Here is a 144,179-nt window from a genome sequence, read left to right on the forward strand (position 1 = left end):
GTGGGCGACTTTCTTCCCCATATTCGCTGCTTTACAGAGTTGGCAAACAATAAACGCTTAAGGAAATGTCTCCGTGAAGGGACACACACACACTGCTCCCCATCCTGCAGCCACTCGGCCGCGATGCCACCACCCTGTCCCTTCTCCGAGTGGCTCTGCGGCCTCAGGCAGGGTTCCTCTCTGGCCGGGGAGTGTCCAGCAGCCGCCTGGCTTTGCTCTGGTCTAGAAACATCCGAGGCTGTACCCACAGCCCAGGGGGTGAGATGCGACCAGCGGCCCCACCTCTGGTGCCGATGCCACCTTCAGAGAAGCGAGAGAACCCTCGTTCCTCGCCCAGGGTCACCCCCAGCCAGGCCAAGTGGCCGGGACGCCCTCGCGCCCACCGAGAGCGAGCGCTAAGGCGAGCTCTGGGGTAAAAAGTTTGCCTTTCTTACTGGAAGAATTCTTATGAGGCCGCAGCGTTGACAAGTTTGTCATTCCCAGAACCTGCTGACACCCTCCCCCACGGCCTTGGATTGCCAGCGCGTCCCCCTCCTCCTGGGCCTGGGCCGAGGCAGGAAAACTGTCCTGGGCGGGCAGCGAGGCCGTCCAAGGTGTTTGGCACGACTCTGTGCCGGGAAAGATTTATGTCTCTGTTCTCTGGCACCGCCTGGCGTGAGCTCACTTAAAACAACCGAATAAATGAGTTCACTTTATCCTGTCAAATGGAGCCGAGGGCGGCCCGGTACCAGCTGGGGTCCTCGGGGACCCCGAGGCCGCGCTCATGTCTCCGTCGCTTGTGCTGAGCTCAGCGGGTTTTATGTCTGTCTGAGGTCATCGGAACAGGAGGGCAGGGGGCGGCCGCAGAATGAATGGCGCAATGGGGTCTGGAGGCTCGTCCAGAAGCCTGGCTCCAGGGCTCACTGAAGGCGCCCCCCCCTCCAGCACACCCCCCCCCCCCCCCCGCCCGCCCCAGTCGGCCTGACCTCCTGGGAGGGGCTCTCCCGGATGGACAGGTTCTCAGCTTCATAGGGTGTGTGTTTTCCTTTCTTGTTAGGCTTTGTCTTTCCTGCTGCCCCACTACATGAACCCTAGGCCCATTGCCCGGCCGGCGTGGCTCAGTGGTTGACGCATCGACCTATGAACCAAGAGGTCACGGTTAGATTCCCGGTCAGGACACATGCCCTGACACATGATACTTCTTTCTCGTCCATGTTTCTGTCTCTCTATCCCTCTCCTTTCCTCTCTCTCTAAAAATCGATAAAAACATAAAAAAAAAAAAAGACCAGGTCCATTCAGACAGGGCCTATTGCTCTAGAAAAAGCAACATGCATTCTGTCCTGCATAGATTTTTCTGGGCCAGGCTGCTCAGAAGGGTTCGGTCTCAGGATTCACCCAGAGGCATGGTTCTTACCTGAGCAGCATGATTGGAACGTGACAGCTGCCCCAGAGGGAAGGGCTGTATGCCTTCCTGGGGCAGAGGGGAGCTGGCAAGATAGGCCTCACCCCACTCTCCTACCCGGGACTGTCTTCCTCCTCCTAGAGCCTTGGTAACACGCATGTATGGTCATGTATCCTGAACGCAATTTAACTAAAAATAGAACCAGTTCGATGTGCTGGTTATATTTTTTCAACAGGCACTAAAGCATAAATGTTAGGAAGACAGACGGTCATGTATCCTGTTGCATGCGCCCGACCACATGCCCCTTGGTCAGGGTGCTGCTGAGGGAGAGGACAGGTTGAGAGGCACTTACGTTATTTTTGAGTTTTGGTGATTCTGTCGCTCTAGGACAGTGATGGCGAACCTATGACACGCGTGTCAGAGGTGACACACGAACTCATTTTTTTGGTTGATTTTTCTTTGTTAAATGGCATTTAAATATATAAAATAAATATCAAAAATATAAGTCTTTGTTTTACTATGGTTGCAACTATCAAAAAATGTCTATATGTGACACGGCACCAGAGTTAAGTTAGGGTTTTTCAAAATGCTGACATGCCGAGCTCAGAAGGTTCGCCATCACTGCTCCAGGAAGAGTGGCGTTGTGGAGAGATGCCTTTTTTTCTGGTGTCCAGAGGGGGTTCCTGGTACAGCTGAAAGGTGACAGGAAAGAGAAACTGCGGCTGAGTTTGGAGCTGGGGGGTAGGGAGATGCCCCACTGGAGGACGGGTCTTTTGGAAAGGCGTGGAGATGGGAGAGAGAAGATACGGCCTGAGAAGATGGCAGACCAGCAGCCCTTGAAGAATTTACTCGGCCCTGCCCTGTAGCTCGAGAACATCCCCATCTGCCCCAGGGCCGGCGAGGGACTTCCCCGGGGCCCCTCAGCCCCCAGGTGCCTGTCCCTCTCCCTTTCCAGCCCAGAGCAAGCTCTGCTGCGATTGCTGCTCACGCAGGCCCTGCTGACAGGCCAGGCCGCGTGGACTCCTCAGGAGGAGCTGGGCCTGAGGAACGGCCCACCGGCTTCTCATTTCCATCAGGTCTGTGCAGAGACTGGAAGCAGCTGTGGCCTTGGCTGCCGGCGCAGAGCCCGTGGGGATGTGGTGTTTGGTGGAGGCGGTTGCGATGGGGGCACCAGGGCAAGACCCGAGGCGCTTTGCCACTCGAAGGCTGACAAACCAAAGAGCTCAGCTCAGGGCTGGCTCCTGCCTGAACACCGGGCTTGGGGCTTGGGGCTTGGGGGGTGGGGTGGGGTGCTCTGGAGTAGCGGACTCAGGTCACAGCGCCGGGGGTCGGGGTCACCAACAGGCACCATTCACACGCGTTGTCACTGTTTCACGCAGACTTTCCTGCGAGTTGCTTTCTCACTTAACATCGTGACAACCCCCCCCCCCCAATTTATTCATTTTTTTAATATTGTGGTGAAAGATACATGAAGTAAAATTTACCTTCTTACCCATTTTAAAGAGTGCAGGTCAGGGGTGTTAGCTGTACTCCCAGAGCAACTCTTCATCTTGCAAAGACGCAAGGCTGTACCCATTTCAACCGCTCCCACCTTCCCTCCGCCCCGGCCCCCAGCAACCAGTATTCTTTCTGTTTCTATGAGTTTGACTATTTCAGAGGTATCCTAAGTGGAACCAAGATAGCCTTTGTCTTTTTGTAATGGATCCTTTCTTATACTGGCATAGCGTTACAGTATATGGATATATGTGTATCACGCAACCATTACTGGTATTTTTGCCACCACAAAACATGCTGTGACATTTTTTTTTGTGTGCATATTTTTCATACCGGAGTGTGCTGCTTCCCCCCCTGTAGGATAAATTGCTACGAATGACATAGCTGGGCCAATGCGATGCATGTTGTTAGTTTTCATGTTACCAGATCCCTTTGTCAGGAGCCTGCAGTAATTCATAGATGCAGCAGCGGGGATAAAAGGTGCTCTTCCTCCCGCATCTTCCCCAGCCCTAGTTCCATTACTCCCTGTAAGTTCCGCTACTCTGACCAATGAAATGTGGTGTCGCACTTTTAAAAACCTGCATTTCCTTGACAGTGAGTGAGGTTGGGCATCTTTCTGTCAATATATTGGCCATTTGGATTTTCTCTCCCATGAGTCACCCGTTCAGAGGTTTTGTCCCTTTTCTACTAAGTAATTTTGCTGATTGTGTGGAGCAGCTCTTCATGGATGATAGATGTTGACTCTTTTTAAAAAATATATATTTTTAGTTGATTTTAGAGAGAGGAAGGGCGAGGGATAGAGAGAGAAACATTGATGAGATAGAAACATCATTGATTGGCTGCTCCTGCACTCCCCTTACTGGGGATTGAGCCCACAATCCGGGCATGTGCCCCGACTGGAAATCGAATTGTGGCCTCCTGGTTCATGGGCTGATGCCCCACCACTGAGCCACACTGGCCGGGCTATTAACTCTTTATCAGTGCTATGCGTCCGGAACATTTTCTGCAATCTACAATTTGTCTTTGGACTTTGTATGTCATCTTTCACCCTTTTAAAATTTAAACATGTTCTGTCTATCTTTCCTCCAGAGCTTCTGGATTTTCTGTTTTGTTTAGAAAACTCTCCTCAAACCTAGGCTGTATAAATATTCTCCTAATTTTTTTTAAATTAAATTATTTTAAATATTTAAATTGTTTTACATATTGTTTAAAATTGCTTTAAATATTTCCTTAGGAAGTTGTTTAAGTATGAAAACACTATTTAAATTGTTTTAAATATTTAAATGTAAAGGCATTTCCATCTTTCATCTATTTGAAATTTAGTTTTCATCACGTGTGAGGCGGAGAGCTTCACCTTCGTTTTGCAGACAGATAGCCAGCAGTGCCTATACAGGTTGTTAAATAAACTATCCTGTTCCCCAGTGGCTTGCAATACCGCTTTTATTGTATGCTATACTACAATCCGATGTCCTGGGATGTATTCCCGGGCTTGGTTCCAATTCTGACCCATAGATCTCTTTATCTAGTCCTTTAGCCTTAATATATGACTCGATCACAGTGATGTATAGTTTTCCTAAGGCCACTCTTACCTACATATTTCTCTTTTTTAAATGTTTTTTATTGATGAGAGAGAGAGAGAAAGAGAGAAAGAGAGAGAGAGAGAGAAACATCAATGAGAGAGAAAACATTGATCAGCTGCCTCCTGCATGCCCCCTATTTGGGATGGAACCCGAAACCCAAGAATGTGCCCTGACCAGGAATTGAACCGGTGACCTCTTGGTTCACAGGTCAATGCTCAACCACTGACCCACACCGGCCAGGGCTTACCTACATATTTCTTCGCTGCTGTTTTCATTATGACTGGGATACGAAAGCCTTCCTGCTCTCAGAGCTTGGGAACGTCAGTCACTCTGCAAGAAAAGCCAGAGAAAGTTCCAGAAGGCCTGCTCACATGCCTTTTCAGGAACCAACCAAGGCCGAGGCCAGACGATGATATTAGACGAGCACCTACTATGCGCCTGCCACTGCTCTTTCCACTAGAGCTGGGCTGGAAGACAGTGACTAACCCTTGAAGTTCTTGCTTCTCAGCTCCAGGCCTTTCCTCTCTGCGCGGCCTTGTGATGGAGTGGCCCCCGTTTCTGCGTTGCCATCTGTTTTCTATTAGATTCTCCCGGTGGGGGGCCCTAGAGGGAGGCTGCGGCAGGAGGGAGGGGGACACGCTCTTTCCTACTTTCGTCCTTGTCCCTTGTGTTCCCTGCAAGCGAGCAGCACCCCACAGGAGCAGGCCCGTCCAAATCCAGTTTGCACTCTTTCCAACAATTGCAGCAGCTTCATCACCACCACCCACCCCACACCCCTGCCCCAGAGACCCCAGCACTAGCTGGCAGGGACCCTGGGAACAAGCCACTCCATTCCGCTCAATGCAGGAGCTGCCCGCCTTCTTGCTCAGAGCTTCTCCTCCGAGGCCTGGGTTCCAGGCTCCGGGTCCCTCCTGGGAATGTCCTGTACGAGGTGGAGTCAGTCCACCATCTCCCTCTGTCCCCAGCCCCGGGAGGGGCGCTGCTCCTGCAGCTGCGGCTCCCCTTCGGTCACCTAATTAACAACTTTGTACCTAGTTGTCGATTCTTTAGATTAAATTCTTTCTTTTCAAATCACTGGAGTGGTTTCTGTCTCCTGATCGGCCCAGACTGACCCAGGTGATAAGGAACTGGGGGCCCAGGGCTGCTCCTCTTGGCTGCCCTGCACAGAGCTCCCCTCCCGCCTCCGTTCCCAGAACTATTTGGCTGCTAGTCGCCAAGGAGACTGCTGACAATTTCCAGTTGCCAGGCCTCCCCCTGGAGCTCTGCGGAGACATTCCAGAAACTCCCTACTCCTTCCTGCTCCCCAGCCAGGGAACTTGGAGAATCGAGCCAGGCTGGGGGTGGAGGGTGCAAAGCCTTGAGGGGGTGGGGGAGAGGGAAGCTGACCAGGCGGCAAGATGGAGAGGGAGGCCAGAGGTTTCCTTGGGCCCCGGCTTTCTCTGCCGACCTCAGGTGCCCGGTCTGGCTCCTTCAGCCCCGTGCACAGACACCCATTGGGTCCAGCCAAGGCCGAGTGCTCCCCCAGACCCTCAACCACAGGAGATGGTCCTAGCGCTGTCACTCCGCACACAGTGGAGGCTGCCGTGTGCCAGCTGGAGCAGGGAGGGGCCCCCGCGTGAGCATTCCTCTCCTGGAGGCTGCATTCCTCACCCCAAACCTGTGCTGCGGCCCCAGCACCAGCTGCTTCCTAAAAATCATGACAGTGCCCTGGCTGGTTCGGCTCAGTGGTTGGAGCGTCGGCCCGTGGACCGAAGGGTCACAGGTTGATTCCCAGTCAAGGGCATGTACCTGGTTTGCAGGTTTAATCCCAAGTCCTGGTCAGGGCAAGTGTGGGAGGCACCTAGGGGATGTGTCTCTCTCACATCGATGTTTCTTCCCCCCCCCCCCCCACCCCCGCTTTCACAACCCGGGCATGTGTCCTGACTAGGAATCGAACCGTGACCTCTTGGTTCCTGGGTCAACACTCAACCACTGAGCCACACCGCTGGGCAGTGATGCACTTTTCACTGTCCCCTCCCACTCACCCACCCTCCAGCTCTGAGAGCGACCAGGCAGGCATTGCAATCACATGTTGAACTGACCAGGAAACTGGAGGCCCAGTGGAGTGTCTTGCCCATGGAGACCCGGGAAGGACTGGTTGTGAAAGGGCTCCCAGGATGTTCAAGCAGATGGAAGGAGGGCAGTTACCAGGCAGAGCTGGCGCAGAAGCTGGCCTCCTGCCCCGGGGCCTCCAGGGGGCTCCAGCCTCCACATAGTACCTTGGCCTCCTCCTCCCCGGCCTCCCCTCCCCTTCCTTCCCCTCCTGATCTTCATTCTCCCTTCCCTCACTCTCCTTCTAGGACCTCATTCATCTCCTCCCTTCCTCCAAGGAGCAGTGACTGAGCAGTGACCCCTGCGGGCCCTCTGGCCCTCGGGCCTCCTCCTTCCTCCTCTCAGGAGGAGCCCTGTCGCCTGGACTGCCGAGCCTTCCCATTTCCTCTCCAGCCCTCGGCTCGTCTCCCACCGGGTCCCGAGGGCCTATGGCTGGCCTCCAACAGGCAGCGTGGACACACATGGAAAAGCCATTTACTTCCAGGAGCATCGCTTCCTCTGCTCCGGCCCAGCCATCCCCCCTTCCACGTTCTGCTTCTCCAGAGCCTGGGCTCCAGAATCAGGACTCGAATGGTCACAGCTGGCCGGAGAGCTGGGTGACCCCCACAGCGGGGAGGGAGCGGGGAGGGTCCTGGGGGTCGGCTCGGGGGCGCGGATGGGAGTGCAGGCAGGAGGAGGCCGGGACTAGACTCACCTGGCCCCGAGCTCCACGCAGTCAGACACGCTGCTGCCCATCGCCAAGCACAAGGTGCCCAGGTGTCTGGGCGCCATGGCAGCCTCACCACTGCCTGGGCCTCCGGCCCAGCCTCCTCGCGGCCTCTGGGAGGCAGGGTGACCACACCCAGGGGCCAGAAAAGAAATGTAACTAGCTGGTTAACATAGCACGCAACTGAGAAAGATTCTGAGCCTTCTTTTTTTTTATTAAAATTTTATTTTAGAGAGAGAGAGGAAGGGAGAGGGAGAGATAGAAACATGGATGAGAGAAACATCATTGATCAGCTGCCTCCTGCATGCCCCCTACTGGGAATCAAGCCCACAGTCCAGGCATGTGTCCTGACTGGGACTCAACTGGTGACCTGTTGGTTCATGGGGTGATGCTCAACCTCCGAGCCACACCAGCCGGGCTCTGAGCCTTCTTGTCAGAGAGAAGGGACTGAGCAGTCCACAGGCGCTGGCCAGCCCAGTGAGCGCAGCCTCAGGCGGACGGGGACAGCTAGAGAGTGACGGGGTGGGTGGAGGGGCGCCTGCGGCCCGGGTAGTCAAGTCACTGGGGGACCGTGCAGAGAAGCTGAGCTGAGGCAGGGCCGTCTGAGGAGTATTGGGAACACCTGGCCCTCGGAGCCCAGGCCGGCAGTAAGTGGTCGGTCACCATTAGGTGGAGAGAGAAGCGCTGGCTATGCTGTGGGACGTATGGGACGAGCTTCCTTCGCAGGGGAGGTGTGAATGGTTTCCTAAAGCTCCTGGAGAAGAACGCAACCCCAGGGCGGGCGTGTTAGGGAAGCAGATCCCAGTTCACCCTAAACAGAGAGAGGTCAGGAGTGCACATTCATCGAACGTGTGCCATGCGCCAGGTGCCTACGGGGTACTGGATGTGTGTGGGTGCATCCTACCCATGCAATAGCGTGACGAGGTCGTCCTTAAAGATGAGGGCGATGAGGCATAGAGAAGGGACGCGGCTTGTCTGGCTTGTGTGGCTGGTGCAGCGCCCACCACGCAGGTCCATGGGGAAGGTGCAGGGCCATCTCTCCAGGTTGCAGGGGGGCCTTCCTGGGCTGCAAGGGAGTTTCCTCTGACCCACTTAGAGCCCTCAGCCTGGTTCTCCAAATGTCAGCTCCAACTACTCAACAAACTGGGCCCCCAAGTCCATCCTATACCCTCACTTTCCTGAGTTCTGCTGGGAGCCCCCTCACAGGTCCTGACTCCTCACCATCTCCTCTCCCTCTTCCCAGGTTCTCGCAGGTGCTGATGGGAGCCCGTGGGACCCCGGCAGGCTGTGGATGAGGCGCTCACAGAGCCTGGGCAGGAGGGCAAATGAGAAGCACGGAGCATGCCCAGAGCAAAGGGCAGTACTGGGTTGCCCGTCTTGGCTGACAATGCTCCTTGGGAAAGAGGGGGAGGGAGAAAGGGGGGCGCCCAGCCGCATACAGCACCGTGCCTTGCAGTTAGTAGATGCTCAAGGAAATGATTGCTGAACTCGTGGTTTACATTCTGCAGGTCAAGGGGTGTAAGTGATTTTAACAGGCAGGTGCCATAGATGCATAACCTCACTCATTCTTTCTAAGAAAAATGTCGTATAAATGAAGAAACTGAACCTCAGAGCGGGTAGGCAACAGGCTGGGTGACACAGCAATAACCAGGGCAGCTGTGTCCTGACCCCTGTACTCTCTTGCCTCTCACATGTGAAGGGTGCTCCCCTGGGCTCTCCTGGCTCCTGCGCTCCCGGCCCCAGAGGCAGGAGCCGTGGGCCTGCTCTCCCGTTCCTGTCCCACTTCCTCTCCTTTCGGACGGGCCCGCAGCTCAGCCTGGCAGAGCTGGGCTGCAGGATCGGGGACCCACTCACTCGCCTCTATGATGGTTAGGTTACGTGTCACTTCACGAGGCCACGGGGCCCGGAGATTTGGTCAAACCTGATCCCAGGTGTGTCTTTTAAGGTGCTTCTGGATGAGAGTAACATTTGAGTCTGGGGACCGGGTCAAGCAGATGGCCCCCACCCCGTGTGGGTGGGCCGCATCCAATCAGTGGAAGGCCTGGAGGGAACGAAAAGGTCAACCTTCCCCCAGTTCACCAGCCTGAGTCTCACGTTTGCTCTGGAGACAGAGCTGCTACCCACCCTGAGGCAGACGGCAGTCAAACCCCATTCCTTGCTCCCAGAGGAACATCGGAAGATCGTCCCAGTTTAGGGGGGCGGGGATCAAAACAAGGGGGCCACATGGCCTGGACAACAGGGCCAGTCAGACATATGTCAGCCCCAGGTCACGGGAGCCTGACTCCCAGGAACCACCTGCTCTTCTGCTTAAAGCTGAACGGGGGCTCAAGATCCCAAGGATGGCATTGGAGGGACCTTGGCCGTGGGTTGAGTGAGAGTGGCACCGAGGTCTGTCCACTGTCTTAGGGTGAGAGGCCGGAGTGCCCTCTCGAGCACCCCTGGGCGCGGGAGGGGCCTGCCTGGCACTGAGCTCTGAAGTGTCCTGACCCTGCTCAGCCCCATGAACCTGACACCTGACACCAGATCCCCAGCCTCAGTGGGGCCTGGGATTCTCACCCTCCTACCTCCCTACCTCCCTGCTTCCCTACCTGCCTACCTGCCTACCTCCCTACCTCCCTACCTCCCTACCTCCCTACCTCCCTACCTCCCTACCTGCCTACCTCCCTACCTCCCTACCTCCCTGCCTCCCTGCCTCCCTACCTGCCTACCTCCCTACCTCCCTACCTCCCTGCCTCCCTACCTGCCTACCTGCCTACCTCCCTACCTCCCTACCTGCCTACCTCCCTACCTCCCTGCCTCCCTACCTGCCTACCTCCCTACCTCCCTACCTGCCTACCTCCCTACCTGCCTACCTGCCTACCTCCCTACCTGCCTACCTGCCTACCTGCCTACCTCCCTACCTCCCTACCTGCCTACCTCCCTACCTCCCTACCTCCCTACCTCCCTACCTGCCTACCTCCCTACCTCCCTGCCTCCCTACCTGCCTACCTCCCTACCTCCCTACCTCCCTACCTGCCTACCTCCCTACCTGCCTACCTCCCTACCTCCCTACCTGCCTACCTGCCTACCTCCCTACCTGCCTACCTCCCTACCTCCCTACCTGCCTACCTCCCTACCTGCCTACCTCCCTACCTCCCTACCTCCCTACCTGCCTACCTCCCTACCTGCCTACCTGCCTACCTCCCTACCTGCCTACCTCCCTACCTCCCTACCTGCCTACCTCCCTACCTGCCTACCTCCCTACCTCCCTACCTGCCTACCTCCCTACCTCCCTGCCTCCCTACCTGCCTACCTCCCTACCTCCCTACCTCCCTACCTCCCTACCTGCCTACCTCCCTACCTCCCTACCTCCCTACCTCCCTACCTGCCTACCTCCCTACCTCCCTGCCTCCCTACCTGCCTACCTCCCTACCTCCCTACCTGCCTACCTGCCTACCTGCCTACCTCCCTACCTCCCTACCTGCCTACCTGCCTACCTCCCTACCTCCCTACATCCTTACCTGCCTACCTCCCTACCTCCCTGCCTCCCTACCTGCCTACCTCCCTACCTGCCTACCTGCCTACCTGCCTACCTGCCTACCTCCCTACCTGCCTACCTGCCTACCTCCCTACCTCCCTACCTGCCTACCTCCCTACCTCCCTGCCTCCCTACCTGCCTACCTCCCTACCTCCCTACCTGCCTACCTGCCTACCTGCCTACCTGCCTACCTCCCTACCTGCCTACCTGCCTACCTCCCTACCTCCCTACCTCCTTACCTGCCTACCTCCCTACCTCCCTACCTGCCTACCTCCCTACCTCCCTACCTGCCTACCTCCCTACCTCCCTGCCTCCCTACCTGCCTACCTCCCTACCTCCCTACCTGCCTACCTGCCTACCTCCCTACCTCCCTACCTCCCTACCTCCCTACCTGCCTACCTCCCTACCTCCCTACCTGCCTACCTCCTTACCTGCCTACCTCCCTACCTCCCTACCTGCTGCCAGAGGATGGAAAACTCTGACCTCATCTCAAGTTGTCATGCAAAGAGCGCTAAGGCAGCAGGATATCAAGAGGAGGAGGAGGAGGAAGGGAGGGGAAGAAAGAGGAGGAGGAGGAGAGAGCTGGGATTCAGAGCCCTGGTCAGGAGGATGCCAGCTTCAGGGTCCAGACTTCGTAGGTCAAATCCAGATAGAGCAGGCCTGATGGTGCACCAACTACACACTGGCATTGCTCAGGTGTGGTGTGTGTGTGTGTGTGTGTGTGTGTGTGTGTTTTATCAAGCACATGGAACAGTATATACAAATGAATGTACAGCTTGATGAATGGTAACCTCTGCTCAAGCCAAGAAATAGGACTTACTAACACCCAAGAAGCCCCCTTATGCTAATATGTTTTTTTCATTTAATATTCACAATCATCTTTACTAGAAAGAGTTTTCCCTCCATTTCTCTGTGAAAAAAACGAAAGCTGGAAGAGGCTCAAAAATACTCCGAAGTTACACAGTTCACAGGTCAAACCCAAACCGGATTCCAGAGCTCCCGCCAGGGTCCACGTGCTTCTAACAAGACGTGAGGCGAGCGGAGGGCGCGAAGGCCGTGGGGCGGGGGGTCTGAACCTCGGATCCCGGTCAGGAGCGCTGCACTGGGGGCCCTTGCCTCCTGCATTATGGATGGAGTGAATCACCTGGTAAATAATTCACCCGTAATCGGGGCAGGAAGGTAACAGGAGAGCAGAGGTGAAGGTGCCGAGGGCTGAGGTTGGCAACCTGAGCCAGGACCCCATCTTTCTGGCGGGCTTTGCCTGGGGAGACGGAGCCCGAGAGTCGGGCAGGCTCTGCGGCAGACGGGCGGTCACGCAGGCGATGGGGGCCGTGGACAGTCGGCGGGCCCTGCGCAGACCACCCAGCCTCCTGCTGCTGCCGCCCCTCTGCCTGCTGTGTCTCGGGGCCTCAGGTGAGCGATACTCAAACCACCCTCACAGGAGCCCATTCCCACTCGCGTCCCATTAGTTCCTCCCCTTTCTTTCTTTTTTATTTTTTTATAAAAATATATGTTTATTGATTTCAGAGAGGAAGGGAGAGGGAGAGAGAAATGTCAATGATGAGAGAGAATCATTGATTGCCTGCCTCCTGCACACCCCACACTGGGGAATTGAGCCAAAACCCAGGCAAGTGCCCTGACTGGGAATCGAACCATTGACCTCCTGGTTCATAGGTTGATGCTCAAACACTGAGCCACGCCGGCCGGGCATTTCCTCCCCTTTTTTCCTCGAGATCCTTCTTTCGCACTCACATAGCCACCAAGTCCTTTCGTGTCACTGACCTGCTAGACATCAGCCAGCGTGCTCTGAGCGGCTTCTGCCTGTCAGGTGGGGGAGGCAGGGCCCAAACAGGGCTTTGCATCACCCTAGAAGCGGGAATCACCCCGAGGACCACTGCCCAGCTGTGAGCATGCGAGTGACCTGGTTTCATTCTTTCTTCCAAGCCTGGTGGTCGTCAGGGCACGGACAGCTGGTGGGATGGGAGAGAATCCGTTTCTGGGTTCTTATCCTTCTCGGTTAATCGAACCTCAGAATTTTGCCTTCGATCCCCGCCTCCGACTCCAGGCCTGTCTTCTCTCCTCTCCGGAGGAACCGACAGCCGCGGAGAATCTCAGCCCGGGTGTCGGACGGGGCTCCGCCGCAGCCCCACCACCTCCCGTGTGGCTTTGGACACGTGATTTCGTGTTTCAGTCTCGGGGATGGAGTTATTGTAACAATTAGGGGCAGCGGGTCCCGAGGGGAGCGTGCAGGACAGAGCCTCGCACTCAGCAAAGGCAAGCTGGCACGACTTGCTCCTGTGGCTCAGTTTCCCTGCGGCCCTTATGTCAGTCCCGCGCGCTGGGGCTGTCAGCACGTTGGAGCAGCCTGGCCGCAGGGGCAGGACACCCCGGTGCCCGGGCAGATGCTGGGGTCCGTGCCAGGCCTGGGCAGCCTCGCCCCGTGACAATGAGCTGATGTCTGACTCTGATGGACTCCATGGGAGTCCCTGTGGGGTGGCTCATTTGTCACTGCCACCCTGGTGCCTGGCACGAGTCAGGCACTTAATGGTGTAAACAGCTGACACGTGAATAGATGCTGGATGGGCCAATGGCAGGCAGGCGGTGCCTTCCCTTTGCCGCTGGGTCTGAAACCCCCTGGCACCCTCACCTGAGGTCCCCGGAGCCCGGATGGCCAGTGGCCACACAGCTCTCCTGACTCTCGAGTCATCACCTGGCTGGTCCCCAGCCTTCCGCTCCTACAGCACAGCCGGGCAGGAGGCTGCAGGCTCCCCAGGAAACCGTCTCTGCCCCAACTCCCCAAGGGCTTGTGCTGTCTGATCCGACCTGCCCCATCTGTCCCGGCTGCAGAGCAGGCTCTGGGCAAGGAGGGGGCAGGAGAGCTCGACAGCTCAGATGTCCCGCGTGTCACTGTCCCCAGGGCAGCCCGACGAGGAGGTGGCGTCCGTCCAGGGAGTGTGGGGCGGCTCTGTGGAGCTGGCCTGTGGCTCCCCGCCCGCCCCCCTGGTGGTCTTCTGGAGCTTCACTCCCCTGGGCTCGCTGATCCCGCGGCCGGTGGCTGTCACCAGTGGAGCCGAGTTCAAGGTGGAGGCCGGGGCCTCGGCTCTGGGGACCGTGAGCCTGCAGAACAGCAGCCTGGTGCTGGGGGAGCTGCGGGAGGCTGCCCGCGGCCACTTCCTGTGCCAGGCCCTGCACGCCACCGGAGGCCGGCTGCACACCGCCTACTCCCACTTCAGTCTGGACGTGCTGGGTGAGGGCCCGGCTGGGGCCTGGGCTTGAGCGCTGTGCATGCTGTGTGCGCCCCTTTGCATGCGCTGCCCGCTGTGTGCTGCGGGGCCAAGGTGCTGCAAGGCCGCGCCTGGGGAGGAGGAAGCCTGGGATGTTCGGGAGGCTGTGGGCCGGCCAGCCCCCAGTCAGCAAGGGCTGGGCCACCGGGCACAGCGGGCACGGCCTGGGTCTGCGATGACCAACACAGAGCCTCTTCTTTCCTGGCAGTGCCTGTGTCGAAGCCTCAGGTGCGGCTGAGCGAGCCGTCCCCCGTGGAGGGGACATCGGTGGTGGCCACATGCACAGTGCGGGAGGGCACGGAGCCCGTAACCTTTGCCTGGAAGCATCAGGCACCCAGAGGCCACGGGGAGGCCCCGCTGGGGGTCAGGGAGCGAGTGCTCCTGCTGGACCCAGTCAACCGGACACACCTGGGCTGGTACGTGTGCAGCGCCCACAACGCCGTCAACCAGCTGAGCAGCGACGGGGCCTTCCTGGACGTCATCTGTGAGTCCGACAGGTGTGGGGGCAGGTGGGCAGGGCACTTCACTCGGCCTCCTGACACACTCCGGGCCCCCGGGAGTGCCCCAGCCTTGGGGTGCCGCACCCACTGGTGCCAAATGCGGCTCCAGGACACTGGGTTGTAACCTTGTCAAGGTCATGGGCCCCTCTTCCCAGGAAAATGCACCTAGATTCGCAGTCACAAGTTTACCCACCGTTCAGGGCTGGCCCAGAAAGCCTGCCTTTGGGTTAAGCCTGAAAGACTCTCAGGGACCACCCGGACCCGAGGAAGCAGGGAGCATTGTGGGTAAAGAGGGCACAGGTGGGTCCCTACAGGGACTTCTGAGAGCAAAGGAGGGGTTAATTGCAGGACAAAGAACTCCCAACCCAGCCAGCGGGGAGGAAGTAGCCAGCTATACAAAGTGGAGGGAAGACCAGCAGAGTTGGTTCAGGGACGAGGAGAACACAGAACGGGAATGAGCTTCTGAAAGGGATGGGAAGTTTGTGTGAAAGATGAGGACCAGACGGCCCAGAGCAGCGCTGCCCAGTGTGGTGGCCACGTGTGGCCCTGAGCACGCGTCACGTGGCCGAACCAAACAGATGAGCTTGGAGTGTGAGATGCACGCAGGATTGTGTCCTAGTCTAAAGAGAGAATATAAACTAGCTCATGAGTAATTTTTATATTGATTATACACTAAAACGAGAATATTCTGCAGGTAGTTGGTTAAATAAATAAAAAACTTAAAGTTATTTACACCCACTGATGTTTTCTGCGTGATTGAGTTCGGGTGCTTTTTCTTGTGAAGATCTGGCTACTGGGGACTTAAGCATCTGTGGCTCGCATGGCTACTGGCCAGTGCTGGCCCGGAGGCTTTAAGGAGCAGGGACGGACGGGGTCTCGTCGGTCTTGTTTGAGGTGGCTTGTGACAGTGGTCAGCAAACTGCGGCTCGGCAAACCGTGGCTCACGAGGCACATGCGGCTCTTTGGCCCCTTCAGTGTGGCTCTTCCACAAAATACCGGCTCTTCCACAAAATACCGACTTCTGCACACGGGCCACGAAGTTTTAATCGCACTGTACGTGTGGGCCTGCACGTGGTATTTTGTGGAAGAGCCACACTGAAGGGGCCAAAGAGCCGAGGTTTGGCGACCACAGGCTTGTGGGAATTGTAGGGTGAGGACTGTGGAGGAGACAGCTGAACAGTTCCTGGGAATGATGTAGAGGCAGAATAGAAGCAGGAAGATAATTCCGCCCTTGCCAGGAGTCAGGGAGAAAGGACACAGGAGAGAGGGGAAGGCGGAGACCCCAAAGAACTGGAGAGAGCCGGCTGCTGGGGTCATGCCCAGGCCCTGCCCACCCTGTTCTCTTCCCTCTCGTCTCGAGGGACCAACTGGGCCAGTTCCTCAACACCAGGCAACGTGAGAGGGCTGGGCGCCCTCTTCTGCCCACCCAACTCTGGCCTGTCCCCTACCTCAGCCCAGCCCCCTCGGGCTCCCCCGGCCTGGGGCTCACTGCACAGACCCCCGTCTCCCACACTGGGCTGTGCCTGTGGCCCCTGGACTCTGGCTCCTTAGGGGCCTAGCAGAGTGGTTGACACCGTTGGTGCGTAAGACGAGGTGGCGGGATGGTGAGTAGGTGTGGCGGTGGTCACATGAGCAGATGCAGGAATGCAGACTGGACAGGTGTGACGGCCTCCCCTGCCCGCCAGACGGTCCGGACAAGCCTGTGATCACCATGGAGCCGCCGGGCTTCACCGAGGAGGGTTTCTGGGCCAGCGAGAAGGAAGAAGTGACTCTGAGCTGCCTGGCTGCGTCCAACCCCCCTAGTCACTATGTGTGGCTCCGGGACCACACGCAGGTCCACACCGGGCCTACCTACACCATCGCCAGCGCCAGCCGTGCCCACACAGGCCTGTACACCTGCCTGGCCCACAACAGCCGCCTGGACTCCCGCACGCAGACTGCCATCCAGCTCAGCATCTATTGTGAGTGTGTGCCAACCCCACCCCCCACCCCCGCAACCCTGTGCTCCTGCAAACTGCAGATGCCCTTGGGGAATGGGGCAGATATTGGGGGGAGGCAGGTCTGGGGGACCAACTGGAGTTGCAGAGCAGGGGGAGAGGCTAACAAACCTTGGGAAGGGCAGGGAGAGGGACAGCCCCCTGTCCTGTGCAGACACCCCTTCCGGACTGAGCTGCGGCACAGAGAGGGGCAGAGTGAGGACAGTGAGACACGGTGCCCAGGCGAGGATGGCAGTGGGGCATGGGAGCACTTCCTGCTGGGGCTTCCATGGGAGCCCCCGGGTTGCCCAGGGATTCTGACCTCCTGCCCAGCCCCCAAGCCATGCCTCTTGGCCTGAGAGCTCAGTCTTTTGCTCACCAGCCCCTCAGAGGGGTCGGTCTCCCCTGCTCACCCACTTCTCCCCACGTCACCTACCAGGACGCCTCTGGCCCCAGGGGTGCTGGCGCATGGGCAGTGTGGCCTGGTCCAGCCCCATCCGAGCCCACTTGTCCCCAGATCCCCCCGAGGGGCAGCCCTCCTGTGCAGTGCTCCCCGCCCCCGGGGCTGTGACTCTGGTCTGCGCCTGGCCTGGGGGGCTCCCAGCTGCCCAGCTGCAGTGGGAAGGGCCCCAGGGAACGGGCCCTGCCGCCCTCAGCAATGTCACCTGGAGCCACGCAGCCACCCGGCTGCCCAACGGCAGCAGCGTCTTCACCTGCACCGGCCAGCACCCCGCCCTGGCGCTGCCCGCCCCCTGCAGGACCGCGCTGTGTGAGTGGACACAGAGTTAGCCGGGCTCTGACATCCCAGGCAGGGGAGAGGGGAGGGTCAGGGGGGAGGATGGAGGGGCCCTGGGTCTGGGTGGGGCTCTGACACAAACTCTGAGACTTTGCATGCAACAGGGAAGTGGCAGTACTCAGCCCAGACCCCACCTCCCAACTTCTCTCCACCCCGGCTGGTCTCCACCTGCACTGAGGCCTGTCCTCCTGGTTTCAGGCTTGGGACCCTGTGACCCCCACCTAACTGTCTCCCAGCCTCCAGGGTCAGCAGACTCCCCACCACCTCTAGTTACCCCCTGCCCCCCCCCCCCCCCCATACTACCTCTACGGCTCTACTGCATGTTGTTCTTGAACTGTGCCTGGAGCTTTCTCTCCAACTTGGAAACTCCTGTCCATCTACCAAAGACCAAGTTCAACGTCATCTTGTTTTCAAAGTCCTTCTCCCCGAAGCCACAGATAGCTGTCCCTCCACCTGCACCCCAGCATTCATCAGGCTGCATTGTAACTCTTTGCTAGTGTTTGTTGCCACTATTTCTCTGGCACATGGTCAGCCTTCAACAAATAATAAATGAAAAACATAGATGAGTCGACTGAGGAAAGGGAGGAGTGGGCAAGTGAACCAATAATGAAAGAGGGAGGGACGGGCGGGGCCTGTTGGGTCTCCTTCCCCCTGGAGGGTCAGGCTGGGCTGTATTCCCTCCTCAGGGGAACCCCTCCGGAGCCCTGCGTGCTGGACCGTGGGCACATCGGGGGAGCAGTTCATCATGCTGAGCTGCGAGTGGGCTGGCGGCGAGCCCCCCGCCCTGCTGAGCTGGCTGGATGGGCAGCAGCAGCCGCTGGGCAGCAGCAGCAGCGCCTCGCTGGCGGTCCACCTCCTGCCGGCCCGGGGCGACCTGGCAGGCAGGGCGTTCACCTGCCAGGGCACTCACCCGCTCAGGGTCCCCGGTCCCCGCTGCCGGCTCCAGCTGGGTGAGTGGGGGCCTGGGACTAGGTGCTGGGACAGGGTGGGAGGAGCAAACCTTCGGAATGGGGCCGAGGGGCTGGGGGCAGCTGTGCTGGGGTGCAAAGTGAGTCCAGAGACTGGTCAACTCACCTCCCAGGGACTCAAGTATTTTTGAACCATAAAATCAGGGGGTTTAGTCTATGTGTGTGTTGACCAATAAAAATATAATGTGAGCCATATATATACTTTTATTTATTTATTTTTGTTGTTAATCTTCACTTGAGGATATTTTTTTCCACTAATTTTTAGAGGGAGTGGAAGGGAAGGAGGGAGGGAGAGAGAGAGAGAGAGAGAGAGAGAGAGAGAGAACCATTGATGTGAGAGAGACACATCAGTTGGTTGCCTCTTACATCTGCCCCAACTGGGGGAGGGGAGCAAACCTGCAACCCAGGTGTGTGCCCTTGACCAGGAATCAAACCTGCAACCCTTTGGTGCATGGGTCGACGCTCTAACCATTTAGCAACACCAGCCAGGGCCATATATAGAATTTTGAATTTTCTAGTAGCCACATTAAAAGAAGCAAAAAGAAATAGGTGGGACATGTTATTCAACTCAATATATCCAATATGAGATTATTTCAATGTGTAATAGAAAATTACTAAGGAGGTATTTTACATTGTTTTTTGGACTGTCTTCAAAATCTGGTGTATGTATTTACAGCAGCAGCAGTCACGTGTGGCTGGGCAGCTCCCATCTAGCCAATGAGGGGCTCTGACTGTCTGCCTCATTTGCATCAATTTGCATGAGAGGTGCCTGATTGTATTCCTGACTTGAATTCATGTTTCAGGTGCCAGAGGTCTTTACCTCTCTCACTCCCTCTCACTCAACTTCCTTTCTCTGTCTCCTGGCCCTGCCAGTCCCATTTATTGTGTAAAGAAGCTATACATTAGAGTAAAAGATGCGAGAAAAGCAAGCAGAGGAGCCGTTATCGATAATAATCCTCACAAAATGAGTTACATCGCAGCCCCCAAGGCTCGGTGACCAGCCTGCCTCAGGGGCTCTGAGAAATTCCTCAACCCGAATATTTCCCTCCCTTGTTACTCAGTCTCGGGACTGGGCTCCCTGACACCTGACCTCTGGGTCGTAGGAATCCTCCCCTAGAAACCAAGCACCTGCTATGAGCCCTGCCTGGGCGGGGCGGGAGGTGGCAGCCCCTGGGGGGCCCCTGGGGGAAGGAGGCCCTGCGCCAGGTATGGAGAGGGAGGAGGTGGATGCCCAGGTGAAGGAGGCGGGGCCTCACCTTTAGTGGCAGAGCCTGGGGTTGGCAGGAGAGGGGCCTGGAGGAACACTGCTATCTAGCATCACCTAACTTTGGAGCAGGTGGCAATAGGAACCTGCATAGAATTTCAGAGGAGACAGACTGGCCCAGGACAGCTTCACTGTTACCTCCATGGCCCCCGCCTCCTCTCTCTCTCCTCCCCCCACCGCTGGCCAGCACCTTCCCCCGGGCCTTCCACACCCCTGGCTCAGGGGACAGCTCCAGCCTTGCTCTCTGTCTCTGCAGAAGCCCCACAGCTGGCAGTGGCTACGACCCGGGTGTCGGTGCTGGAGGGGGAAGAAGCCTGGCTGCGGTGTGTCCTCCTGGGGGGCACACCACCTGCCCACCTCCTCTGGCTGGGACCCCAGCAGCAGCTCTTGGAACCGGGCGATTCCGGATTCATGCTGCACCCCGAGGGCTCCCAGCTCCACCTTAGCATCCGCGGTGCAGACCCAGCTCGCCACGGGGGCACCTACCAGTGTGTGGCTCGAAACGCCGTGGGCAACAGCAGTGGCAGCATCCTGCTGGAGGTCCTCCGTGAGTGCGCGTGTGTTTGTGTGCGTGTGCGTGTGTGTGTGTGTGTGCGTACGTATGTGTTGGGGGTGCATTTGTGTGTCCAGGGAGGTGGGAAGCCTCCAGCCCCATATGGCCCTGCAGGTGGGAGGCACTGGAATTCCTTTTAGCATGTGGGCCGTTAGCTCCCGCAGGCAGACAGCCCCTCACAAACATGACCCTCCAGGGCTACTGGCCGCGAGGCACACGCCCTCTAGGACACAGGCCAACAGCTCCACGCGGGCAGAATCATCTCCGTTCCCTCAGTTCATAGGCGAGGAAACAGGCCTAGAAATGGAAGCCAGGGCCACACTGGCCCCACGACAGAACTGAGCACGTCTGCGCCTTTGCCAGCTCCCGATGCAACTGGAGCAAATGGGGCGCAGAAGCATATGCGCACCTGGGCGCACATGGACACACACACGCACGAACACACACACACATGCACACGCGTGGTGGCGCACATGCCTGCATGTGTCCCACCCTCTCCCCCAGGGTATCCAGCTCCCCCCAACGTCACCATCAGCCGCCTGACCTACGGGAGGCACCGCAGAGACGTGCAGCTGCAGTGGGTGGTCGCAGGCCCCGGCAACCTGACCGGCTTCCTGGTGCAGCGCAGGGCGGGCGCTCCGGACCCGGGAGCGGCGGCCTGGGAGACGGCGGCCGGCGACATCGAGCCGGAGAGCAGAGCCCGGCGGCTGGGGGGCTTGGACCCCGGGGTGCTCTACGCCTTCCGCATCCTGGCTCTGAACCACCGCACGGCGGGACATCCCTCTGAGGGGCAGATACCAGGTGCTGGGCTAGCGCCCTGCGAGGCTCGCCTTGCCCCCCAAAGCGGAGCCCTGCCCATCTTCCTCCTCACAGGACACCCCGACTCCATCCCTCTGCTCCCTCCTGCTGGATCCCTCCCGCCCCATCTCTGTCCTCTCCCCGCCTTCCCTCCCGGGGAGACCCGAGGTGTCAGCCGAGGGGTAGGAGCCATAGTCCAGCTTGAATCAGAAGCAAGGAAGGGGAGATGGAGGAAGGAGAGGGCCGCCTCTGTGCCTCAGTCTCGTCCCGGGGGCACACGGTGGGCCCCCAGCTTCCCATGCTCTCCCCGTCCTGGGGACTCCTCATGACATAGCAGCTGCCGAGATAACCGGCCCGCTGTCCCCGGTGCCAAACACAGGGACTCGGCTGGGGGCCCAACTCAAGAGCACGGGGCACACAGGCGCTCTGGGTCCAGCCTCGCCCCTGATCACCCCCCGGGGGGTGCAGGGGGAGCTGGCACCCTCTGAACCACTGCTGCCAGGTTCGGCCGCGGCTCTAACCCGCCCTGTGCATCCACTGCTCTCCCTCCCAGCGGACCCGCCCTTCAGCGCCTACCCAGCTGTGCTGGGCGCCGCGGGCACAGGCATGGTGGTGGCGACGGTGGCCTCTCTGCTGGTGTTCCAGTACGCGGCCCGGCACCCAGAGGCCTTCCCCTGTGAGTGGGGAACTGAAGGGGGTGGTTGCTTGACCCCAGAAGGCAGCCAGGTCTCCATGACCCCAGGGAGATGCAGGTCCCTCCCCCACACCCCCCCACCCCTCACCCCAGGGGTAGGACAATGTGAGATGCTCCTGGGGCCAACCCCAACCTCAGGCACCCCCTCGGGCTCCTGGTCTCTGCAGGAGCCTCTGGGGAGGAGGGCTCTCCTGTGACCTGGGCTGTCGCTCACTGAGGCGCCCCTCCCCCTTGTCTGCAGGCCTCAGGCAGCTGCTTGTTCCCACGTGAGTGCGGACCTGCATTCAGGGCTTGGGATTCCCTCTCACTGGGAAGGAGGCTGGGACGGTGTGGCTGTCACTAACCACACTGTCCCACTTCGCCCTCAGGGAGCAGAGCCACCCACACAGGGGCTCGGCGGAGGGCCCCGAGGTGCAGGCAGGTACGCGGCATCTCATCCCAAAGGCGACTCATGTAAAGGGGGCCGGTCCCGGGTCTCATGCGTGATGCACGATGACTCTTGTCCTCTAAGGACCACCTGGGACTCCTCCCTCCCACCTTCTACCCCCCTCCCCCGCCCCAGGCACCTCTATGCCTGTTCATTCTGCTCCTCAGGCACTGAAACGCCACCTGCCACCCCAGCTTCGGATCCGGCGCAGGAGTCCATGGATGCACCAGTGAACGTCACCATCACAGTGACCGCAACACCTTGAGGCCCAGGAGGAAGGGAGGGGACAGGGAGGGGGGATCCCCACTGTCACACTTGGTCCTAAAAGCAAGGTGACACCAACGCCCCCTCCCCCCTTCACACCCAGCCGTACACCCCGTGCAAGGCCAGCCCATGGCCACCAAGGACTCAGCTAGAAGGGAAGTCCTGGCCCCGCGGTGAGACAGACAGGACATGGCAGACGCAGCTGGAGAGCAGGCCAGCGGGTGCCCGTGGGCAGCGAGACGCAGTGCTGGAAGCACAGCCTGGTGCCCTGAGCAGGCGGCTGCTCCGACAGCCCGGGTGCTGAGCAATCCCTAATAAACCTGCTGACACTCTCACCAGCGGGCGTCGTCCCACTGCAACTCCCACAGGGAAAGGCTGCCCCAGGCTCAGGTGGGCCCCGGTTCTCCCGCCGGGAGGAGGCTGGGAGATGGGGTGCAGGATGTGGAGGCACGAGTCCCCTTCATTCACCTGCAGCGACACGGTCTTCTGGCTCTTTACTCTCCATGCCTCAAAGTCCCTCCCCGAGGACACACCCGGTTACAGGACCAGCAGTCAGCGCTGGTGGCCAGGGCTCCGTCCCCTCCCTCTGGGGAGGGGTGGCCCCAGGCCTGCAGGTGGTGAAGAGGGACAGGATGCAGGTGCCAGGCCCCCGGGTCTGTGCCCACAAGGGGAGCAGAGGCCACTCCTGCCCCAGGCCGGGGCGCTGGCTGAGAGGGGACCCAGGCTGTTCCAAAGTCCCTCTCCGCCAGCCGCCAGCGTGACCCACTGGCTCCAAGTGTGTGTGTGTGTGTCTGAAACACTGAGAAACACAAACCGATGCTTGTTCGGGGCTGGCCCTGCAGGGGACGCGGAGAGCAGCCAGGGCCGAGCCGGCTGCCAGGAGGAAGGCAAGTGGCGCCCAGAGGAGTGGGAAAGGGACAGGAACTGAAGCTGCCTCGGGGGTTCTCACAGATTTAGGCTTTATTAGAAAAGGGGTGTCGGGTCCCCTCAGAGCCCTCAGGACGGGGCTCCGGTTTAGGGAAGCCTTATTTTAATGTGGGGGATTGGGGAGAGCGGCCTCAGTGTTTGGACAGGTTCAAGCCACGGACTAATGAGAGGGCACAGTCCTCTCATGGCCACGTGCAAGACCCAGCTTGGAGGGCAGGGCCCTCCCAGCACAATGATAGCCAACAGCTAGAGTTGTAAGCTTGAACCTATGGTCCGAACGCATGGCCCCACGTGCCTGAGTGATGTGGGCTTGTAATTGAGTAGGATCGAAACCCACGAGAATGTTGTAAACATCTTGACCACGCCCTTACTTTGCCTCATGGAATCTGGCTATAAAATAAAGACTCGGCTTATAGTCCGTGGTGCTGTCTCTCTCCATCAGAGAGGGCAGCGTCCCACCCAGACTCAGCCCATTCTCTTGTCTGTCTTTTCTCCATCCTTCACCGCCCCCACTCGTGCTCACCGAACCTGGCTGAGCTGGCGTGGCACATAGGCGCCCAATATGGGGCTGAGTATGCCATGGCCGTGCGGGCTCGAAACAGGGAATAGATAGGACAGGCCCCACATCATGCAAAGGACCCTGTTGGCTTTTGGGTCAGCAGCACAGACCCTGATTTTGTAGGGCAGGAACCAGCTGCTTCTAGCCCAGAGCTCACAGCACCATGAGGAGGGACCATCCACCCCCCCTTCATGCCCCTCTTCCACTCTCCACCCTGCCTCCCCCTCCTCATGCTCCCCTCCCACTCTCCTCCCTGCCTTCCCCTCCTCATGCTCCCCTCCCACTCTCCATTCTGCCTCCCCCTCCTCATGCTCCCCTCCCACTCTCCACCCTGCCTCCCCCTCCTCATGCTCCCCTCCCACCCTCCTCCCTGCCTCCCCCTCCTCATGCTCCCCTCCCACCCTCCACCCTGCCTCCCCCTCCTCATGCTCCCCTCCCACCCCCCTCCCTGCCTTGGGAAGGAACACTGCGTCCCCTAAGGGGTCCTGCCTGCCTCCACACAGCTGCGAGGCTCAGGTATTTTCCCAGCTTCTCCCGCCCCATTTGTCCTAGATCCTGTTCCTTCAGAACAGAAGGGATGAACTCACTGCGCTCTTGGACCTGTGCAGGGGGCGGGTGGTGGTTCCCGGGAGGGCAGGGTGGAGGTTGCAAAGAATTTCAGAGTAAGATCCCCCCCTATACCTCCCCCCCGCCCCGCAATCACAGCTACAGCAGCTTTATACACACAGGGAGCAGCTGAGGCCCCTGCACCGCGGTCTCCATGGAAGCAGCATTCTCTTTTAATATAAAATCATATCCACCAATAGAACCTGTCCAAGCTACATCCTTTAAAATATGTACAATCTCAGACAGGCTGTTACAGCTTTTCAGGGAAACAGAACATACTTTCCAACAGGATACAAACACAGGCACCTCCAAGTCAATGCTCTAGCAGACAGCAGCACAGGAGGGTCCCACCATGGGAACCTCTTAGCTCCGAAGATGGAAGGAGGTCTGGCACAGACACGATCTGCTCGTTGTCCCGGACGCTCCGGCCTCCGGACTTGTTCAACAGAAACAACAGGCGGGGAGAAATGTTTGAAAAGACCACGTCACAAGGTTCAAAACCTTGTGGTTTAACTTACAGCCCGTACACCACCAGCCTGTCACCTGTCACCCGACTACCAGTGCCTGATCGAGAGAAGGGGGGGAAAGGAGAGAGTGAAATGATGTAACAGAAATGGGGAAGTTTAATGCTAAAACAAAGAATCACAGAGAATTCTAAGGCGAAGGAACAAGAAGAAGCCTGAGCAACTACAGTGTCGCTAAGCCAAGCGAAGATCAGATTCTGGTGGGGTACAGGGGTGGTGGGGGGGAGGGGAATCAGAGGGAGAGAGTCGACTCTGGGAGCTGCCACGTGAGAGGCAGCTTCCTTGGCTGTGAGAGCGGCGCAGGCGGATGGGAGCACGTGGATTGGACGGGTTCCATCGATGAGGGAACCATAGTGCTTTGGAACGCGGCGTGGAAAAGTGGAAGGAGCTCGGGTTGCGGCTCCACCTCAGCCGGGCTCACGTGCTGGCTCTGCGGCTCACTGCGAGGCCTGTGGGCTTCAACACCTGCTTTGTGGGTTTGCTGTGAGGGTGGTGAGAGCAGCAAGGAGCTCCAGCCCGGTGCCCAGTGCCCACAGATGTGGGTGCCACCCCCCGCCGTGGGCCGTGTCCCTGGACTTCCTGGAGAGGTGACACCAGGCAGATCTAGCTGTAGGGACTGTGCGGGGCACGACAGTTCAGAACAGCTCATGGCCAGGGAGGACTCAGAACTCCTAAACATACAGGCAATTATATATATAGTTATATTTATATTTATATATCTCCATATATAAAGGCATTTTTATAAATAAAATACAATAAAGGCATAACACTTAAAACAGCGTCACTAATCATATAAATAAGGCGTCCGCAATCAGGCTGCCCTGAAGGTAAAGTTGTCTTCCTTCCCGGTGGGCAGGTCCCATGTCCAAACTCCATCTCTCAAAGCCGTTCGGGACCTGGGCCTGGGCTAACACCTGCTTCCTGGGGTGAAACGGCCACCTTCTAACAGCTGTGCCCCGGTCTCCTCCACTCGCTGCTGCAGCTCGACAGGCAGCCACGGCACAGGCTTCATCGTGTCCATGATGTGGTCCATAGACGTCAGGATGCAGCCCTCCCTCCAAAGCTAACTGCATCTGTGCAACGTGAAGAAATCCTGGACGGCGCGGCCGTGGACTCCGGGGCAGGGAGCTCGCTGCTGGGGCGCCCCTGACACCTGGCCTCGAAGTGCCGTGCCTTACACTTCCTCGAGGAACTCTTGCTGAGGGACTCGGCTGCGACAGCACATTTCACCAAAGTTCTATTTATAAAACATATAAACGTGTGAGGGACTATGATGCACTCGTATAGACAGTAGATTAACTTGGTATTCTAGTCTGTGTCACTGCAATTTCTGGGGAACTACCTTTTTTCACTGAATGCTGAAACTGCTGGACTCGAAAGAGAATCATTCTGTTTCTTTCCCCGAAGGGACGCACATTCCCAAAAGGAGCGATGGTCCATCAGAGCTGGGCTCGGTGCCTCGACACACAGGGCTGTGTGTGTGTTTTCAGGGGCGGAGGAGGAAAGCCTCCACCAGCAGCTGAGGACGCCCTGCCACTCGGGCAGCATAACCGATGGGCAGCTCTGCTACCCAAAGCTTAGGTGCCAGTTTACTCTGACACGATTCTGAAGAAAGTCAGGGAATTTCAAACCATACCCTCCTCACCCTCCATGTTAAGCCTTTTCTAACAGCCGCACTGCCCAGGTGTCGCCCATGCTGGGAGTGAGAGGACGATTTCGGGTGGAGCGGCACCGTGAGCACAATCCTACACTAACGGGAGCTGCTGCCAAGGGGGCTCCCTGAAACCCGCCCGTTTCTCCTTAAAATGTAAATCTTTCTCCTAAAGCCATCCACTTAAAGTCTCATTTGGTTCCTACTCTTAGAACACTTAACAAGAGGCCCCCGTGACCATTTTATAGACACATGCAAGTTTAAAGCCGTAGGGCTCGGCGGCCTTCTTCTCTGCCCTGGCTGCCTGCTGTGGGCGGACTGCCCTGCGACAGCCCAGCCACGCCTCAGCCCTGTCCAGGACACTGCATGGTCAGTGCCCGGAAGACGGGCGTAACTGTGCCCACGTGCAGAGAGTCAACGGCTCAGCTGTCACTTTGTGGAAGGCACTCATGAGATGTGCTATTGTAAACAGCAGGTTACAACTGTGGTTGCTTCAGAATGTTCTCCGAAAGTCTGAGTAGACAATATCGAAGGACAGCTTCCCACCTGAAAACCTCAGGCGGCCTCAACGCCCGCTCAGCTGAGGCAGCCCATAGGCCAGGGCCTTGCAGGAGGCGCTCTGACGGGCACTGAGGTGCTTGGAAAACATGGAATGCTGAGATGATCGAACACTATGCAAAACTGGGTTGTTTCCTACTGAGGGGGGAGGGAAAATTTTCAGGCATAAATAATATAAAAGGGCACACATTTTAAGATACATTCATATGACATTACTGCTACAAAAATAAATAATGCTTTTTCTCTGATTTGAATTAATGTCCTTCACACAGTCCATTCCCAGGCCTGTTCTGTGCAGTGACTGGCTGGAGTGGGAACCGGACGAGTCCCGGGTACATCCTCAGGTCTCCTGGGGCTGCTGAAGGACCCCAGCGGGGCTGTCTAAAGGAATGCCAGGAGGAGACCATGTTGTCTTTTCAGTACAGTCCTTTGAAGCAGGTGGCAAGATAAGAGGATTCCAACTTAAAACTGTGTTCTCTGTTTCTGAATGGACACAGCTGTCTCCTGAAAAACACAAAGATTTGGGAGCCCCGTGAAATCATAAAGGCTGGTTTTCACAAAGCAGTCTCAACACGTTACTTTGAATAATAAAGAAAGAATAATGAGCAAAAGCAGAGCCCAGGTATGTTTAGTTTGAATGTGAGCGAGACAAAAGGTATAAAAGGTTTAAAATAAAGTTGAGCTCTGACGAGCAGTCACACAGTTCACCTCAGGGTTAAAGCAAAAACCCTTAAAAGCCCCCAAATAACCACCATACGTAAAAGCTACAACTCCAGGGTCAGTTCAAACGAACCCGAGGTGCATGACCACAAAAGGCATTCTTTGGTCCAGGTGCAAACGGAACCAAAGCCTATTTGGGTTTCTTTTCCAAGATGTAATGGGACTGACAGCCTGAGCTGAAGGAGGTGAACAATAACAAAACTTCAAAATCTACCTAGTCAGCTTTTCTGGTAGTATCCAACACCCCCACCCAGTCTTTTAAGGAAGATGTGAGTGATCACAGAGAGAACACATCTGCGTCACCTTCCTGTATCCATAGCTACATGAAGACCATCTAGAACAGTGGTTCTCAACCTTCTGGCCCTTTAAATACAGTTCCTCATGTTGTGACCCAACCATAAAATTATTTTCGTTGCTACTTCATAACTGTAATGTTGCTACTGTTATGAATCGTCATGTAAATATCTGATATGCAGGATGGTCTTAGGTGACCCTTGTGAAAGGGTCGTTCGACCGCCAAAGGGGTCGCGACCCACAGGTTGAGAACTGCTGATCTAGAAGCTTAGGTTGCATGATGCCTCCCTGTACCTCTGTGGCATCCCGCTGCATCCTCTGTGGACTCAGAGGTGACCTCGCTCCTGCTGTCCTGACAGCACGTATGTGGAGCAGGTCTTGCTGCTACCTCGTCCCCGATGCTCTCTCCAGGTGACGGGCCACCGTCGGGGGTTGTGGAAGCCTGACAGGCAGGCATCTTCGTGTGACTGAGGGGCTTCATTTCCAAACCGTCCTGAGCACAAGGCGCTGCCACTGGGACCACAGAAAGGGGGCTGCTGCTGAAAGTGCCGTTCGTTTTGGTGAAACACCTACAAGGTATAAACCAAAAGGAACAATTTTGTCTGGAGGAATCAACAATTAAAATACATGGATTTTGAAATATCATGTGTATCACAGATTCTTAAGAGACTGGTGCTTAAAAATAACTAAAGTCTTTACTATGATCTGATACATCAAAAACTCAGAAATAACAGTGAAAGTGGAATACAACAGGAGAATAAATCAAGAGGCAAACAAACCACTTAGGAATGTAACCTCATCTGATGCCTCCTTGGCCTCAGTCCACTGTCAGAAGTTGTTTCCTAATTCATAACTGGCTCCTGAACACAGGACACAGCAGGAAAAGGCCAGGAGCCACTGGAAGAAATGGGGGGAGGGGACTTAAAGCTAAGCAACTGATGTCCACATAAGAGAAATGACCTTATGCAAACCAAGGAAAACATACTTTTTTAAAGTCCGATAACAAGTTCCCTCTCACCCTTGGAAGTAACACTACTGAATCAAAGCCTATAAGGATTAGATATTCAAAATCTAGATTTTGTTTCTTTTTCAATTTTTTTCTTTGCAGAATTCACTTCAATTCTGCCACACTTTTATTTCTGGTCTTCATCTAAGACACATGTTTTGTTTTTCTTTCCATTCTTCAGACGGCCTAATTTCTATTGATCTTCTAGTTCATGACTCTTTCTTCTGTTGTTTCTAATCTGATGACAAGCCCATTCCAGTTATTGTAGTTTTCTGCTTTGGAATTTCCATTTGGCCTTCTTTTTTACAGTTTCTATTTCACAGACTAAAATTCCCCATATGTGAATTCGTGTGTGTACATCTTCCTTTAAATCCTTGGATGCATTTTTGATAGCTGCTTTAAAGTCACTGTCTGCTTATTGTGACATCTGAGTTACCTCAGGGTCTGTTTCTGTTGACATAAGATAATGAAGACTCGGCCATGTATAGCTTGTACTTTTTTCCCAGATGGGATATATATACATTTTTCCAAGCTGATCTTTACTTGGCTACTTCCTGTCCATTTCTAATCTCTCTAGGACCCTTAATTTCTTGTTCCTTCCTGATGGGACCTCTCAGTTCATTCATCTGTGAATTTCATCAGTGTCTTCTCTTTACCAATTATCAAGACTGATGGTAAACAGACCAGATTTAATGCCAATTCCTTCCCATTAAACTCGCCAAGCAGCTGACAAACCCCATTTGATTACATATCCAGAACTGCACTGATGCCGTTGGAACTGAGGAGAGGAGAGAAGAAGGGTAGAAAGTTCTTATATGACTGAAATCTGTTTAACTCTTGAAATGCCCATTTTGCACAGGATTTCTAAGTAAATCTTTAGTGTAGGGGACTGGAGCCTGGAAAAGCTTACTGGGTATGCTATTAGGTAACATAGTGAGCTACTTATTATATATGACTCTGAACACTGAAAAGGGTTCAAATGAACTGGACACAGTGAGGTAGTCATTCACAATGTGCCCCAAGCCCTAGAATCAAATTAAACTCCACAGATGGCTCCACACACCCCCTCCTACCTGTTCTGGAAATTTCAAGTCAACACTCCAGATTAGACAGTAAGGGCAACATTTCCTAAGTTTATTACTCAAACAGAGGGATGATCAAGGGTCTGTGGGTGACAATGACTTTTTCTTACAAGTCCGCTCCAAGAATGCATTTATGTGTCACCCTAAGAAGGCAGAGAAGAGAGTATAGAGGGGCCGGTATAGAGCAGGAAAGACTCTGCATGGAAAAGGCCCGCAGAGAGACCCCTCCAGACCTTAGGAGAGCTGCCCGGGTAACGTGAGTGTGATGAGGCCTGACAGGTGTCCGAAAGGATGATTCCCAAGGTATGCCGAGGGGCAAGCAGTCTCTCTCTTTCTCCTACAGCGATTCCCAGCTCAGTGACGGCACCGCCACCTGGACACCATCCCTGACACCTCCCTCTCAGCCTGCCTCATCGACCAATTACTCATGTCTTTGTTTTTTCTAATCCTCACCCGGAGATATGCTTTTTTATTGATTTTTTTTTTTAAGCGAGAAGGAGGGAGAGAGATAAAGAGAAACATCAATTTCAGTAATATAACTATGAAAAAGCATTACTATACACACAGCGGTTTTCCCTAACAATCAAGCATACTCTCATCATAACACAGAATAAAAACACCCCATAACACAGAGTAGAAAATAACAGGTGAGAAAAGATGAAGTTTGTACAAAGAGAATGACTCTAATTTAAAGATTTCAAAAACCTCAAACCTTTTAATACCTTAGAAGTCTTTAATATTGTCAGTATTGCTAAAGAAACCAAAGCACAGAAAGATAAAAATTGTAAAGCAGGGGTAAAAAAAATTGTAACAGCCTCCCTTATTCAGAGTTTTATATTTTAGGTAAAATGTGAAGAACTTGTTTGCTAAAGGGAAAAAATAAAAGGAGTCACACACCCACTCACAACATCCTGTGCAAATACATATCAACATACCTATTGTTATTCCAGCAATTTCGACAGGTGACGCACTCCACCGGCTCGGTCTGAGGTACTGCTGTGTACATTCCACCACCCTGGTCAGGACCAAGTACAGGGAAAAGAAAAGAAGAAAGAGGGCTGAAGGGGCCATCGACCACTACCTCAATACTCACAAATACAAAAGCCAGGCCAGCAGTCCATGGATGCACGGCCTATTTTAACCGACTCCCTAAGCAATGCTACGCTTACCACTGCTCACCTATATTCACAAAGGAGTTCTGCACTATATTAAAACCACTCCAAAAACTTAGCTGCCATGTTTCCCATGTATTTTTGTACTGGAAGGAGGCAAATAAATGGAGGTTAGTCACTTCCCCTCAGTGTTTCAAACCTAATGAGCCCACAACGCACTGTACCTTCTAACCTTCAAGTCATTTTCACCCCCAGCAGCCGCGGAAGAGCTGCACGTGCTGCCAGCTGGAGAAACAGGGGAAACGCCTGGGTGATGTCATAAGATAACCCATCCTCATTTTCCTGTAATTATTCCGAGTGGGTCTGTTCACTTGACTACACTACGCCTTAGAACATGTTATGTTTTTCCAGATGGAGCAGATTCTCAGCCAGCAATGACTTGGAGGGGACTATTAATATTTTGATGTTGCTTTTGGCCCAAACTGCCCAGCAATTAAGAAAAATGCCCAGATTAACACATACCTCATTGTCAAATGTTCACTTGACATGTACAATGGCAAGAGTTCCTAGAAACTGAGTTAAGAGCTGAAGCAGCCTCACGGTCAGAGTCAGAATCCTGCTCGCAGAGGAGCAACAGCAGAAGGGAACTTGATAAGGGTGGGCGAGGCTGTCGCGGCACCCGGGCTCGGAGCAGGCCTTCAAGGTTAGGAAAAGTTCAGGCAATTGTTTTTCCCAGAATACTTTCCATTTCCACTCAGCTCATACCAACAGCCAGAATCCGAGCAAACCAAAAACACTGAAAATTTCTCTCAATATTCTTGATCCAACTAGCAACAGGAACTTTTAAGAAAACATTGAGAGAAAGAATATTCCAAGGCCATATTCAGCCCCTGGGCTTAAACTTAAAAGCTTCAGACAATCAAGTCAGCAATCTACAGGGGAAGGTACTTACTTGAATCACTAACCATATTAAAGTGAATTAATGATTTTATGATGACCATCATTTTTTAAATTTCCAGACTGCCTCCCACCCAGAAGAGCAGAACAAGAAAACAAATGAGTTAAAATCACAGGTGATAACCTCTACAATTTTACACCTAGTGGGGTGACTATTATTTAAATAGCAATTCATTGTTCAAAAAACCAAAGGACTATGTTCAAGTACTAAGAAAACATCAGACTTATTTTTCCTCCTATGGAAATAGCATGTGCTGTTCAGACTTCAATGTTCTCTCCGGTTTCTTGGACAATGTTCATAGTTTGGATTAGGAATGGTGACAAAAAAAGTTTAGGGAGTCTGAATATAGGCCATGTCTTTCCACATGAAATAATGAGATCATTGTTCTCTTTTGGTAATGAGATGCAGTAAAGCAAATAAGGTATTTTTTCTACAACATACTAAAGCTAGGTCACATGACAGCCATGAGATTTCTAGCTTTAAGATATAAATATATGTCATTGCTTTATTCTCTAAATATTTAATAAATCTTTATAAAAGTCGACGATAAAAAAAATTTCTTCAAATTTTAGCACATTGTGGGTCATGGCAAACTTATCTGTAATCAGAACAGTGACAAAAGCTTAAATTTGATAAACTAAAATAATCTATTTGGTTGAAAAATAATATGGATGCGTATCCAAACCATGTAGTTAAGTCAACCGTCCTGGTGCAGAGACCCTCTGTTACCAAAATACATCTAAGATATTCTACTCATTCTGTTCCCATTTCAAAAAGTGAACTGTATCAGCTAGTTATTCCTGAATTACAGTGGTTTTAAAGCTTTATCCTCTCTTGTGGCTCAGAATATTAACACTGTGAAGTGCAGGCATCAAGACTACCACACATTGGGCAAAAGAAACTAAAGAATCACAATGTTAGCAGTCAGTTTGGTGGCCTGTAGACATGTTCCACGTGGCCATGCAATGACTTTAAAAACTGGATGAATTTCCAACATGTAAAAAGTCTGGCAATTATGCCCAACTGCCGTGGCTCAGTGGTTGAGCATCGACTCATGAACCAAGAGTTCGCAGTTCGCTTCCCCATCAGGGTTGCAGCTCAATCCCCTGTTAGGGGTGTGCAGGAGGCAGCTGATCAATGATTCTCTTTAGTCACCGATGTTTCTGTCTCTCTCTCCCTCTTCCCTCCTCTCTCAGAAATCAATAAAAACATTTAAAAAACACCTGGCAATTTCACCTGTACTTACAGGTGCTTTGAAAAAGCAGGAAATCTGGCCACACTGGGTCCTGCACGCCAATAACAGGAGGGGAGCTGCCGTGCCCTCTAAGACAGCACGTGTGCTGTGCCTTCGCTGGTGCCTCCAATGCCTGCCCCGCCCTGAACGTGCTTCACTCAGTGTCATGATCGGCCAGACTCCTCCAGGGATAGGATTTCTCAGGCTTTGCTTTGATTCAAATTTAAAGGATCTGGACCAGCCTTCACCCAATGATTTTTCCATTTTCTCTCAAGAATAACTTCCATTTATTTGCTACATGTTCTACTTTCAGTGCGAAATCATTTAAAAATATAAACCAAATTGGCGAATATATCTATTACCTGATAATAGAAATCTTACAAAGATTACGCTGGATCGGGGGGTTGCCAAGGATACATACTAGTTCCATTCCAGGGAACCACTGAGGTTCCCACAGTGAAAAGAGCCAGCATACCCACCCTGCTCTTGTACCTGGGCACCGGGGTGGGGGGGACAGGGACAGCGTCATTTATAATTGGGTCTCTTACATTCACTAGATGACGAGGGTGTTCAAAGTCCACACGTGTCCTGGCTAGAGAGCTCGTGTGCCCAGGGTAATGCCCTCCGTTCAAGCTCCCGTTCACGAGCCCACGGACCCCGTTAGGGACCTTGTGGTGAAGGTGGGAGCAGCCGTTGCTGAGACCCCCGCTGCTTAGGAAGCTCCCGTGCACATTTCCATTTATCCGGGTGGTGCCGGGCAGGGGGGCGTATTCCACCATCTGCCCGTTGATGTCCGAGCCTTGGTACAGATATCCTGGTGGGTCGTATTCTGTCAAGAAAGAACAAAAAAGAAGAAAAAAAGATACTGAAAAGGATGACCTTCTTGCTTAGGAAGGTGTATTAACAAAACCATTAAGAAACTGCAAACACACGAAAAGAAAACACTCTGCAAGTGCTCAGCGAGAGCCTGCCTGTGAGCTGTGCTCCAGTGAAGTCACTGCTGCCGGTCCTTGTACCTGTGCAAGTATCTAGGAACTGAGTTAATTATGACCCTGTTAATGAGAAGAGGAATTAACCAGGGAGCAATTACTCAAAAGAATAAAATAAGGAAGGAAGGGAGGGAGGGAAAGAGGGAGGGAGGGAGGGAGGGAGGGAGGGAGGGAGGGAGGGAGGAAAAGAAGACAAAAAAGACAATTACTGAATTGAGCAGGCTGAAACTATCCCAGTACTGGCAACACGAAGTGTTTCAAGTGCCTTATACTTCAAAGTATGGAAAGTATATAAAACAAAAGAAGGCTAACTTTAGGCAGGATATTTCAAATAGCAATAAATAACATTTTTAAGAAGAAGGATGGAGTTGTGTATGTATTTACTAACTATCCATACAGTTCCTTGGTTATGTTAGCGCTTTGGAAATTGCGGGGTATTAAAGGCAAAAGGCTAATTATCCCATTTTCTTATATTAAAACCATGTAACAATGGCCTCACAATTCTGATTTCCAGAGGCACACCTGCCTGGTTCATTTAGAGAAAGTAAATATCCCTTAGCAAGCACAGCACCAAAACTGCACAGGTTTGCTGTCAGAGTCTGCTAATGCTGCAGCCGTGTGAGAGTGCCCGGCTGGGTGAGGCACCCCCTCATCTCGCTGAGCTCAAAGAGGTATGGGGTGAGAGTCTGCCTGCTTCTCTTCCCCAGGAAACGCTAAGCTGAGGGGGCAGAGACCACGCTTCCTCGATTTACCTCTATCACCATGTCTACCAGTGCCAGGCGCACAGAAGACAGTCCATGACGACCTTTTGAATGAATGACTACATCAACATTACTACTTTAAAGTCCATCTTTAAACATTATCAAGTCACACAAAAATGACTTTAACCAGATTAGTCTTGTCCAGGCAACCCAATCATGACTTTCCATTTAATAATTCAGCACAACCTCAGCAATTAAGGTCAGTGACATTAAAACCATTTAGAAAAAGACCCAATGTAACGCTCTCCAAGCCTTTCAGTCTGGTTCCATCGTCACCACCACCTCCCTCCCTGCCTATCTCCTGGAAGGCACCATGCCAATTAAATCCCTTTTCCCCCTCAGCTGTCAACGACAAAGGGACAGTATGTGGGAGGTGGCTGACAGAAGCCAGAAGTGCCTGTCACTGCTGTTGTCCTCCTTTGCTTTTCTGTCATTCTCTTACTCTTGGGCCAAAGGGGAAACCAAAAAACTTCCTCCGACCAAAGATGAAGTCTCTGATGACTCTGAACAGCTGGGGGAACAGGACAGATAGGAACAGAACTGGGGGAAGAAAAAGGAAAAGAGTTCTAGATTATGTGTTTAAATACAGTGCCATCCCTGACCTAGCTTAAGCACTCCGCTTACTAGATGCATTTAGGGGAGGGGATGCACTTGAGTAGTTTTGGTACAACAGGTACCAAAACAGGACCATGTTATCTTAAATTGTGTCATTCAGGGACAGTAACTTAGAGAAGTCTTCACTCCCTTCCTTCCCATCATGCCTCTTCCCTTCCCTGTTGACAAAGTGTGTACAGCCTGGAGGGGCTCCTGCAGCCGCCACAAAGCTCCTGCTTCAAGCACTCGTTCCCTCTGCTGGTCTGACAAAGCCAGTGTCTCCCAGCGCGGAGTCAGCTCTTTGCTCAGAGCCCAGCTTAGCTTTGGCTTTGCTGTTTATATCTACCAGGCAATTTAATCTGATGCTCCACTTACTCTGTTGACAACTAACAGTTTTAAAGTCACCTCTGACTGAAGAGGAGCTAGTGGATTTTATGCCATGACACTAATACACAGAACTGTGAGAAGTCAGTATTCATTCTGACTGTATTTCCCCCCATCTTCTTCAAACAAAGAGACGAAACTACTGGGAATGCCTTACTCTGCGTGGTGTTCTGCTGGCGGTTCTTCCACAGGCACATGGCGATGAAGACCATGAGGATGAGGACCATGACGCCCAGCACACAGCCCACCACCAGGTACAGCATGTCGCTGCTCCTGGCGGGGCTGGCTGCAGGCCCCACGTTGCCTCCGCCTCCTAAGGAACTGGGAGGGGTGCTCAGGTCTCTGCCAGGATCCTCCGAAGCTCCGGGAACACGTTTCACTGGGTGAGATAGAAGGAAAACATGATGTCAGGGGGAATACAGACTGTGACGGTTTACTCTCTGCAGGAGGTCTGGCTAGGAACTTAGCAGTCTGTTTACACTTGTTACTGAGATGATCTGACCACCAATGAGTTATAAAGAGGACTCAAAAGTTTCAAAAATCTGGTGTGCCAAAGATTTAGTCCACACATTCTAGAGAAAACAGACATCAGAAAAACACACGCGCTTGGTCTAACCCAAACTCCTGGTTATCTGCCCAATTTACACTTTCAGAAGACTCCCGAAGAGCTGAAATAAAAATATTTCAACTATGGATGGGATAAAAACTCCATTCTATCGGGTATACTTTGGGCTGAATTACATATTTTATGCCTCTGCCATGTGATGAGTATTAGAAGATATGACTTTGGACTATAAGAACAATTACATACAATCCCAAAAACCTCACACATAAATATAAATAAAGCATTCCAACACCAAGACTGTTTGGAGTTCACGTCAGTACAGTACTTTTACCTAGTTCACTGGTACAACCGTGAGAACGAAAGCTAACCACAGGTGGGATTCAAACCTCATTTTTCTCTGTCCTTAATGCCTTAAAGGTCTTAGAAAGGCAGTGGGCTCAGTGGCTGGCAGTCCACCGGCTAGGTCTAGATCCCGCCCACCACTTGTCCTCAGCTGTCTGGCTTTCACCTCCTGCACGTGGAAAAAGGGGATAAGAAGAACAGCTCCATCACAGGCTGTGATGAAGAGTGAGCGAGTCAGCCCACATAAAGCACTTAGAACAGAGCCTTCCAGGTGGCACATGGTGTTCAATTCTGTATGATTATTACTTATGACACTACATGTCATGTTATGCCACCTAATGGCCCATATGAGCAGAGTGGTCTTTTAAAAAATCAACTTCCACATTATATCGGAGTTCAATATTCTAGCAACGTTAACAGACAGAACAGAGCGGGGGACGGTAAAGGAGAGGCCACCTTGCGAAGGGGAGAGCTCTCCATTGCCGAGAGCTAGTTGAATGGTTGGCAGAGACTCGAAAGGAAAATGGTATGTTGGATCAAACAATTCTCAGGTCCCTGCCGATTCTAAAGAAAACAAACAAGTTTCTAAGGCAGAATGGATGTTACAAACTCTACAATAAAGATCAGGATTACTCATAGGGAAGTCCTTCCGGTTTATTCACTCTTTATTTGCCCTTAACTTATTCATAATTCTACCAAGCTTGATGATCTGGTTGCCAACCTCTTGTTAAAGTTAAAAACTTTGGCGGCAGAGGGTGAGTCAGACAGACCCATGAACATCACTAAGAGGCAGCTCAGAATGTGAAATAAGAAAGGTGGCATGAAACACATGAAGATCCTGGGACACAGTCACACACCAAAAACAGAGAGAAGCAAAGAACCATGGACGAATCCTGCCAGTCAATGATCTCTGAGGGTGAGGAATGGGGGCCTTCAAGCACCTGTCATTCCTGAAAACCTTCCCGAATTACTGAGGATAAGATGATCAGTGTTCAGAAGAACTTTGAATCATTTCTTTAAAAGGTGCATTTGTATAGAACATGTTCTATTTAAACAGGCTAGGAACTGCAATACATTGTAGAAAGTCATTCAACACGAACAGTTAACATTTTAAAGATGTTTTTTCAGCCCAGCCAGAGACTGGGTTGGTTGAAGTGCCATCCTGTGCACCAAAAGGCTGCCCAGTCAGGGCACATATATGGGTTGCGGGTTCGATTCCGTCAGGGCACATGCAGAAGGCAACCAATCAATCTCTCTCTCTCTCTCTCTCTCTTTCTCTCTCTCTCTCTGTCTCAGCATGTCCTTAGGTGAGGATTTAAAAAGAAGTTCTTTCTTTTCGCGCTGATCTGAAAGTCTGTAGGGAGGACCTTTTACTCCCCAGTGAAGTCAATGAGTGCGAGATGCTATTGCAGACACAGCTATACTATCATCCTATTTAAACAACAGTTATTACCTTGTTGGCTATGTATTATGTTTTGTGTGGCTAGATTCCTAAATGTCTGGGAGACAGAAATGATAAGTTTCATTTTTATGTAACTTTCCTCTGAGCGTTACAGCATTCTAGAGGCGGATAAGAAGTGCCCAATAACACATCAGAGTGCCTCATACAAGAAGGCACTTAAATCTGTGCTCACCAAATAAAATTCAAGGTATTCTAAAGGTCTATGTATGTATATGTTTAAATGTTGATTCAATATATGCGTTTTGCAGCAGGAAGACGTGATTTAGAATTAAAAGATGGAACTCAGTCAGTCTTTTTGACCCCTTTTATTATCTTCATTTAAATTGGGGTAATAACATCACCTGTACAGATGCTAAAGGCTGCCTAGTCTCCTTCTCCCATGCAGGCAGGCCCCCAACTCTGTTTAGGTGTCTGCTGAACACCCCAGAACTCTGGAGTAGGTCCTGATCCATCACCCACCCCAGGAATGATAGGGGCATGTGACTGAGTTCTGGCCAATGAGACGTGAGGGGGAAGGATCAACTAGTTCAGTGGTTCTCAACCTTGGCTGCACATTAGAATCCTGATTTCTGGGCCTCATCCTGCGGAAATTCTGTTTCTTTGTTACTAATGCTGTGGCCCCACCCCATAAGAAAGAAACAGAATTTCCAGAGGATGAGGCCCAGAAATCAGGATTTTAAAAAGATTCCCAGGTGATTCTGGGAAGTTTTCCCTGGTTCTTAAAAATAGCACCAAGTCCTAGCTGGTGTGGCTCAGTGGATAGAGTGTTGGCCTGGGGACTGAAGGGTCCTGGGTTTGATTCTGGTCAAGGGCACATGCCCAGGTTCTGGGCTTGATCCCCAGTAGGGGGCGTGCAGGAGGCAACTGATCAATGATTTTCTCTCACTGATGTTTCTATCTCTCTCTCCCTTCCTCTCTGAAATCAATAAAAATACATTTAAAAAAATAAAAATTGCACAAAGATGCCGGGAGGGTGGTTCAGTTGGTTGAGCGCCATCCGGCACACCAAAAAGGTCTTGGGTTTGATTCTGGTCAGGGCACATACCTAGGTTGTGGGTTTGATCTTCAGTTGGGGCATGTCGGGGAGGCAGCCCATTGATGTTTCTCTCTCTCTCCCCTTCCCTCTCTCTCTAAAATCAATGGAAAACATCCTTGGGTGAGGATTGAAAAAAAATAGACAAGGAAAAATGTTTCTTTTTCTGTCAGATTGAGACTGAACACAAGTGTTTTTGATCTATAAATATCCACATTAACTGTTTCTATTATATCTTCCTTTTTATTCTTTTTATTTTTTAAATATATTTTATTGATTTTTTACAGAGAGGAAGGGAGAGAGACAGAGAGTTAGAAACATCGATGAGAGAGAAACATCGATCAGCCACCTCCTGCACATCTCCCACTGGGGACGTGCCCGCAACCCAGGCACATGCCCTTGACTGGAATCGAACCTGGGACCCCTCAGTCCGCAGGCCGACACTCTATCCACTGAGCCAAACCGTTCTCGGCATATCTTCCTTTTTAAAAGATAGTAATATTTCAGTTAATCTAGGTATGTAGGCATATTGAGGATTTCAATTTAGAATTAGTGACTGATAATTCTGAACTTAACTACTATACTTAATTAAACAAGTACTGTTATGAACATCTGTCATTCCAGAAACTACTTTAAACATATGTTGCACTTAACCTTTAAATTCTTATACGTTCTGTTTGGTATTCTAGTTCTCACAGCAATCAGTAATAGTCAGCAAATATTTCTGTTCTCTTGATGGAGAAAAAAAAGAAAAGAAGTGGCTTAGAGTGACAGAGAAATTAATAAATGTGATGGATACTTACGTGAATTATTTTTTAGACAAGTGCTCTAGCCAACATAGTATACCTTCTGTTTGGACAGTCTAACTGAATGCACCGAGAAAAAGGTCCAAAGCAGAAGTTTCCTTCGGTAAACATATCAATAGTCAGAAGGAATAATCCAGAGTTTGGAAAAAGCACAAGTCCTCACCCCTCCCTTACCTTTAGTCTCACAGATCATCACATTACTAAACTCGCTTTCTCCTCCTTCGTTGAAGCACTGCATTTTAATATCATAGGAGGTTTCTGGCTGCAGATGCCCAATCGTGTGCCATTGCTTTGAACCTAGAAAGAAAGATAAGAGATAAGCTTTACATGTCATACAACCTCAGTGATACTGTCAACATAGTTACTTAATAATTTCACAATGAGGTGGGAGCAGCAGCCATTACCATATAGTCAGTCTGTACGATAAAAGTGTACATGATATAAGTATTTTGGTAATATACCACAAATAAATTGTACTTCTATTCCATGGCATGGAGAAAAATGATAAAGAGATAAACTGAATTAAAGCTATACCTGTGTGTTGGTGGTAATACTTCGTTTCATCACAAATAATTAGTGGCGAGTCTTTGTAAAATACATGTTAATTTCACACACAGGTGGAAAACACCCTCAGCCCTTTGATCCACCTGTTGAGCCCAGCAAGTCAATCCACTCTGCCCACCCGTCAGGGAGCAACACTGCATGTGAGATTACAAGTGGTGCCTTTCCCAGAACAAGTGACCATTTACAAGACAGGCTTAGCAAAGCTCTCAACTCCACTGCAAGGAACTCAACATACACTGACATATAAACAACGCCTGAATAAAAGGTTGAGGATAATCCGAAAGCAAACCCACCACGGGAAACCCTTGCCTACTGCTCCACTGTTTCTCCTCTTTTAGGGCAAGGTCTCCAAACCACATAAGTATCTCTAATAGACTGATTCTGTTACCCGGGGCACACAGCCAGCACTTCCCTCAGGAACACTCCTAAACTGAACATTCCAGCATAAGTCATTCTCCATTTTTACTTCCATGGACCTGTGACAAACTTTAGTAAACAGGACACTTCTACCAAAGTTAATTAACTCTTCAAGCATCTTTAATCCCTCTTCAAACTGGTGCCACTGTTTCTGAGAAACTCAACTATACCACCAACTGATTTAAGAATTAATCAAAGGGGGAGAAAAAAACCAAACCACCCGTACAAGTCAGAGCGATTTGGCTGACAGACCGATAGCGCCAGGTTCCTTTCTAACTCAACACAGATAAAAATATTTCAATCTGAAAGCACAACCCCTCCCCCAGGACACCAATACAAAACCCCTCATTTATAAAGACCCCTGTTTTATAAGATGAAGAACCTGTCTGTTCTAGGATCAAGGGACTCTAAAGGGCTCAATAAGTGAGGAGATCTATGACCTGATTATAAATGTAAAGAGAACTTTAAAAAAATTTAACTCAAAATCTGGTTGAGATTAGATCAGACCTATTTCTAAATTCCAAAATCTTTCTCGTTTTAAAATCCTCGCCCAAGGATATGTTTTAATGATTTTAGAGAAAGGAGAAGGATGGGGGCGGGGAGGGGGGGCACAGAGAGGGAGAAGGAGAGGGAGAGGGAGACGAAGAGAGAAACATCAATGCTAGATCAGTTGCCTCCCATACACCCCAATCGGGGATCGAACCCAAAACCCAGGCAAGGGCCCTGACCAGGAATCAAACCCACAACCTTTCAGTGCATGGGAAGATGCTCCAATCACACCAGCCAGGGCAAAATTCCAAAATCTTTCTAAAAAGAAGTCTATTTTTTCTCTCTACCCTTAGGCCTTTCCTAGCCCAGCCCTGCACTCACCTAACTATACACATTCTCATGACTATTTACTACACTAGATCTGAAGTTTTCCTTTGCAAAAATGGAATTAAATTAAGCTCCTGATATGTTACTAATAAGAGAAAACCATTAAAATAACTGATTCATATCCCATTGTTATGGTAATTATCCCAATGGCTAAAATTACAGGAAACATCAGCAGAGAGCATGAGTTTTTACTGATGCCTGATGAATAAGACAACCAAGTGCATTATTAGGTTTAAAGTCAACGTGCAATTTTTTTTTCCTGAAAAGATATTTTACAAAAGACGAGAAACAAAAAGCACAGACTTAAAGATCAAATGACCAATTACTCTGATTTACTTGGAATGCAACTTAACCTGGTAAGATAAAAATATCCAGCAAAAAAGCAGTGGTATGCGAGAAACATTCATAGTTTATCTAAACGTGGAATTAATTCAGAAATAGGATCACTTAATATAACTGTTCTTGTACTGTATTCTTTAACAATGTGAGTTTCCATTTTTTCCCCAAAAGCCCGAATGACCTGAGTTGCTATGCATAAGTAACCTAAAACTTCACTTTAAAGACAGCTTTACGCACAGCGGGTAAACACTTGTGCTCCTCGGCTTGGCAGAGCTGGCCACTAGTTAACTGCCACAAAAGGAATTTCAAATGCATAAACTTGAAAATAAGAAATAAGCAAATTACACAGCACAGTGCAGCCCACTTAAACATCTAGCTGCTTCGTCTACCACGTTTATAAACACACTCTCTGTGAACCGTGAGGCAGAACGCACACTCACAGACTCTACTACTGGATACGAAAGCTCCTTTAAAGCGATTTCCCAGTTCCACACTCAATATTCACATCACACAAACTGGTAAGAGTTCAAAGATGTAGCTACAGAATATAGTTTAAAACTGTTTTCCAGTGGATATTTCTGGAGAGGAGAACTAGGAAGGGTGGGGGAGACAGAGAGAGAGAGAGAGAGAGAGAGAGAGAGAGAGAGAGAGAGAGAGACAGGGTGGGATGTTCATTTTATTTACATTTGCCTTGTTTAAAACTACGTTATAACAAATGTTTAACCTCTGTCAAAAGATTTTAAAAATAAATATCTGACAGCCCCACTCTCCCAACCCAGCTAAACTAAAATGAAGACCTAGCTAGGACTAAAATGTAGAACAGGCACTAATAATTCTTTCCATTTCTTTTTTAATAGTCTTTTAATGTGTAAGGAAAAGTGCCCCTAACTGTGCAGGTCACTATGTTCACACCCTGAACAAGGTCAAGAGAGAATATTACTGGCCTGCAAAGGCCCTCCTCTTGCTTTTCCCAGTCATTTCTCCCTCAAAGCTGCTACTACCTGGACTTCACAAAACTGTTTCGCTACTAACAATTATCTTTCGACATTTCCCCAATTCTTTATTCTTAAAGCAAATTTTAGGAACTAATTTCTTTCCAGATTAAGAAAAGAGAAACAATTTCATTCAACAAATATTTACTGAGCACCTACTATGTGCCAGGTTTTAAAACTCAGATGATAAATTTTTCATTATATTATAAAAGTAATTCCATTGGACAACCATTAAGAGAAATGTTACAATATTTAAAGAAACGTGATTTCATAGCATATTTAAAGTATTTTACTGTAAGACTACATATAACAAAAACTATACGCAGTATTAGATGTCAAGAAGTCTTATGAAAATAAGCTTGGCGTAGGGCAATTTTCTGACATGGTCCATTAGGACATTAATATTTCAAAGAGTCAGAATCTTGGAGTGAAAAAAGACCTGAAAGAAGCCTTGCTCCCAAAGCAAGAATCCCTTCCAAGATATTACTGAGAGCACCTATGTTAGAAATGCTACGATAGTGCTGAGAGCACCGATGTTAGAAATGCTACGATAGTGCTGAGAGCACCTATGTTAGGAATGCTATGATAGTGCTGACAGCACCTGTGTTAGGAATGCCGTGTCAGAGAATGCTTCCTTTATGCTACTTCCTTTTAACTGCCCCTCCCCCAAATGACTGCGCTCTCTTCCACACAATAGTCTTTAATATCTGAAGACAACTATCACGTTGCTTGCTAGTCATCTTTTTTCTACTGTTAGTTGTGAAACAATTCTGTGATCATCCTGGACATTCTACTATTCTTTCTGGACTTCAGTCATTCAATAAATAAATACTAGACACTTCACCATTGTATGGATTGGGGAAACCGTATTGGAAAAAGGTCCCTTCTCCACAGGAGGTTAACATTTAGCGAGGGGACAAACTTAAAGCAAATAATTTCATGTATGTGCACACAAACATACATCTATGATGAATTTCTACAAAATATACATAAAGGGTGTGATTAGAAATTAAGTGGGAGCCGAAACCGGTTTGGCTCAGTGGATAGAGCGTCGGCCTGCGGACTGAGGGGTTCCGGGTTCGATTCCGGTCAAGGGCATGTACCTGGGTTGCGGGCACATCCCCAGTGGGAGATGTGCAGGAGGCAGCTGATCGATGTTTCTCTCTCATTGATGTTTCTAACTCTCTATCTCTCTCCCTTCCTCTCTGTAAAAAATCAATAAAATATATTAAAAAAAAAAAAGAAATTAAGTGGGAGGATTTGATCTGAGGAAGACATACTTAAGCTCACAACAGAGAAGAGCACCTAGATAAAGCCTTTGGTAGGGGAGCACACAGGGGGCAGGAACTGGGCTGTGCCAAGGTCCTGAGGCAAGGAAGGTCTTGCTGCACACAAGGAAGCTGAAGGAAGGCCCGGGTGAGACAGCAAGAGGTGCCTGAGACATGGCTGCAGGTGCAGGCAGGGCTGGCTGATCCTGTGGTGCCTCAGACCAGATGCAAAGCTCTGAGTTGTATAATAAATGCAGGAGAAAGGCAGTTTCAACACTCTTCACCATCTCTTTTTTTAAATATTTGTATTGATTTCAGAGAGGAAGAGAGAGGGAGAGAGAGATAGAAACATCAATGATGAGAGAGAATCATTGATTGGCTGCCTCCTGCATGCCCGATACTGGGGCTTGAACCCACAACCTGGGCATGCGCCCTTGGCCAGAATCGAACCTAGGACCCTTCAGTCCGCAGGCCAATGCTCTATCCACTGAGCCAAACCGGTTAGGGCACCCTTCACCATCTTGGCTGTTTTTTGTTTTTTTTCTCTCTACGTATATTCCAATTTTTCAGCATCTCTAAAGTGGATAACATGCTCAAGATGTGATCTTTCTAGTGCAAACGTCAATGGAGCTGCTGACTGAGACATAATTTTTTTAAAATATAGCTAGAAGTTGCAGTTTTTTATACACAGGTTACTATTCATTTAAACAAAACAGGAAACAAAAATTATTTTCAGATGAACTACTGACAAATCAGACGTCCCCCATAGTTTTGTAACTGACAGTTTTTATAACCAAAATGTAAGCTACTATATATATTAAGTTAAAAAAATTATCTTTCTCTGGGAAAAATTCAAAGTAATAGCACACATACCATTTCAATTTTTTACACTATTTTAACCTGGGATTATGTTTTTCATAACATTCCTTCCAAAACTCCTCTACTGGGACCCCCGCTTGTCAAAGGATCTTACCTTCTACGATGTCCCGCTTGTAATCGCTGTCATTGTCACTGTCGGTTGGCCGGTAATAGATATAAAATCCTTGAATGGGAGTGTTATTGTTAATTGACGGGATGTACTAAAAAACAGAAGCAGAACACTTGTCAAAAACAAAAATAAATTTAACTTCCAAATCCATTAAGATTTATTTATCTGCGTGGCAGTATTTCTCTGGATTCATTTTGCAAACATCCTTGACGGCCATTTTAAATTTAATTCAAAGGTATTCAAAGGTATTAAGAGTGCTTAGCTTACTGCAGGGCTAACCAAAATTAAAGCAATATATTCCACAAGGTTCAAAGGCATAAAAGTACATTTGGTTCAAAATGAATAAATCACGAAATGGCAATTAAGTCAACACTTGGATTAGAGCTGAGGCAACAATAATTTTATTTTTAACCCTACCCCATTTACAATATGTGCTTTTAGACAAATATCTGTGCCCTTCAATTTCCTCACTTAAAAGTTCAGAAATCTGCCTGGCTGGCATGGCTCAGTGGTTGAGCATTGACCTATGAAAAGGTTCAATTCCTGGTTAGGGCACAGGAACTGGGATGTGCCATGGTCCTGCGGCAAGGAAGGTCTTGGGTTGCAGACTCGATCCCAGTATCAGGCGTGCAGGAGGCAGCCAATCAATGATTCTCTCTCATCATGGATGTTTCTATCTCTCTCCCCCTCTCCCTTCCTCTCTGAAATCAATAAAAACATATTTTTTTTAAAAAGTTCAAACATTTGCTGTTCACTGTATCACGCCATGAGGACATTAAACTATTAACATGGCCAAACCAGACAACCTTCTCATTAGAGAAGACGTGTTACTTACCGTCCACTTTAGCATGATCTGCGTGTCACTGACGGCTTCTGTGTACACAATGTGAGGCCCGGCTACTGGACGGTTAGAATAACGATTGGGGAACCCAGCCACCTGATAAGGACGAGATGCTGAACTCCGAAAACTCTCACCATGATGGTTGATAGCAATGACCCTGAATTTGTATGTTGAACCTTTTGAGGAGAGAAGAAAAACCCCAGAATTTTTAAAAAGCTGTAATACGACAACTGAAGGTACAATACTCAAACTATGACAACTGGGCTATAACAACAACATACTCTGAACCTGTGTGGTAAATAGATTTCTACCCACGTGACCATTTCTAGCAACTGGTAGTAGCTGCTCAGTGCAGTGTGTTCACAATCCCAAGATGTAAACACCCCGAGAGAGGAATGATCTGTCCCGAAAGGGGCGGACAGAGAACAGGGAAGAGCACATGTGCTCCTTGCACCATCCAGTTCCAAAGTCACACCCATCACAGACAGTATTAGTGGGGGGGTCTGTGCTCAAGACCAGGTTCTTCTCCCTTGGAAAGAACAACTGAAGCGTTAGTATGGTGAATGCATTTACGAAGAGGCGCTGTGGGGTTATGTCACTCTGATTCCACCTGTAACGGGGTAAGAGGGAGCAGATTTAGACTACAACAGAAGATACTCATTTGTATTAGATTTAAGAACTTAAAAAACAACAACACGAAGGGTGTGAGTTTCTGAAAATCTAAAGAATAAATTAGACCCCTAAAGCAAGGTTCCTACTAGCTCAAAAGTGCCCAGGGGGCTTCCGCAGACAGTGTTTTCCATGTGAAAAATGTCACGGAGCTTTACACACATTTACAACTGCCACCTTCTCAGTGGGCTTCCAGTTGAATGGCGGAGTAGGTAAGTGTGGTACTGGTATCTCCCACGATCACATCGAAATGACAGAAAAACAATCCCTGAGAGCCGACTGAAATCTAGCTGAAAAAAATGAAGGATGCGCAGAAGCCACACTGAGACCCATAGGAGGGGCAGACACCGAACGGGTGTGGCAGTTAAAAATCAGGAAGGCTATCTCAGCTGCTGAGGTCCCCCTGAGGAGGGAGGGGTCCCCTCCCAGGCCCCCAGCCCAGGTTTCCAGTGCAGGGACGAGAAGTCCCCAGAGCTCCTGGCTGTGAAAACCAGCAGGAATGGTGGCGGACTGACACAAAGGGCTGCTGTAGTCCCAGGAGTTCCTCTTAAAGGGCCGGTGCCCAGATTACTCAGGCTCACTCACTCTTAGCTCCAGCATGAAAGGAATCAGGGACGTAGGAGGAGGAGCTCCATTGTCTGGCTCAGGAGAAGGCCAGAGGGGCAGCTTTCTTTCAAACGGAAGTGCTGGCAGAACCCACTTTCCTTTGCTGAGCCCTCCCCTTGCAGGCACAGGCACCATATCTGAGTCTCCATCAACCCGGCTACCATGGTGATCCCTCAAGACCCCACCCAGCCAACTTGCAGGCCCTCCCAAGCCGCTTTTGGTGACTTTCCATCCAAAGGCCTATCTTAGCTCATGCAGCGAACTTTCCTAAAATCCCTCAAAGGTTCACAAACCCAAACAAACAGCATCTGGCCTTGGTGCGCCCTGTACCTCTTGCTAAGTGGCCCCAGGCCTGGCGCTAGAGGAAGCTGGACTCAGTACACAGTTTGACCTCTCCTGGGCACCTCTAAGTCCATCATCCTGCAGCTCATGCCAGGTGGCCCAGGCAGGGCACAGGCAGTGGCTAACCTTGGCCTGCACCTCTCAGGAAGCCTCAGAGCCGACGCACCTGATGGCCAGCTGCAGACCATGCCGGAGCACCACCCCACCACTTCCATGAGCGATACACGCAGAGGGCTCACTCGGCGCTCGCTGGAGCCCCTCTGAAGTCAGCTCTGCTCCACGGGGAAAGGCCCCTGCACAGCAGCTCTTTCACTGCAGTCGTAGCCTCTTCTTTATTTTCACATTTTCATGCAATAAGCTTGCAATACTCTAATTAAAACTATATGGTTAATGAAACTATGCACCTATGGTTGGTCAGCATGGATGGTATAAAAAGGAAATGTTGGCATATTAATACCTGGCTCTAAACTACGAACTTCCACCGAGAGTCTGGAAGGAGGGATATCTTCAGCTGCCACCAGCCAATCACTACTCCTCATCCGTTTATATTCGACCTTGAAGGCAGTGATTGGAGAACCCCCATTGGCCCGAGGAATCCAAGTGACGTAGACGGACGTCTCTGATGCAGTGGAGATGGTGGGCCGATCGGGGGCCTCTGGAACTGAAAACGGAAACATTCGCTTCAGTAACCCGCAGTGTCAGAGACAAGAATAACTCAAACCAACTAAAAGGGATAACTGCCAAATATTTAATGAAAGGTTCTTCCAACTTTGCCAGAGTTAATAATATATCTTCCTGTTAAAAGGCAATGAAATAGCCAAATACAGGAAATAAAAGAAGGAAAGTAAAATTAACCTACTAACTTGACAACTGTCTCTGAAAAACTGAACGTTAGTGTGATCATTGTGACCAGGCTCACTTGGATTCATGGCTAAAACAGTGTATGAGCAATTTTATCATTGGCCGCTTCAAGTCTGATCGTGCTTATAATTTACTAGAAGCCCATTGCACAAAGAGATTCACGCAAAAGGCCTTCCCTTCCCCTGGCTGCCGGCACCGGTTTTCCTCCAGCACCTGGGACCCAGGCCTTTGCTGCTCCAGCTGGAGCCTTCAGTCTTTGCTGCTCCGGCTGGAGCCTTCAGTCTTCGCTCAGCCACCTCACGCCTACGTATGCAAATTAACCGCCATCTTTGTTGGGTTAATTTGCACACTCTCCTGATTGGCTGGTAAGCATAGCAGAGGGAGGGTCAATTTACATGTTTGTCTATTATTAGGTAAGATAGTAAATTTACAGTAAAATTATGTGTTATTGAATTTAGATGTTTTCTTTATCCATCCAAGCTACATAAAACACATTCAGCAAACAATTTGCTTAGGATGAAAGTAGGAAGACAGGCTATGTCATCAGAGAAAAGTGCTATGAGAAAATACATGATCCACACGACCATCCACATGAACACAGAGAGAACGGGGGTGAAAGAGCTAATGTCCAGCAGTTTTCAGTTCAAACTGCCAAGGGGAGGGGATGACCTAACCCACAGGTGAGACAGTCTAGCTTCTATGGAAACATCAGCCATTGAAACCGTGTACCTAACTCTTCTTGCTGACCAAGCCATTGTGTAACCCTAACTGGCTCCTCACTTCGCTCCTACAAGGAAAGAATGCTGCTAGAAACAGCCTGGTTGGTATGACAGCTACATCACAGATTAGCCCACTGCCATTCCACTGTGAGTTCTGTCAAGTGAGCTAGTTCTGAGCGGAACAAGGAGGACCCACTCCGGCCAGGGTGACATTGCTCAGGTGAAGTCACCAAGGGAGTCCCCTCTGTCTAGTGGCACACCGCTCAAGCAACACCCTCTGTCTCAACACCCCTCAACCCAGACACAAGTACATGAGGACAAAACACTGTAGCATATGGTACTTGTATGGAGAAAGCGTGGCATTTTATAAAACAAATTGATTCATGGATAAAAAGGAATCTACTCAAAGCAGGCAACTTTGAGGGATACTTACTGTATTCCTTTCAAGTAAGAAAGCAATGGAAACAGAATGAACAGAACTGTTAGTAAATCTCTTTAAATACTACATAATCAAGCAACTTCCTTCTGTCGATTCACTTGGGGTTAAAACTCATCATACTTACTGGTAGATATAGAGTTTTTAAAAGTTCATCAAAGAACACCACAGTTTGAATAGAAAAAGAAAGCTATTAGGGGAAAAAAATCTCCACAGAGAAGAATATCTTCAATATCTAAAAGAAACAGCACGTGACAATTAAAGAATAAAGGAAAGAACGCTGCACTTGGAGGTAAAAAATCTGAATTTGAATAGCAATTCTTCTGGTTTTTAGATGATCTCAAGCGAGCTGCATAGCTGCCTGAGTCTCAGTTTCCCATTTTGTAAATAGATATGCTACCTTCTTCATCAGGTTCCTGTGATGATTAAATAAAGTATCTAAAAACCATAAGATTGACAAGATATAGCAATGAACCTGAGTGCGACTTGTAATCATTCAATTCAAAAAAGACCTAAATCTTACTACAGGTACCACCATATATTTTGATAAGTCATCAAAAATAAGTAAGGCTTTTAGAGTTCAAAATATAAATGTGGTTTCCCTGCCAGAGAGGAGACAGAAAAATCCTTTTTGTGAGTTATATAATCTTAGTACCGGATGTTCTGAATCTGAGTGTATCACCTTAAACACCAATCATGGCACTAGGTTCCAAGATTTGAGTGCTAAGGGGAATTTAAGAAGATGGTTGAAATAGGACCTAGAAGAGTACATGGTGGCTATAACCTGAATAATAAACAAATACCCTGTCCCATTCTGCTCCCCAATCATCTGAAACAGGTCAGCTACATTTATAAACGAACAGAGTAGGAATATTGGTCTCCTCACCTCCGCTGTGCCTGGAGGAGTCTGTCAGGACCACTCCAAAGTGGTCCGCAGCCTCCGAAACCACAGGGCGCTTCGGAATGCCCGCTGGAGGGGAGGGGGCCTGAGCATTTTTCGATGAGGGTGTTTTCTCTAGAAATATTAGACAACATGCTGTAACATGAGCTTCTCTATATAAGCAAAGTAAGAAAAGATAACATGACATTCAACTGGCACACAGATGCAAACATATGGACTAACCTGTCACAGGTCTAAATTTAAGCCCTACATTGTAAATACCTAGCTCTCAGAGGCACTGACTTTTAAAATTATTTTTTCTAGTACTGTAAAGGGGAAACTAAAATGAGTCTTTCTGCACAAGTTAACTTTAATTTACACACAGAAAAAAAACACACACACACACACACACAAAAACGTCAAATGACTAGGGTAAAGGTTTTCAAACTGTCCGTTTTTCTTTTTACTGTACATATTTCTTAACTCTAAAACATAAAATTCATTATTAAAGAGATTCTGTTAAGTTTCTTCACAGAATAACTGTTGTACTAAGTTTTAAAATCTCAAGAGGCAAAAGGAGAAACTGGGTGATTATTTTAAAACTGAGAAACATGCTTATTCAATATTTATAGGTCAGACTCTGTAAACAACTGAGGACTAAGTATAAAAATTAACTCAAAATACATTTCAAGTAAGAAATACTCATTATTTTCCTGGCCATCTCAGTAGTTAGATGAAAAGGTCTTTTTCAAAAGCCAATTGATAATTTCTTCTCAATCATCATACCTCCTTTTATTATTGTGCCCCAATAAACTCTGTCCCACCCAAACCCCATCTCCGCTCCCTGAAGCCTTCTTCGCGATCATCTGTGGCTGAGCTATGACGGCATCTTTTCCATCAAGCCTCCCCTCACAAGCTCCCCGCAGAAAGAATACCCTTTCTCTGCACGCCCTGGCATTTTCTCTGCCAGTCTTTCCTAGCACTTACCAAGTCTGGTCTCTGCCTACACCCTTGCCTTCCTCCTAATCCTACAGCTAGAACTGTCCGTTAAAACATACATCAGGTTGTGTCACAACTCTGCTCAGATCCCTACAAAGCTCCCAACTCTCTCAAAGTCAGTGTCGACAAGGTGCTGTGTGATGTGGCCACTCGGTCACCTCCCTGAGTGTTCTCCTCACTTACTCTGTTCCCATCAGAGGCTCCCTCAGTGTTCCAAGGATACACCAAGCACACCCCACCCCAGGACCTTTGCACTTGCTATTCTCACTGCTGGGATGTTCTTTCCCCAGATAGTCACATGGCTTTCCACTTCACCTCCTTAACATTCTGCTCTGCTGTTGACTGAAGACTTCTCTGGCCACCTCCCTAAACTGTGACACCTGCTACTCCATACACTTCCCACATCCATCCCCTAATTTATTTTTCTTGCTAACAGTCACTGCTTCTAATATACTTGTAACCTAGGTATAAATCTTTCCCAACTAGAATGTAAGCTCCATGAGAACAGGAGTTTTGTCTATTTTGTTTATTGCTGGGCACATAGAAGCATTCAGTAACTATTAGCTGACCTGAGCTGTTACCTTGTAGTTGGTATTTATGCTTCTGTCTCACCTTTCTTAGCAAAGTAGAAGCTCCAACAGGATGGATGTCGTCTTGATCACCTCTGATCTCCCTGCATCGCCTACCCTACGGCCTTACCTATCATAAGCTCTGAAAAATATCTGTGGAAGATTGGGTGGAATGGAATAATATAACCATCCAATGTGGCCAAAAAGAGGTACCATAATAGGTGTATTTAATGAATTTATACATAAGACTCTCTACTAGTCAAAAGGATGCTTACTAATAAAGCAACACAAGACAGACAGCCATTCTCCTTACAGCAGATTTACTCACCTTTGCTGGTTCGGAAGGTCAGCATGGCAGGCTGTCCTTCGCCTGCTGCGCTTCTTGCTACCATCAGAACTTCATAGAGACTCGATGGCTCCAGTTCCGTTAAATGGAGCTCATTTTCACTGCCTGGGACTCGCACTGTGTGCCAGCTGCCCACCACGCCAACGCCATCGTCCAGCTACTCAAGAGAAAATAGGCCATTAGAAAAAGGAGATAAAGGGTAGAAAAAGCTTCCATTCCAATTTGATAAAAACTACAAGTTATTCAGTTCCAGGTGAATTTTGGGAAGTGGTATACCACGTTAAATTAAAGAGACACAATATTTCTTCATATTAAGAAATATTAGGACTATAAGAAGGCCTGCAGCAAGAACCCAGGAATTCTCACTGTAAAGACCCCTGGCTCTGCTACCTCCCACCAACTATGGCCTCAAGCGAGTGATTTACCTCCCAAAGTCGGTTCCTTTTACTTGTAATGGAAACAATACTCGTTTCTTACTGGGCTAATGGGAGAATAAAGTATCTAATAATGTGTATTAATGATAACATACACTATACATAGTAAATATGATAAAGTAGAATATGTATGCTTGTATATATATGGATTATATAATTATGGGTCATATATTTCTAGCATTCTTGCTTCATTCTTGACACTGTTCAATGTGTGCTGGATGAAATAAATGTAAGAGATCCAATCCATTATGTCTTCATTAATGGAAACAAGAGGCAATCTCATATGGGAGTTTCCATGTGGCTACGAACACTTCCTGCATCTAGAATCATCCAGTTAGGAAAGTAAAGAAATGTTCAAATCTCATGGTGCTATTTTTTTCCAGATATTAAAAATATCACTATTAAAAGATGGATACCAAATATCTTGAACAAAGAAAATGATTTTTAAGTGTGAGGGTCTCTCTTCCCATTTCATTCATCTGCTAGTCTCACTAAACAGAAGAGACTTTTTAATTTTGCTTTAATATAAGCCTCTGGAGGGAAAACATATAGAAAATCAACAGTTTGCTGTGATAAATAACCAAACAACACGAGATTCCAGTACAATGAAGAAGACAACTTGAGGTGCAAATGCTCATCAGAGATTATGCCCGAGGACTGTGTTCAAAAAGTTGTTTTCAATAAGAAAATGCTTTATTTGATAAATAAACTGTATATGACTATGTTAGACAAGGGGGAATGACTTCTAAAAGTGGTTGATAGCGCTTTATCCCCAAGAGGTTAAAATGTTTGATAAAAACTGCTGAGAAGTCACAGGGTCCTGAGAGCACCCATTTTTGGGGAAACTGTTCATACTTCGTTCTCACTCCTTTAGAAGCTGGTCAATGCAGCTGGGATGTGTCTCCTGGAGCATCCTTCCTGCCGCTCCCCCAAAGGAAAAGGTCATAGCATATGCTACACACACAGTGTGCGGGTGTGAGAAACGGTGATACCCGAGGAGACAGTACCTTCCGATACTTCACAAAGTAGGCATTGATGGGCAGCCCGCCGTCCTTCCCCGCCCTCCAGAGCAGGTTGTATGTGTCTGCAGTGGGGGTCTGCGGGGGGCTCAGAATGATGGGGGCCTCGGGCACTGAGGCGCCGCTCGCACTTTTCTCTGACGGTGACTCCGCTGCGCTGGGATGTTCCCTCACTGGAAGTGAGCTCGCGAGTCCAGTTTCTGAACCCTCTCTCTTCTCACTCTGAGCGGCATCAGATGTGACAACTCCTGCTTTTGTATTTGTTTCCAAAGGAACTGCAGAGAAAGGGGGCAGGGAGAGAGGGAGGAAGAGGGGAGACGGCTTGAAGAAATGCATGATTCAGAGTCTTCTACACAGTGGCTTAACTGCCTGCCCACACTGATACAATGTGAGCCCTAAAAGGTAAAGCAGGTAACATTCAATGCAGAATTCATGGGAACCTCTGACCTCCAGTAACTACCACTTATTCGTGAAGGAGCAAATTAATTGTTTGAAAAATCAATGATATGATGCAGTAGGTTAGTGATTTACAGGAAGCTGAGCACATCTTATGCACCAAGCATGGTGCCAGATATTAATAAACATAATCTTATTTAATTCTCAAAACAACATTCTTAGATAGTAATACTCCCACCTTATAGATGAAGAAATCAGGGTTCTGAGGGATTAAGTGACAACAGCTGGCAGATGAATGTTAGTAGCGCTGCTAGGAAGAAGTGAGAGGGCAGTATAGTAAAACAAATATATTGCCAGCACGAGACAACTTAAGGAATGACAACCCAGGTTCTCTAAAGCAGTGGTTGCCAACCTTTCGGACCTCACGGACCACCAGTGATCTGAGGACCACAGGTTGCTGACCGCTGCTCTAAAGTGCTATTAATATTGACCAAAAAAGTCTCCTTTTTTCTTTTTCTTTACTACTTTTGTGGAGGAAGGGAGCACAGGAAACAACGCTGGAGTTTCTTTTCCACAGTGAAGTCAGATTTCTGGTAAAAGGAGGGTGTGTTTTTAGGAGAACTCCTGCAGTTTAGTAGAGAAGCAACAAAAAACAGGACTAACAGTGTAAGGTCAGGTCTCTGTTTGTTTAAAAGAGAGAAAAGGTGTCCCAGGAGCATCCTCCATCAAAGAACACAAGAAGCTAAGGAGAAAATAATAGAGAGGAAAACTAATGAAGCTCACTGAGACTGCAAAATATTGCTCCTGGAACGGCCATGTTTACCTAGTGAGTCAGAACGTGGGCTGATGGGAAGGGTGGGATCTGGTGCCTGCTAATGCAGATTCGGACGCAAGCAAGTGGGGTAATTAGCGGTGGCTCACGGTCTGGAGAAACCTTCTTAGCAATAGCAGTTTCACGGATCCTCTGGGCAGGTTACCACTGGGAAGTGGTGTTGGGCTGTAGGAGAGTTTCAATAGCACATGCCTCAGTTTATACAGAGGCGTGAGAAAAAGTGCGTGCTCCATCCGGCCTGTGTCTCAAAGTTCTACTCTGTTCCTCAGGATGCAATGCGACTGTCCATTACCCTTCTATCCAGAGGATTCAACCAATCTTCATTTACTATCCCAGTCAGATAACTTGAGCCCTCACCAGATACTAGATACAATTTATAAGGCCTTAACAGTACTTTCAAAAATTTTTTCATATATGTTATTTCAACTTATCTTCAAAGCAACTCTGTGAAATGCCAGGGTAGATATCTAGCACTTTGTAAGGTGGAATGGTTTTCTGCACTGGAAAACAGATGGATAAAACTGTGGTTTTCTAAATACTGTAACTATAGCAATGAATTTAATGACTCAGTTGAAACTAATCAAACAGGAACTATAACCATATCTGTCAAAGTTGTTCCTACTGTGACCACTCAGAGCAGCAACACCACCCAAAACTCTAGGAAACCCAGGCCAACTCCCATTGGGGTCTTAAAGAGCTACAACTCACTCTACAAATATCTGCACATCCACTACCCCAAAACTCAAGGTCTCTGGAAAGAAAAAAACCCGGATGTGTGTGGGGGGAGGGGGGTGGGGGAGACCGTCCTCTCTCTCTTTGACCTGGCCTACTCCCCTGTTCACAATAAACAATGTAAATGCCGGTCCGTACACTGAAAGTTAATAAGGCTCAGATTCCTGTGGAAAGAAGCGGACTGTACTGTTCTGAGCATTAATGAACTCAGCTGCATCTCAATAATTATTAGAGAGTATGTAAAAGAGGCAATGCAGGACCACTTAGGCAGGATGTAGGTGATGGGGTTACTATACATGAAAATGGTATTTATCAAGACATTAAAATTGTGCAGAGGGGCATCTTAAAGGTCTAAGAAGATCTAATCTAAACAAGACAGCTTATGTATCTTTTAAGGGCTTCGGATCATATGTAAAGTGAGGCATTTAGAGGAAATATCTAGTGTCACAGCTATGGCTATGACCTCTACAGCTCCCTCTACCCTACCTTTACATAAAGCCACCACATCAGCTAAATGCTCCCCAAGCAGCACCTGCATTACACCTGTCTTACAGCTAACCATTCTGTGAAGAGCCACTCTTACTTTTGCTTAGCAGAATCGATATATAAACAAACACATATGCATATTCATATATATATTTATAAACATATACAGCACTCAATACCTTCTTTACTTGAGGATCAGTAAAGGTACTAAAATCAGTGACTATTCCTTCCTTCCTTAATCACCACATGGGTGATTATGATTTAATAAAAAGTAGATGGTAATAGCCATACCCTAACCCTCAGTATTTATTGGAGGATTTCTGTTGCTAGACACAATTCTTTGCACTTTACACCTATTAACTCCCTGAATGCTCACATGGACCCTAAGAGTGGGGCATGTCACTATACCTGTTCCGCAGGCGAGGAACAAGCAGAGACGGGTTCAGTAACTTGCCCCGGGTACAAAGCTCCTGCGTGGCAGAGCCAGCCTCACACAGCCTGCGAGCTTACACTCATACCATCCCCGCCTCTGCATGCATGCAGTGAGGAGCAGAGTGGAAATGGAGTCCCTGCCTTCCCCTCTCTTTCCACCTCCAGCCTCACCCAGAGCTAGGGACCTTGCGTACATGCAAATGGAAAGACAGGGCGTATCCACCTAACTATTACTCCTTTGCAGACGACCAGCCCCTGGCCACTCCCCTGGTGCAAGGGACCTCGCACCCCTGGCCACTCCCCTGGTGCAAAGAACCTGCACACCCCTGGCCACTCCCCTGGTGCAAAGAACCTGCACACCCCTGGCCACTCCCCTGGTGTAAGGGACCTCATACCCCTGGCCACTCCCCTGGTGTAAGGGACCTCACACCCCTGGCCACTCCCCTGGTGCAAAGAACCTGCACACCCCTGGCCACTCCCCTGGTGTAAGGGACCTCATACCCCTGGCCACTCCCCTGGTGCAAGGGACTCTACACCCCTGGCCACTCCCCTGGTGCAAGGGACCTCACACCCCTAGCCACTCCCCTGGTGCAAGGGACCTCACACCCTTAGCCACTCCCCTGGTGCAAGGAACCTGCACACCCCTGGCCACTCCCCTGGTGCAAGGGACCTCACCCCCCTGGCCACTGCCCTGGTGTAAGGGACCTCACACCCCTGGTGCAAGGGACCTCACACCCCTGGCCACTCCCCCGGTGTAAGGGACCGGCACACTGACGGTGTGGCCTACCCTCCAGAGGATGGACCAGGGGAAAGACCTGCGTGGAATCAGGCTGTGCACTAATTAAAGCAGGAAATTCTGAAGTCCCAGGCCTGTTGTACACAAGGAGGAACAGGGCACCAATCTCCGGGTAAGTAGCCCCTTGACCCCATGGCCTCTGACCTGTGGGGCCTGATTACCCGAGGACCCAAGCAGAAGAGGGCCACACGAGACCACTAAAGCAGAGGCCCAGGGCAGGAACCTCGGGTCCAAGAGTCAGGGCAACACTGCTCTGTGATAGTCTTACTCTCACATGACAAATATGGTGACAATCTCCACTCAACTGACTACCTGCTGGGAATGCTGCTCTAAATAGCTACTGAGGACCCTGGCTGGGTAGCTCAGTTGGTTAGAGTGTTGTCCCAATACACCAAGGTTGTGGGATCAACCTCAGAGCCACATACAAGAAGCAACCAATGAACGCTCGCTCACTCTCCCCCTTCCTCTCTCTCTCTCAAATCAATAAATGAAATTTTAAAAATTTAAATACCTACTGATGTAAGATTTGAATTTGAATTTAGTCAAATTCAAATTTATTTTAATATTGATATTCTATTACCAGTACTTCAAAAACTAGATAATGTCACCACCAAAAAAAATCAGTAAAATATACAGAATTAATATTATTCACCCCATTAGAAAAAGAATGAGTAAGACGGGGGAACACACAGGCAGGCATCGTTTGAAAGTACCAGGACTGCACTGGCTTTATGAAAGCCAACCTTTCAGACGGTGGGTACTGTTCTGATCAAGGGCTCACCTTAAGAATGTCTGCAACGGCACTTTCAGTAGCTTAGAAAACCAGAAGCATTCATCACGAAAAGAGGTCTGTGTGGTCTAGAATGAGTCTCCCCACAATGTGCCTCAGTGGTATGCAGACTGATTTGAGCTAAAGGCAACGGTAGCTGCAGGCTCTCGAGAAACCTCTGCCCCTGCCTCACTACCTGGAAGAATTTTATCAGAGGCCTTGCCCAGGAGGGATGAGCAGAGACAACCTCTTCTGACTACCTACAGGGCAGGACAATCTTCGGTTTATTAAAGGTCTGCTCTTCTTATCACCTGCCATGTCCTATGTACCTATGTTCCCTTTCTATCTCGGAACCTGTCCTGCATGTGGGGTCTCTAGCTCTCTCAGGTATGTGGGGTTCCCATACACATGTACGTATTAAATTTGGTTCTTTTCTCTTGCTAATCTGTCTCCTGTCTATTTGATGATTAGACCAGTCTTGAGGATAGAGAGAGGTTTGTTCCTCCCCCACAGGTCATATCTGGAGCTTCCATATGACAACTACAAGCTTAGCAAACACATCAGAAATGGAGACCAAAGTTCAGCCAGTTCATGTTAAGGCCAAATACCAAAAACTACCATTCTACATATCACCGTCATCAGGGAAAAATCTATCTTTAGAGATTGCTGGATTCATTAAACTACCACTTGAAAGTACTTTATCTCCTATTATCAAAGAAAACTATTCACCTGGAAAAGAAAACACCCATGGCAACTCACCCACTGTGAGGACAGCTTCTGACTGCGTGGAGCCATGTTCATTCGTGGCTTCGCAGGTGTACTTCCCAGCGTGCTCCTGAGCGACGGCCTGGATGTACAGTGAGCTGGAGCCACCTCGGGACATGACGAAGTAGACAGGCTCCGCGTCAAAGCCCCCGGGTCTTAGCAAGTGCGACTTTCGGGATTTCGATTTAAGGACTTGAGACGGGTGGCTGGTTATCAATCCGTGCCTGTCATACCAGCGTATGACCGGAACTGGCACTCCGGTGGCATTACAGGACAAAGTCACAAAGTCTCCAGCTGCCACCTTTGTACTTGCTGGGGCTGTAATTATTACTGGCTTGAGTCCACTGTCTGTTAAAAAAGTCATTCACGTACAAAAAAAATTAAGAACAGTATAGTATCACAGTGCAAAATAATTCCATCCTATTGTGTAAAAGTTCTCAATGTCGTGAGCAAATGGCAGTCAGAAACATCTCTTTTATACATGTTTCTAAACAGTGTTTTACATGCAGAACAGTGTGAAGAACACCATCATTCACTGAAATAGTGTTTGCAATGTCATACACAAGTAGTGTCAGGATAGTAATGATTGGAACAAAGACAATTCCCTTGTTAGTTCTCTTCTCAACCTGCATCAAGTAAAGCATCAATAAAAAGTAGAATTTTTCATAGTTGTCGGGTCCCAGACATTTCCTACACAGATTTCCTGTCCTTCAGAAAGAAAGGAATGTATATAATCTGCAGAGAGCTTTCCAATAGGTATCCTGTACACACGTGACCACTAAAAATATAGACCGTGTGAAGCCAAAACCTCAGACTTTAACATGAAAAAGGTGTAAAGTGGCAAAAAACGATTCCTTCATGAAAATAGTCAATTTCGAAAAATATTTGGAGAGAAACCAAGATGGCGGCATAGGTAAACACCGGAGTTTGCTGCCTCGAACAACCACTTTAAAAATACAACTAAAAGACGGAACGGACATCACCCAGAACCACAGGAAGGCTGGCTGAGGAGAGACTCTTCAACTAGAAGGAAAAACAACAGCATTACGAGGCCCAGAGGAGGCGCAGTGTGGAAAATTTAAAGGTATGGTGGTGCGGCGGTGCGCGCGCAAAGCGGGCTGGTGGCTGAGGGCGCGGTTGTCGTTTTCAATCAGGAGTGAGTCTCAGACTCTGAGCTACAGATCCGGGCGAGTCTCTAGGGACCCAGACTCAAACGGGAGAAGCGGGACTGTCTGGCTACGGTCCCTCCGAGGTTTGCAGTGGTTGCGGGGACAGAGAGGCAGAGTCCCTGGAGACGGACTGAGAGCAGCCATAGCTGCTCCCTCCCCCCGCCCTGTTGAGCCCGCCCCGCCCAGGCCCTGCGCAGAGCCATTTGCCGATCGCCTCAGGCAAAGGCTGGACTAGCGCCTCCCCAGAGGACTGAAGTTTTCCACAGAGCTGATTCCAACAGCCAGTCGGCCTGGTGGTCAAATCCCTCTAGTGTTAACTACAACAATTAAGGCTTAACTAGAACAAGACTGCGCACAAAGACCACAAGGGGGTGCACCAAGAAAGCATAAAAGATGCGGAGACAAAAAAACATGACAGAAATGGAGGATATGGAGCTAAGAATCGCAATTTTGAGGGCTTGCTATAAACTTGTGCAGAGCCTCACGAAAACTAATGAGACCCTCGATGCTACGATAAAGAAATTAGAAAGTAAGCATACACGGACTGAAATAAAGAATATTATACCCAATAGCAGACCAGAGGAGCACAAGAATCAAACCAAAGATTTGACAAAAAACACCCAACTGGAAAAGCAAAATGAAAAAAGAATCCGAAAGTGTGAAGATAGTGTAAGGAGCCTCTGGGACAGTTTCAAGCGTACCAACATCAGAATAATAGGGGTGCCAGAAGATGAAAGACAGCAAGATATTGAAAACCTATTTCAAGAAATAATGGCAGAAAACTTCCCCCACCTGGTGAAAGAAATGGACTTACAGGTCCAAGAAGCGCAGAGAACCCCAAACAAAAGGAATCCAAAGAGGACCACACCAAGACACATCATAATTAAAATGCCAAGAGCAAAAGACAAAGAGAGAATCTTAAAAGCAGCAAGAGAAAGAGACTCAATTACCTACAAGGGAATACCCATACGACTGTCAGCTGATTTCTCAACAGAAACTTTGCAGGCCAGAAGGGAATGGCAAGAAATATTCAAAGTGCTGAATACCAAGAACCTACAACCAAGATTACTTTATCCAGCAAAGCTATCATTCAGAACTGAAGGTCAGATAAAGAGCTTCACAGACAAGGAAAAGCTAAAGGAGTTCATCACCACTAAACCAGTATTATACGAAATACTGAAAGGTATCCTTTAAGAAGAGGGAGAAGAAAAAGGTAAAGATACAAATTGTGAACAACAAACATGCATCTATCAACAAGTGAATCTAAGAATCAAGTGAATAAATAATCTGATGTACAGAATGAACTGGTGATTATAATGAATCAGGGACATAGAAAGGGAATGGACTGACTATTCTTGGGGGGGTAAGGGGAATGGGAGATTCGGGAAGAGACTGGACAAAAATCGTGCACCTATGGATGAGGACAGTGGGTGGGGAGTGAGGGCGGAGGGTGGGGCGGGAAGTGGAAGGAGGGGAGCTATGGGGGGGGGGGGGAAGAGGAACAAATGTAATCTGAAAATAAAAATTTAATAAAATAAATAAATAAATAAATAAATAAATACCAAAAAAAAAAGAAAATAGTCAATTTCTGGTGGTGGGAGATAGGATTAAGCAATCTATAATAATAAAAGCATAATATGCTAATTAGACCGGACATCCTTCCAGAAAACCTTCAGGACGAAGTCCGGGTCCTGGGTGCCAGTGGGAAGCCGGTGCCAGCAGCCGGGGGAAGGAAGGCCTACTCTTGCACGAATTTCGTGCATCAGGCCTCTAGTCTGATTATAAAAAGCCTGCAAACCCTGACCAGGTGGCTCAGTTGGTTGGAGCATCCTCCCATACACCAAAAGGTTGCAGGTTCAATTCCTGGTCAGGGCGCATACCTAGGTTGCAGGTTCTATCCCTGGACAAGGAAGTGCGGGAGACAACTGCTTACTGTTTCTTTCTCACATCAATCTTTCTCTTTCTCTCTGTCTCTCTCCTGTCTTCTCTCTTAAAAAAAATCAATGAAAACATATCCTTGGATGAGGATTTTAAAAACAAAAGCTTGGGAGAAAACTCTGTTCTGAGTAGAAGTTGATAAACATATTTTCTACCATATCATAAACATTTTTGTTTCTAAAAGTGACACCAACTCTTTGCTTTTGGTCCCCGGTATTCTTGGGACTATTTTTTTTTCTTTTTTAAAATGTATTTTATTGATTTCAGAGAGGAAGGGAGAGAGAGATAGAAACATCAATGATGAGAGAGAATCATTGATCAGCTGCCTCCTGCACACCCCCAATAGGGATCGAGCCAGCAACCCGGGCATGTGCCCTTGAACAGAATTGAACCCGGACCCTTCAGTCTGCAGGCCAACACTCTATCCACTGAGCCAAATCAGTTAGGGCCTTGGGACTATTTTTAAGCATGCCTACAATGGAATACTGATGACAAATGACATTTTCTCCAGCATATCTTTCTCTTTCTCTAGTCCAACTTCCTGCATTTGAGAAGCCAATCAACATTTGCCATTATCAGATCTCTGACTTTGGTACTATCAGATCTCTGAATCTCTTATGTGTTAAATGCTATAACTCACTAGTCATAACCTGCATTTCCCTGAGCACTAACGATGCTGAACATCTTTTCACATGTTTATGTGTCACATATTTTTCCTTAGTGAAATGTCTTTTGTCCATTCTTCTATTGGATCATTTATCTTTTTTGCAATGGTTCTGAGTTCTCTGCATATACCACATACTGTTCTTTTGTTAGTTACTATGTTACTAGTATCTTCTCCCAGCTTCTTTTCATTTTTCATGGTATCTTTTAATAACTAGGATATTTTAATTTCAATAGTCATCAATCTTTTTAAAAATTAGCCTAAAATATCCTGTTAAAAAGTTTTACTGAGATCATATAGATATTCTTCTATGATTTCTTCAAAAACTTTGCCATTTTGCCTTTCTACTAGTGTATAGATCTTTAACCCACGGGGAATTTCTTTGGATACAAGATGAGTTAGAGACTTACTTTCTTCTTTTTCTCCACTTGGACAGCCAATTATTTCACATCAAAACTTGACCTGGAGATCCTCCCCCTGGTGCTCTGCAAAGCCACCTAAGTCAAGCCCTTAGTGCAAGTGTCTTTTTTGAAGATCTCTGCCTCGTTCCAAGAGTCTATTTTTCTGTTCCTGCATCAATACAACTGTCTTAATTGCCCCAGATTTTGGAATATGTTCTAAAATATGGTGAGGCAAGGTCCCCACATTTTTTTCTTTTTTAAGAATGCCTTATCTATTCTTGGGCCTTTGATCATCCATATAAATTTTAGGATCAGCTTGTCAAAGTCCTCAAAATATTCTAATAGAATTTTAATTGAAATTGCAAGAATCTACAGAAAGACCTTGGAAAGATCTGTTGAAAAATATATTTTTTAAATTGTTAATGATCCTCCTTTCATTAATATCACCTCATCATTTACATTTGATAGTACTTGAACTATTGCATATATTAACTACACTGGAGACCCTTTTCCTAAAAAGAATTAAAAATATGCTTTGTGCACCTCAATTTCATTTCTACTTAGAATTATGATTCTGCTCCCATTGCATTTTACATAAAAGCTACCAAGAACAAATCAAAGGGTTCTATTTTTTAAAAGCAATATTCTCAAAATATAATAAATTTTGAATAGCTAAGATTATTGGCACTCAGGTGATTGCTTTGTTAAGATTTATTGGGGGAAAAAAACCCTGTTCTAACAATAATCCAAACTTACACAAAAAATGTGTTACTTACTCTTTATTTCACTAGATTCTCTTATGCAAATTACCATAATTCTCTGTACTTATTGTTTTGTATTTTAACAAAAATTAAATATGTAACTTAAAATTAAATGGAACACAAACTTTCATTACCTTAAAAAAAAAATTGTTAATGAGCTGATTAAATACGGCTGCTTCATGGACATGCCTATCTGCAACTAGGAAGGACCAGGGAACATGGAGCAGTTCTGTGACGGTAACGGGATCATTCCCTTTAGTTAAATTTCAACCATAACAAAAGCTTGTCTGAAAAGTAGAATTTCCTATAATTAATCACATGACTAAACACTACCTTTGTGAATGTCAAGTCTCCCAGTAGACTGCATAAATCCAATCCCATTATCCGCGACACACTGATACAGGCCAGAGTCTTCCATGGTAACACCACTGATTTTCAATCCATTTTCTGCAGTTAGATATCGTGGAGAAGGATGAATGGGCTGTGCATTATGAAACCAGGTACGGTTGGGGGATGGGTTCCCATGAACCTCACAGGTAAATTGTACTGTGGCCCCCAGAGACACAGTCTGATCCTGCAGTCCTTTAGAAATGGAAGCATGTTCTGAAAACAAAACACAAATTATCACACGAGTCAGATAAAATCTTCCCTACCAATAACTAGTTAAAACCAAACTGGATCGTTTACCCACATGCTCCCATCTGCTGTGGTCAAGAAAAAAATTAGAAATGTATTTTAACTTTCCTTTCATAGGGTAAACCATATGTTACTAATATGTTATAATCTCTTTTTATAGCTCTCTCCACCCACTTAACTCCCTCAACACACACACATACACATAGAGTTTCTAATTTGGGGCTTCTCTTAGCATTAGTTTCAGGTGATTTGTTTGAAATAAAGTAATAGTTTCCCTAGATTTCAAACAAGAGCCAAAACAGAAAAACTCTTATTCAGAAGTTAAATTATTTTTATAGCCAATTCTTAGGTGAATACTGGCCAAAAAACTTCCTTTAATATCCATCAAGTGAGTTTTTACCTAAACAAAGTAAATCATGCACTGACATTTGTAATATATGCCCAAATTAAATGATTAGGCATATTAATCTAGTCCTAACGATCATTAAACCTTAAAGCCCATTCGCCATACACTTACATTAATTCCAGTGTAACCTACATCAGGCCACTGTTGCAATTACACTCGCACAGATTTACAAAAACTGTATTAAGTATGAAACCATTTACCATCTATTTTTTCTGGTTTTCATGAAAACCTGCTTTGATAAAGGAAAACCTTTCTGCTACTACACATGACAGGGAGACAGGTAGCTGAGAGAAAGGAACAGCTTTGAGATAAAGAGTAGATACAGAAAAGTAGGTGAAACTAATGCTAATTCTATGAGCCAGATACAGTGAAAGCATTGCAAAAGGGAAAATAAATGAAATAGATTCCGTTTTGAGATGATATTTTCCAGTCAGTTCTCTGCCTTAGTTACTATTACTGGATAGTACACCTGATAGTAGCCCAGAATATTCCATCCTGCTGAATTCCAGTCTCCTTCCTCCATGTCATTAAGAAAAACAAGCTCTGTGCTATGTAACCGGGCTGGGGTGAGGTTCCTAAGAACGTCCAGGTGAAATGTCCTGCAACACCCAGAAATACTCCCTAATTCAGGAGTCCATTAGGAAAATGAAGCTCGTTCTGTCTACTGGTGTAGGTGTTTCCTGATAGTCCTCATTTCATTTATAGTTCATGAATAGATCTTCCATTCAAACATCAGTTAGATCAGGAAAATAGCTTGACTTGAAAAAAGTTCACTAAGTAGCGTCTTACCAAGTACATTAACCATGTAAGTCACGTGCTTGACGTCTCCAGACTTGCTTCCCACCATACAGGAATAGTTTCCAGCATCCACTGGGTCAATGCTATCTGTGGCAAGATGAGAATACAACCTCCTCCAATTGCTTCCCGCCACCGCGTCCTGACCGTCCTTCAGCCAGTGCACTTGAGGAGTTGGGACCCCACTCACCACACACTCCAGGGTTATAGGACTATGAGAGAGCACAGATAATGCCTGTGAAAGGCGGGGGTGAAGAATGTGAAAATCATCTGAAGAAGAGCCTGGAAAAAAGAGAAAACAAAAAATTATCACGTCCCGTCTCTTCCTTAGCAGTTCTGTGAGCTTTCTCACCTTCCCATTTATTCTTCTTTACACTACAAGATCCTATCTGGTAGCTAAATCATTTGTAGTTGAGAATTAAAATGAAGAGAGTTTGTGATCCTTTCTGGCTACTTCTGAATTAGCAGTTTAGAAATGAAGGACAGGAACCACTACTTCACTAAGCTTTGGCTATTGGTGCTACCTCAACTGAAACACCTTATTGTAAAAATTAGGCATGAAAGCTAAAAATCAGGTAGGAAACAGGACATATACCTATTTTTCATAATTCACAGCCACAAACTTGATCACCACTAATATCAAGTTATATTTTCTCTATAATTCATTTTTATTTGAGCAAAGGGCAAAGTTCTCTACATGTATTGCACTCTGTCATCTTAATCAAAATTCTCCTCCAATAATCATTGAAACATGTTCGATACTATTCTATTATACATTTATGTATTTAACTTTTTATAAGATTTCCTTATGGTAAACAAACACAATCTGAAAGAAAAACGAACTCTCATTTCCCAATGAGGAATGCTCCCAAGGACTCTTCCTCATTACCAATATTCTCCCAAATACTTACGACTCACAAGGAGCTTTTGGCCAATGGGTTCGACTTTTAATTCATGTGTGACAGGATTAAAAGCTGCACATTTATATGATCCCTTGTCCTCTAAGGATACGTTCAAAATCTGAAGATTTCCTGATGGAAGGATTAAGTAATTCTCTGAGGAAGGAAAGGAATGCAGTTAGGCCTTTCTCTTTACAAAGGATACCAATGAAAACGAATCAATTTTGATAGTTCTGCTTTAAATTTAGACAGAAGACTAGCAGCAAATACACAATTGAGGAGAATTCATGAATGATGGAAAGGAAAAGTCAAGGCAAAAAAGAAAAGGTCAGGAGTACTAGAGTAACAAAATCAAGCCCATTGGAAACACTGGACAACAGATCAGTGGTTGGGAACACAGGCAGGAGAAGCAGTCAGACAAAGACTCAGTGACCAGCTACACCGCCACCCTGGGCAAACCTGCACCTGTAGTCACGTCTATTCATTCCTTATTTTTCTCAACGAACATGTATTGAGTGCCTATTTTCTGCCAACGATGGCCCAGGCACAAGTGACAGAGCAATGAAGAAAGAGAACAAAGGTCTGAACTCATGCAGCTGACAGTCCAGTGCTGGGAGTGGAGGCGGCAGATGACCAACCGGCAAACAAAAACATGCACAACACAAGGCTCTGGGGGAAATGAAGCTGAATAGAGAGGACAGAGCAGCAGGACATACAACTTGAGAAAGGGCCCAGAGGGCGGTCTTCTCAGAGGAAGGTCTGTCTGGGCAGAGACCTGAAGGAGTGGAGAGGGTGAGCACAGGGAGTGCAGACTGTAATCATTTCTGTCAGGTAACCACCTCTCCTAGTCTCCTCCCTTGACTTCTGAGAACACGTATGCAATGCATTTTTTGTACCCACGATCCCCAGCACGCAGAGCTTAATAGCAGCAGGTTCTTTAATGAACATTTGACCTGTGGGTGCCATTGGCTTTTCATGAAAACTCTCACCTGTCGAGTGCCTCAGCCACTTCCCCCGGATTTTGTAGCGCACCTCGGCTTTGGGGTTGCTATCTGGTACCTTGCAGCCAATGAAACCAGCACTTTTTTCTTCTGCTGTAATAACATGCTTTGTGGATGAGTCAAAATCACCAAGAGCTAAAATAAATAAATACACAGAATCAATAAATGTAAATGTGAACTCTCTTTCCCAAAGGAAACTTAAAAACTAAAAGCAGCATCTGCAGCATGGCTGATGGTGGCAGCTAACCCCAGGTCACAGGGTAGCAAGCTCTTTTTACCCCACAGAGCAGTTGGGGTAGAGGTGCATGGTTGAGGCTGAAGCTAAGCCATGGCACCCTTTCCCAAAGACATCGAGAAAAGCAAACCGCTCTTAAAACATTAGGGAGAATTATAAAGCATAACTGTTCCCATTTTGTCAAGATAGACCCTTCTCAATCCAGTCCCTCATCAAAAACTGACTTCCCCCTGCCCAGCCAGCATAGCTCACTGATTGAGCATCGATCCCTGGTCAGGACACATACCCGGGTTGAGGACTCGATCCCCATTAGGAGGCGTGCAGGAGGCAGCCGATCAATGATTCTCTCTCATCACTGTGTTTTTTTCTCTCTCTCTCCCTTTCCCTTCCTCTCTGAAATCAATAAAAATATATTAAAAAGGCAAAACAAAACAAAACTGACTTTCCCTATGCATCACTATTCTGTTTGCAGCTACTCATACTCAATGAAATGGTTTATGAGGAACCTAGGACGTGGAAAAACAACGCTGCATGTCATGTGGATTATCTGCATATGCCGACTGGGTCTCAGGCCCTCTCCGTGTAAGTTACCACTGACGCAGCCTGCAGGGAAGCCTGTTACCTCCAGTGCTGAGCGCTGTCGGCAGCCTGCCACTCGCCTGCTCTCAGTTGTGTGTCCTGGAGCGATCCACGGGTCACAGCTCTACACAAACATTTGCTCTTCTCAGTTATGACAAACTCACTACTCCTGGGGAATCCACATTTGCTCTGTAAATAGGGGTGCCCTTGCAGAGACGGTTTCCCTTGCTGGAAGCCATCACCGTTTGAAAGGCAGATGGCTCAAACTTACTAAGAAAACTGCGAAGTCCAGATTTTCCCTAAGTTCAACACTCAACATTCCTTTCTTTACAGTCAGTTATTATTTTCCTGTTTCTTTAGCCTGGTTTCAATTAAACAAATTAAAATCACTCAGTGATCAGGCAAAAATAAAACAATTAGATGTGAAAGAAAGATAAAGAACTGCATAGAATAACTGAGTATCAAAGCAGACAATAGGTTTTTGGTTGTTGCTCATATTAAGGACTTTTAAATATCAAGAAATTCAGAATTCACTTTAGAAAGCTGTCCTATCTATATAAAAATCCACTTCCATACCCTTGTTACAGATGAAGACAACTAGGCTAGGCTCACAGAGGTTCAAATGCATTTCCCCCACGTTAAACACAGCAAGCGTCAAGGCAGGAATGAGAACTCATGTGTGCCCTCCTCCAAAACCCATGCCCTTCCCACAACCCCAAAGCGCAACCACTGATAGTAATTTCAGGAAAACCCATGTAAAACAGGGACAAAATCAAACTCACCTGCAATGGATACTGTCGCAGGGCCGCTCACAACTGCACCGATGCTATTGTTGGCAATGCATTGGTAGTAACCCAAAAGGGAGGGGTTGAGAGAAAGAATAGTCAAAGTGCCCTGATGAATCTTGATCTGCTCCAAGTTTCTGTCCAATCTTTTTCCATTATGCAACCACGTGATCTGAGCGGTCACAGGTTTAGCAGAGCAATGTAGAACTACAGGTCCACCAGGTTTCTGGGCAGCAGACAGTGGCTCAGAAATAAAATAAGGTGCCAGGTCTACAAAGGAACATTCCCCGTGTGCGAAGGAAGGGGAGAATGAGAAAGAAAGTACATTAAAGACATTTCCTCTCAGTCCACCTTGCTTTATCTATATATGTTATGGTTCTTAATGCTTGTAAACGTTTTAGGAAGTCTTAAAAGCCCATTTTTGGAAGAAGTAAAGGCAACGTGTTAACCTACAACTTAACAACCAGGGTACAATAGATGAGAATCCTTAAGCTATAAATGAGAAATGGCAAGTTGCTCATTTAAGGAAGTAGCTTTTAAGAAATGAAAGTTGATTGTCTGAAAAAGTGGCGATGACTTTCAAACTAAAAAGAAATCTCTACCATGTGACCAACAGGGTTTGACTTTTAAGAGCAAGTTATTTTATAACTAAAGCTACAGTACTGCTTTACCACTTCCCTTCAATATAAAATAATGTTCAACTTTTAAGGAAGCGCAAGTAGAAAGTTAGGAAACCACAATGAACTACAAAGTTGATGCTTTTTTTTTTTTTTTGGAGAGAAGGCTCAATAGGGCATCAACCTTACTATTTTTATTTGGTATTTGGAATAGTTTCATTTGTTATGTCTATTCTCCCAGAACTTGGGGGGAGAGAGGGTGTTCACATACTTAAGTATCAAAACAGAGCTCTCTCTTCTACCCCCCCAACCCCCCCAAAAAGAGGGCACAGGGCAGGAATGCTATTACTCTGGCAGAATAAAATACTTTTAAAAAACACACCAATATGTTATTGAATCTATTCTTACAGGATATTTGATCAGAAATGAAGATTAAGTGCCTCTCTACTAAATCTGAGGCTGTTGTTTAGAAAAAAAAAAAAAAAGGTAATAAAATCATTAATTCAATTTTCCCTTACTAAATCTAATATAGTTGTACAGTGTATTTAACAGAGGAAAAGAAATATTATTTAATGAGTAAACATCAATGTATATCATAATACATCTTTACACAAATCTAAAGTAAAAAGAAATGCCTGTGGGCCATTGTTAGGCTCAGGCTAACTATACACACTTAACAACAAATACATTTAAGCTTTTCAGTAAACCACAGAGTTAGGTAACAAATTAGACAAGGTCATGAGAGCTGGGTTTTTGACCAAATTCTCTTACTTCAAATTGAATACTACTACATGCTGATAGTAAAATTTCTTTTTGGTGGTATGTAGTCAGCATTTTATTCCTGTTATAATTTCCAAATTCAGAACTTTGAAACATATCTTTTTACTGAAAAAGGCACAACTGCAAAATATTTATTTTTAAGGCAATAAAAGGCATAAATTACAAGGGCAATGATGGGAAGGCCTGCTAATGCCCAAGAAGCACTACTAAAAGATTCTTAAATTGCGAAGTTAATCAAAGTTTTAAAATTTGGTCAAACACATTTTACAAATGTCTTTAGAATCCATCACCACCAGCAAAATACTGAAGTCAAGGTTGTTGTTTTAAGATTAAGAAGGAGACGCTTCGGTTAAAACACTACGGTTCTTCTATTCTTACCTGAACTCACAGAGGAGCACAGAAAGGAAAGAGTGACATACAGCAGTGTCTGTAAGGGTCCAGGGTCCGGATGCATAGCGCCAGGTTATGGACGCGGCAGGACAGGTTTCCAGAGCAAAATCCAGGCCTTGGCTCACTGAAACACATTCAAAGAAAAGAAAATCTAAACCACAAAAAGAGTTGGCCTCATTGATCCGAGTCGTCAATAGAGTTGTGAGCATGATTCATATCTTCCCAACTGACAAGCTAATCCCTGGGTTCTAAATTACAGTTAGAAGTTTTGCTCATTCTTCCAAAGCATTGGGAATACCTCTTATTATGCAGAATCCATCATTCCAAATGAACACATTCACCGCCTGTAGTGAGTTTGTTTTATGTCTCACATGCATCTACAACTCAACACAATAAAAATGCATGCTTTCTCTACTGTCCTTAAAGGCAGAAATAACAGAAACAACAAAATAATAGCAAACATCGATATAGTGCTTAGTATGTGTCAGACACCATCTCAGTGCTTTTTGCTACATTAACTTCATCTTCACAACCACCCTATGAGATTGGAACCAGTGGTTTTCTTCCCTTCTTTCACATGGGGACTCGGGCTCATGGATTGTTCAAATTGAACACCAAATGCAGCTTACTTAGCAAATGTGCAGAACATCCAAAGACCACTGTGGTGAGAGTGGATGAGCCAGGTGAAGAGCACAGAGCGAAGCTGGTCTAGATCCCATCCAGCTTTGAAAGCCATGGGACGGATTTTGGAATTGAGTGCAAAAGGAGAAAGGGAGTAAGAAGAATAAACTGCTCGTTCTAAAAAGTTCTGAGGATGTAATGAACAGCAATATACATTACATATATTATAGGAAAATACAGTAATAAATATAGTGTAAATAACTATATGCTGTCAGATGGGTACTAGACTTAATAGGGTAATCAGTTTGTAGGTGTATGTGTCTAATCACTATGCTGTATACCTAAAACTAATATGACATGTCAACTGTAATTAAAAAATTAATTTTAAAATGATTTTGGGATTTATTCCCAATGTGACGGCAAGCCCTTAGAGGACTTAGAGAAGGGGAATGATGGGCTCTCATTTAAACTTTAGAAAGATCACTGGCTGGTAGGGACGAGACTGAAGTGGGCAGACGTGGAAGAGGGCGACCAAGTAGAGTAACGTAATCACTCAGGAGAGAGGGAAGAACATGATGGGTAGAACAGTGAGTCAGCTGTGGAGGTGGTGAAAAGTACGTGGATTCAGAACATATCCTAAGACAGAACCAACAGAATTTGCTGAAGGCCTGGATATAGAGTGTGAGATAAAGAGATGTGCCAAGAATAACTTAGTTGTGATTTAACAGAATAAATAATTGCTCTCTGTTTACTGAAATGAAGAAGACCGGAGAGAGGGAGATGACAAAGAGGGTCAACAGTGCTGTTGTAGCCCATTAGGCATCTCAGTACTACTGTCAATCGACAATCACATGTAGGAGTCTGGAGCTGTGGAGTGAGTCAGAGCTGGAAATGTAGATGTTAGACCTGTAAAACCCATGGCACTGCAGGAGCTCTCTCAAAGGAAAATGAGAGAAGAGGTGACGAGGTAGGAGCCTTGGGACATTCCAACCGCTTAGACTGACATGGGGAAAGAAAGGGGGCAATGGGGATTGAAGAGAAGTCATCAGTGAACCTGGGAGAAATCGAGGAGAATATTATATCCAGGGGGAAAAAATGGGAAAAATAATTATTTCTATAAGAGTCATTAACTCTCTCAATTACTCTGAGAAGTAGACTAAGTGAGATACCACCAGAAAGGCTTCATGGAAATACTGGTGATACTGACAAGAGTGGTTTCAATAAAGAAGGAACTAAAGAGTGATGGTGGGTTCACAACAGAATGGGAAGGGAGGAAACGAAGCAAGCAGGCACAGAAAACTCCGTAAGAGCTTTGCTATAAACGGGCAGCAGAATAACAGGGAGAACTGATGGAGATGAATGGCAGTCAAGGGAAGGTTTGTTTTTGTGGGGGTCCTCTAATAGACAGAGGGTACAGCAATTCCGCAAAGCTGAAAATGCCTACTTCTCTATGCCAGATACTCTAAAATCTACAAGTAGCAATTTGAACTTTATCCCAATCAGGGACTATCAGTTCATGGGCTGCCTTTCCAATCTTTTTTTGCCGACCTCTTTTTACAAACGGGAGAGGATATTTTGGTACCACTCATGGGAAGAAGGGGCCATCTGTGTGAAAACATTTTTGGTTTATTTGAATTCTCACTTGGTTCAAGGGTAAGGACTGACACACCGCTGCTCAGCAGTCAAGGCAAAGTAAACATTCAAATAACTTGTTAACAGAAGCCACTTTCCTGAGAGAATGAGGACAAGCAGGGGTGTTTTCTTCCTTTTGCCAAATCTTTCCTCAACTATTTATTTATTGAAAAGTAGTAAAAAAATTCCTGAGTCAACTTTAACCCCAGCACATGATCTACTGAGTTTTACAGCTGTCCTTTAAAATTTCACAGCTCATTATTGCTGCCTAAATATTAGCACACAGGAATATCCTTTATTGACTCTATCTTTCTATTAGGTTACTCATAACATGCTATGTTTGTAATTAATTTTTTTATTTTTCAGTAACAGTTGATGTGTATTAGTTTCAGGTCTACAACATAGCAATTAGATATTATATAACTTACTAAGTGATCACCCTAATAAATCTAGTACCCATCTGACACCATACACAGCTATCACAACATTATTGATTATATTCTCTATGCTGTACTTTTTTAAAAAAATATATTTTATTGATTTTCCACAGAGAGGAAAGGAGAGGGATAGAGAGATAGAAACATCGATCAGCTGCCTCCTGCACACTCCCCATTGGGCATGTGCCCGCAAACAAGGCACATGCCCCTGACCGGAATCGAACCTGGGACCCTTCAGTCCGCAGGCCAATGCTCTATCCACTGAGCCAAACCGGCCAGGGCTCTATGCTGTACTTTTACATCCCCAGGACTATGCTGTAACTATCAATTTGTACTTCTTAATCCCTTCACCTTTTTCACCTATTCCCCCAGCCCTCTGCCATCTGGCAACTGTAAAATGTTCTCTGTATCTCTGAATCTGTTTCTGTTCTGCTTGTTGGTTTATTTTGTTACACAGATTCCACATATAAGTAAAAATCATCTGTCATTTGTCTTCCTCTGTCTTACTTCACTCAGCATAATACCTTCTATGTCCATCCATGTTGCTGCAGAGGCAAGAGTTCATTCTTTTGTATGGCTGAGTCATATTCCACTATATAAACTCACCACTTATTTATCCATTCATCTCTTGATGGTCACTTAGGTTGCTTCTATATCTTGGCTACTGTAAATAATCCTACAATAAATATATGGTACATTTGTCTTTTCATTTTAGTGTTTTGGGTTTCTTCATATAAATACCCTGAAGTGAAATTACTGGGTCCTTCTTTATCTAGTGTTACGGCCTTTGTTTTAAAGTCTATTTTGTTTCATATGAGTATTACTTCCCCAGCTTTTTTTTTTTAATTTCCATTTTTTGTGAAATATCTTTTCCCATCCCTTTACTTTCAGCTGTGTGTCTTTCGATCTGAAGTGAGTCTTTTGTAGACAACATATGTAAGGGTCTTGCTTTGTTATCTATTCAGTCGCCATGTGTCTTTTGAATGGAGCATTTAATTCATTTGCATTTAAAGTAATTGTTGATATATATTTATTGCTATTTTGTTATTCATATTTTTAATCTTTTTTTCTTCTTAAATAAAGGACCTTTTAACATTTCTTGTAATGCTGGTTTTGTGGTGATGAACTCCTTTAGCTTTTCTTGTCTGAGAAGCTCTTTATCTGACCTTCAGTTCTAAATGAGAGCTTTGCTGAATAGTAATCTTGGCTGTAGTTCCTTGCTTTTCATAATTTTGAATATTTTGTACCAATCTCTTCTGGCCTGCAAAGATTCTGTTGAAAAGTCAGCTGAGTCTTATAAGAGCTCCCCTATAGGTAACTGGCTTTTCTCTTGCTGCTTTTAAGATTCTTTTTGCCTTTAACCTTTTGCATATCAATTTTGATGTGTCTTGGTGTGGGCTCTTTGGATTCATTTTGCTTGGGACTCTTTGTGCTTACTGGACTTGTATGTCCTTTTCTTCACCAGGTTAGGGAAGTTTTACATCATTAATTTTTCAAGTAGGTTTTCAATTCCTTGTTCTCTCTCTTCTCCTTGATGCGAATGTTGGTATGCTTAAAGTTGTCCCAGAGGGTCTTCAAACTATCCTCATACTTTTTGATTCTTTTTGCTGTTCTGATTGGGTGTTTTCTGCTTTCTTACCTTCCAATAACTGTTTTGATCCTCTGCTTCATGCACTCTACTGTTATGCATTCTTCACTTCTAGCTGGTTCTTTTTTATGTTTTGTAACTCCTTTTTTCCTATCTCTTTGTTATAGTTCTCACTGAGACCACTGAGCATCCTTATAACCAGTGTTTTCAACTCTGCATCTGGTAGCTTGTCTCCATTTTGTTTAGTTCTTTTTCTGGAGTTTTTTTCTGTTCATTGGGACATTTTTTTGTGTTTTCATTTTTGCTGTTTCCCTATGTTTGTTTCTATATATTAGGTAGAGCTGCTACATCTCCCAGTCTTATGGAGTGGTCTTATGTAGCAGGTGTCCTATAGGGCCCAGTGGTGCAGCCTTCCCAGTTACCTAATCTGGACATTCCAAGTGCACCCCCAGTTTGGGCTGAGTGCACCTTCTTACTGTAGTTGAGCCTTGAATGTCATTGGCATGTCAATGGGAGGCATTTAGCCCTCGGCCGATGGGCTCAGAGGACTTGCTGTGAACCAACAGAGGAGCTGTTATGCATGGGCCAACCCCACAGAATAGGAGTTACTTCACTGGGTCCTCTGGTTGGGTGATGCTCCAATGTAGTCTGAAGCTGAGGTCTCCCAGGAGGGGCCACTTGACATGAGCTACAAAGCAATCTGCAGATGGCTGCTACTTGTGCTAGGTTTGGAGGTGCCCAGGGGAGGCCAAGCTGTGAACCCAAGCCAACTACAACTAGTGCTGGGACTGGATCCACTTAGCAAGAGGTACAGGGCACACCAAGGCCAGACACTGCTTATCTGGGGTTTGTGAACCTTTGAGAGATTTTAGGAAAGCATGAGCCAAGACAGGCTGTTTGTATGGAAAAGCCAAAAGTTGGGTGGGTTCAGATCTCCAGGAATCACCAGGGCAGAGTGAACAATGTTAGCCAGGTTGATAGAGACTCAGATATGGTGCCTGCCTGCCGGCTCTCTGAGGAGAGGTCTTGGCAATGTAACAACAGCCTCTGCCAGCACTTGTCGGAGAAGAAGCTAGCCCTTCAGTCCTCACCAGAAGTCAGATAATTCAGTACCTCCCCATATGTCCCTGACGCACCTTTTGAGCTACTGTTCTAGTGCTGGAGCTCAGAGCAAGTAAGTCTGAGTAAGTCCATGCATGGGATCTTTAAGAGGAACACTTGGGACCCCAGAAGCCCTCTCACTCAGCCATAATCTCTGCTGGTCTTCAAAGCCAGAATTTAGGGGGACTTCCCTTCCCAACACTGGAACCCTAGACAGGGGCCCCGGTGTGGGGCTGAGACCACTGCCCTCAGGAGGACCTCCACAGTCAATATATCCCTTCCCATTTTTAACCATCACACGTGGGTTTGGGACCAGCCCGTTCACGTCCCTGCCCCTCCAACTAGTTTTGATGTGGCCTCTTCTTTATATCTTTAGTTGCAGGGTTTCTGTTTAGCTAGATTCCAGGTGGTTCTCAATGATGATTGTTCTATAATTTTGATGTGGTTGGGATAGATTCCAAGTACCCGTTTACCCATCCGTCATCTTGACCAGAACTGCAACACACTATGTGTTGATTTTGGAAGTTGGAAAGAACTTAATGACCATAACAATCACTTACTAAATATTTGTTAACTTGGTTTATGTTTATGAATGGCAAACTTGCTCAGTTTGTTAAAGAATTATAATAATGAGCTAAGGCCCTGCGTTCTATTGCACTACTGGAAAATTGCTTAATGTTATGTCATTTTTAAAAGTATTCTTTGTTGAAAAAGGAAACCTGATATTAGTATAAATGCTATTTGACTAAGTTATTGTAAAACATATATATATATATATGTGTGTGTGTGTGTGTGTGTGTGTGTGTGTGTATACACACACACACACGTAATATATAAGTACATAAAATGTTCATATTTACATTTTATATATTTATAATTTATACATAAGTATATATATCCTGCATTGCCCTACTAAATGAACAATTTGGCCAGTTTACCACAACTGACCAAGGTTCTTGCCATTTCACATAGATCTGTGGCTTTAACATGCATGTCACCTTTCTTACCCATAAAAATTTACCTTAGCAAGGGAAACAACAATCCTAATACCTTCTGCATAAAAGCTGTCCCATCCTTCTCATGTCCTCTTTTCTGACTAGGAAACAGCCATGGTAAGTGCACCTCAGCCCACTACACCACTCACCACTTTAGCACATAACATGCTGTTTGACCTCTGTTCTAGTGCATTTAACATTCCAATATTCTCAGCACAAATTAAAAACAGAATTCTGATTTCAATCAACCAGATAGAATAGAATTTTGATTTAATCACACTTTCATTGTTTTAGACTGCAGGGATTTTCCCACTTAGAATTTTTTTTAAAACACCCAATGTGGTTAACATAATGCCAGGTACATAACATAATATTCAAACAAAATATTCAAGTTTTTTCACATATTCTATAATGAATTTGTTACTTTTACAAGCAAAAAGTTGTTAACATGTTACTACAAATACTCATTGACAAAAAATCACATTCAGCACAGAAAATGTGGACTACATAAATATAAAAAAAAAATTAAACATGACATTTTCATCACCCAAAGATAACACATCAACATTTTGTTGCTTTTCCTTCTAATCCTTTCCATATGTGTATATTTACATAACTGAGATCATAACATATATACAAGTTTTAAATCCTGCTTTATTCATTTACCTAATGATGATTTTTACTTATTAAAACTATTCTTAAACATAATTTGTAATAGCTATATTTTATTGAATGTAGTTTATTTTACTTAGCTATTCCCTTTTGAACAGTTAGCCTACACTTTTTAATATGTCTGTATTTGGCTAATACAGATAATGTCACTATGGATATCTTTGTCCATAAATCTTTAACCACTCTAATTATGTCCTTAGAATAGGTTTTTTTTTTTTTTTTTTAAGTGGCATTACTGGGTCAAGAAGCATAAACATTTTTAAGACTTTTTTTATATAGTCAAATTTTTTTTCCAAAAAGAAAAAGACAGCAACAATGTACAACCCTGTCCCCAACAACCACCATCAACACAGTGTGAAGGGACTCCCACTCACCGGCATATAGTTTAGATCCCTACACGGTGCTAAGCAAAGAGTGAATATAAAATATGAATTTGAGCAATTAATTCAAATATTTGATTGGTCATAAAGCAACATTCACTGTCTAATCTAACAATATTCTAAGTTTACAGAAAAGTAATGCAAGGCTCTGGCCAGGTAGCTCAGCTGTTGGAGCACTGTCCCCATATGCCAAGGTTGGGGATTCAATCCCCAGTTGGGGCACATACAGGAATCAACCAATGAATGCTTGGACAGGTGGAACAGCAAGTCCCTTCTTCTCCAAAATCAATAAATAAACTTTTAAAAAGATAAAACAGTAACGCAAAAAGAATCAGCACTGTCTGTGCCACATTTATCAAACCCTGTCAATCTGAACATTCAATTACAAAAAATATCATGGATAACAAAAATCTCTGCTTTTTATCCCAAATTTATTTTAAAGTAGGGTAGAGGATTACGGTTATACTGCGTGACTTTAATTTATAACATGTATTTCTCTAAAAAAAATTTGTATGCAAAAACTGCTGACACTTTTGGCAATATTTGCTAGCATTCAAAATAGTGAATTGCCATTCATTTCAAAACTTAGACCCTTCATTAATGCTTTTGTCCATGAAGCACATATATGCCTCTACTTCCCTAAACTACTGGAGGTAGTAAAATAACTCATGGGGTTGGATTTAAATTGGTTCAGTCTTGCCTTACTGTTGCACTTTGGCAAAGACCCGATCAATTCCCCATGTGAAAATAGAGCTGTTAAGACTTATCCAATTCACTGGTCTCAAAGGAAATGAACATGACCACGGGGAAGTTCTGCTGCCTCCTTCATATCTGCAGAGGAAGTTAATAGCCAACATAAGTCTATTATTTTCACTGCAGTTCTTTTTTTTTTTAATGTTTTTATTGGTTTTAGAAAGAGAGGACAGGAGAGGGAGAGAGAGAAACATCGATGAGAGAGAACCATCCACTGCCTGTCTCCTGCATGCCCCCTACTGGGAGTCATGCCCAAAACCCAGGCATGTGCCCTGAAGAGGAACCTCTCAGTGCACAGGTGACGCTCAACCACCTGAGCCACACTGGCCAGGGCTCACTGCAGTTCTGAGGAGCTGATGTAAGCGTCTGAGAAGATGCTTAGTGGTCACTTTGCTCCGAAGAAAGTATCTGGTAGTCCAGTCTCTCCAGAAAAGAGAGTAGGGACCCAAAAAATCAAAACATAATGAAACAGCTAAGTGTAGTGCCCCCTTAAACCTACAGATCAGGGGACAACTCCCTGTGCGTGCTGGAAAACATCTCTGGAGAGCTCCCCACCTTCACATGCCCCGAGTACTGCTCCTTGAGTCCTGGCCTGAAGTTTCTCGAGAATAGCGGGCATTTCCTAAATTACGGGCCTGTAAGCCTCCCCTTCACACCCACACAGAAGGCAATCAGTCTTCTACAACAAACTATGCTTTTATGCCATCCCAGGCTCTGAAGCATTTCTGTTGGCAAAGGGAAGCTAAAGGTAATAAGAAAGGAAACACTTCCCTAACATTTACTTAACTTATTGTTCAGTGGTGAACTTAATGCTTTTATAACCCTTCAACACGCTGCCAGAATAATCCTCTGGGAAAACTCTTTCCTGAATTTCTAGATTTGATTCCTTTGTTTTTGAAGCGGGGCTTTGGCTTTCCTAAGGACGATCAAAGCTGTCTCTCTGAATTTTCCCCTCCCTCTACTCCTATATCAAACTTTCCTAGTTTTCTTTCAGGCTTTGGAACAACTATGATTAACTTGTGAACAATAACTTGGATTTGGGATTGGGATTGTTCTTCAAAATAGAAACTTCTTTAAGTTAGTTTCCTTTTATAAAGGCATCTCATTCTGTATAAAACAGTAATTCCCTTCTTTAAAAGAACTGATCCTTATTTTCAGACTGTATTTCAAACCATGCTACTTCTTAACTGTTGAGAAAATATGAATTTTCTGTACCAACTACAAAAGGAAAAATAAAACATGTCTACTTAAATTTTTTTTATTAAGTACTGATTAATTCAGCACACGTTCAACTAGGGAAGTCAAACATGCCATACATTTCTTAACCCACTGAACAACCTTGATCTTAATCACATCCAACTTTACACCTCCTGTCAACGTTTTCTTCATTCTGAGTATTTGAACAATTTAGCGAGGAAGCTAATATTTCCTGCAGGCTTCTCCAAGAACCCTAATTTTCCCAGGAAATATTCACTCAATCAATTAATTCCATACATAGGTGATCAACTTTGGCCGAGAGCCTGTGAGGGGTACAGAGATAAGATGAAAAAGTCACAATGCCTGAACTCGAGACTACCGCAGACTTAATTGAGAAAAGAGGGTGTGAACGTAACTTTGGAATAAAGAAAAGTGTCATACGTGCAATGAGAGGGTAAAAAGTATTAAAAGAGTTCAAAGCAGATGAATTCACCTTTTACTCCACACACTGTACCTGGTACGGGCCTACTATGTGTCAGGCACTGTGCTGTGCTGGGAACTCGGCCATGAACAAATCAGACGGGACCTCTGCCTCCCTGAGGATCAGTCGTTTGGTATGGCTCCTTTGGGCAAAGATACACACACCAGTTTACATGACACTGTGGTATTTGGTCAGAAACGATGGAAGAATTGGAGTGGCCTGCTATGTGTGGATGGACCCAAAACACGGTGCTTCGTGTACAGATGCCAAGTGAGGGGCACAGTGAGTTTGTTCTCTCATGTCCCGTGTGACATGCGTGTGAACATTTCCACCAGCTGGGAAGCACTCCCAATGTTCAGCCTTTATTTTGTCATAAAGGTACTTTTCTGTACTGTAACTTTGTGTGGTTTTTTGTTTGTTTGTTTGTTTTTAATATGTTTTTATTGATTTTTTAGAAAGAGAGGAAGGGAGAGGGACAGATAGAAACACTGATGGAAAAAAAACATCGATCCGCTGTCTCCCCCAGGCCTGTGCCCTGACTGGAAGCAAACTGGTGGCCTCCTGGTTCATGGGTCAATGCTCAACCACTGAGCCACACTGGCTGACCTGTAACTTTGTTTTTAGGGGCATGTGAATGCATGAAAACTATGTGCCTTAAAAGGACTTCCTGTCTGCAAGTCAGGAAGGTTTCCTGCCTTTCCACCCCCTGGGAAGGACTTCCTCACCAGCCCTCCTTCACCAGTCATCACCCTCAAGTCTTCTTTCTCCTTCCTGAGCACAATAAATTCACTGCAATGTATTTAGAACAAGCTGTATTTATTTACTTTCAAAATACTGTTTACCACCTATACAAAATTGGTTTTATTGCTTAGTTGATTTCTTTTTCTATCTGGGAAACTGTTTCACGTTCTTGGGTTGGAACGGACCACATCATGACTTTTTCCATCAAAATCAAAGGAAGTGGTTTTTGCTAAGAGGCAATGCTTTTAGGAAATAAAGGTGTTCAGGAATTAAAGTAGTTACCTGAGGGAGGGATAGGTGAGCAGCAGAATAAGGCAAGTACAGGTGCTGTAGGAAAAACAGAAGGGTCACTTAACCTCGGCTGAGAGGGCTGAAGACTTCTCAGAGGACACAGCAGCGAGGTGAATCCATGGATAAGGTCAAGGCAGGGTAGAGGGGATGAAAAGCAAGGGGAGGGGAGTGTTCCAAGCACAAGGAATCGAGTGTGTGCAGAATTAGAGGTAGAAGCAAGGAAATGTGAGCTGGAAAGTAGAGTAAGAACACGAGGATAGGAAGTAGTGAGAGTTAAGGTCACAGAGGTGAGTGAAAGCTTGAGTATAAAAATAACATTATAAATTAGGTTACGGGTTTGGTTTTTATCCTCAGGGGAGTATTGATGGCTTGTAGGCAGGCAAGGGACAAGACTGGACTTGTGGCTTTCCACAATCGTTTACGCTGCAAGGTGAAGAGTGGCTGAAGAGGGGAAGAGAGGTTCAAAGGCTGTGGGGAAAGAGGATGGGGACCTGTGCTAGAGGATTATCAGGGGATCCATTTAAAAATTAAAAATTTGTTTTTAAGACATGGATATATTTAAAGATGTTTAAGAGGTAGAACTGACAGAACTTGGATAGTGAATGAGTTGGACTGGGACAGAATATAATCTCTTACACATCTTTGGAATCCATTATCTGCCCACTTCTCCATTTCCCCAGTGCCTCTGCCATAAATAAAGGAGGGAAGGCTGCTGTCCAGATCTGTGACTTGTACAAGCGAGTAAGTGACGTTTCCGATGACAGGAAATACATGAGGAGCAGCAGGGTTTTCCGTGGTTTGCTGTTGCTGGTTTTTTGGTGTAGTCGTTTGTTTTATTTTTTAATCCTCACCCGAGGATACTTTTTCCATTGATTTTAGAGAGAGTGAAGGAGAGGGAGGTGGGAAGAGAGAAAGAATCATCAAAGTGAGAGAGACATGGATTGGTTGCCTCCCCGCATGTGCCCCAATGGGGGTGGGGATAGAACCTGCAATTGAGGTACATGTCCTTGACCGGGAATCGAACCCTCGACCCTTTCGCCCATGGGCCAACACTCTAACCAGTAAGCAAACTGGCCAGCGCTGCTGTTGCTGTTTTGAGGGTGGCAAGGGATGGAGGGAGGGTATCCTAAGGTGTGGAATTAATGAGCTGGGGTGGACATAAGTGTAACTCGAAGAAAGACGTCTAGTAGGCAAGCAGCAAGAAGGGCGGATTGCTTAAGAGAGACTTGGGAGGCAACAGCAGAACTGACTCGAACAGACTGTCAAACTACAGCAGGAAGGCCGGGGAGGGTTGGAGGTGGTGGTGGTAAGAGATCAACCAAAGGACTTATATGCATGCATATAAGCATAACCAATGGACACAAGACACTGGGGGGTAGGGGAGGCCGGAGGAAGGTAAGGGGGGGGGGGGGGAGACATATGTACTACTCTTTGTAATATTTTAAGCAATAAAACCAAATTTAAAAAAAAAAAAAAGAACTGACTCGCTATTGAGAAGGGGGCCTCAGGTTGAACCCTAAAAACACCACATTTGAAGGGGGTAGCAATTCCTCATCCAAAACCATTCACATTATCAATACTACTAAGATATAAAAAGAAAAGTTTAAACACACAAGGAAAAGACAGAAATTGATATTCCAGGGATGGAATCGAACAGATTTGTTTTAAATGAGTTTCAGAATGTCCCTGCGTTTCACACACATCTATCTTTCAACTGCAGTTTAGGGCAATCAGACACATTCCTCAACTGCCGACTCCTTCATGATCACGGAGCCTTTGATCAGTGACAGTCTTCATGCTGTCCACATGGGGTCCTGAAAAATGAGAGGAGCAGCTGGCATCCATCCTTCAATGATTTTACCAGAATGGGCAGGGGCAGGAGGAGGGTGAAAGGAGAGGCAAAGAAAGTGCTACCATAAATCTAGTTCCAACAAATACACCATCCAACGTTAGCATATTCATCTTGGGGTTCTTCCCAGTTCTTTCGGCAACTGAAGAACCCCTTCAAGCAGCCATGTGCAACTGACAGCTCAGAGGCGGCAGGAGGTACATACAGAAGGCGAGCTGCAGGACACCAGCCCCCCAGGCCCAGGTCAGTAACCTGCGGAGCTCTCTTCTTCCAGAATTCAGAGCCCTCGGGATGAAATGCAGCTCTCCACAGTACCCACGTTTTGAGCACTTAATGACGGTGCAATCATTCAGATCAACTTAAAGAACGTTGACACCTACAGGTTTCACAACCCTCCCCCACTCCTGGAGTCTCAATCGGGTCAGTCAAGCATACAAACCGATCCTGCTGCCGGCAAAGCGCTTCCCTTCACTGCGGAGCGTCAAATGTAGAGAGGAAAATGGAAGTGACTGGGAGTTATGGCACCAAAAAGGCCAAATGAGCAGAGAAATAATCAACTCCACATGAGCCACTTCAGCCCCAACACAATGAAGGGCCTAGGACTAACCCCAGGAAAGGTCGCTGAGATCAAAGGTCACAAGCAGAAAAAGGCGGCAGGGAAGGGCTGCTGGCTGCAATAGGAGTCAATGTGGTCCCAATTACACACCAAAGAGGAGGTCTGGGCGAGCGTGGAGTTAGGGCCAGTCACAGTGTTTGTATGTTTCACAAAAAAAGTCAAGTGTTCCTGTTCCACTCTCTTTCAAGGAGATATTTCCTCCTGCTTCCAGAGCACAGGAAACCAAGAACTGTGGGGATAAGATAATTCTGGAATCCACAGTGAGTCGTACAGGAGCCTTACAAATATTTACAAGCACAGCTGCACACAACCGGTGAAATTCTACAAAGTGCTTTGGGAGCAATTATCAAAAAGACAAAATGCAGCAAGTTGCAAGGGGATTACTTTGCAAGCATCACAGAGTCAACACTTGCCACAAATCCAGCACTCAGCAGATTTTCCAGTTTGTCATTGGAATTGGTTTCCTGGGAAAAAACAAGAGTTATGGTAACCACAAAACAAATGCTAAAAGCAACATTTTTAAGTTTGCTAAGAACTAGCTAAACCTGAACAGACAGCTAAAGAGCCAGGCAGACACTTGGCTAAACTTCTCTGATGAAGAATGAAAAGAAGGAATATGAAGACACGTGAAAAGAGCTCCCGATAAGTGCTAGGTTATAAAATTAAGACAGCTGTTAGTAAGTCCAGTGCTTTGTTTAGAGCTCACCAAATGAAACACATTTTCCCCTGGCAGTCACGAAAAGCTCACCCTCAAGGGGTTTGGTTTTAATAACAAGGAAATAAAACCTCAAGGAGAAACTCATTTCCATGAAGTCTATTCTAATACACACAGTCAAATATTTAGGGAAAAGCAAAATGAGAAGAATTAGAAATTTCGAATAAACTTGAGTCAACGCTGGTTGAGCAGTGGACCCGTCACAACTGTTATGTTGCCTGCTGAGTTACAAGCTCCCTAGAGACCTGAAACATGGCGATACGAGTTTTCTAGCTCCTTCCATCTTTTAACCTGGCTGCATAAAAATAACTGAAAGCGTCTAGAATTCATTGGCGCACCTGCTTTGCTCAAACTGGTGATGGGTATTAATTAGGTCAGACACACTTCCTTGCGGCTGCTGGAGCACCATGAAGAGTGGCCCTGCATTGATAATGGGACTCCACGCCCCTTTATGAGCTGACATAGAAATCAACCACAGATGACTAGATAGTCAGTACATAATCACCACAAATGGATTCATATGTCTAAAGGTAAGTAAAAACACACACTGGCCTGTGTGAAGAAAATTTGCATCCCAGAAAACTTTGATAGGAAGCTAAAATCAAAGAAATGATCAAGATACAATGTCTTGATGAACTAGGAAGTAGAAAAACAAATCCATTAAGGTCACAGGATCTCTGCAAACAGCACAATACAGCATGAAGGTTTAGTCCAACTGGGGGAGCCTGAGAAGCAGTTTCGGCCTTAGTTCTAGCCTGTCTCCCAGAAATGAAGCAAAGCTCGCTGGAACAGCTCTGCTGGGCGGCACGTTGCTGCGTTGTGACATTACACTGGACCATAGTAAACAGGATGGCCGAAGGAAGAATCCAACGACACACTCATCCAGGAGACGCACGGGTATACTAGTACACACCACACACATATACACCATGGGGAAAAACAGAGCAGCAGAGGGAACCAACAAAGGTACCCAAAATAAAAAAAATTTCAGCTCTAGAAATTAAATCAAAAGCGACTAGTTCAGCATTTCAGTTTGCAAGCAATAAAGAAGTGTACACACACACACACACACACACACACACACACACAAAAGCACTCTAGATGGTTTGCTCAGTAATTAGAGCACCGGCCTGCAGACCGAAGGGCCTCAGGTTTGATTCCAGTCTACAGTCATAGGACCAACAGTGGGTAAATGGAAATCTCTACTTTTAGGATTATTATAAGGAATTGTAGCTAAAACGAATAATATAGACTTCCTTCAGACACTTATGACAAGAGATCAGCATTATAGACTAAAATGTCAGGGTGTTTTTTTTTTATAAGGAGTTTATATCCAAAATTTATAAAGAACTTATAAAACTCAACACCAAAAACAACAATCCAATTAAAAATTGGGCAAAGGACCCGAACGCACACTTTTCCAAAGAGGACATACAGATGGGCATAGACATATGAAAAGATGCTCAATGTCACCAATGATCAGAGAAATGCAAATTAAAACCACAATCAGATATCACCTCACACTTGTTAGTACGGCTGTCATCAATAAATCAACAAACAAGTGTTGGTGAGGATGTGGAGCAAAGGGAACCTTGTGCACTGCTGGTGGGAATGCAGATCGGTGCAGCCACTGTGGAGAACAGCTGGAGTTACCTCAAAAAATTAAAAATGGAACTGCCTTATGACCCAGCAATTCCACTTCTGGGAATATATCTGAAGAAAACCGAAACACTAATTCAAAAGAATATAAGCACCCCAATATTTATTGCAGCGTTACTTACAATAGCCAAGATTATTTGGAAATAGCCCAAATGCCCATCAGATTATGAATAGATAAAAAAAAAAAAAGCTGTCGTACATTTACACAATGGAATACTACTCAGCCATAAAAAAGGAGATGTTACCCTTTGCGACAGCATGTATGGACCTGGAGAGTATTATGCTAAATGAAGTAAGCCAGTCAGGGAAAGACAAATACTATATGATTTCACTTATAGGTGGAATCTAATGAACAAAATAAACTAACAAACAAAACAGAAACAGACTCACAGATACAGAGAACAGACTGACAGCTGTCAGAAGGGAGGAGGACGGGGGTCTGGGTAAAAAAGGTGAAGGGATTAAGCACCCAGCACCCACCCACACAAAAACTTACAGACAACAGTATGGTGATCATCAGAGGGGAAGGGAGGGGGGTGAGAGGCGGTAGGAGAAAATAAAAGGAGGATAAATAGTGAGGGAAGGAAGACTTGACTTGGGATGGTGAACACACAATATACAGATGATGTATTATAGGACTGTCCCCCTGAAACTACATAATTTTATTAACCAATGTTACCCCAACAAATTCAATTTAAAAAAAAAAAGAAAAAAATATCAGGTGTTTTATTGTACATAGTCATGTTTCCTGCTCCATGATATGAACTTGTGTGTAGTCAAAATCATGGAGTAGCAAGCTGTGTTAAAACAAAATTCTACCACCTAATGCTATTATTGAGTGGCAAGATAACTCTTGAGGAGGGGTTTTAAATATCCATGAAGAGTATTGGTCAAATTAACTGGTAAATAGCTTTATAGATTTCCTTAAAACCACTAAGTCATCTGTCCCACCTCTTGCCAACACTTTTTTTTTTAAGTCCTGAATTTGGTATATAACTATCTAAGAAAAACCAAGCACATTTTTAAAGTGATCTGCCACAATGCTAATTTAATTTACACATTCATGTGAGGTAAATCCGTCATTCCCTGTCAATATTAGGCAATATAAATGTGCTCATTACTTGGATAAATAACTAAGTTCATCTTTATGATAAGCAGATATAAAGCAAAATGTTATGCAAGTATTTAAATCAGAGCTCCCAGAGAAAGACTCAGTGTTTCAGTCAGTAGGCCTCTGCACAAGAGAGCAATGACACATCCCCAGTGGTGAACGTGGGTCACGTGGGAATGACTGGGGGAGGCAGGACTCTACATGCAGCATGGAAACCCTGGCCAGATAATTCCGACACTCGACTCCACCCTTGCCTCCTGCTTCCACTGGGAGGGAATAATTGGTTTGTTTGGAAATATATATGTATGTGTGTGTGTGTGTATGTATGTATGTGTATGTGTATGTGTATATATATATATATATATATATATATATATATATATTTATGCATCTTACCAAACATCTGTCATATGAGATTAACTATTCAAAGAACAACAATAGCTACCAATTAATAAGTTTATGAGTGTAAGATTTTACATATATTGCTACCAATCCTCACAATCTTAAAGACAGATATTATTTCCATTTTACAAATGAGGAAACGGAAATGCAGAAAGCTCCGATGGCCTCTCCAAGACTACACAGCTAATAAATGATGGGTGAAATCTGAACACGCAGTAATCCCCCTTCTACACATGGCTTTCTAAATAAAAGTCCTCTTCAGGGCTTTTACAGGTTTGTTCTTATGTCCATTGACTTCAGTGTGAATCCCCAGCCATTTCTCATTCTGAAAAGATTCTCAACCCAATCGGGTTTTTGTTCTTTTTCTCTATTTCAGTCCCCAGATGGATTTTTAGAGGCACGAAAATCGTGTTTTTTTTTAAATGTCATTGTTTCTGCGCTGCTGAAACTCAAATTAGTGTCAGTTTACTCTGAATCATCAGGCAGACAATGAAGACACGCCATGAAATTTCAGTGCCCCATCTCATTTGTGTTTTGGGATCATATATATGATATGTGAAGGTCTAATGATGTTACAGAATACTGTACAAATAAAGTTTTGAAACAGGTAAAAAGAAAAGTAGGAGACGTGAATTACCCTAGCTCATGGCAGCACAATGTGCCATGAAAAGCACGTGACACAGCAGATGGTTATGCAACATTAGGAACACATGAACTGTGAAGATCCCACAGTACTATGGTTCAGTGACAGTTAGTAAAGATGAATACATACATACATTTCATTGCATGTATGTATTGCATACATGCAATACTGGTATTTTTCTGGTATGTATTTTTCATTGCATGTTTTAATTTTTCAGCATTATATATCTGGGTAGCTTTCTAAAGGGATTGGCCCACAAAATATTGGTCCAGTAGTTAAAAACAACTTCATTATTAAAAAGGAAAAATGTTAATCATACTTAAAATTAAAAGACTCAAATCAAATAGACAGGTGAAATATAAGATAAGCAAAGTATCTTCCTACTATTAAACTCAACATTTAAAATCTTAAAAAATTTTAAGATTATTAAAAGTTTGCATCTAGTTCATTTTGTACATAATTAAGTGAGATTAGTAATAAAACTTATTTAATAGATATTAGGAATTTACAAGAAGTTTTCCCTTTGAAAAAGTTAGCAAAGGGTTACAACGACAGTTATCCCTTGCTTTTAAGAACATGTTTATAAGGTGAGTTAGAAAGTACATCTCTTATAAATGAAATTTTATTTTTCTGGTATTAAACTGAAGTATGTTTATATTGAGTTTGAGGAGATGAGACAGAGAAAGTAACAAAATTGAAATCTAGGGCCAGAAAGTTTAAGATGGTATTTAGTTGTTTGGGGATCCAAGGGTTTATCCAAAAGTTCACCATTAGCTATGACAAACAGCACCAACCTAACTGCTCTCTGTGCTGGGAGCCACATGCTGGCCAGCCCAAGAGCACAAACACATAATCCTAGCTTACTCCCACATTTATAGCTCCCCCAAAGTTTAATCCATACTCATTTTGACTCGACAGTCTCTAATTCAGCTATATCACATTTTGTCAATACCAGCCATCTTGTAGATAGCAGTAGCAACAATAGGAACAGCAGCTTCTCATCTTCAAGAAGCACTTACCAAGTGCCAATCACTCTATTTGTGGGACTAAACGAGATGACCCACCAGCCCGATCAGTTACTATCCCCATTATGCAGATGTGGAAACTAAGGCAGAGAGGTTGTATCACTAGGATATGACAGGGTCTGAATTTGACCCGAGGCACTCTAACTCCAGAGCTTACTCTCATCTAACTCCTTAGGATACACTACCTGAAAATTCCCAGGTTACCAAAATTCCACTTACAGGAAACTAATTCACTCTCCATTCGATCTCTTCATTAATCAGGAAATCCCATATGCTGAATTTATTTCATGAATTTATTTCAAATGGGGGAGTGGTCTTCCAGTCCTATACTCATTTCTACTAAACAGCATATGAATAATAAAGAAGAAATGGTCTTCTTTCGTTGGACTCAGTCCTGTATGTAGACTGATTTAAAGTGTTGCCAAGAACAGCTGGCATATTCCAGTCACACACTCAATGGCGCAGATATGCCATTACAAATATGCAAATCAGTTTCATATAGTTAGAAAGCAAGGGGTTAAAAATGCCTTAAATTAAAGGCAAGAATTTCAAAGAACTCAGAGAATGAAGAGAAGAATTATTTATAGGATAAAAATTCTACTATACTAAATATAGAACATCAAAGAAAACCAAGTTCAGAAATATGTTAAAACATGAATCAAAATCTCAAATTTTGATCATGTAAAGGCTGCTGACACAGAAATATTATTTAAAAACCATTTAATTATAACCTAAGAAAACAGCATACAAATGAATACTTATCAGTCACTCTAGATAAAACTACATTACAGACTTGGTTTATACTTGGCAATTAGAGATCTGAACAAGTTTTCATTCTTGTCCAGTTTTTCTCCTTTCAGATAAAAAAAAACCCCACAAGACTTACTGACAAGGCTCATCAATCAGTAAGAGGGCCTGGTTCTGATATTATACGAGCTCTGTCAACCTTAATCAAATCGCCTGCCAGGTCACAGATAAGTAATGATTTGCTTAGGCTTAGCGAGGCCAGAGTTTCCCTTCTGTAGTATATACATCTCCAGAGTGAAAATAAACAGCCTCACACCTCGTACTGGGAGCTGGACTCTGTTGCTATTACAACTCAGTCTTCACTCCAACAAAAGAGGAGGAGCAAAACGTGCCTTTAAGAATATCGACTTTTCTTTCTTTCCTTCTCAATCTGGCCATCAAACTGGTCACGAAACCAGTTTTAAACTATTTCACTGAACAGTTAACAACAGTTCTAATCTACACTGAAACACAAATGAGCTATCATTAAATGCTTTAGAATTGGCATTTATTTTATTCAACATATAGAGTGATATAAAACAAAAGAGAAATAGCTAACAGTTGGCAAAAGTAATACTAAAAGAATCACTTAAAACTGCAAATCTTGTCTTCCTTTTCTAGCACCTCTGGGAAATGAAAAACAGACTGTGTTTCAGCATCACCTGTCATGTTTGGGGTACCATGAAGCAATTGTTAAGACAAAGAGCATATCGATGTTGATTTTATATTCATCCCACAACTAAAGACACAAATGGAAAATGAGATTTATTTCTAAAAAGCCATCTTTGCTATTTCCTTACTCTACATATAACTGGAAAGAAATTTCAAACTTCATTTCAGCTGGAATATACTGTTAAAGAATTTCTAAGCATCCAAGTACCTGCTATAAAGAAAGGTGTTAGAAAGGATTCCCGTAGCTAGGAAAAAATAAGGAAATGACCTCTTTAGAGGAAAGAGAGTTAAAATACAAGACATCCTGGCTCAATTTTACCTTAGGCAAAATTCACTTCGATATTGTCCATTAGGTCAATAGAATCCAGAATGCAGTTGTGGTTTATAAATGGCAAAGACAAATGTGCAATTTCGAAGCACAAATGTGCAATGATAACCTAAATTAAGTTTTAGAAAACTACCATTTCAAATAGCCTGCTTTTCCAATCATAGAGAGACTTTAAAGACGACCTCACTTTGAGCTGCATTAAAACTCTTGTATCTGATACCAATGCTCAATCATTTATCGGCCCATTTTCATGAAAATTTTACTACCTCATACATTTATGGTAAATAGCAAAACGGGGGGGGGGGGGGGGAAATGCATGTAAAACACTCTGCAACATACAATGGGCTCTATAAAAGTTATTTAAGAAATGATCAGAAACAGAGAGAAGGAGGTTCTATTTATCACCTAATATGTGATAAATAGAACCATGAGACAGGAAGTGTAATTGGACTCATAACTGCTCTCCAAGAAACCAAGTGAGCACAGGGAATGTCATGGTCCCTCGGGTGCCGACTGTGCATGCCACACAGACCAGGGCAGTGTGCTCCTTTCCCAGGCCTCTGGGGGCAACACCTGGTAAGTCTGAAGGGCACCCAAATAGGCATGGGCCCTGCTTTGCAAAAACTATAAACATGTCCCTCCTTTGTCACCATATTATTTATTTATTAAATTGCCCAAGGATACCTGCAGCACAGTCACTCCGGTACTAGCAACTGACACAAAAGATGCTAGTATTGCTCAGTGAATGAAAAAGAACTTTTACAAGTGAATGGGGACTTTGCCTACTAAATGTCACGTGAAAGGATGTTTTCCCCAGAAAAATCACATTTTGACACAAATGGGAGGAAAACCCTTACTTGCACAAGTAAAAAGATTCAACACTCAGGGCCTCCTTCTTGGCTGTTAAAAGGCCTCAGGAGTTGGATGTGTGGTGCCTGTTAATTTGATTCCATGCTCAGCTGACATCTGTAACCACAACTAAGTATTCTGTACATGGTCTAACTAGCTAAGAAAACATGGATCTGATCAAGCGTTCAAAGGCTTGTTTACAGATCTGATCATGTCCTTACTTTCCCCCTAATAATCTACCGGTCTGGAAGAGAAATCCCCAAATACGTAAACCACGGACAATTTTTCTTTAAAAGAATTTCTACTGGTGTTTGCACGTGGGGTGAAATGCAGCCTGGACTTACAAGGCTCACATTTAGAAACCCACTTTGGGAGTTAGCTGCAAGACTCCTGCTAACAGTAGTAAGATGTATGTAGTCAAATCCCTGAGCTAAACTTTACTGGATGCCACAAAGCATTGGTATCGAATGCCTGTACACGCTGTATTGTATGATTAAAAACCCCACTGTGGCTGCTGTCATAGTAACAAATGTGAAATTATTTTAAGGCCTAACCACTATGACAATAGCTCTTTTAAAATGCATCCTCGAACACAAAAGAAATAACAAATAATGACAAGTGTGTTTGCTAGCTTAATAATGGGAGACCACAGTTAACAACCCATCTTGTAATAACTCAAAATCGCCTTGAGTTAGCCACGAGACGAAAAACACTTAATCTAAAATGCATGATAAAAACTCTATGAAAGACCTATATAGGCTACAGTCAAAAAATGAGAACTGCAATTTCTTTTAAAAGACAAATCCAACTAAAATACAAAATAACCTAAAACATGAAGATTAGAGCTTAGAATTGGGAACTCTGGGTAGAAGTTTGATGTGTTTTTGTTTTAATTTCAAAAAGGACTTGACCATAAAAAAGAAAGTATGCCCAATTTTCAATAAATAGGAAACAAAAAGCAATTAAGAGATTGGGAACTTTCTAATCAGATTATGACTTGACAATATGTTCTTAAACAGAAGTATATATTTAAAATTAGGTTTAAAATAATCCTCTTCACTGCAGAACAAAACCTGTAATTTCATTTTAGATGAATATCCAAGATTTAATGGAAGAAACAATCAAACAACCTTGTTCAAAAAGGTGATCACAGTAAGATGAACCACTGAGGTAAATTATGGAGACAACGTAATAGTAAGAATATACTGTGGTTCTACTCAAGAGTGTAGCAATCTATTGAGAATTATAAAAATAATTTCTCAGTATTCAGCAGTCCCAGGATCTGCTATACTGCTCAGATACTTGGTCACCAAATTGAAATCCTGATATATGAGTTGTCATTAAAACATGCTAACATCTAAAAATCTAATTTCACGGCAAGGGTGAACAGTGATTTGATTGGTAATACGATGTTATTTTACTGGTGTTTATAAAGAGGAGTCAAGAGTGCCTTTTCTACAAAACTGTACTGTCGCATTCATAGTTTCATTCAGACATTCAGCCTCACCTGGCCATCTTATAAGCCAAACTTCAAACTTTTTCCAATATATTGCAAGCTATGTAATATCCAGGCAAAAAATTAAGTTTAACTCCATTTTACAGGTAAGGATTCTTCATACCCACTCTTCTACTCCTAGTCAACAATCTGAGAGGAACCGTTTACATGACTGGAACAGAGGTACGTGCTAAACAGCACGCCCACCCCAGCTGAAACTGTTCTCTAATGCTTACTGCCTCTTATTCCCTGTGTTGTTATTTGGTTATACACCCGCCCTGAGGCCAAAACCATGAAAAGAAGCCAAAATAAATGGGCAGGAAAAATGTCTTATCCCTAGCTTATGATGCTATTTTTCTTTTTATTGGAATAAAAGAGGCTGCCAAGGTCTGATGTCACTGCAGTAATTTTATGGCCTGATAAAAGCAGTATTTTATCCATTTAAACATTCGTCTCTGTTGCCAACTTTACCTCCAACCAGACAGTGTGTAGGATTACTCAACTGAACAGATATCAAATTATAGTAAAATAGAGAATAATAATTACTTTTACTCTGATACCATAAAAAGCCAATAACTGTCAGACGTTTCCCTGGCAAGAGACAGAAGCCAGAATGTACTTTTCAGTCCCTATATATCCAGGAGAACTCCTGTAATTCTGAGTGTTTGAAGACAAACACACGAAACATGACATCAGCTCTCTGGAGACATTTAATGTTGCACAGAACAAAAATGCACATTTTAAATATATAAAATTGTTGCAACATTAGTCAAGCGTTCCAGTAATAATGACACAGATGTCCTGGTAGCTGCAACAGTTAACTACTTTCCCTTCATCTCTAGTTTTCTTTAATCTTCGTTATTTGCAGCTGTGGTATACCTGAACTTGGCATGGAGAATCACCGATTTCACTGGATTTTTTTTTAATATGTTTTATTGATTTTCTACAGAGAGCAAGGGAGAGAGATAAAGAGTTAGAAACATCGATGAGAGAGAAACACCCATCAGCCGCCTCCTGCACGCCCCCCACTGGGGACGTGCCTGCAACCAAGGTACATGCCCTTGACCTGAATCAAACCTGGGACCCTTGAGTCCACAGGCCGACGCTCTATCCACTGAGCCAAACCGGTTCTGGCTCACTGGATTTTTTAAGAACAAAAGTGTGTGTTGAAATCGTCCATGGATCTAGAGGAGATAGTTTAGCATCTTGCTACTCAGTGTGGCTACCCAGTGTCATTCACATCATGAGAAACTAGTTAGAAAGGGAGAATCTTGGGATTCAGCAGTCGAGAAAGCAGGGTCTGGTCACGGGAGGAATGCACTGTAGCTGCGGACTGCAGATGCACCAGGTAGTAAGGAACCGTGTGCGCCCTAGCGAAGACCTGGGCTTTAATCAGTGAGTGATTCGGGGTCTTTGAAGAAATCGGTTTTAAGAGCAGTCACATGATCAGATTTATGCTTTAGGAAGGTCATTACTCTGGCAAAATGTAGAATGGATGATTTGGAAAAGAGAAATGCAAGCCTGGAGACAGGGAGATGAGGCAGTAGCAGGTTAAGCAGGAGTTACGACTATCGTTTTGTCTCACATTCTGAATCGCCTCTCAGCCCTCTCAAATTTTGAAAAGAAGGCTGGAGGGGTAGGATAATGGAAACAGAAGAAAGAGGGATCTTAGAGGTTACAGGGAGGGTACAGAGGGCTTTATGTGTAAACAGAAGTATAAAACAGTGAAAACACAGTCTATTTTTCTGCTTTATAGAGAAATTATTATTTTGATTTGGGATTCTATACTCCTTTCAATAACTCTAAATATCAATTATTAACATAAATAATTAACATATATTTACAGATACAAAATGTGTACATGGTTAGATTGGATAACTATGATTAGATTATATCCTCAGGATATAGTTTCATTGCTTGGATAAGTCACTGACATAGGCTTTCTCTTCCCATATGAATTATTTCTCGCTCTTGAAATTCAAGTGTAGAAAAGTTTGGATGGAGGAAAAAACAGAGACAAGAGGTACATTTATTAATTTTTACTATATATATATATAACTTGTGGTAGGGGAGAATAAATAACTAGGTCAACAGAGGGCTTGAAATAAATTCTCAGATATGTACCTATATACAAAGGGAGCAAATACCAAACTTGTCAGTATCATCATTTCTGATACCAATATACTTAGAATGCTGGGAAAAAAGAATCTCCGACATTTACTTATGAGTGAAAAAATAAAGAATTAAATTAAAGTGAAAGAGCTGGAAAGTAGAAGCAGTCCTCAACTTTATACTAGGGTTGGTTTGAGAAAATGTATTGACCCAATGGCTATTAGAAACGTGTTAAAACATTTTCTCCCCCCTTATGTATCTGGTGGCCACGTAGACTCCCATAAAGCCTATTTCAGGGAGTCTTGGTACTGCAAAGGCCCTACAGGTCATGAGGTCCAATCCGTCACCGAAGGAAGCGATGCTTTCTACAGGATCTTTGGCAAATGCCACTAGAACATGTCTAGTTATAAGGAGCTCATGCCACTTCCAGCGTGCAATTTCTGTCATGAGGCAGCTCTATTTGTCAGAGAGTTAGTTCTTCCCTCTTTTGAAACAAAATCTGCACCTTTTGAGCGCCCTATGGAACAAAAGATGCATCATATATCACCATTTCAACTCTCCCCACCCCCACTGAAGTCTTGGCCACTGGTGGTCTGATTTAAGAAGAAAGGGGGACAACTCGCCCCTCTGGAATGCAGGGGAACCCATCCCTGCACATGGCTGGAAGTGAGGAATGACCTTGTGTCAAGGAACTATGAATAATAGATTTAATAAAATTACAAATGCTGAGGATACAATGTCTCCTGAGAGAGAAAGTGGCTTGTGTTCAAGCAGACCATCCAGAAAGTCCTTCAACATTTCCAAGAACAGAAATATTATTCATCTCAATCACGGCTCCCTCCAAAATTTCAGTGAAAACAAAAACTTCTGATTCGTCAACAGCATCTTGTATTCTTGTTTTGCTGTTTGGGGAAATAAACGGTATTTGGCATATTAGGGAATTCCAACAGTGCAAACAAAAATTCTAAACACAAAGGCACAACCTGACAGTAACTGTGAAGGTCATATAGCCAGTCGGTATAAGTGGGCAGTCCCAGTCTTTACACTCTTCCCGTAGTATAGCATACTAGCTCCATTTGGGGGGGATCTTTTTTCAAAATAACATTGTGTTTTTCATTTTCTTCTAAAAGATATTACACTAATGCTGGGGTGATGGTCACGTCTGTGCAATTCTAAGTATTGATTATTGCATTAAATCCTAGAAATGAAGGACATAAGATGACGTAGATAGTCCTTCTCTATTTTGAGGCTCCCTCCATCCCCTTCTAAAAACTAAAAATAAAATAAATGCAGTTATCAAAAAAATCTGATTTATGGAATTGTAACTAGGTAATGATATTACCTTCAACCCATTTTTATGTATAAAAATAAGGTCATGGGTATTTTTCTAAGCTAGCCACTGGGATCTGATTTTCTAATAATTTAGGCAGAAGTATTGTTATTTTTCCCCCACTGACCATGTGCCAATAAAATGAACTGCTATGGATTTCAAAACACAAAAGATGCTACAACAATGTAAAAGGCATGTCTCACCACCATACATGATGACAGATGAATCCCTCAGATGCAATGAGCAGTGCAAGGAACCAGATATAAAAGAACACATACTGTCTGCGTCCACTTTTATCAAGTTCAAGAACAGGCTAAACTAATCTCTGGTAAAAATCTCATCTGCAGAGAGAATAGTTGTTGCTCGCAGGGGACAGTGGCGTTGTCTGGGAAGGGACCCAGGGAGCCGAGGCAAAGGAAAGGCTCTATATCTATCTGGGCACCGGTTACATAGGTGTGCGCGGATGTAAGACCTCACCTAGCTGTTCACTTAGTGTACATTAAATAGATGCTTGTGTACATCTCTGTATTACACCTCAATTGGAAAAAAATGCAACACATTGCTTCCAGGTGTCTTTTAAGTTTCAACTGCAAAATTAAGAAAACTGTAGCACACGAAAACTTACAGCAGTTACATATGTCCACACTATCACTAACTTCTGAGAACTCCTCATTAGTTAGTACTTCCAAGAAATCACTTCTGGATCGAAATAACAGACTCTTGTACAGGAGGAATTACTAGAAATACCAGCAGCTCCCATTCACAGAGGTTTTACCATATGCCAAGCGCTTTACTTTCATTATCTCTTGTAATCCCCCAACAGTGGTTAGAGATACTATTGTTATTATCCCCATTTTGTAGAACAGAAAACCAAAGCTTAGGTCAAGATCACTGTGCAAGCTCACATAAATAAAGAGGCGAGCCACTCTGTAACAAGAATAGCTGAGCAGCAAGCTAAATGTCAACTTAATTCTCTTGTTTGTATTAGGGTACTATAAAAAACCAAGCACACAGTTACAAGCAACAAAACATGAGCAGAATATAAAATCTTAAGTTTAATAACATAATCTGTACTTTTTTTTTGTCTTCTCAAATAAGGTATAAGGAACTTTTACAGTTCCTTAAATTCTAGGGTTAAAGATACATCACTGGCTCTCACGAATTGAAGTCCCTCACATTCCAACTGATATGTAGAAAAAAATATTCTTTGGGGTAGCTTTTTATTATCTGTGGCTATCAAAATACATCACACAGCAAAGAAACTGAACAACTTGTGAACCAAGACAGGCACAATGCTAACCACAGTATTTACTCCAATTCATTCAAGAGTCTTTTCAATTTGGCCATACTAGTAGAAGGCATGCCCTGGATTAAGATGGGAAAACATTTTTAAGCGTATTCTCTAAAAGGCTTCTTTATTTTCTAAACAGTGTATTGTGAGGAGAATTTGGTAGGACTACATGGTAATAGGACGGTAATACACGATATACAACATGATGTTAAGCAGGGACAAAATATCAAATTAACCATCAAATAAGCTACTGCACTCTCTGCATTCCATGAAATGTACAAGCAGTGGAATTCAAATTCATGTTTATTCTCAAAAGATGAAAATCAATTAACTATGGCATCCAAGATTCAGAACTACTCTTCCTGGAAAAGTACACAAGAAACAAACTGGGCTAACATTTTGAAAAGTGTATCCAAAAATTATATTGGGGGGGAGGTGGAGGAGGGAGGAAGATCCACTAATATTTCCAAAAAACTTTACCCCAAAAATGTTTACAGAATATTTTAATAGATATATTTTCATTTACTTGTGGCTGCTAGCAAATCTGCAAAGCAATTCCTTAAAAAAAAAAATACTAGAAATCAGAAAGGATTCTTAAAAGACAACAGAAAAGAGCTATACCCTAAATGAATTTAAACTCTATCACAGAACAGAAACACAACAAAACCATATAAAAACAAAAGAGCAAACTAAAATATGCCTATTCAAACAAGCATTTCACCTCTGCAAAAAAAACGATTTGCTTCCCATAAAAGTCAGGTTTAGCTCTCACTTCAAAAAGCTATTGAAACAATACATCCACCCTGGCAGGCAAGACCCAACTGTAACACAATTTTACATGTTTATCAATAGATCATTCAGAGAAAACTTACCAAATCTGCAACGTGTGTATGCTTGTGCTTCGGAGGGAAAGCAGAAAAATGACTTTCTGTACTTAACAGTGGCGTTCACTTCAGGGCTAAGAAACACGCCGCCACAGTCCTGCTTGCAGGGAAGTCCTGACTAGCAATCTGCCTTTGGGTTGGGCTCTTCTCTTATGAGATAAGCTGTTAAGTCATGCCTTGATTTTAGATCTGCTAACATATGGAGTCTTCTAATATAGCCTCTCTCCGCCCCCTCCCTCCGCTCCCCCCTCACCGCTGCTCCACTCCCTCTGCACACACACACACACACACACACACACACACATACAAAAAAGGCACTGCAGGGCAGAAATTCCTCAGGTGCTCGCTAATGGAATTCCCAGGGTCTTGGAGCCGCTTCGGGGATCAAGAGATCTCATAGCCCCTGCTGGGGTAAGGAGCAGCGAGTCTGTTCCATTTAATCAAATACAGAATGAATTTTCAGCTCTATTCACTAGCTTGTCTCCAGGGCTCTCAAAAGGCACCAGGCAGCTAGAATCACACACATGTGGCTCTTTTAGGCAAGTATAATTAGTTTGATTTTAAAAAGCCACATTAATAATATCACCTCAGGACCATTATTCAGGGGACAGATGACAATGATACTGTATGTTTTAAGCCTGACAATGGGGGAAAGAGCACAAACAATGAGGGAAAACTTGAAGGATTAAAAAAAAAACCAAAAAAAAAACCACGCCAGTTTTTCATTGAATTGTAGTCCAATATTTTTAAAGTGACATTAAATATATTCCATACACTTCATTTTAAACAAAAAATATCAAGTCAAGCCCTCCTCCCTATTATGAAAGTGAATCAGTACCTTATATACAACAAAAATTTATAAATGAAATGTTTATGAATAAAGGGAATGTTTACACACAATATAAAATTTTACATAAAAACAATAAAACATTATTCTCAGATGTCTTATTTGATAACAAAACTTCTTAGGGAAAAGCACCCATCAAAAACTGTAAATCAAGTCCTTCAAAGCAATGTATTTAGCAACCAGACTCCAAATTCCCTTTCTAATCTAATTAGTTGCTATTAAGTGGTAAGATCATCTGCCTAAATACTACCTGGTGGACAACTCATCTACTCCTCTGATGTCTTCTTACCTACACATCTACGCAGTATAAGCGCTAATAACAAGGCAACGCCTAATGTAATTAAGTGTTATAAATAACAAATTTTTAAATTACTTATTTTTAATGTCCTATCCCCTGTCTGATTTCACTAAGATAATGTTGAATGCCTAAAAATCATTTCCCCTGGATTTTACTTAGACATAATCACCCAATTTTGCTCTAAATGTTTGCAAAAGAAACATTTTCTAGAGAAGGAACATTTTACTTCAACTTTTATTGTGACAAAACCATAAATGACATCGTTTAGAAAGTCATGAAAGCTTATAAAAGGTCAACGTGGGAAAATAAGAGGAAAGCGCAGCAAACCAGTCAACGCATTTTACCTGATCTCTTTAGACCGCCCCCCTTTCCTACACACAGCCTCCCATCTCTATAGACCTTGCGAATGGGGCGGGGGGTCCTATCTGAAAGTGAGCTTAGTTCTCTTCATGCAAAGTCAAACCACCTGCAAAGAAGGTAAGACTGATGGAGGACCCAACCTGCACAGGCCAGATGGGTGTGCTCCGGGGCCTGAGAGTTCTCTGTACCTCCCGACCCCAGGGCAGAGCTGTTTAAGTACTTTCCACAGAGGAGGCTGATGCGAACCACAGCCATCAATCAAAGCATCCCAAGTGAGTTCCTGCACAAACACACTACCTCGAGGAACTGATTTCCCTGGTTGACTACACTACTCAAACAAAGACAGATTTCCCAGATACTATATCCACGTTTTGGGGGGGGGGGGGGGGGTGGTGGTGGGAGGTGTTTTTTTTTTGCATGAAAGTTAAACAACATACAAGGGTGTTTTTTCTAGAAATATAAATGTTTCTGTTCTATACGCTGCCAAACACACACTCAAGGGCAGGTCTTCGCAAAATGAAACAGGTTTGCACTCCATCCTTCTCATATAACTTAAAAGTAGGAGGCAGTTTATGTCAACATGTGCATAACAGAAAACTACGGTGGTGGGTGCCTCTCTGGGTTCCTAAGAATGCTTTCTAGTTAAGGACTAATTTTTAAAAATGTCCAGAACGTTTCTGACGTTCCCTTTCATCTTGTCCTAAAAGTTGCACTATCTTCCCTCCCCCATCCATTTTCAGCTAAGTAGACTACTCAAAACAACAACAACAACAACAACAAACCGAGCTCTAAAATGTAATAGGATGTTTAGAATCATCCCAAGAACAAACCCATTTCAGCCCCAGCCCTCTCCCACCGCCTCCTCCCTCCCGGACACTGTCCACTGGGTAATGGCCAAGCGTCAGCTGAGAGCCTGCGGGTTATGGTGTCAGAGAGGCATGGCATCGGCATTGCCGGCCACCGGACTGAGATTCCATCTGTTACCTTTAGGTCCGACCTCCCGTTCCTGGAGGTGTCTGTCAGACTCAGGGCGCGGAGGAGGCTGCCTTTCTGTGAGTGCGGTTGGTTCTCTAGACCCCAGATCTCAGCTGGAAGGCAGCCTGCCCTCCGAGCACCTGCCACCCTCGGGAGCCCGGCCAGGAAGGACCAGCTTTCCGGAGCAGCCTCCTTGCGGACAGACAGCCGTCCACCTGACTCGGTGGGGTCCGGGGGAACAAGGAGGCGAAGACCAGAGAGTCCCTCCAACCCCCGCACCCTCCTGTGATTTATGACTGACAGTCCTAGAGGTGGAGTGGAAGCCACAAGGGTTGGAAGCTGCGGGCTGAAATAAAGAGCGAGCTGCAATGTATGGAGACAGGAGAATGCAACCCCAGGGAGAGCTGCTGGGGAAGGAGAACGAGCTCCCGAGCTCCCGAGCTCCCGGGGCTGGGCAGGCACGGCGCCCGTGACAGCGGAGAGAGAGACCCCGTGCGGGATGTTCCTCCCGCTCGCCCCGCAGAAAGCACCGTCCCCAGGGCGCCCCACCGGTGGAGGCTGAAGGGCCGGACCCCCCGCCCCCACTCCCTGGGGACGTGCCGGCGCCCCAGCTCCCCGCCAGGTTCATCCCACCTGCCGGGCGGGTCCCTGTCACTGACACCCCGCCCTCCACCACGGGGCGGCCCAGCGGCCCCCGTCTCCGCCCGAGCCCCTGACCCCGCGCCCCTGGGCCCGCCGGCCGCTCGCCGCGACCGCCCGTACCCCGACCCCGCGACGGGACCACCGCGCACCTCTTGGCGGGCCGGCGGAGCCCCCAGATCTCTCGCGGCAGCCGGCTCCCAGAGCCGCCCCAGGTCATCCCGCGCGGGCGACTACGGCGGCGACAGCGATCCGAGCGGCCTCCACGCGCCAGGCGGGGGCGGGGCGGGGGCGCGGGTCCCCGCTCTCCTTGCGCCGCGCCGCGCCGCGCACCCGGGCTCGGGGGAGGGGGCGGGGCGGAGTCACGGCGCGCGCCCCCGCCGCTGCGCCCGCCCGCCCAGGCCTCGGCGCGCGGGCGCGTGACCCGGCGCCGCGGGAGCGCGCCACGAGGCCGCCCCGCCCCGCCGGGGGGTGCGCGCGCAGCCGCCAGATCCAAGGCGGGGACGGGACGTACCAATATGCGGGGGGGGGCGCACCATGTGCAGGGCCACCTCCAGTCCCCTTTCTGCTTGTCCAGAAGAGCTCCTCTCCAGTAAAAAGAGTGAATTCTCTGCTTTGGTTTAGGGCAGGTGAGACGGAGGTGCCTCAGCAGCTCCCGGAGATTGCACTCACTCTCCTCCCTTTTAAGGCCCCCGGAGACCGGCAGTGGAGCGGTCCGCAAGGGTCCGCACGTCCCCCGGCGCCCCGCCCAGGCCCCGCCTCTAAGCCCTCGTCGGCGCTCCCGACCTGTCTGTTCTCTCCACTCGTTTTTTTTAAATTGTATGACAGTATTACAAATGTCCTCCACTCCCCCCACCCTTTGCCCCCCTTCACTCCACCCCCGCCCTGCCCCAGGCCTTCACCACACTTGTGTGTGTCCATGGGCGATGCATCTCTGCATGTAAGGTCTTCGGTTCATCTCTCCGCGGCCCCCCACCCCGATCTGTCTCTCTCCACTCTTACCTGGTGGCTGTCTCGCGGCTCCAACTTCCCGCCGCTATGGTTCCGTCGCCTTTTCATTACTTTCCATGTTTCGTTTCTTCCTGGTTCCACAACCTCCGCTCCTGCCTTCACAGTCGCGCCAAACTGGCGGCAGAACTGTGGCTGGGAGTGAGCCTCTGTCCCGGTGAAACCAGCGTGGCCTTTGGGCCCAGAGTCTAACCAGCCCGTCCTTGGACCCGCCCCAAGTTATTTGATGTCACCGAACCTCAGTGGTTCAAACAGAAAAAGGGAAAAAATGATTTCTATTTAAAAGATTGTCGCGAAGCATAAATATGATTCTGGGAGCTGGGGGGGGGGGGGGGGCGGGGCAAGAAAACACTTCCTTCTCATCTTCCAAGTTCTCCTACCTGGGTCAATCAATTGAACAGACAGACCAAGAGGAGAAAATGTCCAAAGTTTATTAGGGATCCACATGCAGCGGCGCCATGAGATATGAGACCCAAAGACACTTTAGGCAAGTGAGGTTTATGTGCCATTTTGGGATAAAAGAGAAGGGGAGGGTGGGGCGGGAGGTTGGGATTTCAAAAGGAACACGGGCAATCCACAGGTGGGCAACATGTGGCAAAACAGTTCTTTCTGGGCAACCCAGGTCAGTGGGATCCAGAAGGGAGTTCGACCAACCAGGCTTTGCTAGATTTCTTCCTATCTGCCCCCATTTAATTCATGGGTGCTCAGGTGACATTACTAAGGGTGCCTTCCTGCAGCAGATAGAATTCCTTTAGGCCAGTGGTTCTCAACCTTCTGGCCCTTTAGATACAGTTCCTCATGTTGTGACCCCCGACCATAAAATTATTTTCGTTGCTACTTCATAACTGTAATGTTGCTACTGTTATGAATCGTCATGTAAATACCTGATATGCTGGATGGTCTTAGGCGACCCCTGTGAGAAGGGTCGTTCAACCGCCAAAGGGGTCGTGACCCACAGGTTGAGAACCGCTGCTTTAGGCAGAAAGGGGGAGTGTCAAAGATTCTAAGCTTTTTCTTTTCTTCTTCTTCCTCTTCTTTCACCAGCTTAAAATCAATATTCCATATTTGGGGGTGGCAAAACTTCGGTCCTCCTCAATACTTAGTGAAAAGCACCTGGCACTGAGTGACCGTTTGAGGACTGTGACTTCTATATAAAATAATTACTATTAGCTGTTAGCTCATCTCTTTGATCAACATCCTTACCATCAGTTTAGCTAACCAAAGGGGCCCTTAATGATACCTGAAATTCCAAAACACTCAGTACTGAACTTCAGGAGAAATACGCCCTTTAAACCTTTTTACTTGATTTTCACAAAGAAATACTGTGAAAGTGTGGCCGTGTTCAAACAGTTTAGCTTTCTGCTGTAGCTGGAACCCGGGTCTTGGTAAAAGCATTGGTTCCTAAGGAATTCGGTATAGGAAGGAGGGTGGAGAAAGAAATCTCATTCTACTTTGCTCTCCATTGTTCCATTTTTTACTTATTCAAACCAAGAATCTGTATGCTCTTAACAAGGTAGAGTAAATGATTTTTCATTCAGCAAATAAGATGTCCTACATTGAAGGTTTCACTGAAATGAGAGTTCTGTGGGAATGGAATGGGAGTCTTGCAGTTTTGTCCCCAACCACAGCAGCACCACTGGGGATCATCACCAAGCTGGCTCGGTCATGTTGAAGGTTTTCCAACTCAACGGTGATTTCACATGTTTTGCTTTTGGTCATGGCTTTGGATTTTATTGGATCTTATTTACATAAGGAAAAAAATCTATTTAAAACTGAAAGGGGAGGGGGGAATGACCATCAAAAGTCAGTTGGGCCCTGCTGGCGTGGCTCAGTGGTTGAACGTTGACCTATGAACCAGGAAGTCAGGGTTCGATTCCCGACCAGGGTGCGTACCTGGGTTGCAGGCTCAGTCCCCAGTGTAGGGCATGCAGGAGGCAGCCGATCAATGATTCTCTCTCATCATTGACGTTTCTATCGCTCTCTCCCTTCCTTTCCTCTCTGAAATCAATAAAAATACATTTTTTTTAAAAGTCAATTAGTTCAGGACCTTTTTTCTTACTCGCCGCTAAAGGTTCCAAAGCTCAAGACTCCTGCGACCCCCACAATACGTTGGACCCAGAGGCTTAAGCAATAACAGAAGTCATTTGTCTCCATTTGGATGTTTTCCCAATTTACACAACAAATATGCAGGAAGTTCTGATTATTTATGAGGTAACTTAATATTGACATGTTATTAAATGACCTGACCCTCCTCTGAGCATTTGGAATTGCACATCTAATGAGGGCAGGATAACTCCCCTCCCACGGCTAGAAGGTTGGTAATCAACAGTTTTCCTCGGTAAGATTGATTTCCTTCAAAAAGAAATTCAAATCAATCGACTGTCTTCTCACCGTCTTGTACATTTCCTGAACTGCGTGCAAGAGGATTTCACGGAGAGCGAGATTTCTATGGCCTTTTTTATGCTGAGCAGGCTAAGCTCCGGAGACGCACTGCCTAAACCCATTACACACAGATCACCTAACGCCGGGACTGCGTTTGTGATGCTAGATTGATTTACCCACACCCCAGGTCGGGAGAAAACGACTTTACATATCTTCTCTGCACTAGCAAAGAATGTGGAGATCATTTTACAGGAAAGAGAAAGACAGGTCTGTACTGGAGGCCAGCCCTGGGCAGATACGGATGCCACCTTCCCTGTCATTCAGCAGCCCCTGCCTGAGACATGAAAGAAAGCCAGAGGCCTGAAAGAGAATGATGAGGAGTTGGGGATATTCACAAAGGGCAGTAACTAACGACGGAGTAATCTGAGGCTGGATGGTCTCACAGAGAAAGCATTGACGTGAGGACTGGGAACCCTGTCCAGTATCATTTATCCCCAGATCCCGCGTTCTCCTGCTGTCTGCTCTGTGAACTTGCGCCAAGCACTTGGTCTCTACGGTAGAATTTCCCCTTCTTCCGAGAGGAAAAATGAGCGACAATGTGTCGAGGTCTCTAAGGGGCTGTCATTGTTAGAGCGAATTCTGGCAACTTCCAAAGCTCTCGCTTAGGTTCGAACAAAAAAAAAAATGTCGCCATGATGTCTTAACCGTTGCCTGGAGGATTTGGTTTTAAGTCCCGAGGGCACCCAACACAGAAGGCGGCTCTGACCGCACCAGCCTCGGATGTGCTGGAGGTCTTCTGTTGGGTCCTATTGTCCATAAGGAGTATGAACTTGGATGAGTTTCCTCATCAGAAAAACAGGTATGAATATCCCATAGGTTGCCAGGTTGTTTTGAGAATGTTAAGTAGATACGGCTCCTTGTTTAGAGGCCAACAGAGTAGGCATACCAAACATGACCCTTCTGATTACGCATCAGCTTGGTTTAGACCAGTGGCTCTCAACCTTGGCTGCACATTAGAATCACCTGGGAATCTTTTTAAAATCCTGATTTCTGGGCCTCATCCTCTGGAAATTCTGTTTCTTTGTTATGGGGTGGGGCCACAACATTAGTAACAAAGAAACAATTTCTGGAGGATGAGGCCCAGAAATCAGGATTTTAAAAAGATTCCCAGGTGATTCTAATGTGCAGCCAAGGTTGAGAACCACTGGTTTCGACAACCTCCATTCCTGATCAATTGTGAATATTTCTCTTTTTCTTAAATGTATCATTATTGTTGGAAAGTATGACAAATGTCTGCTTTGTGTGTTTTTTCTGTTGGTTTTTCCCCCCCACTGACTCCCCTCTTCCCCACGCTCGCCCCTCCCAAGCCTTTGCCACACTATTGTCTGTGTCCACGGCCTATGCCTATATGCAGCGAATATTTCTTATAACACAGTAAAGAATGTTATGGAAACCAACTTGCATCTTGGACAAATTACTGAACATGCTTTGTGGATCAGTTTTCTCATCTGTGAAAGAGTAACAATAGTACCTATTTTCTGTGACTCTTGTAGGATAACTGAAATGATGCATGTGAAGAGCTTAGTCCAGAGACAAGGACATGATAATAAAAATTAGCTACTATTATTATTTTTATCATCCCAAACGTCATCACAGTAAGAATCATGGTGAATTCTCCTCCTACGGACCAACATTTTCCCTAATTGTTTTAGTTGTAAGCAACTGCCATGCTATATGAGCAATGGAAGACTGAGTGCATGTGATTTATTGGTTTGTGTTATAATCTTTCCCATGTCAGCAATAAGGATCATACTTGCTCTGCATATTGATATTCATCTATAAATGCCATAAATTTAGAAGACTGTTGTGAGGGTTAGATAAGCTGGTGAGCATTATAGCGTACTTATTAACAAAATAAACACATCATATATAGAAAGACAAATCCAATGAATCATTATCCTAAGCCTTGCTTTTATAATACCTAACCAAGTGTTTTCTCTTTAAGACAATGGTCTGTCCTGGCTGGTGTGAGCATCGACCTATGAACCAGGAGGTCAAGGTTTGATTCCCAGTCAGGGCACATGCCCGGGTCGCAGGCTCAATCCCCAGTAGAGGGCGTGCAGGAGGCAGCCGATCAATAATTCTTTCTCATCATTGATGTTTCTATTTCTCTCTCCCTTTCCCTTCCTCTCTAAAATCAATAAAATTATATATATATATAAGAGACAGTGGTTCTGAACTGGGCACTCTAGAAGTTCAATACTGAGCCAATGGTTGAGTCCAGCTCCTCCTGGGCCTTTGACAAGGGGCTTCCACCTTGATTAAAGCACTGTGCCTGGGCAGATACCGTGCTTCACATCCTTTACCAATGCCCACGAGCAGGGCAGTGGGGCCTTGCCATGGAGGGAAGGGATGACTTAAGGCTGAAATAAAGCAAACCAACACAAAATGTCTAGATCAGCGGTTCTCAACCTGGGGGTCGAACGATCCTTTCACAGGGGTCGCCTAAGACCATCGGAAAACACATATATAATTACATATTGTTTTTGTGATGAATCACTATGCTTTAATTATGTTCCATTTGTAACAATGAAAATACATCCTGCATATCAGATATTTACATGACGATTCATAACAGTAGCAAAATTACAGTTATGAAGTAGCAACGAAAATAATGTTATGGTTGGGGGTCACCACAACATGAGGAGCTGTATTAAAGGGTCGCGGCATTAGGAAGGTTGAGAACCACTGGTCCAGATGTAACCGCAGGACCAGCTGATGAGATGCTGAGAGACAACAGACCAAAACCATAAGCCATGCCTCTTACGGACCCTTCTCTTCCAGGCGTCAGTGTCTCACATGCCTGGTCACCAGGCATGTAATTTCGAGGGGCCCTTCCAGAACGAGAAGGCTGGCTTTATCGTCCTCTAACGCAAGAAACGTGTCAGGGCCTCTTTGAGATGTTCAAGCCATCTGGAGTCCATGAGCCACGTGGTCCATCTGCAGCGGAAGTCACCAGTAAGAAGGTCATTCTCTGGCTTCTCTTTCCAGCAATGTCAGCAGCCACAGTTTGGAGCTGTAGCCCCACACTTTTCCTCTAGAGCCTGGATCCATGCATTCTTCCCTCCTAAGGCCGCCCCAGAGATGGCTCGGGGGTGCTGAACTCTCCACGCACTTGGGGAAAGGAGCCCAAGGCACGAAGCAGTGGAATAGATCACCTTCCCTCTTCTTAACTCTGCCCCTCTATTTCTCTCTCTGCCTTTAAACACTGAAATGGCCAGAGTGCTCCACTTTAATCATCTTGCTGATGTTTAAGTGTAATGAGTTTATTCAGTGGCGTTTACTAAGCACCTACAAGATATTATCAAGCAAAATGAAACATTTCTACGCTTCTTGGGGTTTGCCTCCTGCTTTCCGGGCAAGGTCAGTATATACCTTCCCACCGTTCTGTGGAGTAGCCAAAGACCAGGCAAGTCAGCAAAGCCTTCTCCAGCCTTTTCTATTTGTCCCTCGCTAGCTAGGCAGCTGTGGAAGAGCAATAGCTTCCCTGCCCCTGAGACACTTCGTCTTTTTGGTTAAATAAAATACACACTCTGTAGTACCTACTAAGTGCCAGGCACAGAGTTGTAAGCATTTTCTATATGCGCTCATTTAACATCCCTGTGAAATGGGCATTGTTAGTCCTACTTTACAAGAGGATGAGGAACTTGCCCAAGGTGACACAGCTACAGACCCCAGAGCCGGATTCAAAGCTGGGCAGGTGAGCTTCAGAATCCGCCCATAACCCCTGAGCGATGCAACCTTTCAGCTGGGACTCCACGAGAATGAGAAAGCCAGGCAAGGCCGTGTATACACAGGAACTCTTCTCGTCATGGTGGAGGCTGAAGTTCGGGACTTAAAGAGCCAGGAAGAAACAGGTCTTGGAAAAAGAGGCACAGAAAGCGCTGGGTTGGACTGTCTGAAGGCAAACAGGAGGCGTGGTCCACATGCAGAATGAGGGGCAACCCGGACATCCAAAGAGAAGCGAAGAAATAGGCGGGAACCTTGCCTGACTTAAGAGCAAGGAAAAGCCCTGGCTGGTTTGGCTCAGTGGATAGAGCATCAGCCTGCGGACTGAAGGGTCCCAGGTTCGATTCTGGTCAATGGGTTGTACCTGGGTTGCGGGCTCAATCCCCAGTAGGGAGTGTGCAGGAGGCAGCTGATCAACGATTCTCTCTCATCGTTGATGTTTCTCTCTCTCCCTTTCCCTTCCTTTCTGAAATCAATAAAATACATTTTTTTAAAAGAGCAAGGAAAACAGGAAAATCCCTCTCTGCAAAACGATGGTGCTAATGGTAGCTCCCTCCTGGCTTTGTTAGGAGTCCGGCGATGCCTTGCACATAGGAGCTCAGCGTAAGTGTCAGCCATCCTGTTATTATTATTGTTCTTGGATGAACTTTTGCTGGGGGACTGGCTGGAGTGGGGAGACGGGAGCCTGGCGTATTCTGGTGTCTTAGGTTAGTGACTGAACACACTGCAAACCTTTGTTCCCGGCAAAGGCGCTCTCATTTCAAACCCACTTGTAAACTCTGCAATGGAAAAAACGGGCTGGCCCTTAGGGAACTCACTGTTAGGCCCGAGGCTCGGCCACACGCTCCCTAAATCTGCTGGCAGGAGCGCGGCAGGCCACCCAGCCCCCCTGGACGGGGAGAGGCCCTGAAGCAGGTGACCTCACGGGGTCCCTTTTAACCAGGGCGAAGGCCTGAGTCTGTGATCCTGTAAACATTGCACACCCCGGGCGTTTGTGTGGGTTGTTCTTTGTTCCGAAAAGGCCTGGGCCGTTTTGAGAAGTCTGCAGAATGTCAGAGAGCTGTCACTTCCAGCGTCACGGAACTCTGTTCCCCAGCAGATCCGCACGGCAGAGCGAGGTACACGTCTGCGTGAGTCGGGGTTTATTTAATGTCCGCAGCCCTGGCAGGTTTTTGACGGATGAAAATGTTTTCTGCAAACAGAGCCCGGTCCTGTCTCGCTCCACGCTCCTTCCCTGCCAAGCGTGGAGCGAGCGGTTGGCAGAGGCCGCTCGCAACTGGCCGGGCTGATGAGATACTATCTCCGTCTCCTTGTAACACAAAACATTTATTTCGCAGCAAGTGAACACCACATGGAAAGGGGCCCGAGATTTTGGAGAGCCAGAGGCTGGGTCTGCCCCTTGCTGGACTGCCCGGTTGGTCGACCTTCTTCCTCTCGTGGCCCCCACAGCAGCGCCCGGGCTGCCCCTGACACATGTGCCATTAGGAAGGCAGCTCTAGGGGCGCCAAGCCACCCCCACCTTGGGCCCACAAGTCAGAGAAACTGCCCAGGCTGTGAGAGGACCGACTCTGAAGGGCAAGGCCAGATTTGGTGACTGTCCCCGTCCTGGCCTTTGCCCTCTAGGAATTCACTGGGGGGACCCAAAGCCCCAGAGTATGGACTTAGCCCCCATAACAGCCTCTGTGGACACGTGGGACCCAACTCCCAAGCAGCAAGATGATGACATTTCAAGACCTGTGACCACTGAGGAAGTCGCAGAGCAGACAGTTCCTGGCTGCCTCGCCTCAGACCTCGGTGAAATGCTGGCTTTTAACTAGATGTGCGCCCTGGGCAAGGTATTGAATTCCCATATCTGCAAATGGGGATAATGATAGTACCCACCCCCCGGCTTTTGTGAATATTCAAACGGTAAGCGCAACACGCGCCATGACTACATGACGATTGTTGTGAAAGGCGAGGTCTGAGTATAGCTCCCTCTTCACAACCCGCAGCCATTGCCACCTGCTCCCGGCATCTCTCTGTGCCCAAGGCTGGGCCCAGGCTCTCTGTCCATGAAGCCTCACCTTCCTCTCGCATCAGAGCTGGCGCTGGGCTGTCTCTGGAGCCCCTGGGACTTATAACCCATGTCTGTGGTCCTGCTTCTTGCATGGGGCTCCCAGCACCAGCCTGGACCACTCAGCCTCAGTGGTTATTTAAAACCCAATTACTGTCCAAACTCTTCCTTTTGAGGAAAGAGACATACAGATAAAAGCCCTGACAACCACTGTCCGGAAATAGTAAACGGAAAATTGCAGAAATAAACACTTTCAACCGTTTTCAATTGTGCAGTTTCTGAATATCGTGTTAGAATCTCGCACTGCCCTGCTTCAACCCTCCCAGGAGGTGAATCACCCTGGGCCCAGTGTACCCACAGTGTACATGCTCCCCGCCTGTGAGTCACTTAGGGGCCATCTCGGTTGTCAGACTGACTGTCACCGTGGTGTCATGGTGCTTGCGTTCAAGTCACCCTTATAGTCACCTAGCCCTATGTCTACGTCATCCACCTCACTTCATCTCCTCACGCAGGCCTTGTGCCAGCTCATGTCATCACAAGAAAAGTGAGTGCAGTACAGTAAGATATTTTAGGAGAGAGTCCATATTCACATGACTTTTATGATAGTACAGTGGGGCCTTGACTTACGAGTGTCCCGACTAACGAGTTTTTCGAGATAGGAGCCGTCTCTCGGCCGATTTTTTGCTTTGAGTTGCGACCTAAAATTCGGGTTATGAGCCAGCTTCAGATACCCCACCGCTAGTTGGCGCAGCGAACGTCACAGTGAACGCCACAACATCAGCCCAGCATCACGTGTCTCACTTGTTCACTTTAAGGTTTGACATACGAGTAATTTGAATTACGAGCTCCGTCACGGAAAAAATTAAACTTGTAAGTCAAGGCCCCACTGTACTAGAGGCCCAGTGCATGAAATCTGTGCACAGATAGGGTCTCTAGTGGCTGCCGGCTGCTGGCCAGGGCCTCCCATCCCCCAGCTGCCTGCCACCACCGCCGGAAGGGGCGGGGCTGGCCCGGGAGAGGGGCCACAGTGGTTGGCCAGCCCCGCCCCTTGAACAAACTCCCAGTTGAGGGGACAATTTGCATATTAGGCTTTTTTTATGTAAGATGTTGTTATGAATGTTCTATTTTATTATTCGTTATTCTTCATCTCTTTCTGTGCCTGATTTATGAATTAAACTTTACCATAGGTGTGTATGTATAGGAAAGAATGTAGTATGCATAGGGTTAGATACTATTCGTGATTTCAGGCATCCCCTGGGGCCTTAGACATAAGGGGGGAGGGACTACTGTACTTTCAGGAGCTAGTCCCAGAGGTGATTTACAACCAGAAAATGTGCCAACTCCTTGTTTATTTCTCATGTCACTCTGGCTTATTGAGTGCTGTTTACATCCGTTTCTCAATCTGAGCACAATCGATGTGTTGGACCAGATGACCCTTTGTTCCAGAGGGTGCCCTGTGCAGGGCAGCACATTCAGCAGCATCCCTGCCCTGCCCCTCTCCCTCCCCCTACCCCTGGCCGCCAGAGGCCAGCAGCACTCACTCCTCCCGTTGTGACCATGTAAAATAGCAAATAGCTCTGGACCAGTGGTTCTCATCCCTCCTAATGCCGCGACCCTTTCATACAGTTCCTCATGTTGTGGTGACCCCCAATTTCATTGTTACAAATTGAACATAATTAAAGCATAGTGATTCATCACAAAAACAATATGTAATTACATATGTGTTTTCCGATGGTCTTAGGCGACCCCTGTGAAAGGGTCGTTCAACCCCCAAAGGGGTCGCGACCCACAGGTTGAGAACCACTTCTCTGGACATTGCCAACGTCCCTGGGGCAAGACTATCAGGTTCAGCAAATAAAATATGAAGAAATATTTTATCTGGCAGCCTTACTCTGGGTACATCACTCCAGGTCAAGAACCACCTGGTTAGGCCCTAGCGGGTTTGGCCTAATGGATAGAGCGTCGGCATGTGGACTGAAGGTTCCTGGGTTCGATTCCGGTCAAGGGCTTGTACCTCGGTTGCAGGCTCGATCCCCGGCCCTGGTCATGGGTCGTGGGTATTTGGCGGAGGGGGGGGGGGGGGGGAGGGATGGCGGGGAGAGTGTCAGAGGCAACCAATCGATGTAAAAATATCCTTGGGTGAGGACTAACCCCCCCCCCTCAAAAAAAAAGAACCACTGGGTTAGGTGCCAGGCCCTGTGCCTGGTGAGTTCACATCCGTTTACTCACATGATAATGGTGTGAGGCCGTTCTTAGCAACCCCTTCCAAAGAGGAGGAATCTGAGTCTAGGAGAGGGCAGTGGCTTCGGCATCACCCAGGCGGATGGCTGAGTCCAGCGCTCTTTTCATTAATCGCAGCCGCTGATGAATGGAACTCGGCCTCTCGTAGGATCTTCATGTTTATGAACATTCAGAAGGCCCCATTCCCACCTCCTGCCAACCCTCCTGTGCCGATGCTTTGATAATTGGGACGTGGATTGTTCCAGGGGCCAAGCTAGACATTGTCCCATAAACCTGTCCACCCACACAGCTCTGAAAGCATCTCTTGGAGAGAAGGCACAGGGGGGAAAGGAGGCGACAAGAGCAGCAGGGGAGCGTGGTCCCAGCCTCCCACAAGCTGGCAGCCAAAGTCTGGAGAGACAAAAAGCAGCGCTGGGCGGCGGGGAGGGGGGGCAGGGGGGTATTTCCTTGCTCTATCACCCAGCTCAATGGGGTGCATTCTGCATCCCTGCCCTCCAATGCTCAGGGCCTTCTTAACAGACCTCAGCTGTTGCCCAAAGCCCTTACCTCACCCGAGAGGGCTCCATTTGCATGAGAATGACCTCTCTGGGCGAATTATTGCTTAATTAAAGAACAGCAATCACTTTAATTAGCATGTCTCCTTGCTCCCCGGTACTTTCATGGATTCGAATGAGCTCCTCATTAGGTACTGGCACTTGGACAAATCTGGGGCCTCTGGCTGCAAAGGGAGGCTCCCAGGGCAGGCGGCCCCAGCCAGGACCTCAGTGACAGGGAGGCCCAGCCCTGCCAAGAGCACAACCCAGGCTTTGTGAGGAGAGAGGCAGACGGGGCTTGGGCCAGCACGGTTTCAGGGCCCACAGCCCGGCTCCAAAGGGAGGGCCAGGCCACGGTGGTGGCGTCTGCAGGCTTTCCTGGCCCCTCTCCCCGCTGTCCAGTTGAGCTACACGTCTCTGCTCAGCTCGGTTGACCTTAACATTAGCTGCCTTACATCACTATCCTGCTCCTCCCAGGAAGGTTTTGAGATTCTTTCTATCACCCCAATCTCTCTCTCTCTCTCTCTCTCTCTCTCTCTCTCTCACACACACACACACACACACACACACACACACACACACACACTGACTCTGTGATCATCTCAGTGCACCTCCGATTCTTCACTCCCAGTTTTGGGGGTGCAATGTTCCCTTTTAACTGGCAGTGTAGGGGGGAGAGCGCACAAAACAAACACAGAGAAGGAAAACCACCTGCTCTGAAGCTTCTCTCCCCTGAGATCTAGGGAGCGATCCAGGGACTACTCCATGCCTACAAGTCCCTGAGAAGCATCTCCAGAAATCTGGGCCAATGCGGACTCTTCCGCCACAGCTCCGTCTTCCTTCATTATTAATAAAATAGACATTATCCTCTAGGCCAGGGGTCTTCAAACTACGGCCCGCGCAAACTACGGGCCACATGCAAATACAAATATTGTATTTATTCCCGTTTTGTTTTTTTACTTCAAAATAAGATATGTGCAGTGTGCATAGGAATTTGTTCATAGTTTTTTTTAAAAAAACTATAGTCTGGCCCTCCAACGGTCTGAGGGACAGTGAACTGGCCCCTTGTTTAAAAAGATTGAGGACCCCTGCTCTAGGCCCTGGACAACCACCATCTGCAAAGTACAAGTAAGGTCAACCTAACTATACTTTAATATTTCTCTTGAACTTTTCCAGGAACACTTTTCTAGCATAAGAGCAATAGCCTCCCTTCCAGGGGAAAAAAATCTTTCTCTCTCTCTCTCTCTCTCTCTCTCTCTCTCTTTCTCTCTCTCTCTCTCTCTCTCTCCACCCTTAAGGCTTATATCTATGATACCACTGTAATGAGCTAGTTATTGATCATAGGAAAGGAGGAAAGGGAAGGCCAGGCATTATAAGCATGTCAGTTGGGCAGCTTCACCAGGAAGCTGCAACTTTGCACTCCCTGGGGAACCACCAGTCCATTCCCTGCAAATCACTGGGGGAAGGGGCCCAACAGAAAGGGGAGATGGACACATGCACAGAGAAGTTGGGGTGATGTAGAGAACGTGTCTGTCAGTCAAACCTGGGAACAGAGATCATTGGCTGGAGGGGGCGGGGCCACAGCAAGCCCAGGAGGATTTGGGGATACATAATCCCCAAACAAAGGACTTTGCTCTCTTGGCTCCTGGTGCTCTGGGCTCTGGACTCCTGTGGCTCTCTTGCATTTATTGGCCCACATGCAATGGACAGATGACCTGCAGTGGGGAGCACAAACGAAGCCGGCCTGAGGCTGGATTGGACCGGGTCCCACTATGGAATGGAAGCTCTGGGCCATGGCTTTCACCCTAGCTCTGCCCAACGCAGAATGGGGCTTCCTCCTCGGAGGGACAAAGGGAAATGGGAACTTGGGAACTCAGGGGATTAATTCCACACAAGTAAAACTGTCTACAGTATCTCCTCCTCCCGTGCAAATCTCAGAACATTCCTTTTCTCATGCCGTTACAAGAATCCCACACCCCCTGGCAACAGGCAAGGATAAGAAATGTTCCCCACCAATAACAACTGCACTGAGGGGATGGCGGCTGAGTGGGGCAAGGAGGGCCTGTGTGGGCAGGGAGATCCGGCCAAAGAGGGAGACATGCTCCTCTTCCATGATGGAGAATGGAACAACGCCTACATCAAGGAAATTTAAGAAATGTCTAACATGAGAAAATTTAGAAGTAGTAATATCAGCTTGCTATTTAGTAAGTAAAGAATCAGTAAACAGAATAGTTAAAAAAAAAAGAGTTGAAGAAGTTACTCCTGAGATTTCTGATCAAGCTTCACAGAACTCTAGGTATCTTTAAACTATGTGCATGGAAAATGTGATTTGAAGAAAACATGATTTAAAAAAATAAAAAACCTGAGGGAGGAGCAGGAGGGGCGCGATATGAAGAGGAGGGAGAGATCAGAAGATTCCAGGAAAAACGGACTCTGCTGTCTTAGGGCAAATGATTTAAATTATTTAATTTCTCTGACTTCCTCCTCCAAACATTGGGGTACTGATGCACAGCTCACAGTGTTCTTTTTGTCTCTGATCTATAATAACTATTAGCATCGGAACCACAGACAGATGGACCAAAGGATTAACCTCGGTTTTCTCCGCTGGGCAGTGGAGATGATCACTTACCTCATTAAGTTGTTGAGAGAGTAATTGAAGTAGCTAAGGTAAAAACCTCAAATTCACTTGAAACGAGGCAAGAGATGACTTGAGGAGCACCTCCCCCAGAGTGCCCAGGGAGGACACTCATGTGTAGAGTTGACCGGTTGCCATCTCTGTGCTGAGTGCTTCACACGGGATCATCCCCCATCTTAACTGGGGAATGTTCTTAATTATCAGAACAGCTTGCAAGTTCCCGGGGAAACAAACAAACAAACAACAAGCATCACCATGCACGTGAGTCCTCACATCTGGGCCCGGTCAGAGACCCGAAGGACCGGAGGAGAGCACGCTCCCGGGGCTGTCACAGCATCTGATTATTCCTTGGCCGCTTCCAGGAAAGGTTAGTGATGCTGTAGCAAGAGGAACCCAGGGCTATAGACAGAACGCCAGGCCGCACATCTGTACTTCTCTACTGGTTAGTCGTTTCTTGAGATTCAGTTTCCGGGCTGGTAAATGGAACCTGCTAAGAATATTGACTTTATTGTACGCTTACCATGAAACTCAAATGAGATGACACATATGTACCTGCATGTGTGTATGCTCTTTATATGGCAAGTTACTATTTTTAAGTAAAAAAACAAATCCAGTCCTAGCCAGTTTGCTCAGTGGGTAGAGCATCAGCCCATGGACTGAAGGGTCCAGGTTTTCGATTCCAGTCAAGGGCTTGTACCTCGGTTTCAGACTTAATCCCTGGCCCTGGTCTTAGTGCGGGAGGCAACCAATAGATGTGTCTCTCTCACATCAATGTTTCTCTCTGTCTCCCCCTCTACCTTCCACTCTAAAAATCAATGGAAAAATATCATCGGGTGAGGATTAACAAAATAATAATAATTATTATTATAAATAAATAACAAATCCAGACTTCGTAAGGATAAACTTTTAGAAAGGATTCTTGCAAGGTTGGGGGAAGGGAAGGGAGGAGTGCAGTAAGGGAAACACTATTGCCCCGGAGATCCGCAAGCATCTCAAATAGTTTGGCAAAAGGGGATTTTTCTCTTCCTAGAGAGAAGTAAACAAGGCTAGAAAGAACCAGGCCCAGGGAAGCAGAAGATGGGTGAGTAGATGAGAGAATATTTTACCCTGAGGCTAGCCTGTTCTCAGATGGCTATCTGCTGGCTGAGGGTGGCCCAGAGTCCAGGGTTCTGGAGGAAGGAGAGAAGCTTAACTCAAGTCCCATTAACAAGCATGTAGTTCCCCTTGATCAGTGGGGACAAGCCGTTCACATACTTATTTATGAGGCAAAGAGAGGGGATTTTGAGGGTCTGTGTCTGGTCTTGTCATAAGCAAGTGGGGCATCTCTAATCCTCATGACAGCCTGCAAGGTAGGTGAGCTTATTCTCTTTTTCATGAATCGGAAAACAGACAAGTGAAACGATTTCGCCAAGGCCGCAAAGCCAGAAGGCTGTGGAATCGCCATAAAGCGAATTCCCTGCCCGTGACATCCCATCACCTTGAACTTGATACCTGGATCAGTTGTACAGTAGGCGTGAGTGACCCTTACTCTGTCTTCTTCAAGCGCCACTGGACTCAGACAGGCTTTGGAGAGGGGCTGGATGGCAGGTCGAGGACCTAGGGCACTATTTTACATGGGGAGCAATTGGGGTTCTCAAGCACAGCCACTTCATATGGGCCACAAATTTTCTCTCTGGTTGTAAAGGAACCTGTCAAAGCCAATATCAGATTGTTCGAGGTTTTTACTGTCTTTCACTGGCCTTGACCTGGAAATGGACCACATCAGAACAATAGACAGCTCTAGTCATTGATGTTCATATAAAACCTGCATTTTGGAGGGAAGGGATATTCTTATGTACAATATTTTTACTACATAGAATATATATAGAATTTTATCATCTGCATGTACACGCTTCTCTTCCCTACTCTTGGTTTCCTTTCATGGACGCTGTCTCTGATCATTTATTCCCATTTACATGTACCTCTATTTTATTGTACCCATCTCTTTGTAAGCGGCCTCGAACCTCCTGTGGGACTAGCGGGCATATTGTGGGGGTCGGGGAGCCTTTCCCCTTTCCCATTTAGTTATGGCTGGTCGAATAATTTAGATGACATTCAGGAGCAGATTAACAGGAGAAAAATCAGGTTTGAATACAGGTGCATAGCAAATTCACCTGAGCATGGAAATTCCAAAGACAGGGAGACAAAATGTCAATCTGAACTAAGGTCAGGAAAGGAGGCGATTCACAGGTGGGAGGAAGAGCAAATTTGGTGCACGAGTTCTTGCGGGGTCATTGAGAAACAGCGGGACACGAAAAATCAGGTTTCTGTTTGGATCCTCCCCGTCCGCCACACTTAAACCAGAAGCGCTAAGGCGATGATTCGGCTAAGGTTCCCTTCTTAGAGCGGGTCTTTCTAGCTGAAGCTCTTTAGGTCAGGAAGGGGGAGGTAAAAACTCTTCGTGGGTTTGTTGGGCTTCTGGTATTTTCGTCTGGAAATAGTCTGTGTGCTAGGGTGGCACATGCCGGGTAGCCTTGCTTTGGATCCCATCGTATCTATAATAATAAAAGCGTAATATGCTAACTAGACCAGACCGACCTTCCGGACGAAGCCTGGGCTGTGAGGGAAGCCGGGGTCTGGGTGCCAGAGGGAAGCCGGTGCCGGAAGCCTGGGGAAGGAAGGCCTACTCTTGCATGAATTTCGTGCATGGAGCCTCTAGTAAATAAAGAATGTCTTGAATGGCTTTCAGTGAATGAATTACATTGGGAGGCTAGCTGCGCAGATACTGTTATGAAAATAGAGATGCCTGCCCGAACTAGTTTGGCTGAGTGGATAGAGCATCGGCTTGCAGACTGAAGGGTTCCAGGTTCGATTCCAGTCAAGGGCATGTGCTGTGGTTGCGGGCACATCCCCAGTAAGGGGTGAGCAGGAGGCAGCTGATGGATGTTTCTCTCTCATCGATGTTTCGAACTCTCTACCCCTCTCCCTTCCTCTCTGTAAAAAAAAAAAAAAAAAAAAAAAAATCAATAAAATATATTTAAAAAAGAAAATAGAGATGCCTGGATCTCTCCTACAGAGCATCGCACCCCAGGGCAGGGCTTCTTCAACCCTGCAGGCTCTGTGCTAGTTTCTTCTACTGAAATCTTACATGGAAGATATATCAAGGACCTAAAAAAGAAGCTGCTCTGGTTGAGATGTGTGAGTGAGAGGATAGAGGACCCCCCCCCCCCCCCCCCCCCGCCAAGCTGCCACTGGCCCCTGGATACTACTTCCTAAACCTTCCTCTCTGCAGATTGCAGGCTGACAAACAGCTTTAGGGAACCCCAGTAGGGTGTGAGCCCCAGACCCTAGAACCCAGAGCCAGGGCCACAGCAGCTACACACCAAGCCGGGATACCCTCCCTCACGCCCCTCTGCCCACAGGCTAAGGGCCACCCTCCCCAAGTTGATCTTATCCCAGGTGTTGACCTACAGGTCAAGAACTAGCCTCAGGGCAGGCCCCCCCCCCCCCAATCCACCTTTCTGGTTTCCCCCTTCAAGCTATGGTGAAGTGGCAGGAGTCGGAATGGGACTGAGCTGAAGGGCCAGGGGCTCAGCAGCAGGGGCTGGGTGTAGGAGACTGGCCCCTGGCCCAGCCTCTTCGGAAGTTTCCTGTTCCAAGCTCAGACTCGAAATGCAGCGACCCCCTCCTCCCACTGTTTGTCTAATAAGGAAACCTTTTTGACCCCACCAGTTAAAAGTCCTGGCCCTTCGCCTCATTACTGCCAAGCCCAGAACTAAAGAGGGAAAAGCTGGCAGCCTTGGGCTGCCTTCAACTTGGCAACTACCCCTCAGGGTCTGTGGCTCAAAGTCCCAGCCTCTCAATAGGGCTGTGTTTTCAATCCCAGTTAAACAAAGCACGCGGTCTCCCTCCCGGGCCTGAGCTCTTCGCTCCCCTCTTTCTCGGGGGGATTAAGAGCTGCTCTCTTGTTTGGGTGTCACTCTCCCTTTGAACCTCTGTGGCTTTATCTGGTTTCAGGCTCAGCTTCCTGCCTGGGAGTGGATTTACCTCTGATTTGTTGTTCTTCTCTCCGCAGGATGAGTCCCTTTCTCCCCACACACACCCCCCCACCTCGTGTTTTCTCTTCTCTCCTCCATCTTTCTCCAGCCTGGGCCCCCAAGATAGCTCCCAGCCACCTCCTCTCCCCCCTGCATTCTTCTGCCACACAGCCAAAGCTGGGGACTCTGAAGGGTCCCACACCTGCTCACTCTGGGGTGGGGGCGGGGGGTGGGCATGAAGGCCAGTGACCTGGAGATGGATGTGTGGGGCCAGGCTGTGGTGGGAAGAGAGTCCTGAGATGATGGGAGGCTGAGCTGGGCATCTCTGGGGCTGTGGCCCAGAGCTATTCTCACTGTTGTTGAGAGTTCCCAGAAAATGGGTAAAAGCGATGTTTCTCCCCTGGATGCTAGACTTACACTGAAGCCAGATCTCTTGAGGGCAAATCCAGGGCTATTTCTACCTTACCACTCTCTACAGGGGTACTTTTACCTTTATTGGCCATAGACAGAATATTGTAGATGTTATTGGTGGAAGTCCTCCTTATCCCCACCTGTTGCCAGGGAATGTGGGATTCTTGCAATGTCATGAGAAGAAGAATGTTCTGAGACTCGCATGGCAAGATGAGATACTGTAGAGACTTTATTTCCGTGGAATTCAACCCCTGAGTTCCCAAGGTCCCATTTCTCTTCGTCCCTCCGAGGAGGAAGCCCCATTCTGCGTTGGGCAGAGCTAGGGTGAAAGCCATGGCCCAGAGCTTCCATTCCATAGTGGGACCCAGTCCAATCCAGCCTCAGGCCGGCTTCGTTTGTGCTCCCCACTGCAGGTCATCAGTCCATTGCATGTGGGCCAATAAATGCAAGAGAGCCACAGGAGTCCAGAGCCCAGAGCACCAGGAGCCAAGAGAGCAAAGTCCTTTGTTTGGGGATTATGTATCCCCAAATTCTCCTGGGCTTGCTGTGGCCCCGCCCCCTCCAGCCAATGATCTCTGTTCCCAGGTTTGACTGACAGACACGTTTTCTACATCACCCCAACTTCTCTGTGCATGTGTCCATCTCCCTTTTTTGTTGGGCCCTTTCCCCCAGTGATTTGCAGGGAATGGACTGGTGGTTCCCCAGGGAGTGCAAAGTTGCAGCTTCCTGGTGAAGCTGCCCAACTGACATGCCTGTAATGCCTGGCCTTCCCTTTTCTCCTTTCCTATGATCAATAACTAGCTCATTACAGTGGTATCATAATTAGATCATGATTTTGGTTAGATCAATATTCAATTTTTACCCTATCATGTCCTATCCACTGCCCAGTCATAGTATATAATTACTTCCCCTTTTATGCAAACATTTCCTCATGGAGTCAAAAATCATTTTTGGTTTTGTTTATTTGTTTTTTGCATATTTGTCACTAATTTAGTCCCCAACTCTCCCCAGTCACCTCTCCATCATCTCAAATTCCTTAGGTATTTTATGCGTCTCATTTTCTTGAAGAGATCATTCCTGCAGCTTCCGGGGGAGCCAGTCTGAACTGGGTGCTTCCTATGCCAGCTGCAAAGCTGTTGACTTGGGACCTTCCCTCGCATTCTCATTGACTTGGGCCCCGTTCCCTTCTCTCTTGTATAAAGTCCTCTCTTTCCATGTGTTCCTTTCCCGTTTTACTCCTGTGTTTTTGGTGGAGTTATTCTGCTCTTCTGATTCTCTGTGTGAAACCTGCTTATTCTCTCTGGAACCAGGTAAGGTCCTCTCTTTGTCCCTCACTGCTGAAAGTTCATGACCATGTAACTGTCTGTGTGTGTGTGTTGTGGGGGGCGGGGGGGGGGGGTTTCCTTCATTGGTTGTTCTGGGCACTCAGTGGGCTCTTTCGATCTGGGGAAACTTTCTTGAATTCTGCTTTTGATGACTTTTAACCTCTGTTTTCTCTAGTCTCTGTTTTTGGAATTCCTATCATTTGGATGTTAGCCATCATGAATGTGCCTTCTGATTTCTTTTCTCCTAACTTTCCCCTCTACTTTCTGAGTAATCGTCAACCTGTTTAGCTATGATTACCTTTTTTTTTTTTTTAATTTACTCCTATCAGAATTAATTTTCAAGAGCTCTATTTTTGTTCCCTGGGAATTTTTGTCTTGGAACATCCCATCTTCATCTTTTCGAGACAAGATCACGTCGTTCTAAGTAGATGAGTTTTCTTCTCCCTGCAGATTGTTTCCTCCAAGATTGTTTGTCTTTTGTTTGTTTGTGCCTTTGTTCTTCGTGTTAGAAGCGTTCTTCCACACGCTGGCGCTCCTTGCCTGCTTATGGCAGGGGACTAAAAAGCTGTACCGAGGCGCTCATCGGGGCCTGGGCAGGCTTCATCAATTGTACATATCACCGTAGGATGATCTGGCTAAACCATTCCCTTGAGAAACCCTTGAAGTCATTTTATAAAGTTTCCCAAAGAAACCTTATCTGGTCTGCTGCCTGGACAGCATAAGCCTGGTTTTCACTGTTCAGGGACAGAAGGCTGGCGGTCTCAACACTCAATAGACAAACCTGCACTTAATTCTCATGTTTTCGTGCGCCTCTGTGCATCATGTCCCCCAGTCCAGAAACTGTTTGATATCTAGATTCTAGAGCAGTGGTTCTCAACCTTCCTAATGCCGCGACCCTTTAGTACAGTTCCTCATGTGGTGGTGACCCCCAATTTCATGGTTACAAATTGAACATAATGAAAGCATGGTGATGAATCACAAAACAATATGTAATTATATATGTGTTTTCTGATGGTCTTAGGCGACCCCTGTGAAAGGGTCGTTCGACCCCCAAAGGGGTCGCGACCCACAGGTTGAGAACCGCTGGTCTAGAGAAAGATCTCCCCCCTTAGAGAGGTCTACTCTTTGCTAAGAATGGGAGTCCAGTGTAGGGGAAAGGATCTGGGTTGGATCTGCTTTTTGAGCAAATTTTCAACCAATCTTCTTGTTTTCAGTGCCTCCCCTTCTGAAGTGGGGGTGGGAGGTGGGGAAGCATCACAGGCATATGGGTGTGGTGCTGGGGGCTTCTTCCAGCATAATTACTCAAGCACCTGATGACTGTCAGGGCCCCAGATCTCAGAGAGCTGGAAGAAGTTAGCATAGGCAATCCTGGCTGCTGAGAGTTAGTGTTGGGGGAACCTGGGAGCAAGGAAGGACTGGCCGAGCTGTCCCCGCTCCCCATCTTGGATCCCCCCCTCCCCCCCAACACACAGCTGTGGCCTCCATAAGGCAGAGCTCCAAAGGCTGAATTGTCCTCTTTTTCTTCCTCTGGGACTGCTGGCACCAGGATGAGGGAAAGAGGGCATTCGGTCAAGAACCTGGTTTACATTTCAGATGGAGACTCTAATTGATGCAGACCTGAGCCTCCTCACTTCTCATTACCACTGAGCTCCTTTCATGTTTCAGGAGACCCAGGGCTCTCCTTCCCCAGCGAGGACTCTGGCTTAACCCATTCCTGGCCTTCAGCATGTGTCGCCACTGTGGGGCATGCTGACAGGGTAGGGGATGCGTCCATGGCATCAGCAAGACCCAGGAAGGAGTAATACCCACGCCACCCCTCAGCTTGAGCTTCTGCTCCTGCCTCGTGGACACCCGGGTTCCCCTTGTGTCCCCACCACCCTCCTGTCCCTGCAGCTTGACTGGACAGATACTTACAGAAAGTTCACCTCCTGGGCAGTTTGAAGGTCAGGGTTCTAAGAACCACCTATTTTCCAGCCTGTGATCTGGTGCGTGTCATTGGCTTTTTTTTTTTTTTTTTTTAATTTCAGAGAGAGGAAGGAAGAGGGAGAGAGAGATAGAAATATCAATGATAAAAGAGAATCATCTATGCTGCCTCCTGCACCCCCTGCCCCCCCCCACACACACTTACTAGGGATAAAGCCCGCAATCCGGGCATGTGCCTCACCGGGAATCGAACCATGACTTCTTGGTTCATGGGTCAAAGCTCAGCCACTGAGCCACACTGGCCAGGCTCATTGACTTGTCCTGTACTGCATATTCCTTTCCTACAGAATTAGAGTATTGGATTTTTTCCTTTCCATTTATATTCTTTTTCCAATACAAAAGCAATATATGCCGTTGGTAAAAAAAAAAAAAAAAAAACACAACAAAACAAAACAAAAAACACACACACACACAAAAAAAACCCCACATTTTTAAAAGATGTAAGTATATAGAGGTCATGTTATTAACAGTTTGGTGTATAGCTTTTCAAACTTTTAAAAAGTGAATGTTAAATACATAAATACATAGGGTTTGTTTTGCTCTGTTTTACAGAAGTGAGGTAATATTATATAGACTGTTCTGAAACATGCTGTCTTTATTGAATATATTATAAGCATTTTCCATATGCAGATATATAGTTTTATGTCAATCTTTTTATCAGCTGCATAGGGTTCCATAAAAGATCCCATAGCCCTGACCGGTTTGGCTCAGTGGATGGAGCGTCCGCCTGCGGACTGAAGGGTCCCAGGTTCGATCCCGGTCAAGGGCATGTACCTTGGTTGTGGGCACATCCCCAGTAGGGTGTGTGCAGGAGGCAGCTGATTGATGTTTCTCTCTCATTGATGTTTCTAGCTCTCTATCCCTCCCCCTTCCTCTCTGTAAAAAATCAATAAAATATATATTTTTTTAAATCCCATAATTTATTCACCTGTTTTCCTATTAATAAAAACAGAGGTTGTTTCTTTTTTAACATTTTTTTTGATTGGTTGATGAGAGAGAGAGAGAGAGAGAGAGAGATATGTGGATATGTTGTTATGTTTCCTGACTGGGAATCAAACCCACTCCCTTGGTGTATCCGGATGATGCTATAGCCAACTGAGCTACCTGGCCAGCGCCGAGGTTGTTTCTAAATGCTGTAATGAACTTGCTTTGGAGTAAGCTCACATCGGGGTGACTGCCCAGCTCATGCTGCACGTAGAAGCAGTGTCCGTGCTGTCCCTCTGTCTTGGTGACCCGTTCCCTCCCTGCATTCTTTCATCCGTTGTTCAAACGTGCGCTTTGTTTCTGGGGCCACTGTGACCTGGCCTGGGGGGGCGAGCACCCCTCAAGCTGAACCCGTGCAGAGTCCCTCCCAGGATCTTTCACTCCGGATGCAGGAGAGAGGGTTTTCTCTCTGGAAGGACAAGAACCCAGGGGCTGCCAGAGGCCCGAAGGAATCAAGCCAGCACTTAGCGTAGCGGGGTTGCAGCAGACCTTTTCCTTCAGCCAAAGGCCTGGACGCCTTCTCAGGACTCTGCTTCTAACACTGTGTGGCTCTGGGAGAGCGATTATGGAGGGGGGCGGGGGAGATGCCAGGGCTCCTCCCACATGTGCTTCTGACTCCATCAAAGTCCCATCTGGTGCATCCCAGCTGGGAGCCGTGCTGCGCTCCGAAGCCCAGGAGTCTCTCTGGGAAAGCCCTCCCGCTGTCCTTCCACTCAGCTCTTCTCACGGTAGAGATGCTTCAGGATCGCTCACTGCCACTGCACCTGTAGCTGAAGAGGAACACGTGAGCCCCGGCCGGTTTGGCTCAGTGGATAGAGCGTCCGCCTGCAGACCAAAGGGTCCTGGGTTTGATTCCGGTCAGGGACACTACCTTGCTTGTAGGCTCCTCCCCGGTCTGAGCACTGGTCAGAGGCTTGTGCAGGAGGCAACCAATCGATGTGTCTCTCTCACATTGATGTTTCTCTCTGTCTTTCCCTCTCTCTTCTACTTTCCCTAAAAATCAATGGGAAAATATCCTCGGGTGAGGATTAACAACAACAACCAAAAACATATATATCTATATCTATATCTATATGCATATATATATGTGTGTGTGTGTATATATATATATACATATATATATATGTATGTATGTATGTATGTATAAAAGAGACACACTTAAAAGCTATCATGAGTCGTTTAGATCTCGGTGTAGCATTCAGGTCTTCCCATGAGAGCACGCGAGGCAGGGGAAATAGAGCAGAGCACTGGACACAGTTCATTAGTCCACAGACATTTAACCCTCACCTCCAGTAAGTCCTTCCAAGCTCCTGGTCCCCACATCCTGAACCACTTTAGTCCCCGGAGCCTTGACATCCTGTCCATCCCCTCCTCTGCCATCATCTGATGCAACTGTCCCATCACTGGGCGTGCCACCCAATGGCCTCCTTCTTGCCCCCCAAAAGCCTCCTTCCTTCTTTTTTCCCTTCCTGCACAAAGTGAGGATAAGGGCATTTGCTCCATAGGTTTCTTCTGAAGATCAAATAATCAGGGTACATACATGTGGTGTGTAACCTGTAAGTCACTGCCGCAGTTAAACCCGGGAGGAGAGGAAGTGCCGGGAGTGTGGAGGAGGCCGGCGGGAGGGAGCGGTGGATAATTGAGAGGGCAGAGAAGGGCAGGCCCGGAGGACCCCACGCTGCTCCAACTGGCCACTGGGAACAGATGCAGGCACTGGGAGGGGAGGCCGGGAGCTTCGGAATGCAGAACACATTCAGCCGTCTAAGCCAGGAGTCAGACCCCTCCCAACCCGAACATTATTCCTCTCCCCAGAGGGGGTGGCCTCAAGAGGTCTCCGTGACCTGCCAGGAGTGGCTGCCTGCGGCCTGGCAGCCTCTCCCATGGGACATCTGTCTGTCTGTGCATTCATCTCTCCCAGCCCTGAGGACAGGCAGGAGGCTAAGCTGTAACTCCCTTCCCCCCAGCCCCCGTCTATTCCTCAGACTTCCTGAGATGGCGAGATGGACAGGAAGATGCTGGTACCTGGGAACATTGGAGGGGTGGGAGGGGCTATGGATGTGGACTCTCCACTCCCCACTCCCCACAGCAGGGCAGTCGGGGCCTGGCGGCTTGGGGATGCTCTGCTCCCCCAAGGCAGGGCTGGGATATCAAAGCTGGAAGCCCCGGGGGCATGTCAGCCTGGCTTTGTGAGCCCGGCCCCCATCAATGCATGAAAGCCTCGCTGTACACACTGCATTCGCCTCGCTCCCGACCTGCATTCCCGATTGGTCACAGCCTGGCCCCAGCTGCATTCCTGGGCTGGAGGAGGCACAGGGGCCTGAACTCTTTGTTCTTCCCAAATCAGGGCTCAGAACCATGACAGGCTGATCACATTATCCAGCTGAGGTCAGCCTGGCAGAAACGACCCCTCCCGCTCCTCCCCCAGTCACCACGCACGCACCGCACACCACCTAGCTCCTTACCTGGGTCTTTATAACAGGCTGCAAATGGCCCAGCTCCGCTGCCTTCCTCCAAGGCCAGATGCTGGACGCAGTGCTCAGGCCCTCATTCCAGGGCCTGTCCAAGTTCGGGCCATCTCCAAGGGCTTGCAGCTGCTCTGGGGTAGCCCAGCTGGCCTGTTTGCTCTTGGGCACCTCGGAACCCACACGGCATACTCCTCGGTGGCATGAGCTCAGCATCAGAACAAGACCAGCCTTCAGGGTTACCATAGATATGACGCTGTTCTGTATGAGCCCCATTTAAATCACTCTCCATGCCTCCTGGGGATGAGGCGGTAAGCCACCCTCTTTCTTTCCTATGTCTGGTTATCAGAGCACAAGCCTTGACCTCTGACCCGCCTGGTCTGAAGCCTGGCTCAGCCACTTCCTTGCTGTGTGACGTTGGACGACTTACTTCACTTCTCTGGGCCTCCGTTTTCTCATTTGCAAAACAGGGAGAGCTGCGGGGATCAAGGAAGCTATGGCCTGATAGGTTTCTGGCATGAAGTGGACACATGACAAATGGTCTTTTTCCTGCTCTCTTCCCTTCCCCCCTGGAATGAGTGGCTTCAAGCGGAGTCTTCATGAGATAATGAACCCCTTCCTCTTTCTCCGAATTCCTAAAACCCCCAGAGTGAGGGCCGAGCTATCTGGCGACAGCTACGCACAAATTAGCCTTTGTTGTTCTGAGCCGTTTTATATGTCAGCCTTGTCTCCCAGCAAGCTCCTTGGCATTCCAGGAGAGACCTTTTTCTTTGTTTTGTATTCAACAAGCCTGTATTAGAGAGAACGGCACCGGCACCGGTGCCTGGGGATTCGGCCGTGGAGGAAGCAGCCAGGTTCCTGCTCTCCTGAGGCTCTGAGGCTCGAGGAGGAGTGGAGAGCCGGGCCTCAACCCATCACACAATGAGTTGCAAGGAGCTCCCCCAATCGCGATGACGGAGCTGATGAAAAAGCGTAGGCCACGGTGAGACTGTAACAGGCGCGCCTGGGAAGGTTCCTCTGAGTAAATGGCACTTCAGCTGAGATCAGAAATATGACAGGGAACCCGAAAGAGAAAAACAGCCTCGGTAGGGAACAGAAGTGCAGCTGTGAGTGCATAAGGAACTGAGGTTGTAGTTTAAGTGAACTAAGAAGCCACTTTAAGGTTTTGAGCAGAGACATGGTCTACCCCAGTGTTACTGGGTAGAGGAAAATGGAGGTGGGGTTGGCTGGGATGGAAATGAGGTGATTTGTTAGGCTGCTGGAGCCTCAGGCCAGGCTGGAGGCACAATCTCTTTGGAATCTTCACAGTTATCTTAGTTTTATCAACTGAGAAAACTAGGGCCCAGAGAAGTTAAGTTCCTCATCCAAAGTCACACAGCAAGTAAGTGGAAAGCCAGGATTTAAACCAGACGGGTCAGATGGCAGAGCTTAGGTTCTTCTAATGAGGCATAGGAAAGAAAGGGGGTCACTCCCAGGAGAAGTGGACAGTGGTCCAAGAGGTACAGATCGGTAGCTTGGGCATCGTAGGGACCGTGCAGACAGAGAGAGGCGGATAGGCCCAAGGTGCGGCTCCACAAAGGCCATTTGTCATGGGGCGGGGGTGGGGTGGGGGCAGGAGCAGCACCCAATTGTCCTGGGAGGACCATGCATTGTCCTGCTCTGAGTTAAGCAAGAAATGTAGATGACCTTGAAATGGCCCACACGTTATGACTGACGGGGGTGAGGGGGGGTTCTTTTCAGAGACTTTAAGCACCAAGGACTCCTTGTATTGTTCTCACTCTCGCCCCATGAATCATTTTGAAGGACTTTTGTCTACTAAGCTAATTGAAGTCATTACATTATGTATTTACTTTGTTGCCGGAATTTTACTCATCAGGCCTGTAGAGCTGTTCATCCGAGCTCTGTTGCAGGAGAATAACTGCTCTCTCCACAATGAGGTCACCTTATTCCAGCCCAAGTAGAGAGAGGTGATGTTTCATTTAGTCTGGGCTGGGGGGCACATTCGTCCCACTGCCTCCCTGAGGGAAAACGCCCCCCCCCCCCCCCCCCACACACACACACACATCTGTGAGACTCTGAGGACCCAGGTGCGCCAGCCTGGCTTCTGACCCCCAGGACTGCGAGCTAATGCATGGTGTTGCCTACGCTGCTACCTGCGTGGTAATTTGTTACACGGCGGCAGAAAAATAATACAATAAGTGTGTCCCAAGTATTGCATAGGACATACTTAGACTAAAAAGTTATTCAGTGTTTCTCTGTAGAGCAGATGTAATGGGGCCCTCTGTATTTTAATGTGCGGATCCAGCCACTCTGAACCCCAGGGAGGTCCTGAGCAGCCAGGCCACGGAGCCGGGCCACGCAGCCACGGCAGGTCTCCCAGTGGGCACGGAGCTCCAGGCTTGGAAGTGGTCTGCATGCCCTCTGCTCCTGAGCCAAGGGAGGTCTGTAGGGACTGCCCAGCACCCTGCACACAGATTGTGGCAACTTCCCTCCAAAGCAGGGGCTCCTAACCTGGAGTTGCACCCCTGAGGCATCCACAGATAGAATTCTGCAGGGGGGCGGGGGCGGGGGGATCACATCTTTATTCTCACTGCCCTCCAACTGAAACTGAATATTTCCTTCAATTCAGAATACAGGTATGGCCTGGCCGGCGTGGCTCAGTGGTTGAATATTGACCTATAAACCAGGAGGTCATAGTTGGATTCCCAGTCAGGGCACATGCCCAGGTTGTGGGCTCCATCCCCAGTGTGGGGCGTGCAGGAGGCAGCAGCCGATCAATGATTCTCTCTCATCATTGATGTTTCTATCTCTCTCTCCCTTCCTCTCTGAAATCAATTAAAAATAAAAGAAAGAATACAAGTATGTCTGGCTGGTGTGGCTCAGTGGAGCATTGACCCATGGGCCAGGTCACCGGCTCTAGTCCAGGTCAGGGTGCATGTCCAGGTTTCGGGCTCAATTCCAGTAGAGGGTGTGCAGGAGGCAGCCAATCAATGTTTTTCTCTCATCCATATTTCTATCTCTCTATCCCTCTCCCTTCCTCTCTCTCTAAAAAGTCAATAAAAACATATTTTTAAAAAGAATACAGGTATTATTAATACCTGTGACTTTGTAACCAGTAGAGATCACTTAACAGTTTTTGCCAATATCACAAAATATTGTTAGCAGGCACCATTATTTTGAAAATATGATAGCTATTAGATCTTGTTAGTTACTGAGTTAGTTAATAAAGAAGCACGTATATCACTATGTCACATATTTTTAATGTGTTGACAACTACATTTCCGCATCATTGATTTTCTTTGTAAATCTGATATATTTTTTAAAAACATTATTCCAAGACTGTGTCCATGGCACACAAAGGTTAGACCCTGGTAGATGCAGTGTGTCATCATGAAAAAGACATCAGGAATATCAGCTGTGAAAATGGGGTCATTTTCTTAACCTTTCTGAGCCTCAAGTTTCCTCTTCTGTAAAACAGAGTTATTGTGAGAACTAAAGAAATACTATGCACCAACCACCTAGCACAGGCAGGTTCTCAAGAACTGAATGCCAGCTATTATTATTAACAACAATGATGACCAACAACTCTACTCACGGCTCCTCCAGGATTATATTATATACTAGAGGCCTGATGCATGAAATTCGTGTAAGAGTAGGCCTTCCTTCCCCTGGCTGCTGGCACCAGCTTCCCTCTGGCACCCGGGACCCGGGCTTCCCTCGCAGCCCCAACTTCATCCGGAAGGTCATCCGGAAGGATGTCCGGTCTAATTAGCATATTACACTTTTATTATTATAGATTATGTTAACTACAATCATGTGTCAGTCCCTTCTTTCCTTACTGTTGGTATCATTGCAAGCTGCCTTGGGCTTCAGCAGGGACCGTGGTTTCCTCTGGCCTCCAAATGGCTCTGCTCCATGTGGCCGCAGCCCTCCCCCTGGGTCCCACGGGCCCTGTCAACCTCACCACCATTACCCACTGTTCCAGCAAATGGACAGAAATGCGCATCCACCCGTGTGACGTCCTGCCGGCTGTTAATGAGAAACAAGTGGCCTGCTTGTGTTCAGTGCGGAGGGAGGAGGGAGGAGAGAGGAGGGAGGGGGCCCACCCCGCCGCAGCCCAAACCCACATTCCTGGGGCAGCACAGGGTGACAAGGCCGGGAGGTGCAGGACTCCTCCGCCCAGACCGCTCCTTGCACACCCAGACCCTGGGGGAGGGCATGCCCGCAGCCGTCCCCGTCCCTGCACCCACCGCAGCCCTTCCTGTTACAGGGCACTGGACCTGGCCTTGGGCGTGGGCAGGAGGGCAGCCAGAGCCTGAGTCACTGGGAGGGGACAGTTGGGTCTAGAGCTGTGGTCTCTGTGGGGAGGACTGAGATGATGGGGAGGAGTCGACGGTCCCTCCCTTGGATTTGAATCCCTCAGAGCATCCCTGTGGGGTGAGCCAGAACCCTGCACTGGCCTAGCACCTCACCGCCCTTATTCCTCCATCTTCGGGACTTTATCTCCTCCTTCAAGGTGTCCTTAGTCCCATGGGAACACAGAGGCCCCCAGAGGGCCGCGGGCTCACTCCAGGCAACAGAGTGTAAGGACCAAAGTCATTGCCTTGGATGCTGAGTTGAGCTGGGGATGCTGCTGGACCCTGAGCACCAGATACAGGGCACATCCCTGCGGTGGGAATGGCCCAGCATGTGTCTGTCCACCCGGCACCTGGAAAGCCCCAGGCCTGGAGCTGGAGGCACAGGCAGGACACAGCCAGACTTCCCGAATCTGCTGCCGGCCTCATGTGCATGCTCGCTCCCTGTCCTTGGTCCTTGGCGTCACATACGGGCTTGTGCTGCCTGCGTCCCATCCCGTCCTGAGGCCAGCCCTGCACATGCTGGGCTTCTGACCCTCTGGGACTGGCTTCTCTGACCTAGTGGCCTCGGCTTGTCTGTCCCCTGGATTTCAGCCTCTCCCACAGCTCTGGGGAGGGGGGCACCCATAAGGGCACGGGTCGGTTTGGAGCCCATCACTTGGTTTCTGGCAGGGACCCCAACTGGCTGCTCCCACGTACAGCTGCCTCTGTGCTCCCGGGGAGGGGCAGCCGTCCGGCCCTCCCCTGCTGTCCGGGCTCACAGTCCCTGACATCTCCTGTCAGTTACCAGCATCCGCCCCACCGCTGTGGTCCCAGCCCAGCCCCGCCAGAAACAAGAAGCAGGTGAGTCCTGGGGGAGGGTGTGGAATTACCCCCCTGCAGGGAAGGAAGAGTGCCATCGAGTACCTTCCCTGTGATCGTAGACACTGGCTGGAGCGCCCCACAGAGCATCTTAGTTACTCCTTACAAGTCCCTGCAACATCGGCATCTTCTCCCTTTTACAGGCGGGAACGCCGGGGTCCAGACTTCTCTAACCTTCAGGCTGCGTGATGGACTTCGAGCCACGTCGATCTGGCTCCATATCGTGCTCTTCCCGCCATGCTGGGCCCTCTCGGGCCGCCAACCACGGTCTCCCTGAGCCTCCGCTTTCCTGGCCCTGCCTCAGTTTCCTATTTGGCCTTTTCATTCCCCACTGGGCCTGGAGCTCACCCCGAATCCTTCCCATAGGACCGGAGCCCTGACACGCCTCACTCTTGGCAATGGCTTCCCCTGAGACTGGCCCCTGCCCCAGGGGCCCCCAAAGCCCAGGGGACCCTGCGCCAACTGGCTGAGCTGCTGGCATTTCTAACTGTTTCCCGGCTTCTTGGTCCAGTCCACAGGATTGCAGCTCCTTGGGGTGACACTGGCCCCCAGAAGGCTGGCTCGCGGCACCCCTGTGGGTGTGGGCATGGGCAGTGGGGCATGCAGGGCTCTGGGGCCTGCCTCCCCGGCCCCCCCCCCCCCCCTCTCAGTCCTGGTCCATCATCCCGAGGCTGCATCTGTAGGAGGGAGTGGAAACACGGCATTTTCTGACTCAGCCACCAGGTTCCCAGCCACTTCCCTCCCTCCCCTAACAGTCCCAGGGGAGCCAGCCCTGCCTAGGGATCAGCGTCCATGACAACTCCCAGGCCTACTTCACTCCAAGAGCCAGGATGAGGCACGGAAGAAATGGCCAGGGACAAATCTGACATTTGGGAAGGAGGTCTGGAGAGGCCTCTCGGACAGGGTGTGGGTGCAGGAGACTCGGTAGAGAGCAACTGTCTAGACCGGGCTTCCTGGGCTTGAAGGGGAGCAAGACCCGGGGGTGGAGAGGGGCCAGGAGCCGCCCTCACCTCCTGGAGCTGCCTGTTTACATTTCGTCTGCTCACGCTGCCCTTTCCAGACTCCTGGCCCAGCTCCTCACACGCTGCTGCTGTCAACACACTCTCTGTTGCCTGGTGCCCCGTGGAGGGACCCGCTGTCCCGGTGGCTCTGCCTCAGCCCTGAGAGAGAGGACCTGGGACAGCCAGCGCCTGGGAGACCAGAGTGCTCCAGACCTCACTGCCCTTTGGCTGCTGGGCTGCTCCCCTCCTGGGGAGCTCCTCCCCCTTTCTCTGCTTTCTCTGTCCCTCCTCTGCTATTCTGTACCTGCATCTCCTTCAAAGGTCTCGGGAGGAAAGGCTCCCAGGAGCCCAGCCAGCGTGGCTCAGTGGTTGAGCGTCAACCTATGAACCGGGAGGTCACAGTTCGATTCCCCATCAGGGCACATGCCCAGATTGTGGGCTCGATCCCCAGTGTGGGGCGTGCAGGAGGCAGCCGATCAATGATTCTCTCTCATTGTTGATGTTTCTAACTCTCTCTCCCCCTCCCTTCCTCTCTGAAATCAATAAAAATATGTTTTTTAAAAAAGGCTCTGAGGGAAAGTGTCACATTCCTCTAACCCGTGTCTGCCAGAACCCAGACCCGTCCTTCCCGCGAGGCCATCGGAAGGCAGGCAGAATGGGTCCATTCCAAACAAGCGGTCAGACCCTGGCCAAGCCCTTGTCCACCGAAGGCCGACCTCCTGCGTGTCCGTACAATGAGGCTTTCCTGTCCATCCTGGGACCTCTGAGCCCAGGACTGTCAGGAGCGGTGAGCGGAGGTTTGGGGTGGGCAGAGCTGGGCACTGTCTCCACCTGCCTCTCCCAGGGACACAGCAGCGGCCATTTCCTGCAGAAAGAAAATGGAGAGGCCCAGAGGCAGAGACAGAGACAAAAGACAGAGAGATGCAAGCTGGGGGAGACAGAAAAACACCGAGAGGCCCAAATTGACACCACATGGCCGTTATGCCGGACCCCATGGCCCAGCAAACAAGGTTTCGTGCTGAGTCAGTTGCCATGGTGACAAACATGCAGGAAATATCCAAGATAACTAGAATAGTGGCAATAGCATGTGTTTTGGATAAAACCTCCCCCCGCCCCCACTACCCCCTCTAATGTATGCATTGCATTACTTGGGATAAACTGGGCTTTTGCACAATCATCTTTCCCGAGAGGCCTGGGATGGAGGTTCTAAGGTCATGGGGTGGGGGTGGGGGTGAGGGAAGTCGGGGTACAACAGCTGCCCTGGGAAACTGGCGGGGCCTGGCAGATTCCTGGGCAGGAAAACACAGGACATTTTGTGCCTCTGCCCTCACGCCTGTCTTCCTGAGCCTGGAGCTGGGCTCCCATGTCCTGCTCTGCAATGTAAAGCCCAGAGGGTCTGCATTCCTGTCTGAGGTCACATAGAATGTCTGAGGGCAGGGACAGGTCCCGGGGGTTCCTTCCAAATCCAAAAAGCATCCCCACGGAGTTCAGGCTCCACAGCGAAACCAGAGCTAAAGTGAAGGCACATGAGGCAACCTTAAGCGCCAAGCGCCCCGGAGAGTGCTGGCACCTTCCCTGGTAGCCCTGCCCTCCTCCCAAAGCAGGGGCCAGAATGTGGGGGTGAGGTGGGGTGGGGTTAGAAGTACAGAGCACAGGAGGAGCTGCGAGGGGGGTTTTGGGAGGAGGTAACACTGAGACAGAAGACAAGCTTTGGCCTGGCAGGCACACAGGAGGGAGACCTGGGGGTGGAAGGAGGTTGGGGGGGGCGGGTAGTGAGTCACAGAAGAGAGAAGGGCCTCTCAGAAAACCCCCTCAGCTCCTAGGGATTTTGGGGGGGGGCTAAGGCCCCCACAAAAGGCCCAGCTGGAAGCCAGTCAGGTCAATCCCTTCCCTGCACATCTCCCAGGAACTGGCGTGGAAAGAACCCAAGATTGCAAGACAGGTCCCCACCGACGGCTCGCACAGGCGGGTAGACCTCCTGCCTTCCCCGGGCGGGCGGCGCTAACAATAACTTCTCTCCGTTAGGAGGAGTAAATGTCACGGGCGGGCGAGTGGGAGCACTTGGCACATCACGGGGCTCGGAGTCCAAGCCGTTGACTGCTGCCGTGACTCAGGCAGAGGCGCGGACGGGCCGGGGAGCAGGGAGAGGTTGCAGGCGAAGGTTCGTGTGAGGAGACTGGTTTCTCTAATGACATTATACCCAGATTTTCCGATCTAAACAACCAGCTTCGGTTGTGACTTCCCGTCTCGGGAAGTTTCTGGGAAGTGATCTGTGATAGACATGGGTTTGGGAATGGGCCACCTGGACGCAGTGGGCCTTGCTTGGTCAGGAGCCTTCCCTCTGGGAATGCCAGAACCACGCTGTGGCCTGGAGGGACCAAGGGGTCAGTTCCATCCGCTGACCGTCCCTCCTGGGACTGTGCTGCCGGCCCCGCCCGCTTCGAGAGCACGCAGCCAGGCCCGGAGGCAGCCCTTACATGACCCTCGAAGCCCAAAGGAGGTGGGTGGTTCCAGCTCCCTTGGGAAAGCAGAAACCTCTCAAATGGAGACAAGATTTGCTTCCTCTTTGCTGTTAGAAAGAGTGAAATCCATCGCGCTCGCATGCCAAGTTCAAAGCCTGTCTGGTACCATCCTACAAGGTACCATGCGGATGGAGGCAAGGCAGAGACAGAGGGGAAATGACAGGTGGGCCCTCGGAGACTCGCTCACTGAGTTCCCTGAGGAGGGCCTGGCTTAAGGGGGCAGGAATCACCTTGAACAAGTCTGGGACTGGGCAGGACCGCTGGAGGATCGGGGCCTGGAAGCCCCTCGAAGGTGTCATGCCCGCTGGGTGAGCACCCGCCACAGCCCCAGTTCCCCAGGAGGACCGAGGAGGTCTGCCAGGTGCAACCCCCCCTCCCCAGCGGGCCGCCCTTTCTGTAGCTGCTTTCCCTCTCTCCCCTGCTTTTTCCACACCGAGTCTCTTTGGGTGATTTTCCCAGCTCTCCGCCTGCTTCTATGTGGCATTGGCAGAACAAGCAGCCTCAAGGCAGAAGGCTGACTCCGTGTGTGTGTGTGTGTGTGTGTGTGTGTGTGTGTGTGTGTGTTGGGGGCAGAGGTGGGTGGTGGGTGTGGCATAAGGAGGAGGAGAAGGAGTCCGTAGCCCTGAGCCCCTGGCAGCTTCTCCAAACACTGTCGGGAATGTCCCAGGGCTCATGGGAGCCAGGAAGACTGCAGACTAGAGGGGACCAAGTGCCACCAACCCTCTTTCTTCATAATTCATCCGGGCTTTTGAGAAGAGCAGGAATAAGCTATAGATTCCCTTCCCGAAAGGCCCAGCTGGTAGCCCCGCCCAAGCCCCTGGGGTGTGGGCAGACCCGGGGGCACAGAGCCAGCCTGGCAGATTTGGGGTACGATGTTCCGTGGCCCCGAGGCAGGGCTGAGTGCAGGCAGCCTCTCCTCTCCTTGCCAAGAAGCTCTCTCCCAGGGGATCAGCAGGCTTCCTGCCACCCCTTCTGGCTGCTGCCGGAGCCAGAACCCCACCCTGGCTGCCGGCCAGCCTGTGTCGGGGAGCCAGTGCTCCCTGGGACCCGCAGACACACCGCCATGGCCTCGGGCAGGGGAGGGAGGCAGAGGCCTCTGGGCGGGCCTGGTGCCACCAGCTGGGAAGTATGGCCCCAAAGTCAGCCAGCTCCATGCTGGGGAGATACCTCTGGCCTGAGGCTGGGGCGGACAGGGCATGGGGCGGGGGTCTCCTCTCTCTCACACTATCTCCGTCCTGAAGACAGGGATGCATAACGCTATCTAACCTGGATGAAGAGGGTGGTCCGGGGTGCAGTGGGCTCAGCCTGGGCAGATGCCTGCTGGAGGGGCCAAGGCTAAGCTAAGGGCTTAGGGTAGCGGGGGTGGGGGGGGTGGAGGGGTGGGGGCAGGGGTGGGAGTGTGGCTGAGACTGGAGGCGCAGGCTCTGTGCTGACAGGTCCAGCGGGATGGGAAGGAGCTGGTGTGTGTCTCCAAGTCTTTTGTGTTTGTTTGTTTGTTTTGTTAATCCTCACCGGGGGATATTTTTTCCATTGATTATAGAGAGAGTGGAAGGGAGAGGGGAAGGGGAAGAGAGAGAGAGAAACATCGATGTGAGAGAGCCACATCAATTGGTGGCCTCCCACACGAGCCCTGACCGGGGTGGGGGTACCTGCAACCCAACCCTTGACTGGGAATTGAACCGGAGACCCTGAGGTGTGTGGGCTGATGCTCAAACCACTGAGCCACATGGGCCAGGGCTCTCCAAGTCTTCTTGGAAGAGATGTCTGTACAGCTGCGGGGGACTCTAGGTCCCCTCATTCTAGAGATGCAGAATCAGGTGAGGCCCAGGGAGGCTCAGTGACCTGCCAAAGGCCTTGCAGTTACTGGTCAGTGGAGCCCAGACTCAAATCCATTGTTCTTTCATTTGACCACTGCCCCTTCTTTTTCTCCTCGACCTTCTCTCAAGGCCCTGCAGCCAGGAGACCCCCAGCATGAAGGGAAGAAGGCCAGCAGCCCCGGTGGGGAACAGCAATTCTATCATGGCCGGGAGGGGAGGCAGAAATAGAGTCCCTGGTGAGGAAGGCAAACAGAGCCTGTGTTCCCGAGGGGGGCTCTCTAGATCCAGCAGAACCCGTAGAATGGGGCCATTCAAAGGGGCCCCGTGACTAACCAACGCTATGTAGTCTGCACTTGTCTAGCCCTTGTCCCTCCCTGCACTCTGCTAAGTAAACAAACATAGCACTCAGGCAGCTCTCTGCTGGCAAACACCCCCGACTTAGCAACTGCCCCTAGGATAAATAAACACTCACACACTGCACGCTTACACACACTCACTCACATGGGCGCCTGGTGCTCCCTGACGTCCACAGAGCCCCCGCCGGGCCCCAGCCGCAAGCATGCAGCCTACAGTTAACAGTTAACACTGGGACTCAGGCTGCCCCCTTCTGCCAGGGTGCCGGGGCGATCCGGGACCTCAGAAGCACATAGACCAGACCCCGGGCTCCGGGCTTGCTCCTGCAGGCCACAAGCCTGTGCAGGTGGGAGGTCTCTTCTAAGAACCGTGAGGTTGGCCCCGAGGCAACACGGGAACGTTCAGGAAATAAGGGGACCTTCAGGATGATCCAGTAACTAGTTCAGCAAACAGAAGCCCTGGGAGAGGAGGTGACTTGCTCGAGATCTTGAGAATGGGCCTTGTAGAGGCAGCATCAGAACTCTTTACATATAAATTTTATTGATTTCAGAGAGGAAGGGAGAAGGAGATAGAAACATCGATGATGAGAGAGAATCATTGACCAGCTGCTTCCTGCATGCCCCACACTGGGGATCGAGCCTGGGTGTGTGCCCTGACCGGGAATGGAACTGTGACCTCCTGGTTCATAGGTCGACGCTCAACCACTGAGCCACGCCGGCCCGGCAGCATTAGGACCCTTGGCATGAACTCTCTCCACTTCCCCACCAAAGGCCTTCCCCTGCCAGTCTTTGGATTATGGTCACTAGCTGTGGCCCTTATGGTCAGGATAGTGTAAAGGGGACGCGCACCGTCCAGATGGCAGAATCTCAAGAAATGACAGTTAGGTAGTCACTTCTCCTGCCGAGTCCTGGATGGCATTCTGAACAAGGTCTAGGTGACAAAGAGGAGGAGACCTCTCACGTGGTGCCATGTGGCCTTGCCTTCTCCTTGGAGTTTCTCAGGAGCCACCTGACCTTCTTCTTGGAAAGGATATCTCCCTGTGACATCCAGCTCACCACGAAGGAAGGAAGGAATGACCCCCTTCTTGACCCCACAGCAAGGATGGAGAGGGGATAGAGACAGGCAGAGGCGATGAGGCTTTGTGTCGAATGGCAGTAGCTGGCAGGGCTCCGCTCCTTGATCTCAAAGGAATGATGGTGGGAAGGGAGCTAGCAAGAGAACCTTGAGTCCAGTGAACTGCCGCGTGTCCAAAATGAAAACCATCCCCATTTCTTCCATATGCGCTGGAATATTTGTGAATTTAAGTTACCATTAATTTTCTTTCCAAACCCAGAGATGTCACTAACAAGTCTGATTTTAAAATTGGGCGACCAGCGTTGATATTCGAGGTTTGCAGCTATAGGCGCGCTTGGCGTGTGGGAAAGGTCTGCCGCTTGTGTCTATAGACCAGTGGTTCTCAACCTTCCTAATGCCGTGACCCTTTAATACAGTTCCTCATGTTGTGGTGACCCCCAATTTCATTGTTACAAATTGAACGTAATTAAAGCATAGTGATTCATCACCAAAACAATATGTAATTATATATGTGTTTTCCGATGGTCTTAGGCAACCCCTGTGAAAGGGTCGTTCGACCCCCAAAGGGGTCGTGACCCACAGGTTGAGAACCGCTGCTATAGACGCTTATGGCGTACAAAGGTTTGGGATGAAATGCTGGGGCTCTGGAGATAAAGAAGGCATCGAAACAGCTGTCCTAAAATGAGGATGGAAAGAGCATTTGAACCCTGAGTTTATATTTCTAGAAAACTCTCTTGTCTTCCCTTTTTTCTTTGCTCACTCCTTTGCTATTGTTGTGAGGTTTAGAACATGAGAATCTAACCATAACTGTCCGAATGTGCTAAATTACCAAGAAAGACATAGCAGCTTAACAGTGCAAATTAAGCCTGGTTGGGAGATGGCCACACTCCAGGATACATGAGAAAAAGAGGTTTCTAGTTTACTGACAGATTTAGGGTAGAACCTGGATTTGAATTAGAGTTCTTCAGCTCACCAGCGAGGAGTCCATAAGCAGATGATCTAACCTTTCTGAGCTCAGCCTCCTCTGAACTGAAGATGGTGAAATCCACCTTAGAAGACTATTATGCAAATCAAATTAGTACATTTGCTAGCTGCATGCCCGGCCCACAGGGAACCCCAGTGAATGCTAGTCCCCTCCCTTTCTCCTGAGTTCTGGTCTTGTGTGACCGTGTGTCACCCACAGCACGCTGCCCACTGAAAGGTTCAATGCTTGGTTGTTGAGAAATTGTTCCCCTGTTGATTCCCTTTGCATGAGAAGGGGGTTGACACCCCACCTTCTCCCTTCTAACTGTGACTTCCCACCTCAGGTCTACCTAACTCAACCTTGGCTCCACACCCTCTCCTGCGGACCACGCCCCTCCCTTTGAGCTCTCCACTGCACAAGGATCTGGCCTGATCTGAGCTGCAACTCTGTTTTGAAGAAGTAAAAATCGAGGGAGATAGGTATTTCCAAAAGATAAAACTCTCCTCCTTGATGCTACATGAAAAATAGCAGGCCTTGAGGTCAGAAGACACCGGTTGGACACCCAACTCTTCACTAGTCTTTGTGACCCTAGCCCTGCTGAGCCTCGGTCTCCTCATCTGTAGAACGGGAATACCGAAGCTGTTTTATTTAGTTGTTGTGAAGATAAGACCTGAAGACACACACACACACACACACACACACACACACACACACGAATATTCATAGCAAAGAGGACAGCGCTACATGAATATTACTATTATTTTTTCCTCCTCCTGCTCCCTCAACACATCTCAAGTAAGGCCAGACCTGGGGAAAGGCAGTGTTATCCTGGCTGAGCAGCCCTCTCTGCCACCTCGCCCTCTTGCAAGCAGACAGCACGAGTCCTCCTCTCTCCACCTGAGCTGGGGGAGGCAAGAGGTGAAGGGTGGATCCAAGAGCTCGGAGGGAGCCTGGGGCTGTCTCCTTGCCGATCTGTCTTTGGTGGGGGGAGCGCTCTTGGCACGGAGCAACCACTCCAAATGCCGAAGGTGAAATCCATCACCAGGGCCTGGGCCGAGATAAGACAGAGGACGTAAATCACGGCTCCCCGAGATAAAAAGGCAGCCTGGGGCCTCAAAAATGCGGCGCTCCTGCCAGCTGCCCACTCCTGCAACGATGCAAAGGAGACGGCTGTGCTCGCCTGGGAAGGATCCCAGACCCCGGGCCCTTCCTGGAAAAGGAGGAGGAACCTCAGCCTTGAGCTCCTCTCTCCCTCTTAGCACAAGTCCCAGCCGGAGAGGAGAAGCCGGCGTTTCCATTGAGTCCCCCTCAACAACAGACTGCGATGTGAGGCCATCCACTGGCCGCCGAGGTCAAGGGCAAAGGTTTTTGGGGGTCGGGCAGCCTGGCCTCAGGTCCTGGCCCTGGTACTAACTGTGTAATCTTCAACGACCTACCTAATCTCTATGAGCCACCATTTCCAACAGGGAGAATCCTAATGCCTCGTCGTAGAACTGTTGTGAAGACTAACGATGATCGTTTTTGTAATGAGTCTGGCGCATAAAGGGGTTTAAGTGAATAGCAGCTATAGTTGTATCTAAGATTGGTAGAGAATGGAACCCCAACACCTCTCTCACTTCCTGTTTATCTCATTTGCATAGTCATCTTTTTATAATTCTCCAAATGATAATCCCCCAAATCGAATCTCAAGTCAGTCCCATTCGTTGAGCACTTTGAAGTGTGGATCTTGTCCCTGCCAAGTGTTT

The 144,179-nt window shown here is 47.5% G+C and overlaps 2 protein-coding genes across 8 annotated transcripts; one reads left to right on the top strand and one right to left on the bottom strand.

The window, feature by feature from the left end:
* The first annotated feature begins 12,091 nt into the window (after positions 1-12,091).
* On the top strand, positions 12,092-22,294 carry VSIG10L2 (V-set and immunoglobulin domain containing 10 like 2). The gene is made up of 13 exons (XM_070400161.1): positions 12,092-12,182; positions 12,526-12,597; positions 13,687-14,016; positions 14,262-14,537; positions 16,239-16,514; positions 17,047-17,298; positions 18,012-18,275; positions 19,814-20,104; positions 20,615-20,911; positions 21,462-21,584; positions 21,844-21,868; positions 21,971-22,023; positions 22,197-22,294. The coding sequence occupies exons 1-13, from the start codon at positions 12,092-12,094 to the stop codon at positions 22,292-22,294; spliced, it is 2,448 nt and encodes an 815-aa protein (XP_070256262.1).
* A 2,696-nt stretch (positions 22,295-24,990) lies between these two features.
* Positions 24,991-104,682, bottom strand: CDON (cell adhesion associated, oncogene regulated). 7 transcript variants are annotated; one of them, XR_011469066.1, is made up of 21 exons: positions 103,817-103,984; positions 71,878-72,013; positions 70,100-70,372; positions 68,492-68,638; positions 67,515-67,658; positions 66,598-66,885; positions 65,100-65,369; positions 59,828-60,181; positions 54,614-54,900; positions 53,155-53,329; positions 51,265-51,393; positions 48,820-49,023; positions 46,740-46,921; positions 45,890-45,995; positions 40,635-40,757; positions 36,410-36,631; positions 34,073-34,353; positions 31,156-31,235; positions 28,427-28,701; positions 27,107-27,622; positions 24,991-26,146 (listed from the first exon to the last, which is right to left on the bottom strand). XR_011469066.1 is itself a non-coding variant. In XM_070400117.1 (20 exons), exons 2-20 carry the CDS (start codon positions 71,951-71,953, stop codon positions 27,459-27,461), a joined length of 3,780 nt encoding a protein of 1,259 aa, XP_070256218.1. In that variant the 5' UTR covers positions 71,954-72,013; positions 104,667-104,682; the 3' UTR covers positions 24,991-27,458. The 7 variants fall into 7 exon arrangements, 5 of the variants coding, with proteins under 5 accessions (XP_070256218.1, XP_070256219.1, XP_070256215.1 ...); XR_011469065.1 differs by having other exon boundaries at positions 26,252-27,622; XM_070400117.1 differs by lacking the exon at positions 103,817-103,984 and adding an exon at positions 104,667-104,682 and having other exon boundaries at positions 24,991-27,622.
* Positions 104,683-144,179: the final 39,497 nt, after the last annotated feature.

The sequence above is a fragment of the Myotis yumanensis genome, unplaced genomic scaffold (assembly GCF_028538775.1).
Source record: "Myotis yumanensis isolate MYYU_CA2020_CCGP unplaced genomic scaffold, mMyoYum1.0.hap1 SCAF_19, whole genome shotgun sequence".
Classification (NCBI taxonomy): domain Eukaryota; kingdom Metazoa; phylum Chordata; class Mammalia; order Chiroptera; family Vespertilionidae; genus Myotis; species Myotis yumanensis.

Excerpts from the sequence above, each read along its gene's own strand:
- VSIG10L2 (XM_070400161.1), top strand. The coding sequence starts at position 12,092 with ATGGGGGCCGTGGACAGTCGGCGGGCCCTGCGCAGACCACCCAGCCTC. Across the intron at positions 16,515-17,046 it reads CATCCAGCTCAGCATCTATT|ATCCCCCCGAGGGGCAGCCC; the intron begins GTGAGTGTGTGC and ends ACTTGTCCCCAG. Across the intron at positions 17,299-18,011 it reads CCCCTGCAGGACCGCGCTGT|GGGAACCCCTCCGGAGCCCT; the intron begins GTGAGTGGACAC and ends TTCCCTCCTCAG.
- CDON (XM_070400117.1), bottom strand. The coding sequence starts at position 71,953 with ATGCATCCGGACCCTGGACCCTTACAGACACTGCTGTATGTCACTCTT. Across the intron at positions 60,182-65,099 it reads GAGACTTGACATTCACAAAG|ACAGTGGACTCAAGCCAGTA; the intron begins GTAGTGTTTAGT and ends CTTTTTTAACAG. Across the intron at positions 28,702-31,155 it reads AATTGCTGGAATAACAATAG|GTGTTTCACCAAAACGAACG; the intron begins GTATGTTGATAT and ends TATACCTTGTAG.